This window comes from Eulemur rufifrons, chromosome 29, assembly GCF_041146395.1.
Source record: "Eulemur rufifrons isolate Redbay chromosome 29, OSU_ERuf_1, whole genome shotgun sequence".
Lineage (NCBI taxonomy): Eukaryota > Metazoa > Chordata > Mammalia > Primates > Lemuridae > Eulemur > Eulemur rufifrons.
The window spans coordinates 89,422,454-89,541,406 of NC_091011.1; the positions used below are offsets into that span (position 1 = coordinate 89,422,454).

General features: G+C 38.2%; 7 protein-coding genes across 10 annotated transcripts; 6 read left to right on the top strand and 1 right to left on the bottom strand.

Moving 5' to 3' along the window:
- Nucleotides 1-8,427: 8,427 nt before the first annotated feature.
- Nucleotides 8,428-36,902, top strand: WEE2 (WEE2 oocyte meiosis inhibiting kinase). The gene is given in 14 exon segments (XM_069461670.1): nucleotides 8,428-8,769; nucleotides 13,463-13,659; nucleotides 15,470-15,521; nucleotides 18,660-18,832; nucleotides 20,019-20,140; nucleotides 24,319-24,465; nucleotides 25,134-25,241; nucleotides 25,445-25,530; nucleotides 26,257-26,427; nucleotides 28,121-28,263; nucleotides 29,778-29,890; nucleotides 29,893-29,928; nucleotides 35,619-35,694; nucleotides 36,698-36,902. Coding segments are annotated over 14 exon segments (1,971 nt in total).
- Nucleotides 36,899-51,347, top strand: SSBP1 (single stranded DNA binding protein 1). Of its 3 annotated transcripts, none has more exons than XR_011231767.1 (8): nucleotides 36,899-37,012; nucleotides 37,418-37,482; nucleotides 40,486-40,546; nucleotides 41,560-41,700; nucleotides 41,914-42,001; nucleotides 43,887-43,975; nucleotides 47,178-47,274; nucleotides 51,185-51,347. XR_011231767.1 is itself a non-coding variant. In XM_069461716.1 (8 exons), exons 2-7 carry the CDS (start codon nucleotides 37,459-37,461, stop codon nucleotides 47,219-47,221), a joined length of 447 nt encoding a protein of 148 aa, XP_069317817.1. In that variant the 5' UTR covers nucleotides 36,899-37,012; nucleotides 37,418-37,458; the 3' UTR covers nucleotides 47,222-47,251; nucleotides 51,185-51,347. The 3 variants fall into 3 exon arrangements, 2 of the variants coding, with proteins under 2 accessions (XP_069317817.1, XP_069317818.1); XM_069461716.1 differs by having other exon boundaries at nucleotides 47,178-47,251; XM_069461717.1 differs by lacking the exons at nucleotides 36,899-37,012; nucleotides 51,185-51,347 and having other exon boundaries at nucleotides 37,411-37,482; nucleotides 47,178-48,461.
- A 10,437-nt stretch (nucleotides 51,348-61,784) lies between these two features.
- TAS2R3 (taste 2 receptor member 3) lies at nucleotides 61,785-62,735 on the top strand. Its single transcript, XM_069462388.1, has one exon. The coding sequence runs from the start codon at nucleotides 61,785-61,787 to the stop codon at nucleotides 62,733-62,735; it is 951 nt and encodes a 316-aa protein (XP_069318489.1).
- A 7,441-nt stretch (nucleotides 62,736-70,176) lies between these two features.
- On the top strand, nucleotides 70,177-71,070 carry TAS2R4 (taste 2 receptor member 4). The gene has a single exon (XM_069461254.1). The coding sequence runs from the start codon at nucleotides 70,177-70,179 to the stop codon at nucleotides 71,068-71,070; it is 894 nt and encodes a 297-aa protein (XP_069317355.1).
- A 13,733-nt stretch (nucleotides 71,071-84,803) lies between these two features.
- Nucleotides 84,804-85,702, top strand: TAS2R5 (taste 2 receptor member 5). The gene is given in 2 exon segments (XM_069462346.1): nucleotides 84,804-85,380; nucleotides 85,383-85,702. Coding segments are annotated over 2 exon segments (897 nt in total).
- Nucleotides 85,703-93,431: 7,729 nt separating this feature from the next.
- On the bottom strand, nucleotides 93,432-98,601 carry PRSS37 (serine protease 37). Of its 2 annotated transcripts, none has more exons than XM_069462376.1 (5): nucleotides 98,568-98,601; nucleotides 96,352-96,493; nucleotides 94,893-95,143; nucleotides 94,203-94,339; nucleotides 93,432-93,572 (listed from the first exon to the last, which is right to left on the bottom strand). In XM_069462376.1, the coding sequence occupies exons 1-5, from the start codon at nucleotides 98,599-98,601 to the stop codon at nucleotides 93,432-93,434; spliced, it is 705 nt and encodes a 234-aa protein (XP_069318477.1). The 2 variants fall into 2 exon arrangements, with proteins under 2 accessions (XP_069318477.1, XP_069318476.1); XM_069462375.1 differs by having other exon boundaries at nucleotides 94,890-95,143.
- A 13,818-nt stretch (nucleotides 98,602-112,419) lies between these two features.
- OR9A4 (olfactory receptor family 9 subfamily A member 4) lies at nucleotides 112,420-113,364 on the top strand. Its single transcript, XM_069462482.1, has one exon. It carries the CDS (start codon nucleotides 112,420-112,422, stop codon nucleotides 113,362-113,364), a length of 945 nt encoding a protein of 314 aa, XP_069318583.1.
- Nucleotides 113,365-118,953: the final 5,589 nt, after the last annotated feature.

Genomic DNA, 118,953 nt, shown 5'->3' on the forward strand with positions numbered 1-118,953 from the left:
AGAAGGGAAATAAAATTTGTTTCAAAATCACCAAGCTGTCTTGGTTCCTCAGCATCCTTCTCTATTCAGGCCCATGTTTGTCATGTAAATAATTCCTCATGTCAGGTCCCTCCAGAGCCCCCTTAAGGGTACTGAGGGGCTTGTGGGAATCATTTTCATTTTTTATCATTATGGCTATATAATAGTTGTATATCTTTATAGGGTACATGTGATGTTTTGATACAGGAATACAATGTGAATTAGTCAAATCAGAGTAATTGAAGTATCCATTAAGGCACTTAACATTTCTTTGTGTTAGGAACGTTCCAATTCCACTCTTTCAATTACCTTAAAGTATACCCTAACTTATTGTTGATTATAGTCACTTTGTTGTGCTATCAAATATTGTTCATTCTATATAACTGTCTAACTATATTTTGTACCCATTAACCAACCCCACTTTATGTCCTCCTTCCCACTGCCCTTCCCAAACCATCATTCTACTCTCTGGTTTCATGAGATGAATTATTTTTAATATTTAGCTCCCACATATGACTGAGAACATGCAAGATCGGTCCTTCTGTGCTTGGCTTATTTCACTTAACATAATGTTCTCCGATTCCATCCATGTTGTTGCAGATGGCAGGATTACATTTTTATGGCTACATAATATTCCATTGTGTGTATGTACCACAATTTCTTTATCCATTCATCCATTGATAGACACTTAGGTTGATTTCATATTTTGCCTATTGTGAATAGTGCTACAATAAACATGGGAGTGCAGTTATCTTTTCAATACACTGAATTTCCCTCCTTTGGATATTTACCAAGCAGTGGGATTGCTGGGTCACATGTTAGTTCTATTTTGAGTTTTTTGAGGAATCTCCATACTGGTCTTCATAGTGGTTGCACTAATTTATATTCCCCCCAACAGTGTATGAGGGTTCCCTTTTCTCCACATCCTCACCAGCATTCATTATTGCCTGTCTTTTTCATAAAAGCCATTTTAACTGGGATGAGATTATATCTTACTGTAGTTTTGATTTGCATTTCCCTAATGGCTAATGATGCTGAACATTTTTTTCATATGGCCATTTGTATGTCTTCTTTTGAGAAATGACTATTCATATCTTTTGCCCACTTTTAATTGGATTATTTGATTTTTTCCTATTGAGTTGTTGGAGCTCCTTATGTATTCTAGTTATAATCCCTTGTCATATGGGTAGTTTGCAAATATTTTCTCCCCTTCTGTGGGTTGCCTCTTTACATTATTGATTGTTTCCTTTGCTGTGCAGAAGCTTTTTAGCTTGATGTGATCCTATCTGTCCAATTTTGCTTTGGTTGCCTGTGCTTTGGGGGTATTACTCAAGAAGTCTTTGCCCAGACCAATGTCCTGAAACACTTCCTCAATGTTTTCCTTCAGTAATTTCACAGTTTCAAGTCTTATATTTAAGTCTTTAATCAATTTTGATTTGATTTTTGTATATGGTGAGAGATAAAGGTCTAGTTTTATTCTTCTGCATATGGATATCCAGTTTTCCTAGCACCATTTATTGAAGAGACTGTCCTTTCCTCATTTTATGTTCTTGGCAACTCTGCTGAAGATAAGTTCACTAAAGATGTGTGAATTTATTTATGGGGTTCTCTATTCTGTTCCATTGGTCTATGTGTCTGTTTTTATGCCAGTACCATGCTGTTATGGTCACTACAACTCTGTAGTATAATTTGAAGTCAGGTAATGTGATTCTTTTGTCCTTTTTGCTCAAGATAGCTTTGGCTATTCTGGATCTTTTGTGGTTCTACATAAATTTTAGAATTATTTTTATATTTTTGTGAAAAATGTCATTGGTATTTTGATGGGGATTGCATTGAATCTGTACATTGCTTTGAGTAGTATGGACATTTTAACAATATTGATTCTTCCAACTCATAAGCATGGAATATCTTTCCATTTTTTTTACATACTCTTCAATTTCTTTCATCAGTGTTTTATAGTTTTCACTATAGAGACCTTTCATTTCTTTGGTTAAATTTATTCCTAGGTATTTTATTTTACTTGTGGCTATCATAAATGGGATTACTTTCTTGGTTTATTTTTCAGATTGTTTACTGTTCACATATAGAAATGGTACTGATTTTTGTATGTTGATTTTGTATCCTGCAACTTTACTGTATTTATCAGTTCTAATAGTTTTGCTGTGGAATCTTTAGGTTTCTCTAAATATAAGATCATATTGTCTGCAAGCAAGGATAATTTGACTTCTTCCTTTCCAATTTTCTTGTCTGATTGCTCCATCTAGAACTTCCAGTACTATGTTGAATAACGGTGGTGAAAGTAGGCATCCTTGTCTTGTTCCACATCTTAGAGGAAAGGCTTTCAGTTTTTCCCCATTCAGCATGAAACCAGTTGTGGGTCTGCATATATGGCTTTTATCATGTTGAGATAAGTTCCTTCTGTTCTTAATTTTTTGAGAGTTATTTATCATGAAAGGATGTTGCATTTTATCAAATGCTTTTTCAGCATCAACTGAAATGATCATATGATTTTTGTCCTTTGTTCTATTGATACGATGTTTCACATTGATTGGTTTGCATATGTGGAACCATCCTTGCACCCTGGGATGAATCTCACTTGATCATGATGAATAATCTTTTTAATGTGTTGTTGAATTGTTTGCTACTATTTTGTTGAGATTTTTGTATCTATATTCTTCAGAGACATTTGCCTATAGTTTTCTTTTTTTGTTGTGTCTTTGTCTGGTATTGGTATCAGGGTGATACAGGCATCATAGAATGAGTTTAGGAGTATCTCCTCCTCTTTAAATTTTTCAAATAGTTTAAGTAGGATTGGTATTAGTTCTTTGAATGCTTGGTAGAATTCAGCAGTGAAGCCATCAGTTCCTGGGCTTTTCTTTGAGGGGGGACTTTTTATTACTGCTTCTATCTTGTTACTTATTATTTCTTTGTGCAGGTCTTGGATTTCTTCCTGGTTCAATCTTGGTAGGTTGTATGTGTCTAGGAATTTATACATTTCTTCTAGGTTTTCCAATTTATTAGTTTATAGTTGCTCATAGTAGTCTCTAATGATCTTTTGGATTTCTGTAGTATCAGCTGTAATGCCTCCTTTTTCATCTCTGATTTTATTTATTTGTGTCTTCTCTCTTTTTTTCTTAGTCTGGCTAAAGGTACGTCAATTTTGTTTATCTTTTTGAAAAACCAACTTTTGTTTCACTGATTTTTATATTTTTATTATAATTTCATTTACTTCTGCTCTGATCTTTATTATTTCTTTTCTTCTACTAATTTTGGGGTTTTTTTGCTCTTGTTTTTCTAGTTCTTTGAGATGCATTGTTATGTTATTTATTTGAAGCTTTTCTACTTTTTTGATGTAGGTATTTATTTCTATAAACTTTCCTCTTATTACTGTTTTTACTGTATTCCATAGGTTTTGATATGTTGTTTTTTCATTTTTATTTGTTTCTAGAAATTTTTAAATTTCCTTCTTAATTTCTTCACTGACCCACTGGTCATTCAGTAGCATATTGTTTAATTTCCATATGTTTGTATGTTTTCCAGTGTTCATCTTGTTATTGATTTCTAGTTTCATTCCATAGTTATAAGAGAAAATACTTGATATGATTTCAATTTTTTTGATGTTTTTAAGACTTATTTTGTGGCCTCACATATGGTCTACCCTTGAGAATGATCCATGAGCTCAGGAGAAGAATGTGTATTCTGCAGCTGTTGGATGAATTGTTCTGTAAATATCTATTAGGTCCCTTTGGTCTATAGTGTAGATTAAGTCTAACATTTCATTGTTGATTTTCTGGATGATGTGTCCAATGTAGAAAGTGGAGTATTGAAGTCTCCAGCAATTATTGTACTGGCATCTATCTCCCTCTTTGGCTCTGATGATATTTTCTGTATATGTCTGGGTGCTCCATTGTTGGTGCATATGTATTTATAATTGTTATATCCTCTTGCTGAATTAACCATTTTATCATTATGTAATGACATTCTTTGTCTCTTTTTACAGTTTTTATCTTGTAATCTATTTTATCTAATGGAAGTATAGCTACTCCTGCTCTTTTTTGGTTTCCATTTGCATGGAGTATCTTTTTTCATCTCTTTACTTTAGTCTATGTCCATCTTTATAGGTAAAGTAGGTTTCTCACAGACAGCATAGAATAGTTGGCTCTTTTTTAAAAAATATATTCAGCCACTCTTTGTCTTTGATTGCAAAGTTTATTCCATTGACATTCATTGTTATTATTGGTAGGTAAGGACTTACTACTGCCATGTTGTTATGTGATTTCTGGTTGTTTTGTGGTCCTCTCTTCCTTCCTTCCTTCCTGTCTTCCTGTGTTAAAAGTTATTTTCTCTACAGTTTGTTTTAATTTCTTGCTCTTTACTTTTTGTGTAACTCTTATATGTTTTTTGAATTGAGATTACTATGAGGCTTGCAAAAATAATTTTATAACCAATTATTTTAAACATGACAACTCTGCTTACAAACAAGCAAAGAGAAATCTAGCAGAAATTCTACCCTTTAACTCCATCTTCCTCCCACTTTTTAACTTTTTGGTGTTTTCATCCATATCTTTTTATACTATCTATTTCTTAAAAAGTTGTTGTAGTTATTTTTGATAGGTTTAGTCTTCCTTCTCAAGATATAAGTGATTTATATACCACAATTACACAGCAATAGAGTATTCTCTACTTGTGTACTTACTGTTACCAGTGATTTATATACCTTCAGATGATTTCTTACTGCTCATTAATATCCTTTTCTTTCAGATTGAAGAACTCTTTTCTAGCATTTCTTGTAGGACAGGTCTGGTGTTGATGAAATCCCTCAGGTTTTGTTTGTCTGAGGAAGTGTTTCTCCTTCATGTTTGAAGGATATTTTTGCAGGATATAATATTCTAGGGTTAAGGTTTTTTTCTTTCTGCACTTTGAATATGTCATGCCACTTTACCCTGGCCTGAAAGGTGTCCACTGAGAAGTCTGCTGCCAGATGTATTAGAGCTCCTTTATATGTTATTGTTTTCTTTTTTCTTGCTTTTCTTAGGACCTTTTCTTTATTGGTGACTTTTTGGAGCTTGATTGTTAAATGCCTTGAGGTAGCATTGTTTGGGTTAAATCTGCTTGGTGTTCTATGACCTTTTGTACCTAAAAATTATTATCTTTCTCTAGGTTTGAAAAGTTCTCTGTAATTTTTTCTTTGAATAAAATTCTACCCCAATCTCTCTCTCTCTACCTCCTCTTTAAGGCCAATAACTCTTAGATTTCCCCTTTTGAGGCTATTTCCCAGGTCTTGCAGGCATACTTCATTCTCATTTATTCTTTTTTCTTTTTTCTCTTCTGTGTATTTTCAAATAGCCTGTCTTAAAGCTCACAAATTCTTTCTTCTGCTTGATCAATTCAGCTGTTGAGAGATTCTGATGTATTTCTCAGTTTGTCAATTGAATTCTTAAGCTCTAGAATTTCTGTTTGATTTTTTTTTTTAATTTCAATCTCTTTGTTAAATTTCTCTAATAGGCTTCTGTATTCCTTCAGTGTGTTGTCCTGAGTTCACTTAGCCTCTTCAGGATAGCTATTTTGAATTCTTTGTCTGAAAGGTCATCTCTCTCCATCACTCCAGGATTGGTCACTGATACCTTATTTAGTTGGTTTGGTGAGGTCACGTCGTCCTGGATGTTCTTGATACTTGTGGATGTTCGTTGATGTCTGGCCATTGAAGAATTGGGTATTTATTTTAATTTTCACAGTCTGGGCTTCTTTGAACCTGTCCTTCTTGAGGAGACTTTCTAGGTATTCAAAGGGAATTCAGTGTTGTGATCTGAGTCTTTGGTCACTGCAGCTGTATCAGCACCAGGGTGCCCCAAGCCTAGTAATGACTCTTGCAGACTCCTAGTGGTACTACCTTGGTGGAGTTGGATAAAATATGGGAGAATTCCCTGGATTACCAGGCAAAGCCTGTCACTTTTTTCCCTCACTCTCTGTGCTGGGCTGCTGGAGTTGGGGGGCAGGGAGTGATGTGGGCACTCCCTCATGGTCACACCTGAAGCCAGCCCAGTCTCACCCAAAGCCTGTGGTCACTGGCTGGCTACTTCTGAGGTTTATTCAAAACCCAATGGCTCTCTAGTCAGCAGGTGGAGAACTGGAGAATCCTGCCAGGACTGGTTCTTTCCCTTCAGGGCATCATGTTTCCTTTTGGCCCAGTATGGATCCTGAAATGTCATACAATAACTAAGGCCTGGACTCAGGGTCTTCAGGAGTCTACTTGGTACTTAATTTTGTTATGGCTTAGCTGGTACCCAAGTAGCAAAACAAAGTCCTCTGAGCTCTTCCCTTTCTTTAAATGGAAGAGGACTCTCCCTGAGCCAAGCTACCCGAAGTTGGGGGAGGGGTGACACACTGGCTTGCCAGCAGCTGCTGGTGTCTCACTAGGTCACATGCACCCTAGGTCCTCTGGCTCCCAGCCAGCACAGCCACAGGAATTGCCCAAAGACTGCTGCCTTTGTGGCCTGACTGCCTTAAGAATTAAGTCCAAGCCCCAGGCTACCTTTTGTCAGCCAGTGGTGGGGCTAGACAGAACTTAGATTTGGAAGTGGAGGAGTTCCCTCTGGCCAGGCGGGTCTAAATGCTCCCTCTGTGGGCATGGGCAGAATTCTGTGTTTCCCGTGCCAGGGTGGCACTGAGTATGATGCAAAGCCCCATAGTCACTTTGCTTAGGGGTAAGAGGTGGCATAGGCAATGCAAGATTGTCTTTTCTGCCTTCTTCAGCACCCGTTTCCTTGATATAATGTTACAACTAGGTAGTACAATTGCTCACCCGAGTTTTGGTTCTTCTGAAGATGCTGGCTTGAATAGACAGTTGTTGAATTTGTTGTTCATGTGGAGGGATGATCACTGGAAGTTTCTATTTGGCCACCTTGCTCGACTTCATTTTCATTTTTCATGGACTGCTCACATGGTTTTCTTTTATAAAATGATATCAGTGAGTTTTTTCTTTTTTATTTGATATACCCATCCATTGCATAATGATTATCACAAATTAACATATCCATGCCTACTCATGCTGTTCATTAGATCCCCAGAACTTATTCATATTATAACTGAAAGTTTGTACCCTTTGACGGCCATCTCCCCATTTCCTCTACCCCTCCAGACCGTGATAACCACCATTCTACTATTTGCTTCTGTGAATTCAACTTTTTTAGATTCTGCATATAAGCGACATCACAGAGTACTTGTCTTTCTGTGTCTGGCTTATTTCACTTAATAATGTTCTCCAGGTTCATCCATGTTGTCATAAATGGCAGAATTTCTTTTTTTATGGCTGAATAATATTCGTGTGTGTGTGTGTGTGTGTGTGCATATACACCACAGTTTTTTTAATCCATTCATCCATTGATGGACACTTAGCTTGTTTCCATATCTTGGCTATTGTGAATAATGCTGCAAGGTACAAGGGGGTACAGATATCTCTTTGAGCTAGGGATTTTTTTTCTTTGGATATATACCCAGAGGAGGGATTGTTGGATAATATGATAGTTCAGGTTTTTTCCCCTCCAAAAAGTTTTTACCCTTTCCATGGGGGCTGCTCTGAGAAAGAAATTAAATAATGTATATTAAAGATAACAGTAAGAAAAAAGCATTTTACAAAAGAAGGCTTTTTTGCTAAGAGCAATTGCTATTTTAAAGTGACAACTATCTGCATGTGTTGCTGATCTTTCTAGTCTTTCTTTTGTCAGTTTAAAATTTTGTACCATTCTCTAGGAGCTGGAACTGCTAATAGCTGGGAGAGGGAGGATACCTGAATTAGTGCAGGTGTGTTTGGCAAAGAGCTAAGGTGTGTCTCCATCAGGGATATGAACTCCAGCCAAGATATGTTAGAGGCTGTTTAAGGATCATTATGATAGCCAGATGATGCTAAATTCTAATTACCGGCTGCTAGCCACTGGGTGGGTGAGGTGTAGAAGGGAGAAGAGGGTGATATTTATAAATGGCAGGTGTAAAAGGCTGAAAATAATTTCTTTCCAGTAATGACCTTCTTCCCAAATTGGTTAATGAGTATTTTTAAAGCCATGCTAAATTAAAGAAATCCAATTTTCTCACTAGTATTTTGTAGTACATGGGTTCAGAGAGACTCTGTGGGGTATCTAGAAAGGTTCTACACATAAATTGGATTTAATTGCTCAAAGAGTTACTGGAGCTTTCTTTAATCAGAATGGGAATATGGATAAGCTGAGGTCTTACAGATCTGTGGTACTTAAGGGAGAAAATTAACACTGTGTCTCATAGCTGTTAGTTGATAGAGGGAAAGGCAAACTAGCGTTGTGAAACTTGTTGGTTAAATTCTTTTTTCTCCTCCTGTAGATTCATAGTGTTTCCTTCTGATAGATCATCGTGCCTATGTTGTAAAGCTCTTTGGCTGATATGGATGACAAAGATACTAACAAAGAACTAAGGCAGAAATTAAACTTTTCCTGTGTTGAAGAAGAGACTGAGAATGAAGGGCTGAAGAAAGCACAAGAGAACAGCAAGGCCCAGAACCAAATTCCAGAGAAGGGTGAAGTTCAGGACTCGGAGGCAAAGCTCACACCACCCAGGACTCCCTCTCATAGACGTGAATTTGACACATCTCAGGAAACAGATAAAGAAAGCCCAGATCAGATTTTGAGGACTCCAGAGTCACACCCTCTCACATGTCCTGAGACACCAGCCCAACCAGACAAAAGGAACAAGCCGCCACACGGTGACAGCCCCTCTACTCCCAAAGTAAGTAAGTTGTGGGGAAAGAGGGACCCAAGTCGCCAAGCTCTGTTTTCCTTCAGTCCAGCTGCTAGAGAAACACTCACTTATATGTGATCAATTTACCTCACAGGCTGCATATATCCTTAATTATATATTTATTGGTGAAAATGAACAAGAGCTTAAAGTTACCAGAAAACAGAAATAAATGTCTTGCCAGTTGTCTTCTGAAAACCATTGGTGCCAGTAAACTATTTGCTATTGGCCACAAATAAATCTTGGGTAGAAAAAAGTTCCTAGATAAAGAATATTGGAACTGGAAGGCCTAGAGCCCCACCTGTGCACTTTACATCTGAGACCCCAAAAGATAAACTATCTTATAGTTCAGCCGATGGCAGAGATAAGACCAGAAACCTGAACTTTGGGGTTTAGTCTATTCTTTCCATTACACCAACTGGTTCTATTTTTGTATGATTATTTACTGATATTTCCTAATGTAAGAATGTCCACATTCACTATTTGAACATACTCATAACTCTTTGCTACTGCTCTTCCTAGAAGGAACTCCTTTCCGCTCCTTGTTCTAATGAAACACAGGCTCTTCTATTATACATGAGCAAAGAGGAAACTTGTTGACACTTTAAACTGAGCATGACGAAGAAGCAAAGGTTCCTAATAGTAAGCAGATCACTTTATTCTTGCTGGGATCGGCCTCCTGTTACATCAGTCATATTATTAAAGCCTGGATTGGGGCAGGCTTACCCCTAGTGAACTCTGGTGCCAGGGTGTGTACTTCCTAGTATAGGTATTATCTCTGCTTCCTGCAGGCTCAGCTTGAGGTACTTAAGATCATCATAATAACATCTATGACCCTGACTGCAGCACAGTCATTGTCAGTGGGTCTCTTTAGTACCTGCTGAGTGTGGGTACCAAGTCTACCAGGAAACACTAAACTTCTTGTCTGAACTGTAGACAAACTAATATGCTCAGGTGTCCATCTGCAGGTCTTTCCATGCTCATGATACCAACCAATCAATCCTCCAGTTATTTTATGAGAACCCACTGTAGGTAAGGAGCATAAAACACAGTCTATTCCCTCAAAGAGCTTACAATCTAGCAGAGAGAGAGAAGTTTTGCCAATACACACTATATGATAAGTGCTTCAAGAGTGGTCAGAGTTCTCTGGGCAGATTCTCAGTGGAGTGATCAGGAAAGAAATAGAGATGAAGGAAGTCTAAGAAGGACAATGAAAGTTGGTACGGTTTTGATATATGGTGGAGAATGGGCTGAGAGAATGCGGCTCTAAGAGTACACAGAAAAGAAAACATGACATAGTATGTACACTCCATTCATTCGATCGCTCATAGCTTAACTGAACACCTTGATGTGTTAGCAGACCCTCTGCTGGCACAACCAATTCACTGCCTTCAGAAAGTGTCCCCAAAATGAATAAACAACCAAAACCATGAAGTTCAGATCATGTGTGCTAGAGGACTGGTGAGCATGATGAGATGAAATTAGGAATTAAGTTTCAAAATATCAGGGAAGACTTTCCAAAGAAAGTAATGTTTGAGAGAAGTCTTAAAGGATGATTTGGAGTTAGCCAGGAAAAGAAGGGAATGGGAACTCCAGGCAAAGGGAAAAACATCCACCAAGTTATGGAGGGGAAAAAGCATGCTATACTTGGGAAACTGCATGTTATTCAGTGTGACAGGGTCTGTATGTGAGAGTGTGCAGGAGATGGGGACAGAGTATGCAGGCAAAAGCTAGATCAAGATTTTATACTGCAAGTGTTGAGAGAGCCATTAAATGGTTTTGAGTAGGGGCATTTTTGAAAAATAACATTTGTTTATAGGATGGAATGGAGCACAAGAGAGCCTGGAGGCAAGGCACTATTCATAATAGTTCTGTTGAGAATGGAGAAGGGCCTGTACTAGGACAGTAGTGGAGAAGGGAAAACTGAGAGATGTTTAGGGATTAGTAACTGACTTGATGGAGGGGTTAGACAAAAAGGAGGAATCTGGGATGACTGATGTTTCTTGCTTGGTTGACTGAGTAGATGGTACCTTGAATCAAGACAGGTGACACCTGAGGGTGTATAGGTTTGGAAAAAAGCAGAGATGTGGTGTACATAATTGGATAAATGGGTCTGGGGCACAGGGAAACAACAAAAGCTGGAGACCCATATTTGGATATCCATATTTGGAGATATTCATATTTGGATATCTATTATTAGTATATAGTATTTCTTTTTAGGAAGCTGTTGAAGGCATGGGTGGGAATAAGATCATGTAGCCTGAGTGCCAGAATAAGAACAGTGGCCAAGTCAGAAATCCTGGATAATGCAAAGATTTAAGGGACAGGTAGAGAACAGGGTTTGGGAGGAAAACTGAAATAATAATTGAGAAAGTACATACTTCATGAAAATATAATTTGGATCAAGGTCAGAGGAGGCTGATGATGATTGTTATGCTGAAGACAAGACTATATAGGAAAGAAGAATTGGCTTAATTCAGCCTTGTCCAAGGGATAGAACCAAAAATTATGTGAAACAGATTTCAGTTCACTATAAGGACTGCCTGGAAGAATCATTTAGAGACAGAAGAGTATCTTTAGGAGGTCGTAAGATCCCTGTGGCTAGAAGAATTGAACACTAGTTCATGACCACTTGGTAGGAACATTGTAGAACATTGTAGATCCAAGCAGCAGGGGACTCATTGTACCAATTGGGCCTTTAAAGTCCTTCCTAGTTCCAAGACACTATGATCTTGTGTCTTTGTGGAAGGTTGTCTTTTCCTCTGACCATTTTTAGAAGTCAAGGAGCTATCCTCCAAATTTCCCTTACTTCCTTTGATCACCTGTGCTAGAGCTGCTACTTATGGAATTATCTATACTCTTTGGAGCACATTTATATTCTCACCTTGTGTCATCTTTCCAGAAATTTCAATGTGCTTTACTTCCAGGAAGAACTTCCTTTCATATTTCTTGTCCCAAACTATGTTTTTTAGATTTTAAAAAGATTACCCATATTTCTACCATTCTGGCTATAATGTCCATATTAATATAAGATCCTTCACCACATCATAAACAGAGCTCACAGATTCTTGGCCTTCGTATTTCCAGACTAGAAATTCAGATATTGTCTCATAGGAAAATACTTTTCTTTCTTTTTATCCGAACATTTTCTAGGCCCATTGTATTTTCCCTGAGGTATGGCAACCAGAACTATGTGCAGCGTTCCAGGTGTAGGTACCCTACTTTCATATGCGACAGATGGCTTTTACTTTCCATGAGATAATCAGCATTACAGGAAAACAATTCTCAGAGAATGATTTACTATAACTCTAAGTTCATTTCCTAATTACATTAATAACTGATAAATATCATTACATAATTTTGCTTATTTTGAACCAATACTCATTCAGTCCTTAAGCTAAACTCACAGAAAAATTGTGAGTTTGTCAGTGAGGGCTTTGTTCGACCATAGCCCCCTGGATTGTTCACCCTATGATATCCAAGACTTATGTAAAACCCTTTACTCTGGCAATGGAATTTTTTCCTTCACTTAAAAAGTGCGGCTACTATGCGTACTCTATAGTTTCCTTTGTTTCTGTTTGAGTATTTATAATAAGCTCAATATTCATTCTCTGTAGACTCACATTATTTAATGAAGCATACTGTAGTCTGGTTTCTGCTTCTACACTGAAAAGTCATGGGCAGAGAGTATCAAAACAATGGAATTCTTTTAGAAAGAGTCCCACATTGCAATGAGTATACTGTGAGGTTCCACCATGGCCCCCATGTGGGCTATTGTACTCCTAAAATCTATAACACAGGTATTCCTCTGGCCCTTGACACTTGGGTTATAATGGCATTCTGGTGTCTCATGATTCTTTGGCTTTTCCCTTTACCCTTTGGTTTAGTTCTGGTTAGGTTTAGGCCTATGTCCTCTTCCTATACCCCATTTGGAGTGGTCAGTCCTGCATATTTGTCTATTTGTTGGTAGCTATTATAATTATAGCTTCTGCAAAGCCCTGAATCTTAAGGGGTTATTTTAGAGTACTGTTTTTCAATCTTTTTACCCCATTTCATGGAGCTCTTCTCATTTAATGCTATATTTTAAATGAAATTAAAAACTTACTTTTTCACATTTAGATAGTCCATGAAATCTTTCCCTTACAAAGTGATTACTTCTGAAATACTGAACTTCTAATAGACTATGTATTCCCTAAGAACTGGAATTTATCTCTGTATCACTCAGTATCTAGTGCATCTGCTACTTAGTAGGCACCAAACAAATACCTAAATGAATAATTAGGGGAAGTTAAAGTATAAACTGAGAACCTAAAGACCAGATCTTCTATAGAGTCATTTTTGTTTGTCTAAACTTAAATGTCAAATCTTTAAAAACCAGAGGTAAGACGATAATTGGTGGTTTTCATAGCCAGCTAGCAGAACTGCCCAGGGGAAAGCGGTGGAGCTTAACAAAAGTACAGATTCCTGTGTTGACTCATGAATCAGAACATCTAGAGGTAGAGACTGAGATTCTGTAGTTTTCACAAGAGGACCAGTTACAATGCAACTAGTTTGCCCTGAACCAGGTAACTTCTAAGGCCCCTTTTAGCAATAACATTCTTTGGCTCAAATATTAACTAGCTAACTGATACAGAGCTCTTTTTACTAACCTTCTTCTGATTTGCCTTTTGTCCTCCTCATTCAGAGCACACTGAGCCACTTGGCGATTTCTCCAGCAGGGAAGCTTCCCTTCAAAGGTGCTAAGCATTTGAAGGTCACACCTGTTCCCCTCAGGAATGAGATGGCCTCATTGGCTCTGGTCAATATTAATCCCTTCACTCCAGAGTCCTACAGAAAATTATTCCTTCAATCCAGTGGCAAGAGGAAAATCCGAGGAGATCTGTAAGTGTACTGTTGCTTATGACTTTTGAGAACCGACCTTACTATAGTCAAAGAGTAAGAGGAAAGAGTTAAAGAAAGATTACTAAGAATTCTATTTGAATGAAATTGGTATGTTTACATATTCTCCCCGCCCTAAATGTCAATGCTGATTTTTAACCTGCTTTGGCACAGAGATTCTAACATCTTTCCATTCTGATGTGTACTTGTAGATGTCTTCTCAGGACAGAGTAAACAATAGATCTCCAACTTCCATTAGGAAGTTAAATGGGCAATGAAATTGCATTCCAGGGGTCTCCCCTGGTTAATATGAGGCTAGCAGTTGGGGAAGGTGTAGTTCACACTTCAAACGGTATATTGCTGCTTTGAGTCTAGCTTGTATGGTGATAAAAGTTATAGAGCAAGGATTTGAACTTCTCTGTGGGTGATCGAAGATTGGCTGAAGAGAAAAAGATGGTGTTGCTTCCAGAGGTGCTAAAGAACGGAAAGCCAAACTGCACTATTCCACACAGGCCACTGAATGGTAGAAATCATCCAAATAAGGATTGTGTATGTTACTCAGGGATATTACTATGTCTATTCAAGGCTTTTTTATAGACTGGAAGCACCTCTCAAATGGGGCAGTCATTTATGTTCAAATGTACTCAGTAAAATAAATGGACTGCTAATACTCTAAGCTCTGCAGAGCACTGACTGTGTTATGTTGTTTCTTTGGAATCAATGACTATGTATTAACCAGTCTTGTGGCCAGAATAGGTTTTCTCAACACTATCTGCTGAGTCTTAAATAAACAGGACTGTAGCACAAGTACACCCACCTACTTTGGTTACCAAGAATTCTATTGGTTTTAGCTCTTTAGGAGTCTTTGTAAACCATTAGAATCTCAACTGAAGCCAGCAAAAAAAAGGGGGGGGGCAATGAAAGTGGTAACTTCAGTAACATCACTTAGTGGTTTTGGTTTTGAGAGGGTATTTTCCCCCTTATTGTGGTGGTATTTTATACAGTATTAGAATGGAGTATTACATTTAAGTCACAAATATCCAGCATCAGCTTATTTCCATGAATGTAGTGCCCTCTGCCATTTTTACCTTGTACTTCTCCAAAAGAAAAATCTATATAGCTGGCTGAAATCTTGCTTACGGATCCAGAATACAACTACTCATGCCAAAGAGGATGTTTGTCAGTGACTTCAGCTTATTGAAAAGTAACTGAAAATACCTTAGCCAGGGTTAGAGCTGATTCTTCTCTACTTATAGTCTACTGTGAACTGAGTACAAAGCTAAATTCTGGGGCTGGGGGTGGTATTGGGAAAGTGGAGTGTAGCAGTGAAGAGCAAATACCTTGGCATCAGACCTGGCTCCAAGTCCAGTTCTACCACTTACTTAATTATATCACCTAGAGTTATTTAGCCTCTGTATGCCTTGGTTTCCTCTTTTGAGGATAATCCCCACTTAACAGTTTCATATGCGTTCTGTACTCTCTTGCCTCCAGCTTAACACATGGTGTTCTACTTGCCTAAAACCCTCCTTTCCCTTAGCTAGTTTCTACTCATTCTCAGCATCTTAGTTTATGTATCCTCTTTTCTGGGAAAGCTTTTTACCCAGAATAATTAATTGGGTGCTGTCCATGGTATCCTTGATAGCTTTTCCTGCCCTAGGTTCTCGTATTGAAATTTGCTGGTTATCCCTGCCTCCAAATATAAGTCGAAGAGAGGAAGGAATTGTCTTATTTTCTTTATAATCCCAGAACCTAGCACAGTACCAGGTTCAATAAGTGTTAATCATACATTGATATAACTTGTTTTTTCCTTAAGTGAGGAAGCTGGTCCAGAGGAATGCAAGGTTGAACAAGGGCTGCCTGCCAAGGTGAGAATGGTTTTTTGGTCCAGCTGTCACAACATAGGCATTTTATCCTATTGTCTCCCTCCCTGGCCCCTTTGCCTCCCTCCCCTGGCCCCTTCTTCCCATTTTCCCCCTTCCCCTTTCCCTCTCTACTCCGTGTTCTCTCACTTTTGCTTGTGCGCTCTCTCCCTCACACACACACACTCTCTCTCTCTCTCTCTCTCTCTCTTTACAAATGCTTTACAATTGCAGTTGAATTTGTCTGGACTCCAGTCGGGGTCTATATTCTTAGCTAGTTGTTACTTTGCCAGGCAGTGTCTGATATGTATATTGCTGAATCATTACCTTAGAGTATTTTTAAATTAAAGATTTCTGCTTCTGTCTTTGATCTGTAGAAATATTCTATACTCCTGGAGTAGAGAAGTGAAAGGAAAATCGAGGTATTTTTGGTCTCAAAATGGAAAAATGGAATGGAAAAAAAAGGGCATAGAGCCAGACATTTCTATGTAAAACTTTAACTCTTAAGTATGCCAGTATTTATTGATTTTTATAATGTCCACAATCCCTGCTCTACTATCCCTCATTTGATAATCTAACCTGAGAAAACCATACTGTAAATATTATCTCCAGAGATGTTTACTGTAATAGCAAAAAAAAAAAAAGGGGGGGGCAGGGCTAAATGCCTGATAATAGAAGAATGGCTAAGAGTTAATTATAGTTTTAAATCAGTGGAATATTAAATTGCCACTAAGATGTTTACAATATCATGAAAACATGCCCATAGTCAATATTCAGTGTACAAAAAGACTCAAAATTTTATATGCTGAATGATCACAACTCTGTATGACACATTGATCACAGAATTAATTAGATGGAAGTATAATCACTTTTATTTCAATGTCTTTGAATAGTGGGAACTTAAAGTTTGTTTTTTCTTCAAATTTCTAAAATTTTCTGAAGCAAGTTTTATTTTACTTGCATAAATGTGTTAATATGTTAAAATGTTAGCACTTGGCTATTGTAAACATCATAGGGAAGAAAGCCACTGGCTTAAGCTTTCTTTCACATGCAAATGTTTCTGACTTATGGTTTCACTATTTACCTTTGGATTTTATTCCTGACTTATTTTATAGCTTATCTCTTGGTTTCAGATAGAAATGCCAAGAATATTTATTGAATATTCAGTATGTGCAAAGCATTGTATTTAGTTAGACCCTTTAATGAAAAAAATCTATATGAAAGTTATTGTCCAAGAGCTAAGACCTTTGAAATTTCAAAACAATCTTTACACAAATGTGAAGCTATAAGATGTATGTATTTGTCAGTATATGTGTATGTACATATGTGTAATATGTATATAAATACTCATACATGTATATATTTAAAATCTATATGGAGGCTTAATAAAAATACTTATTGTAGGAAGCCAGACTTGAGTAGAAGAGATAATATATTAAGATAATCCTAGGTGAAGGAAATAAGTAACTTTTAATGCTGTGAAGGCAGGAAAACAGGTTTCATGTATGAGAGGCTGGTGAGTGGCCAGGGAGGATGTGGATGGCACACTGGTTTCTTTACTATCTGAGGGGAGGGTGGTGAGGTAGTGGGTATGCAATTGGTAGAAGGCCTTGAGGCCTCTTATCAGAAGCTCGAATTTTTCATGGGAAACAATTAGGTATCTCTAATTATATGGTATTATTTTGCAAAAATAACTCTTACTATTAGAGGAATTGGAGAGGAGCTGGTAGCTGTAGCAAATTCAGACATGTAAGAAACACAGCTTGAGACTGGCTAAGGGCACTGAAAATTATACATCTTGCTTTGGAATAGATCTTGGATTGGAATTAGATGTTGAAAATGAAGAGGTAGTAAGAACCAAGATTTTTTCAAACTCCTAAGGTTAGAAGAGGAAAAGTAGTCCTGATTGGGACACTGGGAAAAGATGCGGCTGGGCGCGGTGGCTCATGCCTGTAATCCTAGCACTCTGGGAGGCCGAGACGGGTGGATAGCTCGAGGTCAGGAGTTCGAGACCAGCGTGAGCAAGAGCAAGACCCCGTCTCTACTAAAAATAGAAAGAAATTACCTGGCCAACTAAAATATATATAAAAAAAATTAGCCGAGCATGGTGGCGCATGCCTGTAGTCCCAGCTACTTGGGAGGCTGAGGCAGGAGGATCACTTAAGCCCAGGAGTTTGAGGTTGCTGTGAGCTAGGCTGACGCCACGCCACTCACTCTAGCCCGGGCAACAGAGCGAGACTCTGTCTCAAAAAAAAAAAAAAAAAAAAAAAGGAAAAGATGCCATTGGTAGAGAAAAATCTGCTTGGATTTAGGTTCATATACATTTATGGAGATTTTGGTCATAATAGTTTACTGAGAATTTACTATGTGCTTGGCATTATACTAAGATATATATTACATAAAATGTATGTAATATAATGTATATTATCATATAATACTTAAAAGAACTACAGTGTATATTCTCATATAATATGTAAAAGAACTCTGAGGAGTATTGCTATGATCTTCATCTTACAGAGGAGAAAACTTTAGGAGTTCAATGATTTGCCTGGGGTTATTACACTAGCTGGGCAATGAGTGATGTTGCCAGTTGGCCAGTAGGGGGAGTGGTCGCTAGACCTGAGCACACATTCTGAACTAATCAATTTAACAATTTTGTTCCCTAGAGTAAAATTTTCGGGAAAACAAAGAGTACCTTTATTCAACTTGAGACGGAAACATTAGCACCTAAATTTTGTGATAAGTAGAGAAGGGAGGTCTTTTAAAAAAAAAAAAACACCAAAAAACATGCTCCCCTCTGCTCCCAGCCATTCTGAGGACAGTAGCTCTGGGTGTGAGAAGATATGTCCCCTGTAGGAACATATAGAGAAGAATAATAGTATGACCAGATACAGAAAATAATATTGAAAAATATGTGAGAGAAAGGTCTGTATAGAGCTGTATGGAAGGTTATAGAGAACACAAAAGGTACTCTGCAATTGGGGAGATTCTTGCTACCATAAATATTGACATAGATAGCATTCATTGCATTTGCCCCAAAAGTCTTTTTGAAAGCTTAGATCAAGTTAGGAATGTAATATGGTTCAATTTTATTGCTCACAATATTAGAATTATTCTATTTTTCTTTTTACTAAAATATTTTAGAGATGTGTGCTACGAGAAACCAACATGGATTCCCGCTATGAAAAAGAATTCTTGGAGGTAGAAAAAATTGGGGTTGGTGAATTTGGCACAGTCTACAAGTGCATTAAGAGGCTGGATGGATGTGTTTATGCAATAAAGCGCTCTATGAAATCTTTTGCAGAATTATCAAATGAGTGAGTACCTTTGAAATGTACTAGAAGTACAAGCTTGGGTTTGGAGAGCTGGTTCTTGTCAAAATATTTTAAATGATAGCACTGATGTCATTAGAAACATTTTGCTTGCTTTTAAAAAAAATCAACCCCCTCATTGTATGTTGTCTCACATTCATAACCTTTCTGAGTTTACCAGATCAGTGATAAATTATTTCCTAAAATATAACTTGATCATTTCAGATCATGTTATATTTTTTGTGGATCTCTTGGCTTTTACTTTCTACTGCTGGTTTTACTGCCTTTTTAAAATGAATAGCTTTATGGAATGGTCTTCTGATGTCCATTTAGTTCATCAGAAACATTGCCAAGAAGGAAACTCACTGGTTTTTCTCTAGTTTGTATTAATGACTTCAATAGTCAAGTTTCAGAGACTACACGCTAGGAAAAATTATTAACAAAAGTTTATATTTCATTCCCAGAACTAACTGTTTCAAAGTTCTTCCTTGATCACAAGGAAAACACACATTTTCAGATTCAGCCAATGCTTTTAACGAACTGGGAAGGTAAACTACTTAACATGTGGAATCTGAAATTATAGGCTTACAAATTTTTTATTTTTATACTGAAATTCATGAAGTACTCTGTTCTGCTTTCCTTGTGTTGGGCTTTCCCATCCCATAATGAATGTCTCTCCCCAAGGCTGTTCCTGTGACTACATCATATTGGCTGAGTTTAATATTGACTCTAACGACTCTTTAGGCTTCAAAGAGAAGATCAAGGGCCCATCACAATATCCACAACCACATGTATGGTGGCCTTCTTGTTAAGCCTGTTATGGTGTTTTGATTTTGATACAATGAAATTAGGACCTGAAGCATGTCTGCTGTTGAGGCATAACCACCTCAGGCTCCTCTTTACATATGCTCCATTAAAATAAAAAAATTATGGACTTTGGTACCAGGCTGACAAAAGTTCTGGTCTTAGGTCTACTACTACCAGTTTGACTTTGGGCCACTTACTTTCTAGGGTCTTCATCCTTCCCAGTGTATCTTACAAAGTAACTATGAAGATTAAATGAGATAAAATAGTAAGAAGGCAGTGAGTGCTTGATAAATGTTTTGCCATTGTTAATAATATCCTGTCTTTTAAAAATGTTTATGTACATTATCTTGATTTCCACCCCCTTCAGTGCGTTTCTGTCTCTTAGGAATTTGGCTTTGCATGAAGTCTATGCTCATGCAGTGCTTGGGCATCACCCCCATGTAGTGCGTTACTACTCCTCATGGGCAGAAGATGACCACATGATCATTCAGAATGAATACTGCAATGGTAAGTAGGCGGACTGATATCTACCAGGAGGGAGATAAACTTACAAGTCTTCAGAAATGAGTTTTGCCACCTCCTCACGTTTATGCCAAGCATAGCAGAGTTTTACCTAGAAAGTCTGTAGTATAGTCTTACTTGGAAGCAGAGAGCTGGAAAAAATGGGTTGAAAAGAAATTTTCAGGCTCATATATTATGTGTTTCTTTCAAAGCTGGTGTGTAGCTGTTACATAGACGCTATCACTCCACTCACACTTAGCACTTAAAGAGAAAACTTTTACCTTAGTGATTTAATGGTAAGCCATCCTTTTACTATTTACTAGGTATTCTGAAAGATACAAGCCATGGTCTCTATCACTTCTTGCGAGATGGGAGGTAAACTTTCTTCATCATGCATTGATTTGGCATACAGACAACTTTTGATTGATTTTCAAGTGGATTCCTGAGTTGGTGGATTATTCATGCTTCTTGCTGCTTCTTACCTTTGAGCTTTAGTGTTCTCACCAGAGTAAGGGCATGGAGCCAGGGAGCTGGGACTGAAACCTGGTGACTTCAAATGTATTCTTCTGAGACTTCAGAACCATACATACATAGGAACCAGTAACACTGGTGTCTGGGCTGCTTCAGATCAGAAAAGTATCCTTTGGTTTAGCATATTTATAATATATGATCAAAGATCAACAGAACAGCAGTTAAGTGTTTAGTCTTGGAAATAATTTTCATCAAAATTTTCAGTGGTAATATAATAAAGCGCTATAAGTTGAATAGAAGCTTGCTTTTATTTTAGGAGTAGCAATCCATATTCTGGCCACAGCAATTGTTGATAACAACACTCCTCTCCTTCATGCACAACCGCCCTGAGTTTTGGGGGTTTTTTTTTGTTTATTTGTTTGTTTTTTAAATAGAACTATAGCTTACAACCCGAGTTTCTTTAATAGTACAGTCTGTCTTTTCGTAATACTTACAAACACCCGATGACCCTGAGTATGTATGTCCAGCCTGGCTTTTGAGGCTAGTGTTAAAGCTCCATCATTATATAAATAAGCAAACAAGTAGGTAAGTAAATAATGTGAAATGCTAGAAATATAGAAAATGGTACACACATCCTACAAAATAATTATTTGGCATTTCTCTTGTTTCCTTATAGACAGATGTCCTTGTAGCTTTACCTGTAAATGCTGTAGGTTTCTTTCCCTCTTATAAGCTTATCCCAAATACTTTTTTCTAATGTCTCTCTGGAGAAAAAAAATGAATCCTTTCCTTATACTTATGATTGAGATGCAGAGCCTTTTCTTAATCATCTTCTCTTCTAATTACCTTTTATTGCAACCTGACATTCAGTATTATTTTTCCTTTTTCTCTCTATAGGGAACACTGGTTTTATTTGCATGACTTTTAGTCACTAACAAAGAAAGATATTATCAAAGGGTGGCACGTGTGTGGGGGCGGGTAAGAGATGGAGGGGAGAAAGGAGTAGAAGGAATGAAGGAATGAGGCATCAGCTACTCTGCTACCTTATAAATACTTTGGACTTACTATCTTTTTTTGGACCCACCATCTCACCTCTGCCTCCTCATGCCCTTCCCTCTCCACATCTACCCTTTTCCCTAGCTTATCATAACAGTCAGGCTGAAACAGGTACAGTTATGATTTTAGCTTAGATTGTAAATTAGATAATTTAGAAACCTAGGTCGTAAGTTAGATGACTATTGTTAGAGACGAGTAGTATCTAATTTTCCCTACTGTCCTCCTGAACCCAGAACCAATCGAATGTTCCCTCCTTCCCACTCTTGCCAAAATCCCCTACAAGTCACCTGTGGGTCAGCCTCAGAAATCTGAAGGATCTCCAGTAGTAGGTTAGTTCTGCAACCCCCAGGATTCTGATTCAGGATTGGACTATTCATCGCTCCCTAAAGGCAGTATTTTCTTGTAATAGCTTCTGTCACTGAAGGTTGTATAAATCATGCTCAGGATGGTGGTTCTTACATTTGTTTGAATGATGTGACATCCAGAAGTCAGTGTTCTCTGTGGAAAACCATGAATATTAGTTATATTTTTCCACCAAACAAGAAACAACTCTACCAGCAGAAAAGTATGCTTGTGTTATAGATAGCAACATAAAATATTGTGAGAATGCAAATGTATGAACCAAATAGCCTGTTGAATTACTGATCTGCTTTACATTTTATTGTTAGAAAGCATTTTCTATTTGTTTTGTTATCTGTTAGGCCACATTAGCAGAGAGGAAAAAAGGTATATCCTTAGGGTTTTTTTCCTTTCTGTCAATTGGGTAAAGTTGTTATTTTACTATTTTAAGGTAGGAACTCACAAAGATGGCTTGAGAAGAGCCTTCCATGAGCCAGATGTTTCCTTCTTGGGTACAATGCTTACAGTGACAGTAGCCATCTCCAGGTAGTACTTTGGGTTATGGAGTTAAAGCTCCAATGTGGCTGAAGAGATTAGTAGGGATGAAGCTCACAGTTCACTCAGTATACCTATGTCCATAAACACTTCCTTGTTGATGCTGTTTACTAAACAGCAGCTCATTAAGCTCTCATAGAAGAGGCAGACAATCAGCTTTTGCTGTAGCAAAATCAGGATATTCTAACACTTTTGTGTAAATGAGTACCTTTCAGTTATATTGTTAGCTATTACTTGGCTAACTTTAATTTTACTTACATAGCTTCTAGGTATATACAAGTAATGCTAGCACTGCTTTAGTTATCCTTACCAAATACCTCTGGCTCTTCAGAGAATTAAAAATATCTCTGTTTATAATCCAAAAGAACGTATTAAAAATTCCTAAGTACTTCCAGGATGCTTTCCTTCCATACCTTTCAAGGGGTCCTTAACTTATTCTTTCTTTCCCTTCTGTTGCCATGTTAAGCATTCCATTCAGAAAATATTCATTACATGCCAGGCCCTGGGAGTGAAGATGGATTAGATATGGTCCCTGCCTTTAAGGAACACCCAAGCTAGTAGGGAAGCAAGAGTTCCAATGGATATAGCCTTCTTCTTTCCTGTTGACAACACCTCATAGCCTCATCTACAAACTTCATCTTGGAGTGACTTTGTTTTTAACAAACTCTAAAATGTTCTCTTTCCTTATCCTTTCTTTCTAATTAATAAGTGTGTAGTACTTATGTAGTATATAAATTCTTTTCTAAGAAGACTCCCAGAAAAATAACATTTACTGTAGCCCTCCCTGTGTTTCTGAAAGGGGCTGAATCTTCTCCCCTCTGAACTTAATTATTTTAGCATGAGAGATAAGTCTTTAAATTCAATTTTACACAGGACATTTTAAAATACTAATTTCCTCAAAAATTCCATTACTCTCTCAGATCCTGTTGTTCTGATATGTACTTGAAGGGTGGAACTCTATGGGCAGTGAGAGCTGGGACTCTATAATTTGAAGGACCTGACAACGAGTGTTAATTAATAAAGTGTTCAGAAGCATTCTAAATACCTTAGAATCAAGATCAAGTAGTTATACGAACCTATTTTTTATTGGTAACAATGATAAATCAAGACAGTTTACAGTTCATGTACAAATAGTGTAGCTCAAATAAGATTTAGGTGTATATAGAGCATTTATATTTTCCTTGGGTAAGCAATCATTAAATGTTCTGACTTTATGATTTAGTTTTAATTAAATTAGACTTAGCATCAGTTACATTAAAATTACTAACAGCCTATAACAAGTAGCCTGACACTGATGTGGAATTAATCATTGCCCCCAATGGTAGCCATATGACTAGGCCTGATTGACCTTCTGGTTAATAATTAAGTAAAACTTTAAAACTGTTAGTTGGCACATACTTGAAACAGTAGGGCCATATACTATTGGATACATGAGGTACTGGCATTTTCTTCTTTAAAAGCCCTGTAATTCTTTCCAACATGTCTGCGGTATAGATAGGGGCAGATATTATTATGCTTTGCAGAGACACTGAAGTAATCTAGACTTGTTGGATTGAAGTAATTTATGACAAATTTATTGAATACAGTACTATGCCATTTTATATAAGGGACTTGAGCATTCCAGGATTGTATCTGTGGGGAGTGGGGTGTCCTGCAACCAGTCCCCTGAGGATGTAGAGGGCCAGTTGTATTTACTATGCTCTCATCTGTAAGACTCACATCTTTTCTCCAATTCTGTGAGGCTATTCTTTGTTCTTTCCCAGGTGGGAGCTTGCAAGGTGCTATAGCTGAAAATGCTAACTCTGGCAATCATTTCCAAGAGCCAAAACTCAAGGATATACTTCTACAGATTTCCCTCGGACTTAAGTATATCCATAATGCTGGCATGGTGCACATGGACATCAAACCCAGTCAGTATGATTCCCTTCAGCTCTTTTTGCCATATTTTGTTGTTTCCATACCATCATTAAAATCTGTGCCTGTGTGTATATCAAGTGTCAAAGAGAGTATTTGCTAGCAGAATCCCTTTCTTCCATTTGTTTCTCCTAAAAAATTAAACAGCTTTAACCATTTCCCCCTTGAGCCCAATGGACAGAGAGGAAAAAAATCTTGCCTGTATAGTGAGGACAAAAAATAAAATTAGGTATTTAATTTACCACATAGGTAAATGATAGCATGTTAGATACAACCTAATTGTTTTACTACTAGTTCTATACTCTAATTCAGCATTGATTAAAGTAAGCAGAAATGAATGGCTTTATCAATCATTGGTTTGAAACCCAAGGACAAATTCTCATTATTATATGGTATTTGTTTATTTTGAGACAATAGTATCTTGCCACCAGCTTCTTCAGAGGATGGGGAACATATGAAGTCAGTTTAACTTAAATATCTCTTAGTAATCACTGGCTGCTCAGAAGTGATGTGAGAGATTTCATAGATAAAAAGAAACCTTAGTAGTCTTGCTATGTCCACACAGAAGAAGAAAAGAGGGAAGTTGAATGTCAAATATAGAAGAGAATCTTTGAGGTGAAAAAACTTAGGAATCATTATTTACCTCTATTCTGTATTTTTTCAGGTAACATCTTCATTTGCTACAGGATGCAAGATGACTCCCCTGGAGTCTTAGAAGAAGTTGAAAATGAAGCTGATTGGTTTCTCTCTGCCAATGTGATATATAAAATTGGTGAGCTTGCCTTATGCCCCTATCAGTATATTATTATGCTATAAAACTTATAATAGTGACTCATTTATTCCAGTTTTAAGAAAGACATGTTTTTCAAATTTTTTTACTTTTTTTGTTTCCTCCTCTACTTTGAGAAAATAAAGCCATACTTTTAAAGAGCTCTATTTCTTTTTTCTCTTTTGTTTTTTCTTATCTTTCTTTAGGTGACCTGGGTCATGTGACATCAATAAGCAAACCCAAAGTAGAAGAAGGAGACAGTCGCTTCCTGGCTAAAGAGATTTTGCAAGAGGTATAGATTAGGGAAATGGAGGGTGTCATATAACTCATTGAACCTTTTGACCCTCAAATGAAGGCTCACAGTGCAAAAAATGAGAAGTGTGTATTTATATAATAACTTAAACTTATCTTTCCCCATTCTGAATGGAGACCAAAGATAAACTCTTCCAAAAAATGTATGAGGAAAGCTGGGTCAGTTAAGGATGAATCAATATTTATACTGTTCTTTCTAAAGGTCCTTTACTGTTTCTAATATTTCTTAGAATTCCTAATCTCATGGATTAACTACTAACCCTTTCCCTCAAGTCCATAGTGGTCTAGCCCATATTTATCATGCTATTATCCTTCGGATAGCACTACCAGCTCTGGTCATTGAAATAACTGTTAGTCATTGCCCATCTTCTACAATGTCTGTTGAGTTAGGCCTAGGAAGGATATAACTTCCTCCTGAGTGATAATAAGGAAAAAAATGAGTCTTTCCTTACCATGATCAGCCAATCTGTGCACCAAGCTTTTTTGAGCCTGACAGAGCAAAATGGCAGAGCAGTGTTAATCAGGTGGTTTGTGTTCTGTGTATCTTCTCTTGAAATAAACCACTAACTGCAGTGAATATAACTTTGCCCACAGTGTCTGTTTAGAGCTTACATGCAGTCAAACGAACCTCTCCTACCTGTTGTAATTTAGTCTACATTCATTCCCCTTGGCATACTAACTGGCCTTCCTGTCTTCTCTTTTGAAGGATTATCAGCACCTTCCCAAAGCAGACATATTTGCCTTGGGATTAACAATTGCAGTGGCTGCGGGAGCTGAGGCATTACCCACCAATGGCGATGCATGGCACCATATCCGAGAGGGTAATTTCCCCGACATTCCTCAGGAACTCTCAGAAGACTTTTACAGTCTGCTCAAGGTGATATCTTTTATGAGATAAAGAAAAGATGAAATGTCTATTTTTTAAAATGTGTGATGTCAAGTAGTTGGGGAAAGGAAAATGGAGATGTCGGTAGTGTCATTCATAGAAAGAAAAAAGAATAGTTACTAGGAAGCACAGAAAAGATACAGGACAGATTGAAAATAACTCAAGGAAACTTAGAAAATAAATATCATAAACCTTTCACATCATAGTTCAAAAATCTTGTTACAAACAATTTTTCATTTGCCCTTCGTAACAACCCTGTAAAATGGGCAGGTAGTATCTTATTCTGCAGTTGAGGAAACCACAGCTCAGGGCAGCTCTTTGACTCCTGTATTCTCAGTTGTTACTTAGTTAACTCCAAAATCAAAACTGATCTTTTTGCTCTACTTCAGGGTTTTAACTATCGTTAATAGTAACAGTGATGATATTACTAAAATAATGAATTTCTACTGTATATAAGAAGGCATAAGCTACTTTATTGATAATTGACAACACCAACAATAATTTGAGCTATTAGAAAAAGGCACAATGCCAATTCTGGGGAGGGTGGGGGGAAAAAGGAAAAAAGATAAAAAAAGAAAAAAACTGTTTTACTTGTACTTAATAATATCTGAGTATGTATGGGGACGAGAAAAGGATAATATTATGTTGAAACAAAGATATGAAAAGCTTACCCTGTCCAGCTTATAATTATACCAAGCAAACAAAATGTATGTATGACTTCATGGCTTAGGGAACAGGATTGGTTAGGATCCCTAAAATAGCCTTAGAAATATCTACTCACTTAGAGATTAGATTTGAGTTTTATGGTTTACCTAGAAACTTCAAATATAGTTACAAACCTGTCCTTCTTCCTGAATACTTTTGCTTTCTTGAAAAGAGGCAAACCCTTCTTGATAGTGGTCTTTTGTTCATCGTCTAATCATCTATTTCTATATGTAAAGCACTCTTAGATTTCGTTGATACTTACTGAGTACACAAATGCTGGCCCTGTGCTAGGCAATACATATATTAAGTCACTTAATTCTAACAATAGTCCCAGAAGGTGAATATCATTATCTCAAATTTCAGGAAAGGGAAACTGAGCTTCAGCAAAATTCACAGAGTAAATGGTGGAGCTGGCTCTGAACTTGGGCCCCAAACAGAAGGTTCAGTGTTTTCTTCATTTTATGACATTGTTAATTGTATAAAATTAGATATTTTCCCTAGTCAAATCATCTGAGGTTACAGATATATCCTCTACCTTGAGATAAATGCTTTAGGAATACCGTCATGGTGAGTTATTACGTGAAAAAGCAGCATGATGTAATAGGAAGTAAGCTAAACTAAGAGTTAAGTAAACAGGTTTTGGTTTTGGCCCTTCTAAATAATTTGGACAAGTGACTTTTTATCTAGGGTCTCAGTTCTTTTCTACTTTGAAATTAAGGCATTAGAGTAGCTAATCATCCAGCCAGCTCTAAAACATAATATTTAAAGACAAGTCATGGGTGTGGACAATTGATGCTACCAGACATGGACAATCTTTCTGTCCAAGGTGGAGCTAGGTTTTATATCTTCCCTCTGCACAAAGGACAAGCAGGGTTTTAGAAAATTCACCAGAAAAAGCTGAGTTGGAGTTGGCTTGAGTGGGAAGATTTTTCCCAGTAGTGAAGCTGCTGTTTCCTTCCTTTTGGCCCTGTGTCATCAGAATATGATCCACCCTGATCCAGGAGAGAGACCTTCTGCAGTAGCTCTGTCCAGAAGTCGAGTTCTCCGGCCCTCCCTGGGGAAAGCTGAAGAGCTCCAGCAGCAGCTGAACTTGGAAAAGTTCAAGACAGCCACACTGGAAAGGTAGCTTTTAGATGATGGGGACGAGAAAGAATCTATTGTGAACTACTCACAATGACATTAATATAACTGATATAATGTGTCTTCTATATGGATTCAAGTTTATGTATTCACCACTATACTACATAGGTCCCTCTCCACAAAGAGACCGGCAGACTGAGGCTCTTTGTAGCATGGGACTGGGAGGCTCTGTGATTAGGTTGCTTGAGAGAGAAAATTCCAGTTAATGCAAAGGAAGCAAGAGTGAGGAATACAAGGAAATATAGGTGGTAAAGAACATTTAAGACTGAGTGACAGCAGGTATCTAAATAACTGGTGGGTGATCACCTAATATAACCATAGGTAAGGTGGTAAAAACCTATTTTAGAAACCCATTAAGTTTCAGGGGCAGGCAGACATACTGTCCCTGTACATGTTTAGAGGAAGAGGTATTTTTCTGAGCAAACAAAGCAATCTGATCTTACTAATGTAGGGTTGTATTCATGCATGTATTTACTTATTAATCCATTCTTCCATTAAAAATGGGAATTAATTAATTAGATAGGATGGGGTTGGGAAAGAAGTCAGGTAGTAATGTTTAGCAGTGTTCTGAAGGCATTTTAAGGTCATTATTACATATACTATGCCTGGTTAAATATAAAATAGTCCTTGTCTAAAATATGCTTAGGAGTCTCACTTGTCTTGGACACACAACCTATCTTGGAAACATTAGCTTGAAAAGTCCCCAAACTAATTACTTGGTAATAAATTTCAGAGTCTTTCACCCTTTAGTCAGGTAGTTCTTCCTAAAAAGCCACTTGATATTTTTCTGCTCTAGTTTTGAATTCTATTGAAATAAAGTACAAAATACTAGACTTACATATATGTTGTTCACAAGAACATAAGTACCTCTTAGAGTGTGGTGTGTACATTCTGTGAAGCCAGCTATATAGGCACAAGTAACTGCCATGAGCCAGTACCAGTGATGGGGCAGAGATGGGGCAGAGATGGGGCAGATGGAATCTTGAAACTGTCTAGACCAGAGGTTAGCAAACTTGCTTTGTAAAGGGATAGAGAGTAAATATTTTATGCTTTGTGGGACTTATGCTCTCTGCTGTAATGTCTCCACTCTGCCAATATAGTGTGAAAACAGCCATAGACAATATGTCAATGAGTGGCTGTGTTCCAATAAGACTTTATTTAAAAATACAAGTGACAGGCTAGATTTGACCCAGAGGCTATGGTTTGTTGACTTCTGTACCTTTTTCATATAGCCTGAAGAGTTGTTCACTTAATTTTTTTAATTGTAAAATCCATTTATGCTCCAATCAGCGGGGTCTTGGAAACTAAACCCACCATATGCTATGGCATGTGGGTCAACCATTTTTTAAGACAATCCTAGGAACTGAATTTTCTATTCTGTGTATAGCTCAGGCTTGTTACTGTAAATACTAAAAAAAGAGTAATAGATTTATGTTTTGATAATTATCTCTAATTGGGGATCAACTAACCTTTGCTTTTTCCCCCTTTTGTTGCAGGGAACTGAGAGAAGCCCAGCAGGCCCAGTCACCCCAGGGAGAGACCCACCATCTCTCCCCAGGGGACCCTGGGGTCTCTGAGGCCCACACAAGATCAAGAAGCATGCACCTGGTGGGGGAGGAAAGAGCACGAAGTCTTTAAGCTTTACCTGTGAGTAATCTTCCCCTTAAGAATTCATTTCACCAACTGACCTCTTACTGCAGAGCCTCCAGAAATAGGTATTGACTGCCCCAACCTTCCCCTTATAAAATGAAAAAATTAAGCAACTTGAATGCCCAAAGCTTTCAAAATCTACTCCTAATTTATTATTTACAGCCAAGATCTTAAAGCTAGTAAGGCTTTGTATTAGCAATGGTCCCAGGTACAATAATTGGTAGCCATTTCTCTTTTTGTTATATTCCTGATGCCACCTAGCAACAACTCATTTACTTCTCACTTTTTTTTTTTTTTTTTTGATGAACAGGGGGACAGCATGAGCCTCTCTGAATTGAAAGAAGAAAGGGAAACAGTCTTTGGTTTGGCCTATGGATTAAGAGGTTGCTGTTGCCAATTCCCCCACCAAGGACCCCAGGGCCTCTAACTATAAATAGAAGGGAATAAAATTTGGTTCTGAGTTGAAGTTACAGCTTACAAGAAAATGTACCTGGATTCAAACAGTGCTTCCCAGGTTATATGATGCTATTCCTAAAAGAATTCCCAGTCCCTTTGAGAAAGCAGTTCTTTTAATGTATATATGCCCTTTCTCTGATATAATATTTATTAAATAGATGGATTCACCATTATGTGAGGTGAGTAAAATTAAACCTGTATATAATGTGGACATTTATGAGCTGGTTAACTTCTAGAACAGAAATACTAGAGTCAGAGGGTTCAAGGAAAATTTGACGTGGCTGTTCTCCCTCAGTCTATTTGTCCTGACCCTCTCATGGCTGTTCTGATTGGTTTTGATATTCTGAGTACTGCCAATTTATCTTGACTTTATCAGAATTTGGCTTTATTTCCTGCCATTTTATCACATTTTATCCAAATTCTTTTTCTGTATACATTCTTAAAGGAATATAATACTGTATTTTTAAATAAAGGTTTTTATCTTGTCCAAAGCTGAATTACGGGTAAAGCACTCTTTTTTATAATATGTAACTAACAAAGAATGAGAAATTTGTTGGAAAATATTTTATGAATAAATGGGTAAGAGAATTCAGTAGGTGAGTAGTAACATGTCTTGGCAGCAAGGCCCAGCTTCACAGGTCCAAAAGTTAATAATAGTCAGGCTCTGCTATAAAATAATGTCAACCACAAAGGTATTTGATAAATTCTATTTGTGTCATCTTAATGAATGTAAACTGTTAATGATTAATGGCTCTTTTCGCTGCTTGATTTTCTTATTTTCCCCTCATTTTTAAAAGCTAATTATGTTTTTTTAATTGAATAAACTGTCATACTATGCCTTGTTCTGCTTTGGAATAGCAATTCTTTCCGTGAAATTAAGTGTCATGTAGTTCTTCCTATAGTCCATTGCCACTTTTATTTACTAGTCTTTATTCAAAATTTAAAAATGGGGTTAGTTTATCTCTTGCCCTCTCACCCCCACCCCCAGGCCATGTATCTTGCAGTACAGTGCAAGATCAATCACAATTTGTGATTTAGAAACAGGTACATTATTAAGTATATGCAATGTATGAATCAGAATTCTTTGGTTATGCTTGTATTCTCTGGCATTGACAACTACAGCCATTTTGGTCTACAACCCCTTCCCTACTGTGTTCCTTGGAGCCTAGCTTCACATTTGAATGGACCTAGTGCCAGATTACTTGTTTCTCTCTCTTTCTCTCTCTCTGCTGGGCTCCACAGTAACAGGAAGTCACCAAAATAGGATTCATCTTTATAGATACTTTTGAGTGTGAGAGGGACCAGGTATTCACTGGGTTCTGCATTTCATCCCTTCCATTTCAGTTAGACATTTACTCCTTGCCTCAGTTAAGTTTTGTCTCTGCAGAGAGATCATGATAGAACTCAAACTAATTATCAAACTTATTTCACTAACATCATTGGGCTAGCAACATTAAAGAAGTTAAATTTAAATACTTTAGGAAACAAATATTACTTCTCTATAGATGTATCCTAAACACAAACACTGACATTAAGGTGCCAACAGATAATCTTGAGACTTAGAAAAATACTATTGTACTCTACTGGTCTAAGCTCTAACATATGTACCAATTTATAGAGGTCATCTATCTAAAGCTATAGAAAGATGAATATTGAAAGACAGATGTCAATCTTTCAGCTTGAACAACTAAGCCTTTTTATCTCTAGATGAACCATAATTTCAATCTTGAAGTACATAAAAATTGTAAGGTTGATTTTTAAAATTAAAAAGCCATAATAACTATGAAATATTGCTAAAATTGCTTTTGATTCACTTTAAAATACATGCTAGTAATCAGTTTAGGTACTAAGTGCTGTAATTTTCTACCAGTTATTATGAGGCTTTAGAAAAAGTGTTTTAGAAGCAAAGTAAAAACTTGATTAAAATTTCCAGAAAAAATTTTTTTAACAGCAAAACTGTCCAAAGTTTCCTAGTTGTGATAAAGCATCGTCAGCCTTGGTCTCTACCACTGGATACCTATAGCTGAAACCCTTTTAATTTAGGGGGAAATAAAAGGGGGTAAGGCCAAAGGTAACTTTGCAGCCCTGGGCATATATGATGTACATTTCTCTTTCTCAGTAAGCTTTGCAAACGACAAAAGCCCCTTTAATCAGCTAGGGATTAAAGCTGATTAAAGCCACAAGTGCTATCTGTCACTACTTGTCAGTATTGGGAAGGCCCTCTCCGGGTCCATGGATGAACTATGGAAAGTCCGTGATTGTGTGAAAGAGAGAGAGAGAGAGAGAGAGAGAGAATGCCACACAAAGGTTTCAGGGCATCCTCATGAAAATGCAAACTGTAGATTTCTGAAGGGGTATCTCTGACACAAAAACACATTTGAATCACTCTTCCAGATCCTTGATTTAAAAAAAAAAAAACCTTTTAATTTTAGGCCTATTTAAGCATCTTTCTGGATTCTTCTATCTTTCTTGCTATTTCTGTGCTCTGGCCTGTGGTCTGGGCCCTTCTAAAGCCTGTCCTTGTTTTTAAAGCATACTGTGAATTGAATATTCATAAGTTACCTGTCCTCCAAGAGCTCACAATCAGTGGGAGAAATGAGACACCTTCATGGTCATTTAAATTATAATACAACACAGACTCAGTGTGTGAAGAACATGAAATGGGAGAACAGATTTTGAAAGTGTGGTGGAGGGGGAGGACATTTCAGATCCTGAGGACAGTGAGAGCAAAGCTGAAGCATTTGTTGTATTAGGAAGATACTAACTATCAAATACTATCTACTATTTGATAGTAGAAGAAAATGTTTTTGCTTAGTTCCTCCATGACATTATACATTTAAAGATTTTTGTACATTTTAACATGCTTTTCTTTGTCATAAAAGAAAAAAAGCAGCACTTGCAACTTTCTCTAACCAGCACTCTAAGGAGAATCTGTTTCAATAATTCTTTTCTGAGAATTTGGATTAGCCCAGACTCTCCACTAAGATGTTATTTACAAAGTTGTGAGATACCCGAGGTTGGCTGTTTTCGATTTGTATAGTACTTTCTGCATTTTTCTTTATACAATCTCTTTACACTCCTCACCCTGAAGTATGCAAATAGAAAGAGGGAGATATTGGTGGCATAATGAAGAAAGAACTTTTAGGGCCAAGTGATTGGATATAGGTGAACAGATGTGGGTGATTAGAGAAAATTTAAAGATGACTACAAGGTTCAAGTCTGGGAGAATCTTGCTACCATTAAAGCAAACAGGGAGCTGACAAGTGGGAAATTGGCTTTGGATGAAAGGGTGTATTTAGTTTTTCATTTGACTTCACTGCCCAAATAGAAGTTGGATTTTTAAAGAGGAAATGACTGGAGGGGATGACGGTAATACATGAGGTGGGTGCAGGATTAATAATACCTGTGCAAGGATGGACGGCAGTATAATATGGTCTGTTTCAGGAACTCAGCGTTGTGAAGGTGGAAGTATTATAAAACAGAGCTTAGTGTCTGTTACTGCCTAACCAGGTTCATTGCCCTCTGCTCCAGAGGAAGCCAATAGTAAGACGGCAGGGGTTACAGCGGAGAAAGTGTTTAATATTGCAGGCACCATGTGAGGAGATAGGAGGAATTTCTCAAATCCACCTCCCTGAGAATTTGGGAGCCCGTGTTTTTAAAGATAGTTTGGTGGGCAGAGGGCTAAGGAATTGGGCCTGCTGATTGGCTGCGAATGAACTCATGGGGTCGGGAAGCAGAAACTGTCTTCTTGTGCTGAGTCAGTAGTTCCCAGGTCACAAGACCAGTTGGGTTGGTTCCTTGGTTAGTATGGGCCACTAGTCTGGTTGGGTCAGTTGTTCTACCAGAATGCAGGGTCTGGAAGATATCTCAAAGACAAGCCTAGGTTTCACAAGGGTAATGTTACCTATGGGAACAATGAAGAAAGCTAAGAATTCTCATGACCATCAGCTATGTGACTCCTGAGTAGAAAGCAATTATAGGAAGGCAAGCTAGGGAACAATGGCTGGCTATATACATATTTTAACTATGCCTATGCATTTGCAGAGTTTAGGTCCCTACTACAGTTCCCACCTTGCAGCCTTTTATTAACTTCATAAAGGGCAGTTTCACATCTAGAAATAGAGTACAGCAACTATTGAGCCAGACCTTCAGAAGTGGGTTAAGGTGTGTGTTGGAATCCGTGTTAAGTAGTTAAGATTTTATCACTAAAGGGCAAGAATGGGCAGTTGAATGATTTTAAGTACGGGCCTGAGGAGGCACTTTGCACATTAGAACAATCGGGAGGGTACCTTCCTTCTCCTCGAGCTGGACGGTGCCAGGACAGGGAGATGGAGAGGAAGGGGAGGTCCCCACTGGCCTGGATTCTACAATTTGTGGGGTTCCATATATCCTCTTTCCTACCGGGGCCAGGATTAGGATGAGTAAAATAAAATTTAAGGGACACACCAAGAAACTCAGCAATCAAGATTAATGATACTTTAATGGAACATTTAAAAAATATTAGAACTAATGAAAAAAAATCTGTGGTGAACAAAATACCAAAATTTTAAATAAAGACAAGATGAGTGAGCTGAAGTTAAAATTATTTAAGATTGTCATTTGGCTAAGAAAAATTGTGAGACATGGCAACTCTTGCAACTGAAACAAGATAAGCAAAGAAGTAGATTTTAAAACTTACTGCTCAGTTTACCTCCATTAAAACCAGGAAAGTAAAATTAAATTCCATTTTTGGTATAAACAAAATATTTAAACTTAAAATAATGTTGAGTTTTAATACAAGTATTTTCAAAATTTTTAATATTCAACTAATATTCTAGAAAAAAATTTTTGAAAAAATACAGACAAACATGAATATAGGGGTGCACATTTTCCTGTGCCTCAGGCTCCAATATGGCTCAGATCCTGTATTGCAATAAAATTTTAATATAGTCATGCACTGCATAGTGATATTAGACTGCATATACGATGGTAGTCTCTTAAGATTAAAATAGAGTTGAAAAATTCCCATGGTTTAGTGACATAGATGCTTAAAAACATCGTAGCACAATGCATTACTCGTGTTTTACTTGATAATGATAATAAATGACTATGTTACTGGCTTACCTGTTTATTATACTTTTTATTGTTATTTTACAGTGTACTCCCTCTACTTGTAAAAAAAGAGTTAACTGTAAAACAGCCTCAAGCATGTCTTTCAGGAAGTATTTCAGGAGAAGGCACTGTTATTGTAGATGACAGCTCCATGCCGGTTATTGACCCTGAATATGGGAAGATGGAAGACAGTGCTACTGACCATCCTGACCCTATGTAGGCCTAGGCTAATGTGTGTGTTTGTGTCTTAGTTTTTAACAAAAAAGTTTAAAAAGTAAAAAAAAAAAAAGTTGTAATAGAAAAAAGCTTATAGAATGAACATATAAAGACAAAATATTTTGTACAGCTGTACAATGTGTTTGTGTTTTAAGCTGTGTTATCAGAAAGAGTGAAAAAGTTAAAAAATTAAAAAGTTTATACAGTAAGTTATAGTAAGCTAAGGTTAATTATTGAAGAAAGAAAAATATTTTAAAAATAAATTTAGTATAGCCTGAGTGCACAGTGTTTACAAAGTCTACAGTACTGAACAATATAATGTCCTCGGCCTTCACATTCACCCCCACTCACTGACTCACCCAGAGCAACTTTCAGTCCTGAAAGCTCCATCCATGGGCAGTGCTCTATACAGGTGTACCATTTTTTTTTAAATCTTTTATACTATATTTTTGTTGTACTTTTTCTATGTTTATATACACAAATACCATTATCTTGCAATTGCCTGCGGTATCAGTACAGTAACATACAGGTGTGTAGCCTTGGAGCATTAGGCTATACCAAACAACCTAGGTGTGCAGTAGGCTATATACCACCTAGCTTTGTGTAAGTACAAGTATGTTCGAACAACATAAAATCGCCCAAAGGACACATTTCTCAGAATGTAGCCCGTCGTTAAAGCGACACACGACTGTTTGGTTCCTCACGGATTTCTTGCATTAATTTGGACCTTTTAAAATACTACATTACAATATTATTTATCTTGATTGCCAATTTTTTGGTGCCCCCTTAAATTTTGCAGGCTCAGCCCTTCGCCTATTCCCCTCTTTTTTTCTGCTTTTCTTACTGCTTTAGGTGGCCTGGGCCATTTTTTTTCTTTTTTCTTTTTTCTTTTTTTTTTGTTTTCTGTTTTTCCTCCAGGCGGAGATATTCTCTGTTTCGCCTACCTCGCCCCCTCCTGGGCCCGGCTGGAACCGTCACTCATCAAATAGTTGCATTTCATTAGGTGCATTCCATTCGAAACTCCTCCCACTCACCACTTGGCGGCATTGACCCGTCCACCGGCGCTCGGAAGAAGCCCCCGGAACTTTCGTGTAAAAGGGAACGTGTTTGCCGTGGTGCCGGCCGGCAGTATGTCTACGGCGCACGCTGCGTACTTTCTGGTTCCTCCTTCCTCTCGCGATTCTTGCGGCTCCGTGCGCCGGAAGTGATCCTCTTGCGGTGGTTTGTCAGGGCTAGAGCGCCAGGAGAAGAGAGGAAGGAAGAAAGGAAGGGCTCTAGTCGTGTTTGTGCGCCTGCGTGGGTCGGGACCTGGTGCTGTGTAGGTGTTTGGTCCTTCCCTTCTCACTCGTGCGAAGGACTGCGCGGTTTCCTTCCAGTTCCACTACGAGCTTGGGTGGGAGCGGCACCTTTGAGTAAGGGCGCCCGCCTTTCCCGGCACTGGGGCTGGGGAGCCTGGGGATCTTCAGCGTCCCTTGGTCTTTGTTAACGGGGATGGAGGCAATAATTTTTGCAGCAACAGGTTTCAGATTTAAGTTTCTTGATGACTCTAATATTTAATGAGTCTTTACTATGTGGGGGGTCCTCGTCAAATGTGCAGGGACGTTGGTATGTTGTGGTCACAAATTGGAGTGCATAAAAATCACGAATGCAGTTAGGAATTTAGGACTGGTGAACTTGTGCTCTTGCTATAAGATGTAATATTTCTTTGTTTTTTTTTTTTCAGGAAGAGTGTAAAGACTAGAGTAAGAAAAGAAAAGAGAAGCCATGTTTCGAAGACCTGTATTGCAGGTAGTCACTTTTCTGTTAATGCCTGGATATATTATCACCCATAGTGATCATATTTCTTTAGGCTTTTGAGTGCAGGAGCAAAAGACTTAGAGTTCACCCACCCACTTGATATGGAGGGTTGGGGACAGATTTTGCCTGTGTAAATAATGTCACTAAAACAAAAAAATTTTTGCATTTATTCACATATGTAATAGGAATAGTGTTACTTGTATTTAGATCCGTTAGAGAGCATTGAAGGTTTTTAGTGATCTAAGGACTATAAGAATCATTGTTCCAGCATTTTTCTGTAAGGCGTGTGATTCCTTTCCTGATCATCTACCACCTGTTACTAAATGCTCCTCTCCCTCATCTCTCCATACTGAGGAGAGCAGCTCAAGTCTCAGCATCACCGGAAATTCACTGTTTAAAATTCCTTCTCATTCCGCTCAGTCTGGCTCCTCCTCCATCCAGTTACTCTCGCCAGCCTTAAACCTATCATTTTTGCTCACTTATCACATTTGGGCACCAACTCCTAAAGATTCTCCTTTATAACACCTCTCTCCTACTTCCCATCCTACTGTTAGGACTAAGATGAGTCAGTTCCTGTGTGAAATTTGTCATCGCCTCTTTCACTTTATTGTTGAATTAAATTTGTTATATATTCTTGGATCTCCACTTTAACCTATATATGTACCTTTAACCTTTTTTATGCATTGAAATGTGAAACATGAAACTGTCTTAGCAATACTTAAGTATTATAGTATTACAATGTCTTTAAAACCAAATATAAAAAGTTAAAAGTTTTTTTTTTTTTTTTTTTTTCCTGAGACAGAGTCTCACTCTGTTGCCCAGGCTAGAGTGAGTGCCGTGGCGTCAGCCTAGCTCACAGCAACCTCAAACTCCTGAGCTCAAGGGATCCTCCTGTCTCAGCCGCCCGAGTAGCTGGGACTACAGGCATGCACCACCATGCCCGGCTAATTTTTTCTATATATATTTTTAGCTGTTCATATAATTTCTTTCTATTTTTAGTAGAGATGGGGTCTCGCTCTTGCTCAGGCTGGTCTCGAACTCCTGAGCTCAAACGATCCGCCCACCTCGGCCTCCCAGAGTGCTAGGATTACAGGCGTGAGCCACCACGCCCGGCCTTAATTTTAAAAATTATCCAAGTTAAATAATCCTTTCCTTATTTCTTCTCCAGTAGGTATTGATTTTTGTGTGCCCAAAATGAGACATTTTGTTATTCTGTAAGATTTATGAGCTCTGACTTGTCTGAGAACTCAAATTAGTATATTTCTGGAATCATGACACAGGTACTAGTTAGCAGTTTGATTCTGTAGTATGTTGTAACTCACATCTTTATTTTCTTATCCACCCTCTGCCCCCAAATTTAGTGGTAGGATTATATAGCCAACGGTACCCTCGGGAAATGGTGTTTATTTGGTTGGTGGAGTTCTGCTTTTTATATTAACAATACTGCCACTTGAAAAATATTTCTCTGATAGAATGGTTAGCTCTCTGAACCCTGAATTCAGTGATATATACTCCTATTTTTATTGTAGCCCTCGAGTAGAATCTCTTTAAGGAGGCAGTGGAGGGCAGTGGGAAAAGCAGTAGCCTTAGTGTCAGAGGACCCTGGGTTCTTACAGTGATTTGCCACTTACGCCTGCAGGTCTTGGGCAAGTTACTTAATTCTTTGAGGCTTAATTTCCTTGGCTCTAAAGTGGGGATGACATAATTTATAGATAAAGTTTTAGGATTAATTAATACTAGATAAATCATTTAGCTGGTATTCAGTAGTGATTGCTGTTATGAAGTGCTGCTATTGTGTGGCACTGACTACCCTTTCCTGATGACTATGTGACTTTGACTTGGAAATCTTATCTTTGTACTTATTCAAAGAACCAAATCTGTTTATCTTAGACTTTTTTCAATCTATTGAAAGCATGAAATTTCTCATCAAATATTTATAGAACCCCACATTGGACTAAGCTCACTATAGAAGTTGTTTAATTTTTGTAATAGCCTTATGAAGTGGATATTATCTATCATCATTTTTTGCCCATTTTTAAGTGAAACACTTTAGGCTAGTCATATTTGAGGTATCTCCAAATTCCTAATGAATTCCAAAGGAGCAACCAGAGGAAAGCAGTGTCATAGACTCTATGAGTTTTATCCACAGAGAGTCTGACTTTGGAATATGTTCCTCTTGCTTTGTCAGAAAGGCATTCACATCGTTAATGGGAGGAATGTATTATTTTGTTGGAATTTAACCTATTTTTTGTTCTCTAAACTATCCTTTATGGCTGAGAGTGAGACTTAAGTAATGACATTGCATTTATTCCATACATCTCAACAGTTATTAGATCATTGTTTTATGTAATTAATGAATCTACTTATTGATGCATTAATTTTAAAGGATTGATCTCTTTCTGCTCTCCTTTGGGCTAATGATGGACTAAATCTGTACTCAGATAAATCTAAATTTCTTAATTTTTAAAGCCAATTATAACCAAAATACAGAAATAATATACCAGTTGTTTATATTTAAAAAAATAAAGGTCAGTCGGTCTAGTCTATTGAATGTATATAGCATTTTTTGCTTCTTTCTGTGTCTCCTGCTAATGAAAGCTGGATTTTTAAAATATTTGGCAGCAACCCTTAGGTATAGGTTAGCTTTATGATCACTATCATACTCTATTGTGAAAGTGGTACTGTTTTGATTTTACCTTTTGTGTGCAAACAGAAGTGCCGTAATTGGGAGGATTGCCACAAAAGAAACAGGAGAGGAATAAATTAAGTCTTGGGCATAGTGTCTAGTACCTTTGGGCTTCTGCAGTCACCTGCTCTTAAAGTGTTTGCTTGGTCCTTCTGGCACTGTGTGTTGGGAAAACATGGGAAGAGCTTCTCTTCTCTTTTGGAACTTATAGGAGCTACTCACTAAATGGTGAGTGAATATGAGCAGATCTTCTGTTCGCATTTGCCTTTAACACATTAAAACCGTGTTATTCTTTTGTTCCCCTTTAGGTACTTCATCAGTTTGTAAGACATGAGTCTGAAATAGCTAGCAGTTTGGTTCTTGAAAGATGTAAGTAGCTAATTTCCAAGTTTAAAATGTTATTTATAGTAATGTGCTAATATTCTCAAATGTGCTGTAGAAGAGGTACGTTGTTTGGGTTAACTATGTTATCATCATGTCTTTGGCTTGTGTTTGCTCCTAAGATCTTGGCTTTGCCCCATCGGGCTATAGGTACCTAGTATAAATTGGGCCCTTATCAGGCAGTTACTGCTCAATTTTGTCATCACTGTCCAGCTGTAAGAATTTCCTTGAGTCATGTTTGGTTATCTCAGTCCTCCAAGGTTATGTTACATTACACTGAGATTATGAAAGATACCATTTCACAGAAATACTCTCTTGTATTTATGAAGATTTTCAGATCTCAGATTTGGCCTTTTAGTTCCACATACATTTAAAAAAGACATTTTAAAGAGCAATTAAAGAGTTTAAAGTTGGCTTTGTGGGGTTGCTTTCTGTATGACTATTTTCTCCCTCTTTTTTCCTCCCACTCTCCCTTTATTCACCCCTTTAACATATTTTCTGATCTCGTAGAACTTGGGTTTTGCTTAATACAGAGATTGAAGTTGAAGTAGTATTTATAGCTGTTCATCTTCTGGACATTTCTCTCAAACTCAGATGTGGATTTCTTTAATGGTCAATAAGGGCTGCTATAACAAAAATACCATCATTTATTTTTCACAGTTCCAGAGGCCAGAAGCCCAAGATCAGGGTGCCAGCATGATAGGGCTCTTGGTGAGGGCTCTCTTCCTGGCTTGTAGTTGGTGGCCTTCTTACTGTGTCTTCACATGGCAGAGAGAGAGAAGCTCTGGTCTCTTCTTATAAAAACACTAATTCCATCATGGGGTCCTCACCCTCATGACCTCCTTTAAGCCTAATTATCTCCTGAATGGGCTCCCCATCCACCCCCAGGCCAAGTACCAGCACATTGGGAGGTGGGGCTTCAACATATGACTTGGAGGGGGTACAAATATTCAGTCCATAGCAGGTTCCTAATGTCATTTTATCTCTGCATTGCCTTTCAGCCCTGAATCGTGTGCAGTTACTTGGGCGAGTGGGTCAGGACCCTGTGATGAGACAGGTGGAAGGAAAAAATCCAGTCACGATATTTTCTCTAGCAACAAATGAGATGTGGCGATCAGGGGATGGTGAAGAATACCAAATGGGTGAGTGGAAAAAATTGGAATTTTAATTTTATCAGCAATAAACAGACATTATTTATTGCCAGTTATCTAATTAGAGATAAGCTACTTTTAGACAAGGTATGTCTTTAATTCTGTTCTGTTCTTAGGAAGTGTGACACTGGTTTTGCTGGGCATGTTGTCCGTTAGCATTTGTTTTGTCTGCTGGCATTTGTAACTAGATTTCCTGTTATCTAGGTGATGTCAGTCAAAAGACAACGTGGCACAGAATATCAGTGTTCCGGCCAGGCCTCAGAGATGTGGCATATCAGTATGTGAAAAAGGGGTAAGTTGAAGAAGGAAGGATCTTACTGATTCAGTGTTTTAAAGCTGCGGTCCTCAACCTTTTTGGCACTAGGGACTGGTTTCATGGAAGACAGTTTTTCCACTGACGGGGGCTGGGGATGTGTGTAGGGGGGTGGGAAGTGGTATTCACTGTCTCAGCTGCACCTCAGATCATCAGGCATTAGATTCTCATAAGGAGCACGAAACCTAGATCCCTTGCGTGTGCAGTTTACAGTAGGGTTTGTGCTGCTATAAGGATCTAATGCTGCTTCTGATCTGACAGGAAGCGGAGCTCAGGTGGTGATGCAAGCAATGGGGAGCGGCTGTAAATACAGATGAAGCTTGCCAGCACCTTACCCTCCTGTTGTGCGGCCTGGTTCCTAACAGGCCACAGACTGGTACCTGTCCATGGCCCAGGGTTTGGGGACTGTGGTTTTAAAGAACTGGTAGCAGGTGTTCTCATGGCAAAAACATGTCACTTCTCGTTTTTCCCTGAGTTGTTTATTAAGTCCGTGATACTGTGCATGGCATGTTGCTATGTATGTGACTAATTCACAAGTTTTAGCCTATGAAATGTAAACATGGTTTTAGCCTCCTAAAAACTTATAGTTTAGGGCAAGCAAAGCATGTACATAAATAAAAGTAGATGAAGCAAGAGAGAAGGCAGAGTGTATTAAGTGCCATTTGGGTAAGTGGAACACAAGCTTTTAAGAGTTACCTTGCCTCCGAGGACAGGGATTCTGAGAGTGGTGTCTTGTCTCTTGGCATCCACATGATGTCCTTAGTGGAGGATCTGGAATGTCTGAATCCTGACACATTGAGTTATTATGGTAATATTCACAGCAGTTATTTTATATTTGATAATTTTCTATAGGCTTAGTAGTTCCCTTTTAGAATACTTGGATTGAGTATGTATAAAAAAAATGTCTTTTCCAAATTTGTAGGGTAGAAGGGTGTGTTTAACAGCAGTTGTGTTAATAGTTAATATGTTTAGAAATCTACTTGTTTTGTAGAAATAGTCAAAACATTTTTTGAAAAATCATTTCAACAGTGACTAAAATTTCTATTTTCAATAACTTCGTAGCTTTTTTTCATATGTATCTCCATTGCCCTTTATGTATGTAGGTATGAATATGTACATAAATACAAACACATATAGAATATTTCAAGGAAAGTGTCTACCTGCAGTTTCACCTACTGATGGATGAATCTATTTGTGTGTATGTTTGTGTGTTTTCTTTGGCACCTGATCATTTCACTAGTTTTGTCGTCTTTTTTTGGTGGTGGTGGACTCTGAAAACTGGTGCCATTATGGTCATTTTCTACCCTTTAAAATCATAGTATGGTTGTCTAGTTCTAGATAGTATAGAAATAATTGTGGTAATTAACTCTGAGTGATACACTAAGCTGAAAACCTCTGTTTTGAATTTTAATAATCTAAGTCCTTTGAAAATAAGGTCATAAATGTCACTATAGAAAGGAATTGGTAAATAAGTGAAAATCAGATTTGTTAGGGACTCCAAAATCTAAGATCAAGGAAAATGACACATTGGAAATCACGCTTCAAAATTTAAAGGATGCCACTGAGTTGTTCTTTGAATAGTTTTTTTTTTTTTTTTTAATTTCCATTAGATAAATAGCTGAAGGATGAAAACATTGTCCTTTTTACTTGGAGGTGTCAAGTCTGTTTGTACATTCTGTTTCAGTACTCCTAATTCTGAACTTTGAGAAGTGGTAGCAAAAATGAGGTTATATATGATTATATATTTCATCCTTTTATCCATATTCTGTCCAGAGGTGTATACTCTTACCACTTCTAACCTGACTCTCTCTTGTAAAGCATATTAGAATCTTGACTAAAAAAATGTTAATTTTATTTATATCAGGGCTCGAATTTATTTGGAAGGGAAAGTAGACTATGGTGAATACATGGATAAAAATAATGTGAGGCGACAAGCAACAACGATCATAGCTGGTAAGAAGCTTGTGATAATATTATAGCTATTCTTTTTTTTCCCCATCTTTTAAAAGCTTGGCTATGTTGTAAATAATCTTGAGTGGGGCTATGAGTACAGATGCTATGAGAATGGAGGCAATTCACTAGAAGTATTCTGTAACTCTGGCTTTTCTGCTTGCCAAGAGTTTCTACGTTTATTTATTCCTTTAGAAAATTAAAAATAATACAGTTTTAGATCACAAGTAACTTTTGCATAGAGTGTAAAATTGAATTATCCCTTTTAGTACCTACTGTTGAGAATTAGAAAAATGTAAATCTAGTGTCTTTGAAGGCCATGGCCTAAACAGGGAGAAGCACGTGCCACTCACATTAGAGTTACACTAATGTGAGTGGCCTCATAAATTTGAAGATTTATTCAGAACCTGTTTGATGCTCTATATGGTGAAACTTCTATTTAAAAGTTAAAAATTTTTAATGTTCTCTAAAATAGAATACAACATAGAAAAGATGGATACATAAAGTTAAAAGAAGATTAAGAAGATATCTCCTGGGGAAGAATTTTTAAACTTTTGAATATTCTACAAGAACTTTGAAAATAATATACCCCCTTGGATATCTTTAAGTTGACATTAAGAAATTTTTATCATTATAAAATTATGTTACTCTTAAATATATTAATGGAGTCTAAATACCATGCAATCTGATATCCACCGTCATACAAAAAAATGCATGTACAAGCTCTTCAGCATTTGGAAATTTTACATTATTTTTTCTTTGAACTTGTTTTACCATTTCCATTTTCTCCTCAGAAATGTATCTTGATATAATAACGTATTGTATAGTTGAGAATCATTTATTATTCATCTTACTTATCTGTAACAAAAATATAAACATGAAAGAAGTTTTTAGATATTTAAATTCTATGACAAATTCTTCTTATTGGGTTATCATTAAAGTTGTTTTTAGTACCTAATTGACCCAATTTTAATGTGTAAATATAAAAACTAAAATATTATCGGACATATATTTTTAATGAGATGGTGCTTTTTTCATTTCTTGGATAAATTGCAAAAATTAGACATTGTTAAGCCTCAGTTTTGTTCTTTTGTTTGCTTTTGTGGATGTAAACACTAAGAAACCTTGTTTTTGTAAATAAGTAGATGGGAATGAAAGAAATTTTATTAATGTCTCAATGTTTATGGACTTATGAGTTGTGTTAAAATTAGATAACATCATCTAAAAATTTTTTATTATGGAAAATGTCAAACATATATAAAAAGAGAGAGAATGGTAAAATGAACCCCCTCTATTTAGCCGCCTCAGTTATCAGCTGATGGTCAGTTTTATTTCATCTCTGTTTCCAGCCACTTTACCTCCACCTAGATTCTGTTGAAGCAGAGTCCAGACATTGTATCATTTCATTCTTAAATTTCAGTAGTTATCTCCAAAAGATATAGATATCTTTTTAAAAGATGCTACCATGCTGTTATCATACCTAATATTAGGAAATTATTGGTAATTGTTTTTTTACTAAATCTGAGCATTCAAATTTCCTTGATTACTTTATAAACATCCTTATAGTACATGGTTTATTTATATCTTGTCTCTCTTAATTGACGGATTTTCCTTTATCTTCTTTTTCCCTGTGCTGCAGAGTTCATGTCTTAATCACTAGACCATATTGATAAATTATAATTTGTTATAAATAATCATATATTTTCTTACTGATAAGTTTCTTTGCAAGAATATTAACCTTGAAAACTAATGTAGGTATTTTCCTACCCTCATTTGTGTTTGGGCAAATGTTAGATTGTTCAGATTGTTGAGTTGTTATGAACCAAGCCAAATAGAAACATTTTAAATTATCTACCATTTTGTTTTTTTCTTGTCACCAGTTTTCACTAACATGGTCAGTTAACTATAGGTTTATAACTGACCATAAAACCGAATAGATCTTCAGTGACATTTGAAATGAGGAAAATAGAGTTTAATTTGGTTGATCTATTTTATAGCTCATATTTTTTTCTCCTAGGGATTATATCTGTAACTTAAAAATAACCACCAGTGGATGGCACTCTTGGCTTTTTCCATAGTGATGTCAGTTCTAATAGTCTCTTCTGAAGTAACCATTCTATACCAAAACATTTCATTTTTGGAAGACTATTGTTATGAACAAATATTCGGTCCTTTGTGGGTAATTTTATAGTTAAAAGAATCTATATCTTTTGGAATTATACAGGAAGTGCAGTTGTTCCTCTGTGTCTGTGGGTTCTGCATCCTTGGATTCAACCAACCACAGATTGAATATATTTGAAAAAAAGAAAGCAATAAAAGTAACAGTACAACAATAAAGAATAATACAAATAAAACAATACAGTTATAACAACTATTTAATAGTATTTATATTATATTAGATATTAGTAATCTAGAGATGATTCAAAATCTATGTGAGGATGTGTGTAGGTTATATGTGATTACTACACCATTTTATACCAGAGACTTGAGGATCTGTGGATTTTGGTAGCCATGAAAATCCTGGAACCAATCCCCCATGGATACCACAGGACGACTTCACTGCTTCTCTTCCTTTGCTTATCCATAGCTAACTCCCTCTGGAACAGCATTTTAAGAGCAATGTCTTATGTTTTTGGATAAAAATACTCGCTCTGTAACAGTAAAAATTTCCTCAAGAATGGGTATATTAAAGCTATTATTTTATGATTTAAAAATAAAGTGTTTTCTATATGAGTTTATAAACTTAAACAAATCTGTCATAGCTATAACAAGGCCACATGTGGACCCCTGTCGTTTGCTCCATAACTCCAGCATGTGGGATGCTATGCCTTGATCTTTTTCTATATAGGCGTACTGCCTGGTTTTATGGGATCTGTCAGCATTGCAAACATGCAATTTTTGACCAGTTCTTATGTGGAAAGTTATCAGAAGACTTTATCTTGTTTTTAGGAAAGACAAAAAACATTCCACCTCTTCTAACAAGGTCTGCATTGTTCGACAAACAGGCAAAGCTCAACTTTCAGCTCCATTTATGCCTACTGCATATACCTCTCATGAACATAGCAAGAGTTATTTAATATTTTGAAAAGTTGTCTAAAATCCTTTTAGTGAACAGCACTAAAGTATATATGTATTACAGTGGAATTATTAAATGAGATGGAGAAAGAGTTCTGAGAATAATAATTACACTCTGGCTTCTTTACAGATAACATTATATTTCTGAGTGACCAGACAAAAGAGAAGGTGTAGAATGGACGATTCTTCTTTGGCCGTTGTTTGGTACAGTCTCAATTCCAAATCATGTATAGTCTTTTTAGTTTCTAAAGATAAGAATTAAAATACTCTTTTATATAAATGAATGATAATATTTTTCCTGTCATTCTGTCTACCCTTTTTGTAGCATCACCTCTGTAGCTACTATCTATTATGGCATTTACTAGTTGTTTATTCTTTTGGGGTGTTTTCTGTGTATAAGTGTACAAAATAATGAGCTCTCAGATTCATCTGTCTGTGTTATGGCAAAAGGATAAATGTCCTTTGGGAAAGCCCCTTGTTTTTTATATGCTCTTCTATTACAGTGTTGATTCAGCCCCTCAGTATATAGTAAGCATCACTACACGTCAGATATTTATCCCATGGTTGTAAATATTGATTTTGTTACCTGTTTGCCCTGTAGACTTGAAAGCAAGGACTGAGTCTTCTCTGTGTACTTGTACCCTAACTGGTGCTTGGCACAGAATAACCACTCAGTAAATGTTGACAGAATACAAAATAATCAGCTCTCAGATTCATCTGTCTGTTATGGCAAAAGGATAAATGTCCTATGGGAAGGCCCGTTGTTTTTTATATGCTCTTCTATTACAGTACTGATTCAGCACCTCAGTATATAGTAAGCATCACTGTATGTCAGATATTTATCCCATGGTTGTAAATATTGATTTTCTTACCTGTTTGCCCTGTAGACTTGAAAGCAAGGACTGAGTCTTCTCTGTGTACTTGTACCCTAACTGGTGCTTGGCACAGAATAGCCACTCAGTAAATGTTGACAGAATGATTCCAGTGGGATACTGAGCTTCAGCCCAAATTGAAAGGGGTTGCTGAACAGTGGTTAGTGTCTAACCTAAATGTCTTTAACCTACCTTCTTCACATCTTTTGTTTTTGGACAGTTTTACTAGTAGCATTTATACATAGTTTGCCAGAAGTAAGGACCTGAAATATAATGAGGTGAAATATTACTAGTTCATCTCCAGATCATGCCACAGGGACTTTGGTTCTGTTATTCTTTATCTTTCTAAGTGCCTCTTCTATATCCTTTTAAAGTCTTAATCCAGAACTATTGGGGACGGTGGAAGGGTGTTCTCTTAACAACCTTTGACAGTGCCTCCCCTTAGAGCCTCAGGTATTGCGTTTTCCTTTTATTTTTCCACATGGTCTCTTGATGCACATACACACAGATCATTATGTAATCTTTTATTATAAGAGTCAGGAAATTTTAGAATACTGATAATTTACCAATAAAGATTACCTAAAATAAACTCAGTTTTTCAATGCGTCTTTTGCTTTTTAAGGTTTACATCAGTCCTCCCCAGATCTGCCTGCTAATTTACTGCAGTTTTCCAGAGGTTAGCTGCTACTGAGCAGGTTGTTTTGTTCAAATGGCAGAAGTCCCTCATTCTATCTAGGCAATCTGTCTCCAGTTTGGCCTCTGGCCCATCATATCTATTTGTTACCCAGGCTGCATGTCCTACCCCTCTGCCTGAGAATATGGTGCTAATGATAGCTTAGGTCATGTTGGACTTTAACAGTTTAGAATTTACATGCTATGTTATAGGCCCTTGACTTTTTGTTAACGTATTTTCTACATACTTGAGTGGCTTTTTTGTACTTGAAGTGCAGTTTGGTTGAGGAAAGAGAATTCCTTAGCTTTATCCTTTCCTTGCCCAGAAGCAGTAGGAAATTCATTGCTCTTTTTTGCTACTAGCCATCTTTTTTTCCTGCAATTGGGACCGCTAATCAGCATATTAACTCTGCTCTCTAAGTTCACACATTAAAACTGTCTGGTGATGTAGTCCTTATTCCTTTATGCCACATCCCTAAAGCAGAATTGTAAAGTAGATAGCATTTATCTTTTGAGCAACTCTTTTATTTCTTCCATCAGCAAGGGAGCTTTTATACTCCTTAAACATCGTAAGAGGTTATACAGATTAATATTCTTATTTAAACAGGTGATAAATTTGTGCTCTGGGAAAATAACATGGTGAACAAAAGAGCTTAATTACCAACCCAGAGCAGTTTCTGAATTCAGGACACATGGGCAGAAGAGTGTGTCTTGCAGGAACACTTGAGCTGAGAGACTCCTATAAACTCTCCCACTGGAGGTTTCCTCTATGTCCCTGAAAGGCTATGAAGCTGAGACAGCAGTGCTTTTTCAGAGTTTAGTATGTAGTGTTGAGTCCTCAGCATGCATATGGCTCTGGTGGACCCAGTGGCCCCAAACCAGTCAGATTTGCTAGAGCATAAGCTCTGCCCTCCCCACCTAGGCAGCCTCATCTGCTGAGAAACTTGCTGCTGCTCCTAAGCTAGTCTAGGCACAGAATGGACTTGTCAAATGTGATAGCAGCAAGAGACTGTAGGGGTCTTCTAGTCTAAGTTGTGGGTCCTGCATTTCCCTTTTTGATGTTGTAATGGTGTTAGGAAATAAACCTGCAGAAAACTGCCCTGTGACTTTGATTTGGGGATTTCGTATCCAAGTGGAAAGATGAATGTGATGCATAGAAAAGCAGGAAAAAAGTGTCAACTAGCATGTGTGGTATTATCCCATTTTTGAAAAAGAAGTTATAACTAGGCCGGGCGCGGTGGCTCACGCCTGTAATCCTAGCACTCTGGGAGGCCGAGGCGGGTGGATCGTTTGAGCTCAGGATTTCCAGACCAGCCTGAGCAAGAGCGAGACCCTGTCTCTACTAAAAAATTAGAAAGAAATTAACTGGACAACTAAAAATATATAGAAGAAAGAAAAATTAGCCGAGCATGGTGGCACATGCCTGTAGTCCCAGCTACTCAGGAGGCTGAGGCAGTAGGATTGCTTGAGCCCAGTAATTTGAGGTTGCTGTGAGCTAGGCTGATGCCACGGCACTCTAGTCTAGGCAACAGAGTGAGACTCTGTCTCAAAAAAAAAAAAAAAAAAAAAGTTATAAGTAAGTATATGCTTAGAAAAGTCTGGATAGGGGTATTATGTGTGTTTTTCCTTATGCTTTTGTTTATTTTGATTTTTTTCTTAAAGCATCGAGCATGTATTACTTTTACAATAAGAAAAAAAACAAATAAAACTGTTTTCATTTTGGGAAAATAAATCTTTCTGTTATTTCCGAGCCAGGCTTCCTCTGCTCATTCACCTTCAGCTAGTACTACTTCATGTACTGGATGTGAGCAAGAAAATCTTTAATATATTTTTCCCCACCATCTGCGTGCAGGGCCATGCAGGGAAGCACCAGGGTCGGTCAGGAGGCAGAAGGAGCAAGGGGAAACCAGAACAGGCCAGAGCCTTTGTTGTGTTTTTCATGGGGAAGGAATGAATAAGGCACAATAGGCAAGCTGAGCAAGTTTAGGATTGGGTAGTTCGAATAATTTCAGCAAGCTCTGGACCCTGAGGGGAGGACCCTAGTTGTCGAGTACCTGGCCTTGGGGTGATGGAAAGCTAGGGCATAGTATCCTAGACTGCAGGAACCTGAGAAAAGGAGGTGGGTGGGGGGTATGGACTCAGGATTGCTTAGTTTGCTTATCAAGGCATGTTCTCAGGCAAGTTGTTTGCTAACTCTAGGAATTAGCTAACCTTGGGAGGGGAAGCCCCTCTCTGAGTCTGAAAGGTACCAAGGAGTCAAAGCTTCGTAAAATACAGAAAATAAAAAACATGATTAATGTATTACCCGGTATCCATTATCCCTTCTATATTGATAGGACCCCTATGTTACTGGAGGTGACAGTGTATACAGCTCAAATACTATGTTCCTGTTCTCCTTTGTAGTTGGACGTTGTCAAGAGGCTATAGGCAGAAGTCATTTGGTGATGCTTCCAGGAAAGTTTTTACATGAGTTAACTGTTGGGACAAAAGCTTGTCTCGTTTGCTTCTCCAGACCCTCATCTCCCACCTTTTTCTTTCTTGTCTGAAATGTGGACATTTTGTGGTTGAATCTCCACTCACCATGTTGGACCAGGAGGCGATCTTTAGGATGGAAGATAGAAGAAGCTGCACTCTGTGGAACCACCACCATTCCAGTCCTGGACAGTCTGCCTACGGACTACGTTGGGAGACACAAATAAACCTCTGCTTTGTTTAAGCCACTTATTTGTGTTTTGCAGTTAAGCCTAATCCTTACTAAACCACACATTCTTGCCTTTGTCTCCAAATACATGATCAACTCTTTACTCTTTGCTTTGTGTTATATGACCTTCTGCTGCAATTAGAAGTTAAATCTTACATCTGCTCCCACAGTCCTTAGGGTTTTTAACCTATGTCTCATTAAATTTGAGGAAGGAACTGGGACATAAAAAGTACATGAAACCTTAGTGATTAGCCTTAAAGAGTGAACATAAGCATATATTTTCATCAAATACATACTGTTTAATTTCATTTATAGGCCTTAATGAGGATCTTTAATTAATAGTTCCTTGTTAAATAAAGGAGCTCTTAGGCTAAGTCTAGAAGTTTTGTCCTTTTGCTTCCCCTGGCAGCACAGCAGACTAGATAACGGGGGGGAGGCTTCCCCCCGCAGAGTGACTGGATCCTAAGTACAACACAATTTTAATTGCATCATTAACTAGTTATTTTAAATTGTTTTAAACTGGTTTTGTCATAAATATTGTCATTAAATATGAAATGTCCGATTTCAAATCAAAAGTTTAATTTATTATATCTCAAACAAGAAGGAGTACCATTAATCAAAGTATGTGCCTAAACTGTCGACACAGTTTTACCATCTTAACAGTAGTTTGTTTATTGCCAACAGTGAAGCCTGGAGAGTGAGTGGCGATGAAATCACGAAAGGCATTTTCCACAGCTTAAGAATTGAATATTTTTCCATGCAAGAAGTGGTCCAAAGCCTGGAAGAAGCGGGAGTCAGTTGGTGCAAGGTCTGGTGAATAGGGTGGATGACAGAGAGTTTCCAAGTCCAGCTGCTGTAGTTTGAGCGGTGTTGTTTTTTTGCAACATGTGGTCTTGCAAGAGGATTGGTCTGTCTCTATTGACCAACATTTGGCTGAGTAATCACAAGCATCCTCATCATTTCATCCAATTGCTTGCGGTAGACATCCACTGTAATCAGTTGGCCAGTGAAGCTGTAGTGGATAATACCAGCGCTGGACCACCAGACACCATTAGCTTTTTTTGATGAATATTCGGTTTTGGATTGTGTTTCAGCACTTCATCGTTATCCAATCGTGCCGAATGTTTGCAGTTGTCAAAAAGAATCCATTTTTCATCACGCATAACAATATGGTATGCAAAAGGTTCACTCTTATGTCATGACAGCAAAGAAAGGCAAGCTTCGAGACAGTTTCTCTTCTAACTCTTGTTTAATTCTTGTGGTACGTATCTATCCAGCTTCTTTACCTTGCTGATTTGTTTCAAATGGTCCAATATTATTGGAACAGTAACATTAAACCTTGCTGCTAGTTCTTGCGTAGGTTGAGACGGATTCACTTGCACTACAGCTTTCAGCTCATCATTATCCATCTTGGTCTCAGGTCACCCACATGGCTCATTTTCAAGATTAAAATCCCCAGAACAGAACTTCTCAAACCATCATGTACTGTGCGTTCATTAGTTGCATCCTTCCCAAATGCTTTGTTGATATTTCAAGCTATCTGCACTGCATTGGTTCCACGACAGAACTCATATTCAAAAATAACATGAATTTTTGACTTACCCATGTTCCACAAAAGTTGCTCTAAAAAAAATTTGAAAGATAATCACAAGGCAAAACATGGGTTTGAAAGAATGAGGATGTACCTTCACAATTAAAAAAAAAAGTGTCAGAGTGAAATTTCAGTGATATCAACTTTAGTACTTAAGGAAATCGGACATTCCATACTTAACCTAATAGAAGAAAGAAGTACAGGACACTGAGGGGTGTAGCCCATGCTGGTTCAGAGTGATGCCATTGGCTGAGGTGGAAAGTCCAGGAGGAGGACCAGATTTGGGTGTAGAGGGGCTTTCAGCGGGTAGGGAAACAATCAAATCCACGTGGAACTCACTATGTGCCAGGCACTATTCTAGGCAGGTGACCATCATGCACTCATACAGTCCTCACAACGACCTTACGAAGGAGGGATCAGCATTATCCTCATTTTACAGATGGAGGCACCAATTGGATTAAGATACTTTCCCCAGGTTCCACAGTTAACAGGAGACAGAGCCAGCATTTCAAACCCAGACAGACCAGCCAGAATCCACCCTTTGTACCACTCTGCGTGATGCAGGCTCTCTCTTGATGACATTTAGATATGTTCATTTGAAGATTCTGATGGGACCTCTAAGTGACAATTTGATAAACAGTTTCCTTATCACTTAAACCAGTTTGGGGATTTCTCTTATTTGTTGACGACAGATAGAAAGGTGAATGGATGCCTGAAATTGTAAAATTCAGGGGAGTGAGCTGGGCTGGACACTCAGTCTGGGGGAATACGTCCAGCACTGCATTCTGGGATAGCTGCTCCTTGCAGGAGTCTCTTATAGGATTTGCATGGATTATAGCCTCTTCTGGGAGACAGAGACATATAAGAGATGATTCTTCTTTTAAAAGTGAAATTCAAAGGGAATGCTACCTGCAGTGGAGGGAATGCCATCCATTCACAGGATCCCGCCTTCATGTCCCACCCGTACACACGTGTATGCCTTAAGACCTGCTGAAAAGGCTTTGTTATGTGGAAGGTAATTTGACGTGGTGATGGATGTGAAAGCTGGTAAGTCTGAATGACAGAAGAGGCAAGCAGAGTGGACACAGCTTGCAGAGCAACAGATGCAGGACACGGGGGCTGCCTGTCTCGGACATCTTGAGGCCCCCACTTGTCTTATTGCACATATTGTAACTCTACCTTGTTCAAGATTGAGTGAGACTGATTAAAACTCTTTAAATGGCTCTTGTTGACAAGATTTGCTATAGAACATCTTCATGATTAAAGTTCTAGTGTAATTTCACTTGATTAAAGACAAAACTCAAAAAAAAAGATTGGAAAGAAAGTTACTCACAAATGATGTGATTATATAGCAAACAAAAGAATACAGATAATAAGGGTTGCTGGGAATAATATCGATATTTAAGTGTCAATTGCAAACAATAGCAAAGAAAATGTAGTTTTGTAAAGATGCCATATACAAGAGCATTGGGAAATATGAGGAGTCTCCAGTGCATGGTCTTTGTGGAGTATATTATAAAATTTTATTGAAATACATTAAAAGAAGAGTAAACATTGGTACACCATGTTTGTTTATTGGAAGTGTCAATATTGTAAAGATGTCAGTCTTCCCCAAGTTGATGTTACAGATCAAACAATTTTAATTAATTTCCTTAAGTTTCTCTGAGGGGACTACAAAAGTTGATTCTAAAACTATATTGATAAGCCACAGTCCAAGTTCAAACAACATACTCCTGAAGAAGAATGAGATAGAAGACTTGCTATACCAGTTGACAAGACTTTTTTTTTTTTTTAAATTAAGCTATGGTGATAAATGAAGCACAGTATTTATGTAGGAATAAGCAAATAGAACAGTAACAGAGAACCCACAAACAGACCATGCCTATATGGAAACAATATATGATAAAATTGGCAATATAGATTACTGGGTATAGATTATTCAACATGCTAGAAACATTTGCCATCCATACAGAAAAAAGTGAAATTGGATCTCTATACTTTATGCAAAAGGAAATCCTTGACTATTTAAAGACTTACTTGTAAATGGCAAAACTTTAAAAAATTCGGAAGAATTTAAAGGACAATGTCTTTGGAGTTGTGGAATTTTTTTTTTTAAATGAAAAGTAGACATTGAGAAGAGTGATAAATTTAACTGTTAAAAATAACCTCTGTTTATCAAAAGTCACCATAAAACAATAAGACAAGTCACAAACTGAGAGAAGATACTTGCAATAATATAATTGAAATACAATTGTTATCTAGAATATATAAAGGTCTACAAAGTAATAAGACGGCTTGGTAGAAAAATGGGCACAGACACAGAGGCATTTTGCAGAGAAGGAAACACAAATGATCAATCCATTAATATATGAAAAAGTAGTTGATCTTAATAATCAAGAAAGTTTCCAAAAATTACAAGCTCCCTCACCCTCCCAGATTGGCCAATCTCAACACATTTAATAGAACAAAGTAGGAGGGAGGATGCTGTAGATTGATGGAAACTTATGCGCTGAAGGGGGCAGTGTAAATTGGCATCAGCATTTGGGAAAACATTCTGGCATTAACTTACTGAAATTTCATCTAGTTTTTCCACCATTAAAGTACACTGTATAGAAAATTGATGCCCATGTGGCTCAAGAAACATATGCAAGTGTATTTATAGCAACAGTGTATGTAATAGTATAAAACTGGAAACAACTCAAAGGTTCATCAATAGAGTGGACAAATAAGTGGTCATACAGTGAAATATTATACAGCTGTGCAAATGAATTATAGCTAGCACAGTAACGGATACTTTTTGAAACATAGAGTGAAACAATATTAGGTTGCAGAGGATCTTTGGATAGAATGTTTTTATAAGGGATAACACCAAGCAGAAATATGTTTATGGATAGGCACTTAGGTGAGAAAACTTAAAAAAGGGAGAGAATGATAAACACAAAATTCAAGGTGAGTTAGTATGGAAGCTTGGGGGAAGGCTGGGGAAGAAGCACACAGGCAGGTGCCATGGTACCAGTGATGTTTTACTTTTAAGTTGGGTGGTGGGGTTATGAGTATTTATTTTGTTTGCTTTATAATTTAGAGATATGTTGCATGTATTCTTTTATGTTTTAAATATATAAAACAAATAGAAGTTTTCATAAAAATATCCTACTTATAGGTAATATTTAGTAAAATAACACTTATGATGATAATGATAGGTACCATTTAAAGGGCACTCTTGTGTTTTACATTTTTATAGGCACTCTTAATCACTATAATGACTTATGATGTAGGTCCTATAATGCCCATTTTGCAGATGAGCAAATTGAGGTTTAGAGAGATTAACTTGCTTAAAGTCACATAAGTAATAAGCATTAGCAGTCAGATTTGAATCCAGCTGTGACTGTAGAACTCAGGCTCTTAAACCATTCATATTCACCATCTGGTCCCTCTGTATTTTATTTATTTGAAACTTGAAGGTCAAAAAGAAATTTGCCTATTGTCACATAGGTAGTGGAAACATTGACAGGACAAAGATGCAAGTATCCTAGGTAACTGACTTCTTTTTTTCCCCAGTTTGCCATAGTGGCATCATTAATTGATAAAATGTGTAAAATAGATAAATAAGGAGTAATGCTGTAAGTAGAAAATGGGACCCAGAGGGTTGTATAGGTTCTCATTAAACACCTGTTGGTTTGAGTTTTGTTCTACACTCTGAGCATTTATGTGGATGAGGAGCCAGAGCAGAGTCATGTAAGAGAAAGATCTAAGATTTTTCCCTGACCTAGTATTACTGCTCAGGGCCCCATTTTTTTTCTTTATATTTAGTGAGGCAGCATCCATAGGTGATCTCTAAGCTCTTTGGTTAAGACAAAGGATTGGTTAAGGCAAAGGATTCTGAAGCCAGACTGCCTGGGTTAGAATCTCAGCTCTGCTGCTTACTAGATCTGTGATAATCTCTGAGCCTTAGTTTCTTCCTCTTAAAAAATGGGGATAGTAATAGAACCTGCCTCATATGTTGAAAATTAAGTGAGTTAATGTAGCTAGCTTAAAAATGATGCATGGCACTATGTGTATTTATAATTTTCTAGCCCAGAAAATCTGTATTATGTTAGTGAATAAATCATTATCACCATTATCATTTCTATTTCTGTAGTGTACGTAATTCCCTTTTCTTTACTTTGCCTGCCAGGTGAACTCTTACTCATTTTTAAAGACATATCTCAAATATCAGCTCCTCTTCAAAGTCTGCGACTACTCCAAGCAGAATTTGGTCCCTTCTTTCTACAAACATGTGCATTTATATCTATCTCATATAGCATTGGTCACATTGTTATGTAATTTTTTTGGAGATGTATCTCCCTTTCTTACTGGTCCTTGATTTCCTGTACCTTACACAGTGTCTATCACATAGTATATGTTCAAGAAATATTGGATAAATAAATGGCAGATACAGGAATAGGATCTACCTTCCAGTTCATTTATTTTTCATTATATTTCCTGAAACCTAACAACATAAAAACGAATCGAAAACTTGAGGTAAAATAAAAAATCAGACTTAATTACAGATTTTTGTAGAAAATTCATTTATTTTATATATATTTATTGTGGTCCTACTGTGTTCCAAGAACTGAGCCTGTGGCCTGAATATTCACTGAATAAAACATTGATACTTTTAAGAGTGAATTACTAATAGCTTGGAGTGACAGGCACATACCAGGACTGCCCTGGACCAAGTGGGAAATATGATCATTCTTCTTATGGGAAATTTATACTGCAATGGGAAAAACTGTCCAAAATGACCCTAGGAGTTCAGTATCGGTTGCTTGGACAACACGCTAGATGAGATAAGATTTCTTTCACTTCTTTCAGTAGAAAGAGCTTCATATAAGCTCAGCTTCCCATAGAATTAGTGACTCTCCTTCTAGCAGTGGGAACTGTAGCATCCCATGGGCTCCAAGGTCTAGGTGTCAGTTGGCCTTTTCAGACAACCCCTATGACAACTGGCTTCCCCAATCCAGATTTTCTGGCACTAAGCAGATTGTTTATTTTCCTACTGACAGGGTTGCTTTCACATTTTTACATTAAGAAGGGAGAGCAACAGGATCAGGATGAGGTACCTTCATTAGCACACAGAAGTACGCTGTTGACCCGAACTTGCTCTGGTCCCTGTGTGTAACAGTAGGAGGAAGAAGAGGAACCATGGCTTCACTTCTATTGCTAACGTAAGTTTTCTCTTACTTTGATAAAGCCTGTTCCTTAACACAAACCATGTGATGTTGTAAAATTTATATTGAATCCTGGTACATGGAGGGAGGACACCCAGAGGAGAGTTTTAGTACATAATATAATGTAAGGAGTTTATCTTTTGTTGTAGTTCCATTGGGAAGCCATTAAAGTATTTTAAGTGTTAGAGTGAAATGATTAATTTACATTTGAAGAAGATCATTCTTGTGGCTGTGTGGAGAATCTATTATGGGGAAAAAGAGTAGAAGTGGAGAAATAAGTTAGGAAGCCATCAAGTAGTTCAGATGACAGATGATGGCAGCTTGGACCAGGATGGAGACAGTGGAAATGGAAAATTCAGGATACATTTTATAATTAAAACAGATAACTCTTCAATGAATTAATGTAGGGTCATGGGAAAGGGAAGAATCAAGTTAATTCTTATGTGGTGCCTGGTTTGAGCAACTGATGTTGCCATTGGCTGAAATGGGGATGATTGAGGATGAGAAAGGGATAATTATTTTAAAAGTAGGGATAAATTTAGAGGCTTGTTTTGGACATAAGTTTTGAGATGTCTGTGATAGAAGTGAGTAAAGAGGTCAAGTAGGTAGATGGACGTGGGAGTATATATGCCTGGAAGAGTGGTGTGGCATGAAGGCGTACATTTTGAAAGTATCAATATATGGATGATATTAAAATAAATAATGAAAACAATAGGAAATAGAACTTGACAGGAATTGCAGTATGAAAATAGTATCATAGGTTAAACTAGTTTCCTTTTCCTCTTGAAAACCATCTCAGAACTCCAAGGAGAATGCGAAACAGAAAGGTATGTTATCTTTGATGAAACTAGGAGACAACTAAAACTCCAAACTACAAAATAGGTGGAAGGACTATGTATCATCCAGAGTCCAGTCAAGACGAAAGAAACCAGTATAGTTATTTCAGGTGGAGAGTATTGAATGCAAGGGATTGTTTACATAAATGTGGGAAGAGGAGAAGGAGAAAGAAGGAGTACTGTAGTAGCAAAAAGGAAGAAGGTGAGAGATCAGAAACTGATAACATCCCTGGGCTGGAGCCTATGAGCATGCACCTGTTGCTTCATTGCTAGAGAAGTGATTGCAATTGTTTCTGGTATGTTGAAGATGTATTGCCTTGTCTGGGGCCAGCAACAATGAATAGGCGGTTCCATCCAGGTTGCAGTCATTGATCCTTTCTCTAATCAGAGTAACTGTTACCAAACGAGAAGTGACTTGGAGTGAAAAGCAGAAATGTTCTCTCTTTCACCTTTCTTCTCATGTCCCAGTTTTCATATTGGCAGACGGTAACGGCAGGGCATCTGGAAAGGGAGTCTGGGAAATGGCTTGTGGAATCCCAGACCCAACAGTATGGAGCAAAGTACAGAAGGAGGTTATGGGCTTGACAGACAAGTGTTACTAAATAACTAGAATAGGCTGCACAAAGCAGTGGTGATCAAATTGAGGTTGGTGTTGGGTCTGGGATTTGATTTTACTCTAAATACAAACTAATTAATTAGCCTTTTACTGTTTCATGGATTGCTGGCAGAGGACATAAAACTCTAGGGTCACAGAAAAATGACCCTATTCATTGCAAGCAGCAAGAGCAGCAGCATATTTGCTTCAGTTCCCTTTGTCCTGCAAGTCTAAATGGGAGACAATGCAGAGGGCTCAGATGGAGGGCTCATTATGGGGAGATACACTGAGTTTGGGGAATTCATTGCTCTTATAGCAAGCAGTAAGCAAGCCTGCTCTTTTTCCTGGAAGGGCACATTACCTCATCTTTGAGGTTGCTCACTGCAAACATAATGCTATGAAATGAGGGGATGTAAAAGGTGTATAAGATAAAAAAAAATCTCAATACATAGAAATGAGGCCATGAGAAAACTGAACAGGGTCAGGGACAGGTGAGATAAGCCCTGGAACCAGGGGTAAGGTCCTGTTACTGAACTCCCAGAGACATCTGTGAACTGACCTTACTCTAATTCTACAGCAGAGAGTTTGGGAAGCATTTGGACTAGGTTGTTAAATTGGCCTGAGAAAGCTTTGGGCAGTTAATGAGGAATGTGTTTATGCCTAAGTGTAGTTTACAGTGCTCTGTAAGCCTATTGTACACTACACGATGCTGAAATTGCTGAGGCTCGCCTGGTTTAGGTGAGAGGTTCCTTAGCCTGTATCCAGGTGAGACTATCTCTCATTCTTCCGGATTTATCATCTGTCACTTTGTGAGGTCCTTTTGAGGGGTCTTAAAAATATATCCCTGTCATTGGATAATGTTGCTGAACTTTTTTTTTTTTTTTTGCCCCAAGTAGAATGCAGTGGTGTCATCATAGCTCACTGCAACCTCAAACTCCTGGGCTCAAGTAATTCTCCTGCCTCAGCCTCCTGAGTAGCTGGGACTATAGGCGTGCACCATGCCCAGCTAATTTTTTCTATTTTTTGTAGAGAGAGGGTCTTGCTCTTGTTCAGGCTGGTCTTGAACTCTTGACCTCAAGCAGTCCTCCCACCTCGGCCTCCCAGAGTGCTTGGATTACAGGTGTGAGCCACCATGTCTGGCCAAACTCTCCATTTTCTATCTTGATGGCATTGATTTCTGTCTCCATCCATCAGATCATTGTTTTCAAACAGAATTTTTCACAACTTTTTAGTGGGTTGTAAAATCAATTTTGTGAGATGCAAGCAGCATTGAAAGAAATAGAATGGAGTAGAAAATATCAGAGTGCTACTCAGGAAATCTGGTTTTGTGGTACCTTTGTGTTCCCAATATATACATATATACATATATATATTTAGATTGTGACACACACATACACACATATATAAAACCATATAAAAATATTGTTGGCCATGGTCAAAATTTTAAGGTACTGCTTTAGATTAAATAAGCCTTCTTTGATTGACAGGTGGTATCTGTGTGTGATCTGTCAGTATGAACTACTATTGACTTATCAGTACGATGGCTATGTACTCTAAAAAGTCTGTATTTTGAATAGCTTATATGCTAGACTCCTCTATTGTTCAAATATTTAGGTAGTTAAGAATTTGTGATGATATGACTCACTAATGAAGAACTTGGAGCTACTACATGTAAGTCATGTTCCAAGGGGCACACCTTTTAATTCGAATCCAGGACTAGTGCTGAACATGTTTTATTTTATGCACTTAAACCTCCCTCCAGGTGATGGATCGTGCCTCAGGGTGGAATTCTGATATTTCCCCTTTTCTGTGTCTCTGAGTCCTCTCTCCTGAGAAACAAGACTTTTCAGTCTTCTGAGTAATTCTGTGTTTCCTTCTTTTGGTGACAATCACCTTTCTGTTCTGGGTGATTCAGAACCCTCCCTTTGAAACTGAGACCAAGTCCTCCATCTTCGTGGTAACCCCAATCTCTTCCTTTTCTGTGTGACACTGGACACTACTCTATTTGCATTTTAGCAAAGAGCTGCCGAGAGTTTAAGATCAGAGACAGAATGTGACAATCCATGTCATCTGTGCAGAGGACAGACTAACCTGAAAGAGCCAGAAAGGATTCACTGAACTGTGCTGTACAACATATTAAATTGGGCAGAGACAAGAGACAGGTACAGTGAAGGGGATAGATTCACAGAGAAATAGTTCAAATCAGGAAGGAGATTATATGCATCAACAGAAAGAACAAAGATTAGTGCTAATTGCTGACATGTTGGGGTTTGCTGAGGGCATGTTCCTGGTTCTATCTGTTACTGAATTGATTCTGGGACTTCTGGGGAATGGTTTCATTGGGTTGGTCAATGGTAGCAGCTGGTTCAAGAACAAGAGAATCTCTTTGTTTGACTTCATCATCACCATCCTGGCCCTCTTGGGTATTGTTCTGCTGTGGATTCTCTTCACTGATAGTCTTTTATTAGTGTCCTCTTCCAAAGTACATGATTCAGGGATTGTAATGCAAATTATTGATATTTTCTGGACATTTACAAACAGTCTGAACATTTGGCTTGCCACCTGTCTTGGTGTCCTTTACTGCCTGAAAATTGCCAGCTTCTCCCACTCCACATTCCTCTGGCTCAAGTGGAGAGTTTCCAAGGTGATTGTGTGGATGATGTCGGGTGCATTGCTCTTAACCTGTGGTAGTACCATGTCTCTGTTCAATGAATTTAAGATCAATTCTGCACTCAGAGGAATTAATGGGACAGGGAATGTGACTGAACACTTCAGAAAGAAGAGAAATGAATATTATCTGATGCATGTTCTTGGGACTCTGTGGAACCTCCCTCCCTTAATTGTGTCCCTGGCCTCCTATCTTCTACTCCTCCTCTCCCTGGGGAGGCACACGCGGCAGATGCAGCAAAATGGTACAAGCTCCAGAGATCCAAGCATCGAGGCCCACAAGAAGGCCATCAAAATCATCCTTTCGCTTTTGTTTCTCTTTCTATTTTACTTTGTTGCCTTTTTACTTGCATCAGCCAGTCATTTCCTACCAAATAGTAAGGTAACTATAATGATTTGTGAAATAATTGTAATGTTTTATCCTGCTGCCCACTCATTTATTCTTATTCTGGGGAACAAAAAGCTGAAGCAGACATTTGTGGACATGCTCCGGTGTGAGTCTGGTCATCTGAAGCCAGGGTCCAAGGGAACTTTTTCCCCATAGAGTAGTAGATGGAATGGGGTGGAGCCCAGGAGTCCCTCAGCCCGGCCCAAGACTACAGGACTCTTTGACCACCCATGGTACCAGTTCTGTAGGAGAGAAATACTGACTGCTTTGCCCCTGGTCCCACCTGGGGACCCGTTCCAAGATGAAAGCCACATTTCTCATGGTCCCTTTTTGTGGTGGTTTTGCAGGGGTGGTAAGGAATAAAGTAGTTTTAAGGAAATGTCAACGTAGTAGGAACACTCTCACTGTATAGACATGGAGCTGTATTTTAATAATAATCACCTTACCATAGTGAGTCTGATTACTAGTTTCTTAAATTTGATACTAACAGTGATAAACTGATGTAAATAAAATTATGTGGTAGACTTGAGGGAAAGGGCCAAAGCTTTGCAGTCCTGTAGATGTGAGTTTGAATTCTGATTCTGTCAGTTTTCCAAGATTTTTAGCTGCATGATCCTCTCTTCCCCTCATCTTAAAATGTGGACTATAACATAGATTCACAGGGTATTAGAGATTCATGAGATAATGTATGCTGACATTTTTAACACAGTGTTTTGTGTAAAGTACTCGGTAAGTGAAGGCCATTATTGCAACTAATATTGAGTTATGCAGCAACAGCAATGCCCATAGGATTCCAGTTTCCATAAACCCATTGTGTAATGACAAAAATAGTGGAAAGAAAATCAAGAATCTTGGATTCTAGGTCCCAGTCTTATATTTCATGATTGTTTTGCTAAAGTAAATTTACAAGTGAATTTTTTTTAATTAATAGATTGGGCAAAAGCCCAAGCAGTTTTTTTTTGTTTTTTTTTTTTTAACAAGATACATATCTGACTTTAAAATTACAGAGTCTTATCAAATATAATATAAGCAGTTTTTATAAGTTTAATCAATTTTATTTAAATAGAAGTATATAGGCATTCATTTATTTTCTATAATTGAACAATGTTGATAAGTCAATGAGAATATTATTATTTAATATCATGAAGAATTCTCAAACTTGTGAGCATATTTAGTTAGAACACATAGAATTTCTGAATCTGGATTTCTAGCACTAATGGGGATCTCAGAGATAGAGTGTTGTGGCTACAAATGTGGACCTCAGAGCCAGACAGCCTGTGTTTAAACCCTGGCCCTGGCCCTTACAAACTGGGTGACCTTGGGGAAACTTCTTAACCTCTCTCTCTTTTACTTTCTGTATTTGTAAAATGGAAATAATAATAGTATGTTGTTTGATTGTATTGTTGGAAGGAATGAGTCAGTTAACATGAACAGTGCTTAGTCTTACATGGAGTAAACAATAAATATTGTTATTGTTGTGGTTGTTGTTATTTTGTGAAAATGGATATATTTTGACATAGGATGAAGGTTTACCACATTACTGGACATTTGGTCATATGTAACCAGAAATTAATTTTAGGATTGTTCTGGGATTTATATATTCATTTCTAAAATTGCAGGAATAAAATGTCTTTTGGTCTGTATGGTTTGCTCCTAAATTGATACTTTGCCTTTTGAAGCTGGTAGGAAAATTCCTAATTCTGACACCACCTAAACTTCACTTTAGAAAAGGTATCTGCTGAAACTTAAAGAATGTTTTAAGATTCATTTATAATTCACTAAAATTGGTCTTTTTCCCTGCATAATAGTTCTGCAATTAATAAAAATTTGTGCTTCTTTTCAGCATAGGGGAGTTTAACTATGGAAATCTGTGCTGTCTTGATTGACATCTACTTTGTCTGCCCTGACTCCGTGCTCTTTAACTCAACCTCACCCACTTTTGAACAGTTGTTTGTATTTTTTGTCACTTTGACAACTTCTCTGCCTAACTCTGACCTTATGGTTCTTTAACCCTAACCGTAACTCCTGATTCTGTCAAGTGGCTTAGGTGTTGGGATTTTTCTCCCTTTAATTCAACATAACATTACACTAGAGGTTTTGGCTTGGGTGTTCTTTGATTATTAATTCCTTCAACTAACTTTTATAGTGATCCCTCTCTTCTGTTCCCATTATGGCACCATGAAATGCTTCCCTGACTTATCAGATTTAGATATGGCACAGCGACCATGATGATGTTACGATTACTGTTCATTTTATTGGCACCAGTAGTGTTCATGGAAAGTGCAGAATTCTCTGAGTGGGAGTCTGATGTAGCCCATTTGGTTCCCTGAGAGGAAATGTGGCATCCCCACTTCAACCTATTCCCAACTTCTTCTTTCAGATAAATTTGGAGGTGACTCCTAGAAAACCCCACACTTTGTTATGTTACTTCAGCCATATGTGGACTGCCATTAATCAAAGTTGGGAGTGGGAGTAGAGGCCTGGGTGGTGGGTGAGCTGCTGAGGAACAGAATCTCACCTGTTGCTTGAGGCACAATGACGGGAAGTCTGGCTTTTTTGGAGAGGTTATGGTCTTCCCAATCCGCAAGGGAGAATGCCTGATCTGACAGCTCCTCACTGAATCCTAGGGCATGGGATAGATTTACCTAATGCCTTAGGTTCAGTTTTGAGAAAGCCTGGTAGGTGCCATCTTATTTATTTTGTTTTGCTTTAGTAGTTTGGGTTCAAGAGGATGGTAAGTGAAAACAAACCATAAAACATGTTCCAGTGTTTCTCAAACAATTTCAATGCTTGCCAATGCTCTTTACATTGTGCAATTTTCCTTATATTTTCCAAAAGTAGATGAGCAGGGCTACCTAGGGGGTCTTAAAGTTTGTGATTTTTTTGATTTGGGATAGGTGGAAAGGAAAGTCAATGTTATTTGTTTAATTCTGCAAGAGGTTCTGTTTTAAGAATGCAAAAATGACCTTATAACCTCCAGCATGCTGATAACAATTATATTTTATTTTCTGGTGTTTCTATATTTTGCTGAACTAGAAAAATATATAGCACAGCTATATATAGTCCAGCGTTAGAGTGTTAGTTCTGGAGTCAAATACACTTGAGTTTGAATCCTGACCCCACCACTGACTAGAAGCATGATCCTTGGCAAGTTTCTAAACTTCCTTGGACTTCACTAGAAAATATGTATGCTTCATAGGATTGGTGTGTGGATTAAATAGGACAATGTGTGTAAAGCATTTTAACAACCAAAGGATAGTAAATGCACAACAAATATTTGCTACTGTCAAAGTTAAGCCTGAAGTATCTACCTGTAGAGTCCTTCTCTTATGGTGGTGAATCCAGAAAGCATGTTGTTGCTGATGGTGTGAGAGAACATGAGGTAAGGGGAAGCCTACTCTTTCCAGCCCCCATAGGATGGAGGGAAGGAGAAGAGGGAGAGAGAAAGAGACTGTAAGTAGGGCAGGTGAGAGTCCTGATTTCCCCCGACTTTGAGGACTGGTTAAAAGCTCCTAGTCTGTAGTCAGTGGGAGCAAACCATAGGTACAGACTCAGCCTGTAGGCTGCGGCACACAGAGGATCTCTTCCTGGAAGCCAGAGGAGACAAGGCCAGTGAGGCAGAGAATACAGACACTTCTCTGATGCCATGAGGTAGAGTTAATCTCAGCCCTCTCCCCATATACCTGGACCATAGTTAAAGGAGAGAAGCATGGTGTAGAGAGGATGTCTTAGAGATTTTTGTTTTTATATCTAAAGAGACTAAAAATTTTGAGGACACTGATTATATCATTGGCTCAAAACACCACTCCCAACCAGCAGGTGGGGACGCAAGAGAAAAATCATATCCATTATAGATGAAATAAATAATCTGATTTTTTTTCCTCAGCACATTTGCACTTGTAGAGTGATTAATTTTGTTGACTCCACTACAATTAACTTGTCATTCTGACTTGGTGGAACTGGGCTGATGGCCAGAGCAACATTTCCAGGTTAACCCTGAAAAGTATATTTTTAGAAGTTCATCAGTGGAGTTTCCTGGGCATGTTCTATCCAGCCTTAGTATTCATCTGTTGCCAAGTAGAGTATTCGTAGCCTGAGAGGGAAGATTTCTGAACTAATTTTTCTTGGTTGCAAAGGCTTGTATCCTTATTGTGCAGCTAGCAGATCTCTTTGACAAAGGGATGAGATTGGCTAGCTCCTGAACGCTACTGTAATATTTCAGTATTAAACACATTTCTGACTCCATTTTGATTCTGGCTTACCTTGATTCCAGTCCATCCATTTTTCCCACAGACATTTAACATTGACTCTGTATCAAGTACTGTACTAGACACAGTTCCTGTTCTCAAAAACATCACATCTAGTATGTAATAAAGAAACAGAAACAAGCATCATTGAAACAGATGCTTCAGATACAATGAAGGAATCATTCTATCACAAGAGGGTACTGGCACAGGTGATCTTTGTCTCCAGCCCCCTTTTGTAGCAGCCATGAAAATGCATGATTCACATCTCTGCTGTGGGGGCACAATTGGCTGATGATTCCAGCTGCTGAGTCCACAACTGCAGGGCCACACTTCCTGCAGGCTTCTCCCAGCCAGTGATGGGGCACTGTGGACTACTAAGGCAGGTCTGTTCTGCTGAGACATGGGACTCCCCCAACAGTTTTGGCCCAAGTACTCTCCATCAGTTTGGTTGAAAGTTTCTTGGAATTGTGCTGTAATTTAGGACTCTCCTTGCCCAATTCTTCTTCCTTTCCCCTCCGTTTTGCAGCCGTCGGACCTACCTTGCTATCTGAATACTCCACTAACCTCCTCTGGCTCCCTCCCACCTAAAAATCTCTTGCATGTCTAATCCCATTTCAGCCTGTGCTTTTGGAAAGCCTGAATGAACACATTTTCTTATTTAAATAAGCTCTTTATTAAGATACTAGTACAGATTACACAGAAACTCACTAAAAGACATGCATGTATATATGTGTGTGTGTTCTAAGTGCACCAGAATTCTGGAAGTCATCTTAGATTCTTCTATAACCTCAATATGCATTTGGCCACCAGATCTCTTTGGTTGTACTTAAAAAACATTTCTTTCAAATGTCTCCTGGTCTCCATTTCCACCCTTTTCAACCTATCAGAGTGACTACAACAGGATTCTAACTAGTTTTCTGTTTCCAACTCCATCTCCTTCCTGCAAAGCATTTCTACATTACTTGCATTGGTTTTTTATACAGTGAATATGGTAATAATGGTCCCCCTCTTAAAGTCCTGCAATGGCTCTCCATTGCTTTGGATAAAGTCCAAATTCCTTAACTTGCTACACAAAGCCATTCATCATTTGGCCCCTATTTTCCTTCCTACTTTTATCTTCTCATTCCTTACTTCTTCAAAAGAATCTTGAGCTACTAGTTCCCAAATATGCCATACTTTTCTTGCTGCTAACTGTTACATATGCTGCTTTCTTTGCTTAGAATTCTCTTTCTCACACATCAGCTGTGTTAACTCCTCTTGTTCTTCAAGACCGGGCCTTCTTTGACTCTTTCAAGTAAGGTTAAGCACGTATTCTGCGTTTTCCTAAGGTACTTGCCTCTGATCACATTTCTATGTGTACCTATGATGGCATAGATACTTTGTGATTTATCTTTCCAATTTCATCTCTCACCACTTCTCTTCCTTTCTTTGTACCCCTCCACTCTCCTGTTTCCTGAACCCATTACATGCTCTGTCATCTCTGAGTCTGCATGTAGAGTTCTATTCTGTTTTCAATATCACTTTCCTTCCTACCCTGTCTTTTTGCTTGAGTAACCTCTTTGTATGTTTAAAAACTGAGTTTATATATCTTTTCAAGGAAGCCTTTCCTGAACCCCCAGGGTTATATTAAGTGTGTCTCCTGGAAGCTCCCATTGCACTTTTTGTTTATCCATATTATAGCACCTAAAACTCTGTTCTCTAATTGGCTATTTGTCTGTCTCTCCCACTATTATTTGTATTCTTTGAAAGTAGGGTGTGCTGTGGGTGATTCTCCTCTATTTCTCTAGCACCCTACATAGTGCCTGGCTAATAACTATTTATTGAATGAAAGAACCAATGAGGGGCAGTCTAGTGTAGTAGAGCTTAGTCTCAGAAAGACCTTCCAGCTTAGTCACTGATTTGCTTCTATGGTTTAAATGTCACCTTCAAAACTCATGTTGAAATTTAATTGCCATTGTAACAGTGTTGAGAGGTGGGTCTTTTAAGAGATGATTAGATCATGGGGGCTTTGCTCTCATGAACAGATTAATGCCATTATCACAGGAGTGGTTAGGTTTTTCAGGAGTTTGGTCCCTCTTTTTTTTTTTAAGATAAAAATATAAAATACAAACTTTATTTCTCAACATAAGCTCCATCAAGGTCAAGACACTTTTGTAAGTGATGATACCAGCCATTTAGTCCATCCCTAAATAATTGAGGACCCTGGGAATTTAACCATGTCAATGCCACCTTTTTACATTGTTAGCTGAAGAAAAATGAGTACACTTTACAACGTATATGTGGCTGCATCCAGGATTACACCTTGATTTCACTCAACTGCTAGAGTAGATAAGAGATGCTATTCTTTTGCACTCACCTATGGTCTTCCATAATATCATTTGCCAGGCATAGTGTTCCCTTTACTGTCTGAGCAATTACAGAGAAATCAGGCAATAATATGCCTAGCTATTTGTCCTGCAAAACTACAACTAAAGTACTATTACGTATATCGTACCAGGGTGCTTTGACAGTTAAATGCCTAAGAGGAAATAGCCACATGTGATCTAAACATAAATCTAGATTTGTAAAGGAAACATATGAAAGGGCTGACATTTTTTTTCTAAGCAAAAATAGAACACAGCAAATGATTATGGTGCAAATCTATGTATGTGGATAGAGAATGCAAGGCAAAGGAATCATGATGAAATGATGGGATTAACTGAGAAAGGCTTCCTCGAGGAGGTACCAGGTCCTTGAACTTGATCTATTAGATAACTGTAAATCACTGTAGGTGCCAGGGGTTACAGGAGTGGCATTGGCATGGGCAGAATGACAGTTGGAGAAAATGGCTGCAGCAGCAACAGATTACAGGGGAGAGAGAAGTTGGATCCTGGTAATCCATGGATATGTGGATGGGAGGTAGGTGGGTAGGAATGAGGCATGGGGAGTCCCACCGTATTCTGGGGTTGCTATGAAGAAAAACTATGTTTGCCGTGAAACAGTGACAGAAACAATGCTGGATTGGAGTGCTCTAATTTGGATTTGAAGTCCTTGGAGCCTGCTGTGACTCCTCCCTCTAGTCCTGCTGCTCTTGGAGGAGTGGACTCCCAAGTTTACCTAGGCTTATTTTAATTAGGCATTTCTAAGGAAAACAGCATATGAATGAAGAAATAGTAATGCAATCCTTGGAAGATTTGCATCTCAGTAAAAGCAGCTGGCTCTTAGACCACGAGTGGGTGATTTTCCATCCTGGTGAAAAATAAAAAAGGAGCCATCCTTCCTGGTTGGATACTGGTTCCTGCTTATACATTTCAGTATTTCTTCTGCCCCCACCATCAGCATCACAACTGCTGAATCCTCAATAAGTAAAGATGCTTCCGGTATTCTATTTCTCTGCTATTATTCTCTCAGTTATTTTTACTATTGTAGGAATCATTGCAAGTCTGTTTATTACAGTGGTCAATTACAAAACGTGGGTCAAGAGCCACAGAATCTCCTCTTCTGATAGGATCCTGTTCAGCTTGAGCATCACCAGAGTTCTTATGCTGGGATTGTTTCTACTGAATATTATATGGTTCTTCTCTTCACACGGTAAAAGGTCAGAATTTGTGTACAGTTTTTTTGTATTTTCTTGGATGTTTTTGGATTCTAGCAGTCTCTGGTTTGTGACCTTGCTCAACAGCTTGTACTGTGTGAAGATTACTAACTTCCAACATGCAGTGTTTCTCCTGCTGAAACGAAATATCTCCCCAAAGATCTCCAAGTTGCTGCTGGCCTGTGTGCTGATTTCTGCCTTCACCAGTCTCCTGTATATTATGCTCAGCCAGACATCACGTTTTTCTGAACTTGTGGCTAGTAGAAATGGCACATTATTTGATGAAGGCGTCTTGTCTTTGGTGGCCTCTTTGGTCTTGAGCTCATTTTTTCAGCTGATCATTAATGTGACTTCTGCTTCCTTGTTAATCCATTCCTTGAGGAGACATATACAGAACATGCAGAGAAATGCCACTGGTTTTTGGGATCCCCATTCTGAAGCTCATGTAGGTGCTATGAAGCTGATGATCTATTTCCTCATCCTCTACATTCCATGTTGTGTTGCTAACCTGCTCCATTATCTCCCTTTTAATGCTGGGTTGGATTTGGGGACCAAATCCATTTGTATGATTTTTGCCAACCTTTACTCTCCAGGACATTCTATTCTCATTATTATCACACATCCTAAACTGAAAACAAAAGCAAAGAAGATTCTTTGTTTCAACAAATAGTGGAATTTCAGCAGTAAACACTGTCTGGAGTCACCTCACCTCACGGTTTGGGAGTAAGATTTTCTCTGTTAGCAGTTTTCCCTGCGATCTGAGGAATTGTGATTGCTAATTTGACATGCTAGACATTTGAGTGCTAATCTGTAATTTTTTCTGCTGATATTTTTAAATAAGTCACATTTTCTAAGGAATTTGTTGGAGGCATTACTTATCATATATTTTGCATGGCGATTGCATCCCTGGATAATGGAAATCATCACATTGTTCCATTGGCTACTGAAGTGATAATGGGAAGTTCTCCCAAATTAAGAAATACATTGTGGTGCATATGATTGGTTAAATTTTTGTGGTTTAGCTGAGGAGCCCTGAATGAGGGCTCAGCAATGGGTAAAATGGTCATTGGGAGCCCCTGGCCAAGGCAAGGGGGTGTGGCACAAGAAAAGAGTAAAAGGAAGATTTCAGAGAGAAAAGGAGGGAAAGAGAAGGGTGAAAACAAATAGGTGTCTGATATGGGACAAGATAGCAAAAGGGTCCTCACACTTGCGGGGTGGGGATAGTAACTGAGCTCTTACTACCAAGGAACCCCTAGGACTGAATTTCTAGGTTTGTTCTGGAAAGGAAGAAAGGGTCAGAGCTGATGGGTAGAGGGAAGTGGTTAGTATTAAAGAAGCCAAATCCAGAATAGTTCTAAGAATCTTAAAATCCAGGGAGCTAGGCTAAGGTCCAAAGCAAGTGCCAAATAGTGAAATTAACACCATCTGAGTGCAAATTTACGAAATACTGTACCTCACCATATGATATAGAATTCAGTGGAAAGCTGAAGGAGCCCTTGGACTTGTTATGGGAGTACTTGACTTTTGGTGAATTTATTTCATGTTTATGCATTTGTGTACAGCACAATTTTTCTTCAGGAGAACATTGTTTCTGGGGTTGCAACAGAAGGACTATGCATCCAAAGCAACAAGAATCTGAAGACAAGTTTTGGACTGGGAGTTGGGGAATAATAACTTATATTTATATAGTTTTTTGGTGTTCATATTATGCTTATGTAGTATTTACACAACTCAAAGTAAATACATTTTCAAATTCTACAAATTACCTGACTTTTTGCATTTTAGCCTCTAGAGTCTTGACTGAAACATTCAGTAAGGGTTACTCAAACCAGTATTTTATTCTATGAAACCTGGAGATATTTATCGTGTTAGATCTTAAGATCAAGAGATAAAAGGATTATTAAGTGATTAAATGTTCACTATGTTGTAAGTCTAAATGAATATCAGAAAACCTCATTGGTCCCCTAATATCTATTCTCTCTCCTCTCTTGCATTGTAATCAAATTGTTAGCTGTACAGAATTTTGGCAGCTAATTACATTGTACGGCTTCCTCTTATGAGTAGGTATTGCCATATTGTCAAGTTCTGCTAATAGCATGTGAGCAGAAGAGATTATGTTGTTTCTAGGTGGTGGCCCTAGAGCAGCCATGCCCTCTCTTCTCTCTTTTCCCTTTTCTTCTGACCCAGAATGCTGATGTTATGATTATCTATCTTAGATCATACAGACGAGGTGAATCCTTGGGGGTAGTGGCGTGATTATCCATCCTAGAGTTGGCTGCATGGTTCCTGACACTGTGGAGTTTCCATACCAGCTTTAGACTGCTTATGTCTGAACTCCAGGACTGTTGATGAGAAATAAACATCTTCATTCTTTCAGGCACTGTGTTTTTTGGTCTCTGTTACTTTAGCCAAATAACTTATGCTATATCATAAATATATATAATAATATGTATTTTTATGATAAAATAGTATGCAGTTATTTACCATATTAGAGTCAGAGAAATTTTTATATGGCCTAAGTGAAATCAAAATAAAACATAATGATGCAATGTCAATTTTTATAAAAATAGGTATATATGAGAAAAGTCTAAAAGGAAATATATAAAATATAAATTGCAATTATTTTTAGATGGGAAGTGTTGAGTAATTTTCCTTTACATTTTTCATGTTTTCTATGGTCAACATTTTTTATAATTGGAAAAAACATAGTTTTAAATATATACAGTATATGTAGTCTGTCTGTCTATCTATCTATCTGCCTGTCTAAAGGACAGATACGGAGTTCTGTGTCAACATCCAGTTTCTCCTCACTAAGAAAGGTAAGTGAATAGGCTCTATTCCATTGTTCGGATCCTTTTTCTTGTATTGGTAAAATTCTGCCAATTTGTTTTTTTGTTGTCCTACACTGTCTTCATTTTCCCTCCTCGGGGTTGAATGTGCTGTCTTTGTGTTAGAAACGTTTTTGCTGTTTGAAGACAGTCTCAAGTCTTTGCTTAGGTATTTGCCCAAAGTCCTCCTTAGGCACAGTTTTTTAGCGATGCTGTGGATTTGTAGTTTTGTTGTTTCTAGTGTGCTCTGCTAAGTACCCACCACTAAGTACTTGTTAGCCAGAAATTTTTTAAAAATCGTATTTTTTTGGTTTGTTTTTTCAAGACATGATAATTTACAGGCTCTCTAATATCAATACTCAATATCCTGCATCTCCCAGTATTCACTGCCTATTATAGGAAAGGGAGGGGTGTTTAAATCTTTGTAAAGAAGGATCACTTTCTGAAGTGAAGGGTAGGTGTCAGGATAGTGTCTTTACAACATCCTGAAATACCCATGTGGTAGCTATAACTCAGGGCCATTGCCATTTAACTTTCAACTGCTACAAGCCCAATACTGTATGGGCTACATTTACACATACTGCTTTATTAGCGCATCCAAACTCTTTGGTAATATAGGCATTATTGTACTTATTATATAGCTGAGAAAGTTAAGGCACAAAAAAGTCAAGTAAATGGTTCATATTAGTAGAACTAGGAAGGGTATATCCAGAGCTCCAAATGTAGTCTTCTGACTCTAAAATCCAGTTTTTTCCCCACTGTATCACAAGGTGGGTGTAAAGACACAGGACAGCGTGGGATCATGCTCAATTAAACAACCTTATTTTCTAGGACAAGAAGAAAATATTCAAAATGATGTCTGAAGCAGCATGTATCCAGGCTGAAAATCCACCCAGGGCTGCTGATGTATAAATAAGGGGAGTGGGGGTGGGGGTGGTGTACGAAAATCTTGTAGGTACTTAGTTTCCTTAGCTAAATCAATGTCATGTTGTCATATACACTCGGGGATTTTAGGCCCTGAAATTTATATGAGATATATATATATATATATTTTTGAGACCGAGTCTCACTCTGTTGCCAGGACTAGAGTGCTGTGGAGTCAGCCTAGCTCACAGCAACCTCAAACTCCTGGGCTCAAGCCATCCTCCTGCCTCAGCCTCCTGAGTAGCTGGGACTACAGGCATGTGCCACCATGCCTGGCTAATTTTTTTCTATATATATATTTTTAGCTGTCCAAATCATTTCTTTTTATTTTTAGTAGAGACGGGGTCTCGCTCTTGCTCAGGCTGGTCTCAAACTCCTAAGCTCAATTGATCCACCCGCCTGGGCCTCCGAGAGTGCTAGGATTACAGGCGTGAGCCACCGTGCCTGGCCCGAGATATATTTTTAAATGAAAAAGTTGTAACATTAAAGAAGAAATAATTTTTAAGTTTCTTTTCAATGTTGCTACTTGGGAAGGAAGAGACCAACAGAAATTTCATGGGAAAGTAGATACAATTTCTGTAAGAAGTAAATAAAATTCTTAAAAATTTCAAGGATATGAAATTTGAAAGTTTCTTTATATTATTTAGATTTCACTTAAACATGTTTGGCTTTGGGTTTCCCTTATTGTTAGCAGCATTCTGTTGATGAGCCAATTCTAGTTGTGAAAGAAAAGAAAGAAAGAGAAAAAGAAAGAGAGAGAGAAAGAAGGAAGGAAGGAAGGAGAAGAAGGAAGGAAAGAAAGAAAGAAAAGGAAAGGGAATGAAAGGGAGAAAGAGAAGGGATTACTAGGAAGAAGTCTTAAAACATGAATTGAAAATGGCTTCAAATGCCAGAGTCTCAAGGCAGAATTGAAACTTACTAAAGCATTTAAAATACAGTTTTCAATAATGTTCTTTTTTATAAATTAAATCTAGAGGTGGATCCTCTAGTCTAGCCCACTGGTTCTCAAAGAGGGCTGGGAAGGTGAGAAGCATGTCAGAGTCCACTGGGAATTTTTTTTTTTTTTTTCTGAATTTTATATGCCCTGCCTCCATTCCTTCTGGATGTGAGAGTAGAAGGGGGAAGTGGAGTTTGACAAGCCTCCCTAGGGATTTGGATATTGTAGTCTAAAGAAAGGCACAGATATAAATTTCATCCCCCCGCCCCCAAGAGAACAGGCCAGTTTCATTCCATAACGGAAAAAGTGTGAAAAGAAATTCCATGTATGCATGAGAATTTGCCTGGCATAGATATTAACAAGGAAGTGATATGGGTTAATGGGAGTTAGAGAAGAGGAGAGGAAAGGGGAGATGTGGAAGGTAAGGACAACAGAAAGAGGAGAGGCACAATCCCTATACCCTCCTCCCCACACCTAGAGGAGGCATGAGGTCAGCATCGTGTCAGAACAGCTTAATCGGTCTCTGGATTGTGGCTGTGTGGGTATATGGGGTCTAGGAGAGGGGGTGACTATAACTCTGCCTTGGGTCAACAGGAGGAAGCAAGATGCCCTGGGCAGATGACTGGATGTGTGTACACCTTGCTTGCAGATGAGGTATCTAAACACAGGAACATGCTTGCTTGGATTGATAACATTTCTGACTTATTTTAAATACAGGAAAATTATTTGTTTCAATTTTGCTGCTTTAGTTGGGACGATGACTATGTTTATAATGATCTGAAATCCAGGTATCTCAGGAGAAGAAATAGTTAAACATATTGATATGTTTAACTATAAGATTTCAATCTTTCACTTCTATGTGTTTTGAGATGCCTGAATTAATCAGTCTCTCATCTTTATTTGTGCTTTCTAGAGAGTCTGGAATTGTGCAGAACTGGTTGCCTTTCTCTAGAATCAGCAACTCAGTTCATTCTTGATTTGCATACTGTGACTAAAAACTTCAGGTGCTCTCCGACTTTATTGAAAGGAGTGGTTATGGAGAGAAATCACCAAGGAAGGAAAGAAAAATAACATTAATTAAATAAATTACACTACTTGGTAGGCAAAAAGCTAGGTAATTTTTTTTTTATCATCACAACAGCTCCGTGAGGTAAACGTTATTATCATTTTTATAGAGCAGAAACTAAAGTTCAGAGGGGTTAATTGACTTGTTTAAGGATACAGCTACTAACTGGTTGGGTTGGGAGGCAAATCCAAATATGTCTAACTTAAAAACACATTGCCTTTTTGCGCATGGTCATAAGTGCCTTAATTGTAAGTACGTCTAACAGAAAGCTAGCCCTGAGGCTTGTTCCCATTCAGGCCGGTACTAGCATGAACCCGTGAACACTCTGCCTTGGATGGGCACATATCCAGAAAGCCCCGTCTGTTGTCTGTGTTGCTTGACTCTTAGCAGGATCTTTCGATGTTATGGGAACATCTTAGTCCTCTAAGTCTCCTCTCGATAGACACAATTCTCAAATTGCTAAATACATAATTCACTTACAAACGATGAATACATATCTGAGTTTTATCTAGCTTTTTAAAAATAAGGTTTTAATTTTATAATATTTTATAGAGAAGTTGCAAATTGAGTACAGAGTGTTCATATATTTTCCTCACCCAGTTTCTGCTAATGTTAATATTTTACATAACTATGATGCATTTTTACTTAGTCTCCTCTAGTCTGTGACAGTTTCTCAGCCTTTTCTTGTTTTTTATTACCTTGACAGTTTTGAAGGTTACTATTCAGGGATTTTTGTAGAATGTCCCTCAATTTGGGTTTGTCTGGTGTTTTTTTCATAGTTAGACTGGGATCCCGGGCTTTTGGGGAAAAGTACCACAGAGGTGGAGCGCCTTTCACATCCCAGCACATCCCATCCCATCACATCACGGGGTACGTGATGTCAACATGACTTGTCACATGACTGGTGGTGTTAATCTCGATCGCGTAGTTAAGATGCTGTCGGCTAGGAACACTGTAAAGTTACTATTTTTACCATTTCCATACTCTATTCTTTGGCAGAGTCGTTAAGTCCAGCCCAAACTCAGCAGGAGGGAAATAATCTCCACCTCCTAGAGAGTTCCCCACATTTTGTCTGCTACACTTAAAAATTCTCACTCCCCAGATTTTCACACTCACGGAAGCAGACAAAAGTAGTTCCCTCTTTTTCATCTTGCAAAGTGCCCTCACTGACCTGCTGTTAGTCTGTTCACTTTCTCTACCCTGAGCAATGCTGCCGATGCTTATCATATTCTTCCTCGAAGGCTGTGATCCTTGTTGCACCCAGCGCCCTGGATGGTGTGGTTCGGTGCTTCCTCCTCCCTCCAAACACCTGAATTCCAGCACCAAAGAGGCCGCATTGACCAGTGAGCAAGAACCCCTCCTCTTCATAAGGCAGTAGGGAAGAAAGCTGGAAAGATTATGAATATGTGTACATTTATAAATATTGTTCCTATTAAACATGCTTATTAACAACATGCTTGATCTGCTCAATTTCTGAATATGTAGACTAATATAGCTCATTAAGACAAGAATTAGTTTGCTCAGGTTAACAGCTGCTACTGAAGAAGCAGTTGCCTTGTCACCATCTAGCGGCAAAATAGCTACGATTTTGGGAAGCATTTAAAATTTTGTACAAGAATATGAAAATGCTTGTAGTCATATGTAGGGATGGAGCTGTACTGAGTCTGGCAACAGGAGGGAGTGAATTTTTGGGTGAAAGGACCAGGTTTTTGAAACCAATGCTTGTTCTTTATTTCTTTCCTTTCAGTATTCTTATTCTTTGTAGGATAGACTGCTCTGTTGATGCTGAGTGTAAAGCCATAATTTGCCCCTCTGAGAGTCTCTTCTTTTGCTTGTATTCCACTTGATCTTTCATTGGCTTTCTTTTCTTGGTTCAGGAACTGTGAAAATAGTTGAGGGCTCAGAGCAATGGAATATAGAAGCACAAACAGAAGGGACTTTGGTAAAAAGAGGTTGTATGATACTATTATAGCAGACACATTTTGGTTGTGTCAAAAGTAAAAACCAGATGGTTGCTCTAGTAAACTAGAAAGCACTGAGACCATTATGCTCCAAGTACTCCTTCTTTGCAGCTTTCGTTTTGAGGGCTGATATGCTGAACAGTCCTGCGTGGAAATGAAGTAGCAACTGTGGTTCACAGATTTCTCTCCTGGAATTTATTGTTTTGAAGTTAATATTTATCCTGTCTTCTGTTTGTTTTTGCTTGTTTTCTTACCCTATCCTTTCCTTTGTTTTCCCTGTTGTCATTGTAATAAAGCTTTGTATAAATACAGCTCTCATGTTTATATATTCAAATTACAAACATGTTAAAACTATTAGTTATTTTCCTCTCCTACTAGAATATAAACTCTATAAGAGCAGGGACTTTGTTTCCTTCACATCGTTTTCCAAGAGTTTGGAACAGGGACCTGGCATATAGTTAGTAGTCATTTAATAAGTATTTTTCAAATAATTGATAAATGTCATACTTTCCTTTTTAAAACATGAGGTGCCTTGCATTTGCCACTGTTTAGATTCTCAGAATGTCTTATTTCGGCTTTGTGGAGTTAGCTAGGGTGGGAGTAGGATTTCGGGAGACTGTACTCTGGGGTCTCTGTCCTTTGGAAGTACAGTCTGTTAACTGTGGCTTTGTACCTAATCTTAGATCCCAGGCCAGCTTCGTGTAGATGCAAGTGAAGGTGGAACTGTTACTTTCAAGAACATTTCTTCTGCACACAGCTATAACATCTTTGCCAGATGATGAATTTCAGCCAGTGACAAAATCTGAGTTCTGAGAAGTGACATGCTCTACCATAATACTGATACCACCCTCAGGGGATCTGACCTTAGCCAGGAGCTGTATGTATTCATCAGCACTGAAGCAGGGCACCTCCTGATTCAGCAGGGACAGACTATCCTCCCCAGCCATGCTGACTGCCACCCTTGGGACTGCTGATGCTGGTTGCAGTGGCTGAATTTCTCATTGTCCTGGTTGGAAACGGAGTCTGGAGTTGTAGAGAATAGGTCAAAAATATATGCCCTGGGCATGAGGGTTGGCCACTTTCTCCTTTGCAGGCTGATCATGGTGACCTCTGGTTCCTCTGTAAGCCTGTTTCCAATTTCCAGAGCAGTGGTTGGCTTCATCGTCTCAATGTCTTCTAGTCCTGGTAAGCCAGGCCAGCATAGGATGTGGTTTGCTACTTTCCTCTGTGGCTTCTACTGCATGAAGATTATGACCTTTGGCCACCCTGATTTCTTGTGGCTGAAGAAGAGGGCCAGAAGGCTGGGTTTTTGGTTTCTTCTAGTGTCTTTCAAGAAACCTTTTCATTTCTTAGCTCCTGCTGGCTTGAAGTTTTGAAAACCATTAAGAGGAATCAGCAGCATCCTGTACCTCATTTGAAGTCTGTGTTATTTTTATACATTGCAGTCCAGTGCAGAAAACTGACTGATTTGTGGTGTTTTAGCTCCAGCGTGCTGATTGTCTTTCATAGAGACATCATGGGAAGATGAAGGACCACACAGCTATAAGGAGGGTGCTCAAGCCAACGTTCATATTGCTCTAAAGTTCCTCCTTTACATGGTTTCTGCATTGACTAGCCTCTTTTCCATCATCTCCGAATCTTCCCCCTCCGAGCTCACCACTGTCTCCATCTCTGTGACACTCGTGGCTGCCGATACTTTCCTCCATTCTATCATAATGGTCATGAGGAACCAGACTTGTCAGATTCTGTGGAAGATGGCATGTGCTTGGAGATCCTGGAGGACACAATGGGGAGAAAGATCTAGGCCCTTAGCTGGATAATTGACAAGAGTAAAATTAATGAAGATTTAAGTAAAATAAGTAGATTTAAGTAAAATAAAATTGTTATTCTCAATTCTTCTTGTTTGTTCTCTGATTTGGAAACAAAATGAGAGGGTAACATGAAAAACAGGATAGAAACTCGAGCTATTATACTCTAACCAATGCAAAGTGCATTATTTTAATAAACTCTGAAGTCAAAACTGGGTTTTCATGTTTTGCATGGAAAGTATCACATTTTTGCAAATAACTGCAGATAATCCAATTTTCTTTGCCAATACCCTATGTCTCTCTGATAAAAGGAAGTAGAAGATAGCAATAATTTAAAAATAATGTGTGTTTTAAAAATAGATGAACCTAAATACCAATTGCTGGATATTTTTTAGGCAAACATTTTTCTTAGCAGAATTAACTAAATGATTATCTTGATTCTCTATCTGGTTTAGCTTGTCTTAGCACCAGCATTAAAGTAGTCTGTCAAAAACCCTTTTATATTTCTGAAGATTTTGTGTTTTAGGCCAGACTAGGCTTTCTGGAAACATATCAGTTGGCTACCATGATCTATGTAGCAAGTTCCACTGCCCAGGCTAGGTTGGGCAGGTGGGGAGATAGAAGCACTATGTTTCTTCAAAAAGTCACCAAAGTAACCCTGCTTTTGGACAGGTTTAAGCCTTATCTAGATATTCTAGCCAGTGGAAGGTCATGACCTTCTCTGTTTCTCCATTGCCTGCAGCCAGGGTTTTGGGGCGCTAGGTGTTGGAGCTGGGTGGGGTTGATGCAGACGGAATGCTCCCTGTAAGCAAGGACTCTGTGTTGTTCACTGCTCTGTCCCTGTACCTAGTACGTTGTAGCTTGGCACATAATAAGCACTCTGTAGCTCTTACCTGAAGGAATGGAAATCTAGTTATATAATCCCTCAGTTATTAGTGGAGGAACTGAGGCCGAGAGAAGGGCAACAGCTTGCCCATAGCTTCATGGAGAGTGTGAGGCAGTGCTGTGGCCAGACTCCAGGTCTCCTGGTCCTGGTACAACCCTCCTGTCCTCCACACCCATGCTGCCTTCCAAAGAGACTCGCCTGGCCTTCCTCCTTTCCAACCCAATTTCTCTTTCTTTGCATTTCCTCAGAGTCATCGCCAGCCTGCTTTGAACACTGTACTTGTTTTTTATTTGCTCTGTAGCAGCACAAACATAGTAGTTTAAAGTGACATACATTTATTATGTCATAGTTTCTGTGGAAGAGTTTGGGCACAACTTAACTGGGCCTTCTGTTTAGGGTGTCACAGCTGTAATCAAAATGTTGGCTGGGCTTTATTCCTTTTTGAAGTTTATCCAAGCTTACATGGTTGGTGGCAGAATTCAGTTCCTTGTGGTTGTAGGACTGAGGTCACCTTTTTCTTAATGGCTGTCAGCTGGGTGCTACTCTCAGTATGTAGAGGCCTCATGCAGTTTCTTGCCGTGAGCCTTCTTATAACATGACATCTGGATTTCTCAAGCCCAGCAGGAAGATCTCTCTCTTCAGGTATGGCCCAGTTCAAAGTTCAAAACTTTCAACTGATTAAGTCAGGCCCACCCAGAATACCTTCATTTTGATTAACTCAAAATCGACTGATTTGGGACCTTAATTACACCTGCAAAAGCTGTTCACCTTTGCATAATCACAGAAGTGACATCTCATCTTATTCACAGTCCTACTCACGCTCAGGGATTATTAAGGGTGTATATACCAGGGGATGGGAATCTTGGGGGCTACCTTAGAATTCAGCCTACCACAAACATGTTTATATTAGCCTGGTCCCAGGGAAACTGTGATCCGAAGGACAAAAATGAAGCACTTTTCTTACATTTCTTGATAAATGTGCTGATCGTTTTTCATTTCTTTGAGCTCATCTCCTTTCTCTAAGACCTTGATGTGAGATATAAGCTGAGGCAAGTGTGCATGGTCATAAACGGCAAATGGCTTCAAAGACCATGGTTAACGGTAATGGCTCCCCTACATGACCTATATTTTTTAGTTTGGCACTTAAATATATTTTGCCTCTCTGAAGTTTTCTTCCCCCAGGATTCCCCTACTTCTACCTTTGATAATAAAATATATTTTTAATTTCTGAGATGATTCAACTTTCATGCTTACATATTCAATGTTCTTTTTATGAAAGTAAATTTTCTTTTTTTAATAACATATGTGCTCATATCTGGCTCTGTATAGAACCTGAGCATGGTGTTTTTTTTTTTTCTCTTTCTTTTTTTTTTTTCTCTTTATCTTTTTTTTTTCCTCTTTCTCTCTCTCTTTTTTTTTTTTTTATTTCATCTTATTATGGGGGATACAGAATTTCAGGTTACATACGTTGCCCATGTACCGCCTGTCCCCCCAGGTCAAAGCTCCAGGAGTGTCCGTTCCCCAGACAGTGCGCGTTGCACTCATCATGTAGGTATATACCTATCCCCTCCTCATTACCCCCCCCCTCCCCGAGTCAGCACCTTCAAGCGTGACCATTCCCCAAACGGTGCGCAATGCACTCATCATGTAGGCATACACCCATCCCCTCCCCCCACCCCCCACCTCAGTCTGATATCCAATTGGTATTGTTCCCAGATGTGAATTTAGGTGATGATCAGGGAAACCAATTTTCTGGTGAGTACATGTGATGCTTGTTTTTCCATTCTTGGGATACTTTACTTAATATAATGGGTTCCAACTCTCTCCAGGAGAACCATAGAGATGTCGTATCACTGTTATTTCTTATAGCTGAGTAATATTCCATGGTATACATATACCACAGTTTACTAATCCATTCATGTATTGATGGGCATTAGGGTTGTTTCCACATCTTTGCTATTGTGAATTGTGCTGCTATAAACATTCGGGTACATGTGTCTTTGTTATAGAATGACCTTTTTTCCTTTGGGTATATGCCCAATAATGGGATTGCTGGATCAAATGGTAGGTCTACTTGAATCTGTTTAAGATATCTCCATAATGCTTTCCACAGGGGTTGCACTAGTTTGCAGTCCCACCAGCAGTGTATGAGTGTTCTTGTCTCTCCACATCCACACCAACATGTGTTGTTTTAGGATTTTTTGATAAAGGCCATTCTCACTGGAGTTAAGTGATATATCATTGTGGTTTTGATTTGCATTTCCCTAATGATTAGGGATGTTGAGCATTTTTTCATGTTTGTTAGCCATTCTTATACCTTCTTTTGAGAAATTTCTATTCATGTCATTTGCCCACTTTTTGATAGGGTTGTTTGATTTTTTCTTGCTGATTTTCCTGAGTTCTAAATAGATTCTTGTTATCAGTCTCTTATCTGATGTGTAGTATGCAAAAATTTTTTCCCATTCTGTAGGTGGTCTGTTTATTCTCATTACTGTTTCTTTGGCTGTGCAGAAGCTTTTTAATTTAATCAGGTCCCATTCATTTATTTTTGTTGTTGCTGTGATTGCCTTAGGGGTCTTCTTCATAAATTCTTTGCCTAGGCCAATGTCTATAAGAGTCTTTCCTACATTTTCTTTTAGAATTCTAATCATTTCACACCTAAGGTTTAAGTCTGTTATCCACTGTGATTTGATTTTTGTGAGAGGTGAAAGCTGTGGGTCCTGTTTCGGTCTTCTGCATGTGGCTAACCAATTTTCCCAGCACCATTTATTGAACAGGGATTCTTGTTCCCAGAGTATGTTCTTGCCTGCTTTGTCAAAGATTAGGTGTCTATATAAGGATGGTTTTATATTTGGATTTTCTGTTGTGTTCCACTGGTCTGTGTCCCTGCACTTGTGCCAGTACCAGGCTGTTTTAAGAACCACAGCCTTGTAGTATAGTTTGAAGTCTGGAAAATTAATACCTCCCATTTTGGTTTTATTGCTTAAAATTGCTTTTGCTATATGGGGTCTTCTCTGATTCCATACAAAGTGTATAATTATTTTCTCTATGTCTGTGAAAAATGATGTTGGTAGTTTAATAGGGATTGCATTGAATCTGTAGATCACTTTGAGTAGTATAGACATTTTACCAATGTTGATTCTTCCGATCCACGAGCATGGTATAGTTTTCCATCTATTTGCAAGTTCTGCTATTTCTTTTCTCAGTGTTTCATAGTTCTCCTAATAGAGGTCCTTTACCTCTTTAGTTAGGTATATTCCTAGATATTTTATTTTCTTTGTTACTATTTTGAAGGGTATTGAGTCTTTAATTTGGTTCTCCGATTGACTGTTATTGGCATATATAAATGCCTCTGATTTGTGTATATTGATTTTGTAGCCTGAGACTTTGCTATATTCGTTAATCAATTTCATGAGTCTCATGGTTGAATCCTGGGGGTTTTCCAGATATAACATCATATCATCAGCAAAAAGTGAGAGTTTGATCTCTTCTTTCCCTATTTGGACTCCCTCGATTCTGCTCTCTTGCCTGATAGCTCTCTCAAGGACTTCTAATACTATGTTGAAAAGTAATGGGGACAGTGGGCAGCCCTGTCTGGTTCCAGTTCTAAGTGGGAATGCTTTCAATTTTTCCCCATTCAGAATGATGTTGGCTGTGGAACCTGAGCATGTTTTGATTTAGTCTTTCTTGTTGAGAGGTCTCATTATATTTTGTATTGGTGTCTAGACTTTATCCCATGACTTTTGAAATGGAGAGTCTGTGTCTATGGTACTGTTTCCAATCTCTGAGTCTAGACTCAGGGTTCACCCATGTAGATGCAAATACAGAGGGGATCATAACTTCTAACCTCTTTGTTCTTTCTCACAACTGTTCATTCTTACTTGAAGACAGATTACAGAAGGACAAGGCCAAAACCAGATATTGTAGTGTGAAAATTTACCCTAGTGTGGTAAATTTTCAGCCAGGAGCAGTGACAGACTCCCCTCTCCAGCCATGCTGACTGCTGGCCTAGGAATGCTGATGCTGGTAGCAGTGGCTGAATTTCTTATTGGCCTGCTTGGAAATGGAGTCCTTGTGGTGTGGAGTTTTGGAGAATGGGTCTGAAAATCCAAGGTGACCTCATACAACCTCATTGTCCTGGGCCTGGCTGGCTGCAGGTTTCTCCTGCAGTGGCTCATCATGTTGTGCTTAAGCCTGTTTTCACTTTTCCAGAGCAGCCATTGGCTTCACTATCTCAATGTCTCCTGGGTCCTGGTAAGTCAGGCCAGCCTGTGGTTTACCACCTTCCTCAGTGTCCTCTATTGCAAGAAGATCACAACCTTTGAACACTCTGTCTACTTGTGGCTGAAGCAGAAGGCCTATAGCCTGAGTCTCTGGTGTTTTCTGGGGTACTTGATAATTGATTTGTTACTTATTGTCCAAATTGGCTTAAAGCCCTACAATTTTTCCCAAGGAAACAGCAGCAATCTGTACCCCTTTTCAAGCTGGCACTGTTTTTATATATTTCAGTTTGGTGCAGGAAATTGGTTGCCTTTCATGGTGCTTCTTGTTTCCTCTGGGATGCTGATTGTCTCTTGTATAGACACCACAGGAAGATGAAGGTCCACACAGCTGGTAGGAGTGACGCTCGGTCCAAGGCTCACATCACTGCCTTGAAGTCCTTAGGCTGCTTCATTATACTTCACCTGGTTTATACCATGGCTATCCCCTTCTCCATCACCTCTAGGTTTCCTCCTTCTAATCTCTCTGGTGTCTTCATCTCTGAGATATTTATGGCTGCCTATCCATCTCTTCATTCTCTCATATTGATCATGAAGATTCCTAGGGTGAAGCAGACTTGTCGGAGAATCCTGTGGAAGACAGTGTGTAGTTGGAGATTCTGGGGCCCATGATCTGGGGAGAAAGGTGTGGTCAAGGAACTCTTTTGATAGCTCTCTATAAGGGAGCTGACTTTCACATCTTTTAAGATTGTTTTTCCTCTGATGTTGATTCAATGAATGGGCAATAGGAAATAGAGAATGAAACCACTACCATTTCTCTTTTGGCAATGCAGAGTATTTGTATTACAGAAATCAAGGGTAGGGGTTTATGTTTGGTAAAAGAGGTATTATATTCTGTCTTGTGTATTACAAACAATTCATTAATTTTTTACATTACATATATAAATTATTTTTCCTGTTATAAGAAATAGAGATTAGAATCAATTCATATAGTGCTCAATAATTTTTATGAAATGTCACCTGTCCATTAATGTTAGCCCACTTTAGATATGCTTTTTTAAAAAAAAAACAATTATTAAGTAATTGTCCTGTTTCTCTGCTGTAGTAAGTCTAATTATCTAACTGAAAAACAAAACATCTTTATATTTCTGGAAGTTTCTTTGAGCCTTAGACTTGCCTTTCAGAATAAAAGTCATTGGGGCTGCCATGATCTGTCTTAAGCTCCAACGGTCAGGCCCTAGAGTGGCATAAAATGGGAGTGAGGAGCACTTGCTTCTGCTCTCAAGAGAACACTGCTCTTGAAGAGGCCACGTCTTTTCCTCCTTGGTCGTTTAGCCATTTGGCTGTCTACTCTGGCCTCTCCACAGCCTACAGTCAGAGTCTTAGTGTGCCAGATATTTTGTTTTCTCTTATGTCCCTGGTGACTAGAGCACTGCTTAGCCCATAATAAACACTTAATAAATATTTTCTAAATGATAGATTAGCTGTGCTAACTAGTCTTACAACTAACTCTTCCTTTGTATTATAGATAAAGAAACCAAGGCCCAGAGAGGGGCAGTGGCCTCCGCAGGGCTTCCTTGAGAGCCTGTGTCAGTGCTGGGGCCAGAGCTCAGTTCCCTGACTTCTGGTCCAGTGCCCTTTCCTTTACATCACGCTGCCTTCCTAAAGAGCGAGCTTTGCTCTGCCCTCCTTTAAGTCCCATCCCTCTTTCTACACACATTCTCAGCCTTCTTTTTAGTCTTGTTTGAACATGTTTCTTTTGGTTCAATTTTGGGGGATCTGAAATAAAAAGGATAATACTTGATGCACTTAAACATTTTTTTCACTTCTTATTGACCAAGAAAATCTACTTTCATTAATCTATTCTCCCAAACATGTATCTTTTTCTTGCCCAAAGCTGTGAATTGAGGTGCATACTAGGTACATGTTAGTCATCATTCAGGGGGAGACTGACTCCATGGGTGTCACTGTGAGTTGTGTGAGGTCAAGTAGCATCTTTTGTGTTCTGGGCATAATAATATCCATTCTTTTAAAATAGAAAGTTGCTTATTCTTGGTTATATTTTTAGTGGTAGGATGGATTTTCATTATGCTATTTCTTTTCTTTTTTCTTTCTTTTTTTTTTTTACAGATGTCCTTTGTTACCAATTGTAATAGTAACAGTACTTAACATTTGTTTTGGGCTTTACATTTTATCAGGCTATCTTATATATAGTTCATTATCTCATTTGATTTTAATATCAGTTCTATGCTGTTAGTAATTTTATCCCTATTTTTCAAGTGACAAAACTCAGGCTGAAATGATGATTTGCTCAAGATCATCAACTGGTAAATGATGTACATGGAATAGTCCCAGAATTTTTGACCCCAAATCTTGTGCTCTTTTCACTAAACTTTAAGTATCTCATTGCTAATACTTAAAAGACTTCATAATAATAGGATTAGCCATTCATATTAATAGGATTAGCCTGTGGAATGCTCAAGTTTATGAGTACTTTTAAACAAATGAAATAAGCAACTGATCTTTCAAATTTGGTATCGGTGGGATGCCTGGGTGCTAAGATCCAAAATCACAACAGATTGTAGTTTCCATGAACTGCTTTTTTTAGGAACAAAACAATAGCCAAATATGGAATCAACCTAAGTGTCCATCAACGCATGAACAGATAAAGAAAATGTAGTACATATATTCAATGGAATATTATTTAGCTTTTAAAAAGAAGGAAATCCTTACCTTTAGGAGGTAGCTTGGAAAATAAAAAGAAGGAAATCCTGTCATTTGCAAAAACATGGGTGAATATGGAGGACATTATGCTAAGTGAAACAAGCCAGGTACAGAAAGAAAAATACCACATGACCTCACTGAGAAGTGGAATTTTAAAAAGTCAAACTCATAGAAGCAGAGAGTAGGATGGTGGTTGCCAGGAGCTAGGAAGTGGGGGAAATGGGGAGATGTTTACCAAAGGGTACAAAGTTTCAGTTAAGCAGGATGAATAAATTCTGGGGCTCTAATGTATAGCATATTGACTATAGTTAATAATACTGTATTATATACTTGAAATTTGTTAAGAGAGTAGATCTTAAATGTTCTCACTATGAAAAAAGTGATAACTGTGAGGTGATAGATATGTGAATTTGATTGTGGTAATAATTTTACAATGTATTCATATATCAAAACATCATGTTGCACACTGTAAATATATATAATTTTATATGCCAGTTATACTTTCGTAAAGCTGGGAAAAAATCTTTCATTTTCCAAGTCACCTTTTGAAATTTGATTTCCTTCTTTTTCTGTGCCTCATTCTGCTGCTGATGAGTATGAGGCTGCTTTGTGTTTTAGCCAGGAAAACAAATCTGGAGGCAAATCTGTGCTCTTGAATTGATTCCTAGGTAATTAAATCTTTTGTAGTTTGCATTCTCAGAATTGCAGCTGGGTTCATATGCATGAGTGTATGTGTGTGTATGTGTATTTGTGTGTGTGTGTGTTTAGATATTAATAGCTTTCATTCAATTATGTGGTATGTTCTGTGGAAGTGCAGACTAGAGGAGATTTGAAATGTTAAAAATGTGATATATGAGCATGGCTAAAAATGGTTCAAACAGTACAGAAAGATAGATAATGAATTTTCCATTCCACTCCCCATTATTGGTCCCACTGCCCAGATAGAATTCTATTTTATCATTTGTTTTAGTTTTTCTAGTGGTTATATTTACAACTCTAAATAGTAAGATTTTACCTCTCTCACTTGCTTTATCAAACTTTGAACTGAAGCTTTTTTCAATCCCATTCAAGGTTTGTAGATTATGTTGTTTAACCCCAAATCCATTTCCCTCTCTTAAATTTGATTAGTTTTATTTTATTTGTCATTCTTCTGGTCATTAATTTTAAAATTATGAATAATATGTTTTCAACTCTACTTTTTTTGAACCATTATTTATAAGAGTATCTACAGAGTTTGAATTATGTAGAAGGAAAAAATAAGTGTTTCAGCTTTGTTACATTTCTCCCATATCCCAAATTCTGTCATCTGTTGTATCAGTCATGAACAGTATCATCCAAATTCATATGATTTAAGGAGAAAATAAATTTATCAGAAGGAAATTTGTTGTCTCAAAACTAGTGGGAAGGACAGAGAATAAACGTCAGAATTGGAACCAAGAGGGACTAAACAACTGAGAACACAATGGAGTTGTACTATAGGGACTTGATGCTGGTACCACCACTCACATTTCAGCTGTCAGCATTGTGTTCTTAACACTGATACTGCCTCTGTGAACGTGTCTCTTTGACTCATAGCTCCAAGATCCAAAATCCTGGGTAGGAGCCTCTGGTTGGCTGATTCTAGGTCACACACCTGCCCCAGCTGACAGGCCCTAGGGTGAGGAAAAGTCTGATTGTCTGATTCCTCTTTGGCTTCTAAAATATTCATTTCTTAAATTAGGTGAAATAAAATAACTGTTGGAGTAAGTGGCAGAATGGATGCAGCTACTGATGAGGAATTAATGACTGGAGGGTCAGTTCAAGGGACTCTCTCAGAAGGTATGAGAAAGTAATAAAGAGATGGGAAATGTAAAAACCAAGCAAAGCAATGTGGCATATAGAAATAAAAGGGTAAGTATATGTATGATTGGAGTCCCAGAAGGAGATGGAAAAAAAGGAACAGAAGGAATGAAATATTTAGAGAATTAATGATCAAGAATTGCACTGAGTTAAAGATTAAAAAACTGAGACTGAAAGGACTCAAAGGGTGCCAAAGAAGACAGATAAGATGGGGAGAACTCATTGCATTTAAATACACTGTAGAGAAACTCAAGAATGTCAAAGACAAAAGGAAATTTTACAAAACTCCAAGAGAGAAAGGACAAATCAAGAATCAGATTGACATTTCTCAGCAGAAAACAGAACAAGATTTTGTATTGCATTTTATTCTCATAAATATTTTATTCTTATTTTCAAGAAACACCAAAAATAAAAGTTTAAAAATATTTTTCTGGCCAGCAATGTAGTTCATATTCATTATAGTTGGGGAGTTAACTATAAAAATATCAGTGAAGGCTCAGTGGGTTGATTATCATAAGATTAGTGAGCAAATTCTGAAATATTTGAACAATCAAAGAAAATCTTGAAACTCTAAAGGATTTTGAAAGAATGTGATGTCACACAACTGAATTAAAGGAGTCAATGTCGCATATAATTAGAGATGATTCTGGAGAAAAAAAAAAAGTGCTACAAAATTTGTTAGAATGCCGAAAAGGAAATAGGAGAAATTAAGCATATTGACTGAAGACAAAAGAAACCAACAGGCGCAATTTTCCCCCCATTAAAGAGAAAGCCTTAGCAATATATAAACATCTTAAGAAAAAAGCTGAAAACTTTGCTGCAGTGCCTTTCTTTTAGTGGGAACTGTTGGAGTAGCTTCAAGAACTTCTATATTCTACACAATGTTGAGTTATTGCTGAAACTGAATGAAGTTAAGTAGCCATGAAAACATTCCAGTGTTTTAAAAAGTGTTTTGATAGATAAGACTATACTCTGGTTTAGATTTTTCCTTTTTTTTTATTTTTTATTTCAGCCTATTACGAGGGTACAAATGTTTAGGTTACATATATTGCCCTTGCCCTACCTGAGTCAGAGCTTCAAGCATGTCCATCCCCCAGATGGTGCGTGCGGCACCCATTAGATGTGAATAACGTGAGTGGAGATCAGCTGACACCCTCCTGAAAGAGAGAGCACAGTACAACCTCAGATGTAAGAGCCAGGCGTGGAGGGAGGAGCAGAGAGAAAGAGATCTGAGGGGAGTAGCACTCCCCAGTCAGGGGAAATATCCACTTGATGATTCAGCCCCAGAGCTGTGCTGCTCATCCTGGTGCCTGGATAACAGCATTCTAATGGAGTTGCAAAAATTGGGGGGGAAACCAAAATTGAGGAGGTAATTGGCTAGTGATTGGTATTATTTGACTTTGCCTAAGTCCTAGGCAATTGGGAGAAGAGGAAATACTTTTCATTGCCAGGAACATTATTGCTTTTACATTCAACACTTGAAGATTTATCTGTCGGGAATACTTGTGTTTGTATGTTTGTTTTTTAAATGGATATGTTTTGCTTGGTTCTTGACTAAGTTGCCAACTTAAAGGAAGGGAGGGCCTTGGGCTCTTCTTTATATTTTCTTCAGGCATTCTTTTGTGCCAGAATTTGCATTTCACAGGGTTAGGAGGCAATGCCGAGTGACAGTCTATGTATTGAGAAATACTTTTTCTGGGTGGTGGGGAGGGTTGGATGACAAGTCTCAAGGAAGCTTAGATACCATTTGAAAGAGTTTAGAATTTATTCTCAGGGCAATGAGGAGGCATTGAAGATCTTTACCTACCATTATAAAAAAAGCAACTCTGTTTAGATATGTGGCTTTTAAAATCTATTATTTTCTATGGCTGCTGTAACAAATTACCATAGGAAGCTTAAAAGAACACAAATTTATTATCTTATGGTACTGTGGGTCAGAAGTGTGGCGAAGATTTTACTGGGCTAAAATCAATGCATCAAGAGAGTTACATTCATTTATGGGGAGAATTCATTTCCTTGCTCATTCAGATTATTTGTAGGATTCAGTTCTATTCAGTACAGAATTCAGTATAAAGTTTGATGCAGTTGTGATTATAGGACTAAATTCCCCATTTCCTTGCCAGTTTTCAGCTGAGGGCCCTTCCCAGCTTCTAGAGACTGCTCACATTTTTTGCTCTATTGCCCCCTTTCTCCATTTTCAAAGCCTGTGATGGCAGTCAGGTCCTTCACGTGCTTCAAATCTCTCTTGCCTCCTCTGTTGCATCTTTCCAACCAAATCTTCTGCCTGCCTTTTCTATTTTTAAGGGCCCAAGTGATTACATTGGGTCCACCAGATAATCCAGGATAATCTTCCCATCTCAATGTCCCTAACCATAATCACATATGATTATATTATATGCACAGGATTAGATATCTTTGCAGGGCCATTATTCTACCTACTATAAAACTCATTAAAGTATAGATTGTATTTTAAACTATGAGAGTAGAAAATAGTACCCAAAGATAATGTGCAGTTGTGTCTTGAATCTTTACCTGCTGGGAGTTTACTTTACCCATCCTGTATGTCCCAGTCTCTTGTGTATCCAGAATTCCTATATTACTTCCAGATTTTGGAAATCTGGAGAGATACTTGTCTTAGTGTGTTTGAGCTGCTATAAGAGAATACCATACACTGGATGACTTATAAACAACACAAATTTATTTCTCGCAGTTCTGGAGGCTGGGAAGTTCAAGATCAAGGCTCCAGCAGATTTAGTGTCTGGTAAGAGCCTGCTTCCTGGTTCATAAACTGCTGTCTTGCTGTAACCTCACATGGTATGAGGGGGAGGGGAGCTCTCTGAAGCCTCTTTTATAAGAGCACTAATCCCATTTATGAGGGCAGAATCCTCATGACCTAATCACCTCTCAAAGTCCCCACCTCCAAATACCATCACTTTGGGGATTAGGTTTCAACATATGAATTTTGGGGAGGCATAAACATTGTCTATAGTGGGGCTTTACCAATTTCTCAAGTAGAGGACTGCTACCGGCTTTCCTGCCTTTGCTAGGGTCTATGGCTAATCCCGGTTTCTGCCCTTTGCTTTCTCTCAGCCATCTCTGCCTTTCAAACTCTGCTACTGCCCTGGAATTATACCCTTGCATCTAGATGACATCATCACTTTGCTCTGGAGCTGCCAGACTTCCTCTTGGACTTGATTTATGGCTATTGACCCTGTCCTGAAGTTTTCTTTTTTTACTTTCCACTCTTCCGCTGGCTCTGTCTCTGCAGCACACTGCAATCGATGTATAATAGCACTGAGATGAGGCATGGCTTTTCTTAGGAGAGCTTATTCTAGTACCCAGGATCTTATACACAAGTGAGAGCTTCAAGTCCTTTGAATGGTATTATAAGAGAGGTAACAGGGAACTAGGAATCAACATCTGTTGTGATGCCACAGATTCCCCCATAAACTGAGGCTAGGAGCACAGGATTTAGAATCTGACAATTTTGGGTCCCATTCTAGGCTCTGATATCTACCAGCTATGGGTAATGTAAAGTAACCTCTTTTAGTCTTAATTTTCTCATTTGTAAAGTGGGGATAAAAGATAACCTCAAAGGTTTGTTATGTACATTAAATGAGATAATGAATATAACCTATAGTACAGTATAGTCAGTGCTCATTTCGTATTTTGTTCTTGATTCTTCACATCATTAAAGATACAGAGACAAAAAAGAAAACATAAGCTATTGGTATGCTGCATCCAAAGATTTTTATTTGGAGATTTTGAGTTAAGAGAAAAACATCAGCTTACACAGTCACTGACAGAGCCAATGGAATGCAGAGGGTGACGTAGGGTCTCATTTGTCCTTAGTGTTTTTCTCAATCCAGGATACATATTTGTAAACATTGGTGTAAATGCCAACGTCTCCTCCCATGAAATGCCCAACTTCAATCCCCTGGAGCTTGTTTTTGCAGATGACAGTAGCTACAGCGACCTCCTGCCAGAGATCATGAAGAGATGGAGGGAGAGAGGGAGGGAGGGACGGAGGAAGGTGGGGGGCGGGTGGGGGGGGGAGAGAGAGAGAGAGAGAGTGAGATCTTCTCCTCACAGGAACCCTCTCTAGCCCCCAGCTTGGGTGAGACCTGCCTATAGGCAGCATGCTGTGTCTTGAAAAGAGCACTGAATCGGGGGAGGGGAAGCTTGGGTCCTTTTTCAAGCTTTTCTGTAACTAGCCTTGTGTGATCTCGAGAAAGTCGGAGAACAACTTCTCTAGAAATCACATGTAAAATGAGTCAAACTCCATTTTCTGAAGTGGTGAAGCCAGTTTCAGCTTGTGAAAAGTTTGAAATTTTTTTTAAGCAGTGGCTAATTTTACTATTTTACTTGCAGCTATGAGAACAAACACCTAGCAAAGTGTATTTAACTAGAGATACTACCTGATGCCCTTTAATGAATAGAGGTACCCTGCAAGGAGAGCCCATTACTGAAGAAACAGTGGTGGCTTTGCAACAGCCATGTCAAATTCTCAAGAAATTACTTAGAACTTCAAAAAATTGTTTATATCATGATTATATAGTTAACTGGGCACATGCACATAAACGAAAGCTGAATATAGAGAAAAAAGTACCCCAAAAATTCGGCTGAATACTTTCACAAATTTCACACATAAGGAGTTCCTGTGGCTTTTTCCTTGTTCAGTTTTTTGGCACTCCTTATCAGACATCACTGGGGCCTCTAGGTTCTGCCGTAAGTCAGGGTGTCTGCCTGAGGAGACAGGGATAAAAGAAAACATCTTGTTGACAATTGTTATTTAATCCTCTTAACCACCACCCTCTATTTCAACTGATGTATTTTTGTGTGAGTCTAAAGAAAATAAGGAATGAGAAAAAGGGAAGGAATGATCTTGAGCATGGTTATGAGAGTTAATCCCAAGGGTTTTGAAAAAGTAGAGTTTTCTTTTTACTCCATGGCCTATCTTGGAGGAATAAGTGGCCTGAATCAAGTTCTTGGAAGTGTCTTTTACATGTGAATTGTGACTCTGACAATCAGGAATGGTACGTATGACCTCTGTGCATAGTAAGATGGCCTGGTGGCTCCAGCTGCCAAAGCCTGGCAGAGGCAATGGGGCGTTAGACACCCTGGGAAAGAAAGAGCTTTGTTCTTCTGGGCAGGTCTGTTTTTGCCAGACCACTCATAGCAACTCCCTTGAATCTCCACCTATTCTCCTCTCCTCCCTTCTCACAGTTACGAAGAGATGGATGCTTCTCTTCAAGGATAATTGATGGTCCTTATTTGCTGTGAGAGGTACACTCACCACTGTTTTGTTGGCTCCAGTCCAAACCTGAGAGCAGGCAGACAGTGCCTGGCCGGACATTGCTGGTGGCAATGGGAAGGGGCTGAACTTTGTGGTTGAAGGCAGCAGGCTTAGCTAGCTTAATGAGCATGAGGTCATCTTGCGGGGAGCTATGACTGTAGTTCCAGTAGCGGATGATCTGGACAGGGTTAATTGTCTGCTCTGTCCCATCTCTGACTCTACTCTTGAAATTTCCCAGCATCACTTTCAGATTTCTGGAGAGAGAAGGGGTTGGATGTAATCACTATGACAATGATGATGATGATCATCATCATCGTTGCTAAGATACTGAATGTTACAATGTGCCAGGTACTCTGCCAAGTGCTTTATCTAGATTATCTCATTTAACTCACAAATCTATGCAGCAGATCCTACTTTTATCCTCATTGTACACATGAAGTAATGGAGGCACATAGGAGTAATTCACCCATCGTCAGATAGTAAGTGGTGGAGCCCTTGACCACTATGTTTTCATGTAGCACCCTTAATGTAGTGAAGAGGAAAATGATGTAGTCAAATAATTTCCCCTCCTCTCCAGCTCTAGCCTGTCCAGAAGAATAAGATGATCTGAGGCTGGGTATCTGTTTGGTTCACTAACTGATGCACTAACAACCCTAGTCTACCCTGCTGTGCACCTGTGGAAGGTGACATATGTGACATGTGTGACATAAATCAATGAGCTTTCTTGTCCTCTTGCTTCCCATTGGATTTTGGCCAATAGGAAGCACCAGAAGGAAACTGGAAGAAAAAGAGTGAGATTGGAGTATTTGTCCTCCTAGCTTCCTCCATGCAGTGTTGCCACAGATTGGCTATGTCCCTTGACCACAGGTTACAATTTCTATCAAGTAGTCTCTTACATGATTCTCTGTCTCTGTCTATTTTCCTTGAAACCATTCACCCCTTTAGGCCTAGGGGTGGTCACTGCATTTCCTTAGTAATAACCCAGGTGGTACAGAACTATTCTTCGTGTTTTCCCTTTAATATCTCATACCCTTGCCATTAGTTCCTTTTTAAAACTCTCCTCAATTTACCCAGTTTGAGTGCATTATCAGTTTTTACCTTCTGGGCCCTTAACTGATAAAATGCATTTATATTACAAGTAAAAAGGGTTGAAAAAACTGATTGGAGACTAAGGAGGAATAATATGTATCAAAGGGTTCCTCAGCAGTGGCACTATCAACATTTTGGGCTGGACAAGTCTTTATTGTGGGGAACTATGCTGTGCACTGTAGGATATTAAGCAGTATTTTTGCACTGGCCTCTACCTGCTAGATGCCGATAGCATTGCTTCCTGGTTGTGACAACCAAAAATATCCTCAGACATTGCCTAATGTATCATGGGGGGGAAGTTACCCCTATCTAAGAACCACTGGTCTAGAATGAATAGTAGCTATTTCAGAAAGTGGGGATGCCCAATACTCACGGTAAGTAGCAGTGAGCTGGGGCCAGTACCCATTGGGTTTTGATGAGGACACCCACACAGGGATTGAAGTGAGACTTTAGGTATACTAAATAGGGAGCATGATCTTCTTTCTGCACAGATGAGTGAGCAAAGAAAGATGTCCCTGAGAAAATAATGAATATTCTTAACATATGTTAAAACAAGACAATCAACAATTTCCTAGTTGAAAGGGAATATGGATGATTTTAAAGAAGTAATCAATTAGCCAGAAAATGTGAATATATTTGACTTTTTTTCCTAATAAAAATATAAATTAAAAGGACACACTATTTCATCTAATATTTATAATAATTTCTGTTTAATATTGATGATATGCAATCTAAGAAAGTATAATGAGAAAGACCTTCATTCACTGCTTGTAAATTGATTCTATCTTCTTGAAAAGCAATTTAAAAATAGGCTTCAAGAATTATAAATTTTTCTCCTGTGGGCGGGGCAAAGACAATATACATAACCTAAACATTTGTATCCCTGTAATATGCTGAAACAAAAAAAATTAAAAATTAAAAAAAATTGTAAATTGTTGCACAAGGTGGGATGTGTAAAAGGTAAAAGAAAAAAAAAGGAATTGTAATTGTAAATTTATAACCTGTGACTTAGTCATTCCAATCTAAGAATCCATTCTAAAGAAAAAATCAGATATAGACAAAGATTATGAATAAGTGTGCTCATTTTAGCACTATAATAGCTGAACATCAGAAACATAAATGTCCAATACAATATTGGACGTTGAAATAAAGAAGCACATGAAGGGCCAGGCATGGTGGCTCACACCTATAATCCTAGCACTCTGGGAGGCTGAGGCGGGAAGATAGCTTGAGCTCAGGAGAGACCAGCCTGAGCTAGAGTGAGACCCCATCTCTACTAAAAGTAGAAAAATTAGCCGGGTGTCTTGGTGCATGCCTGTAGTCCCAGCTACTTGGGAGGCTGAGGCAGGAGGATTGCTTGAGCCCAGGAGTTTGAGGTTGCAGTGAGCTACGATGACACCACTGCACTCTAGCCGGGGTGACAGAGCAAGACTCTGTCTCAAAAAGAAAGCACATGAACAAGTGGAACATCATATATTAAAAGTTGTATTTATAAAATATATTAAACAGCAAAGAAAATGTTAATAAAACTTCTTTAAGCTAAAATAGCAATAAAAATGTATGTAACATAATCCAATTGTCTAAACAAAAATAAATCATTTAAATGCAAATATATATATAAAGTCTGGGAGTAAATTTAAACAAGGTGCTAGCATGTATTAACTGGGAGGGGAGACTATGAATTAAACCTATTTTTTTCTACTTTTGAAATTTCTAAATTTTCTAATATGAACATATAATGTTTTTATAAATAAATTATTTTTGAAATACCCTGGTGAGTGAAAGGGAGGAAGGCCAGTACTGTTCTTGTTTTGGCTGCTCTCAGTACTTCTGTTAATCCTCCCTAAGCCTAGGCTTGCACCTCCCCACACCCTTCTCTGTGTGATCACACAGTTAGAAACCCCAAGGGGAACAGGTTAGATGATTAATAAGGAAAGGAGACATTGAACTCTGTATCAGGCATTGTTCTATATGCTTTGCCTGGATTTATGTAATCTTCACAGTAACTCTATAATGTAGGTAGTAATACCCTCATTTTAAAGAAACCGAAGCACAAAATGATTAATTAACTTACCCAGTATGTGATACAACCTAGGCAGTCAGGGAGTGGTGAGAAATGCCTCACCATAAAATTCTGCCATCAGAACTTCATGGAAGGCAGGGATTGCAGAAAATAGGGCCCTAGTCTTTGATCTTCTGTTTCCAGCTTCTCCATCCCCTGCATCCTGAGTCTTTAAAGTGTTGGAAAAGGTCAAAACGTGTTCTCTATTCTTCTGACCACACTGGGACTTTCTCAGAGGGTGATGAGGCACACATTTTTGAATAAGAAGGTGGAGAACACTCACTGTTGAGCATTCTCCAAGGCAGGTGTGCGTGCCTTAACCTACCTCATAGCTTAGCACTAGAGGGGCAGGCTCAGCCTGTCTTGAAAGCCTCTGGATAGAGTCTAGGAGGGGAGTCCCCTAATTCTGCTCATGACAGTGTTTCTTGACTTTTCTTCTGCACCCGTCACACATCCTGCCTCTGCCTTACCCCATCGTACATTAAGCTATGTGTTACAGAATACAGTAGGGGGTCTTGGGTACATACCAGCAAGAATACTTAAATAGAAGATAAAATTCATGAGGTCCAGCTCTTTCTGTGTGATATGTTGAAGAAGATCAGCAGAATTTGGAGCCCTTAGCTCAGTTGTCTCCTCCAGAACACCTGGTGGAATTCAGTGGATATGGTTAGGTATGGGGGCACTCCATGGGATTGAAAAGCAGCTCTGGGCATAAACAGGGGAGGGAGGGAGATGACTCCAGATAGGTAGATGGAAGCCCTTCTCCTCCAGGGAAGGTGGGGTATTGTGCCTCCATTGAGGCCTTTCAGGGAGGGAAAACAAAATTTCATTCCTTAGACTCCTAGATCCAAATCCCTCTATCTGCTGCCCCTAGAAGCACATCTGCTTGAAGGTAATTCAGTTGTCTATGGAAAGGGAGATCTAGTTTCAGGACTTATCTTCCCCACCCAGTTTCTGAGGCCAGGGATGTGGGGGACAGGATTCCCCACCTTAGCTCAGGGAGACAGTGTCCTGGGTTTTGCTCTGAACCCCCTGCTACTTATGCTCTCCTTTGGCCCCTCCCTTCTTTGTTACACTAGCTTCATCTGTACCTTTGATCACTATTTCATCACTCAGTCATTATCACCAACTTGGTCTTTGTTGTCCTGATCAACAGCTTTGAGCTAAGGAAATGTAGAAATGAGCAAGATTTCTAGAACAGATATCTTGACAGTTGTGGAATGGCTTATAGTCTAGATGACATTAGATTTAGGAACTAATGTATGTTGGTGACAGTTCAGAAAGCAGTACCTCTAAATGCTTTTTACCTAATGAAAAGATTTCTAAGCTAATAATAGACTATCACAGTCATCCTTGGATAATTGGGAGCATACCCTAATAAGAAAAAGAGCAGTAACACTGATAGCTAACATTCATAGAGTGCTTACTGAATCCCAGGCACTGAGCTAAGTTCCTTACAGACTTGTCAGTGGTGATTTTACATCAGGTTAGTCTGGGATGTAAAATTAATTATGTTTTATATCACTCTAACCTTTTAAAGTTTCTTAAACTCATAGTCTCATCCCAAATGCCACAACAACCCTAGAAAGAAGAGATAGGGCTGGGCCTGGTATCATTGTTTTGATCTGTAGGCGGCAGCACTGAAGCAGAGAGAATCTAAGTGATTTTCCCAGTCACATATGGTGGACAGCTAGAGATAGCATGTAGATCTTGTTACTGGATACCCACAGTGTTTCAACCATGTCTTCCAGGATTCACCCCGTTAACCAGCATGGAGCTTGTAAAACTATACAGTCACTCCACAGATTCCTCAAAGTGTGGAATGAAAACCAGACATGGCGCATACTATCTGGAACAAACACAGAGGTGTGAGGGCTAGTTTATGAAATGTACTTGAGGTTTGAAGACAGGGTGGAGTTGTAGAAGACTCTGTGTGTGTGTGTGTGTGTGTGTGTGTGTGTGTATGTGTATTGGGAGGTGGCATTAGTTAAAAATAGGTAAAAAGTTGAGAAAGAGATATACTTTACTCTGAGGTCATTTTTCATAGATCTTTTGGACAGATTATGGGCCAGGAAGAGAGTTTGTGGCCTGGTTTGGAAGCAGCAGAGCTAAGAGCAAAAAATCAGGGTCACTATCTAGAAAAAGATCTCTAAAGTTAACAGATTATCTTGAGGAGGCTGGCTCTGGGAACACGACCTGTCTATGGTTTTCAAACAGGTTATGTCTAGCCCAGACCTTTGGTCCTGCATACACAACTCCCTCCTGGAAACCATTGTCTGTCTGTCCTCTAGGATCCTGAAAGTTAGCATGTCAAAAGTAAACTCACTCCTCCAGCCTTTCAATTTCATTCTTCTGCCATTGTTTCTTATTTTAGGGATAACTCTACCTTCTACCTGTTTGATTTCTTTTTCTCACCCCAAAGTCCATGCTTCTTTCTGGGACCTCTTGAATCCAACCCCATATTTCCATGCTCACTACTGTCATTCTATGCAGGCTATAATCTTGTCTCACTTGTACCTCTTTCTTGTTGCTCAACCTGACATTCTCTCTTTAACACTGAACTGTTTTTTTTTTTTTCTAAAATCCAGATAAGATCATACTAATCTCCCACTGAAAATTCTTCAATAATTCCATATTGTCTCAGAATAAAGTTCATCTCCCTAGCATAGATTAGGGGCCTCTCTCGATGCTCATGATATCATCTTGTCCCCTCTTTGCCACCCCCTTCCACCTGCCCACTCCACACACTGTTGCTTTCAAGAGCAGGGTTTCCCTGTGGAAAGCAATATGGAGATACCTTAAACAGATACAAGTTGACCTACCATTTGATCCAGTAATCCCATTATTGGGCATCTACCCAAAAGAACAAAAGACATTCTATTACAAAGACATCTGCACCCGAATGTTTATAGCAGCACAATTCACAATTGCAAAGATGTGGAAACAACCCAAATGTCCATCAGTACATGAGTAGATTAGTAAAATGTGGTGTATATATACCATGGAGTATTACTCAGCTATAAGAAATAATGGTGATATAGAATCTCTTTTGTTCTCCTGGAGAGAGTTGGAACCCATTCTACTAAGTGAAGTATCCCAAGAATGGAAAAATAAGCACCACATGTACTCACCAGCAAATTGGTTTCCCTGATCATCACCTAAGTGCACATTTGGGAATAACACCAATTGGGTGTCGGACAGATGTGGGGGGTGGGGGGAGGGGATGGGTATATACCTACATAAAGAGTGCAATGCGCACTGTCTGGGGAATGGAAATGCATGAAGCTCTGACTTGGAGGGGTGGGGGGGCATGAGCAATATACATAACCTGAACTTTTGTACCCCCATGATAAGCTGAAAAAAAAAAAAGCAGGGTTTCTTGTTTTAATACTTATGGACATTTTACTGAAAATTTCTCTTTGAGAAACTATTTTTGTGTGTGTGATAATCAACATTTCCTTATATGTTTGTAAATTTTTTGTTAAGTTCTTTATCTGTTGGTGTCATTATAGATTCCATGTACATATGCTTCCATCTGTCCCCAGCTTCATTCTACAGAATATCTCAGGTTTGTAGAGACTCTAAATCTATAATTGTATTATCCTTACCATCCTAACTAATTTTTTATTTAAGTAATATCCTTGCTATATTTTTCCACTAAAATTCAATTATTCCATTTGAAAGTGGCAATTATAGATAGGAGAGAGGGAGCAGGAGAGAGAGAGAGAGAGAGAGGGAAAGAGAACATACCCCATGTCAGAGAGGACAATGTAGTGATAAGAACAGATTTAGAGATCTGGAAAGAGTTATTGGTGTTGGTATTGGTTGGGAACTTTATTCAAACAGTGCTTGTTATGAGATGTAACCTGTATGAGCAAAGCAATTCTGAGGAGGGTTGGGCTGAGTGTGACTGACAGGCGTAAAGGAGTGGGGAGTCAGTGTCACATAGACTGGTGGAGACAGAGCTGTGCTTCCTCAGAGTAGCACAGAAAGGAGGGAGTCAATGGGACTACCAGAGGAGGGGGACTCTAGTCACACTTGTAAGGAGGACCTAGTGAAAGTAATTGAGAGGCTATGAAAGGTACTTGGAATGAATTTTGACTCCATGGAAGGGTCACTTGGCTCCAACTTTGAAATTCTTATCTCTAGATGAGATGAATAAAGCTCAGATTCCTGAAACTAATCTTTCCTAGAGCAGGTTTCAGTAAGACTGAGCAGATTATCATGGCTACAGACAGAGAGGTGGCAGGTTAGGGTTAGTGATACAACTAACTGTGTGATACAACTTCACTGAGGAGGGGGAGTGGAGAAAGTAACTGAATTAAGGAAGTACAGTGTTTTGACTGAAAATTATAAGACTAAAAGAAAAAGAACTATACATAACCACTGTACACTCATTGTTAATGTTGCTTCTCATGGAGGAAAACATTAACAATTTTGAAGTTGCTGTACATATATATTGGATTTGAACAAGTCAAGAAAGAATGGTGGATGCTGAGAGCCTGGTATCTCACTAAGAAGAGAAGCCTCAGAGGTGCAGGACGAGAAAGGTAGAATGCAACATGTAGTGCTGGATTAGAGTTGAAGACATCAGCCTGAGCTCATGTTTAGCTTTTTTAATGGTTTCCTTTGCTGTGCTGAAGCTTTTTAGCTTGATGTGATCCCATTTGTCCAATTTTGCTTTGGTTGCCTGTGATTAGCCTTGTGTATTACTCAAGAAATCCTTGCCCAAACCAGTATCCTGAAGCATTTCTTCAATATTTTCTTTTTGTAGTTTCATAGTTTGAGGTCTTAATATAAGTCTGTAAGCCATTTTGATTTTATTTTTGTGTATGTATTTCTCATTTTCTCCAGCACTGCCTTTTCTTTTGGTTAGTTGATTTTTTTTTTTTGTAATGAGTCATTTACTTCCTTTCTTTTTTCCTTTTGCATATTTAAAAAAGTTAATCTCTTTTTACTTAGGAGATTATGTTTTACATATTAAATTTGTAACACTATGGTTTGAACTGATACCCACTTACCTTTAATAGTATGCAACAACTCTAGTCTTTATCTTTCCAATCTGCTTTTATGTTATCATCTAAAATTACATTTATCCATTGCATGTTTCAGGGAATAGATTTATAATTATGTTTTATGAGTTTGTTTTAAATTATGTAGGAAACAAGAAAAAGTGTCATTACACAAACCAAAAATATAATAAAACTGGTGGCTTTTATATTTTCCCATGTAGTTGTCTATAATGGAGATGTTTGTATACTCACTGGTTTTAAGTTTCTGTCTATTGTCATTTCATTTCAACCTGAAGGATTCCTTCTAGCATTTTATTTTGATCAAGTCTAGCAGTAGCAAATTTCTGTAGCATTTTTTTTAACTGAGAATGTCTTAATTTCTTCATCTCTTTGAAGTACAATTTTCTGGAAACACAATTCTTAGTAGGTAGCTTTTTCATTCAGCACATTAAATATATTACCTTAATAGGGTTAGGCCTACATAACTTCTGATGAAAAATTGAGTTGATCTTATGAGAGTTGCTTGTATGTGACAAAATGTTTCCCCTTTGCCTCTTCCAAGATTCTCCCCTTCCTTTTGACAGATTATAATGTTCCTTTGTGTGGCTCATTCTAAGTTTCTGCAGTTGGAATTTGTTGAGCTTCTTTGACATGCAGGTTCATGTTTTTTTTTTTTTTAACAATTTTGGGAAATTTTAGGCCATTATTTCTTAAATATTTTTTCTGCACATTTCTCTTTGTCTTTTCTTTCTGGGATTTCCATTATGAATATGGTGAAGTGCTTGCTAGTATCCCACAGTTCCCTTAGGCTTTGCTCATTTTTTTCCTTTTTTTTTTTTTCATTTGCTTCTAAGACTGGATAATATCAATTGCCACATCTTCAAGTTAAGTGATTATTTCTTGTGCCCACTTAAATATACTGTTCCAATTCCTTAATTAATTTTTTTCTTTTTCTTTTTTTTTTATTTCATCTTATTATTATGGGGGATACAGAATTTCAGGTTACATACGTTGCCCATGTACCCCCTGTCCCCCCAAGTCAAAGCTCCAGGCGTGTCTGTTCCCCAGACAGTGTGCGTTGCACCCATCATGTAGGTATATATCCCTCCCCTCCCTAACCCCCTTCCCGAGTCAGCACCTTCAAGCGTGACCATTACCCAAATGGTGCGCAATGCACTCATCATGTAGGCATACACCCATCCCCTCCCCCCACCCCCCACCTCAGTCTGATATCCGATTGGTATCGTTCCCAGATGTGAATTTAGGTAATGATCAGGGAAACCAATTTTCTGGTGAGTACATGTGATGCTTGTTTTTCCATTCTTGGGATACTTCACTTAATATAATGGGTTCCAACTCTCTCCAGGAGAACCATAGAGATGTCGTATCTTTGTTATTTCTTATAGCTGAGTAATATTCCATGGTATACATATACCACAGCTTACTAATCCAATCATGTATTGATGGGCATTTGGGTTGTTTCCACATCTTGGCTATTGTGAATTGTGCTGCTATAAACATTCGGGTACATGTGTCTTTGTTATAGAATGACCTTTTTTCCTTTGGGTATATGCCCAATAATGGGATTGCTGGATCAAATGGTAGGTCTACTTGAATCTGTTTAAGATACCTCCATAATGCTTTCCACAGGGGTTGCACTAGTTTGCAGGCCAACCAGCAGTGTATGAGTGTTCTTGTCTCTCCACATCCACGCCAACATGTGTTGTTTTGGGATTTTTTGATAAAGGCCATTCTCACTGGAGTTAAGTGATATCTCATTGTGGTTTTGATTTGCATTTCCCTGATGATTAGGGATGTTGAGCGTTTTTTCATATGTTTGTTAGCCATTCTTATATCTTCTTTTGAGAAATTTCTATTCATGTCATTTGCCCACTTTTTGATAGGGTTGTTTGATTATTTCTTGCTGATTTTCCTGAGTTCTAAATAGATTCTTGTTATCAGTCCTTTATCTGATGTGTAGTATGCAAAAATTTTTTCCCATTCTGTAGGTGGTTTGTTTATTCTCATTACTGTTTCTTTGGCTGTGCAGAAGCTTTTTAATTTAATCATGTGGCATTCATTTATTTTTGTTGTTGCTGTGATTGCCTTAGGGGTCTTCCTCATAAATTGTTTGCCTAGGCCAATGTCTGTAAGAGTCTTTCCTACATTTTCTTCTAGATTTCTGATTGTATCACGCCTAAGGTTTAAGTCTGTTATCTACCGTGATTTGATTTTTGTGAGAGGTGAAAGCTGTGGGTCCTGTTTCAGCCTTCTACATGTGGCTAACCAATTCTCCCAGCACCATTTATTGAATAGGGATTCTTGGCCCCAGAGTATGTTCTTTCCTGCTTTGTCAAAAATTAAGTGTCTATATAAGGATGGTTTTATATTTGGATTTTCTGTTGTGTTCCACTGGTCTGTGTCCCTGCACTTGTGCCAGTACCAGGCTGTTTTAAGAACCATAGCCTTGTAGTATAGTTTGAAGTCTGGCAAATTAATACCTCCCATTTTGTTTTTATTGCTTAAAATTGCTTTTGCTATACGGGGTCTTCTCTGATTCCATACAAAGTGTATAATTATTTTCTCTATGTCTGTGAAGAATGATGTTGGTAGTTTAATAGGGATTGCATTGAATCTGTAAATCACTTTGGGTAGTATAGACATTTTAACAATGTTGATTCTTCCGATCCACGAGCATGGTATAGTTTTCCACCTATTTGCAAGTTCTGCTATTTCTTTTCTCAGTGTTTCATAGTTTTCCTTATAGAGGTCCTTTACCTCTTTAGTTAGGTGTATTCCTAGATATTTTATTTTCTTTGTTGCTATTTTGAAGGGTATTGAGTCTTTAATTTGGTTCTCTGATTGACTGTTATTGGCATATATAAATACCTCTGATTTGTGTATATTAATTTTGTAGCCTGAGACTTTGCTATATTCGTTAATCAATTCCAGGAGTCTCATGGTTGAATCCTGGGGGTTTTCCAGATATAACATCATATCATCAGCAAAAAGTGAGAATTTGATCTCTTCTTTCCCTATTTGGATTCCCTTGATTGCGCTCTCTTGCCTGATAGCTCTCGCAAGGACTTCCAATACTATGTTGAAAAGTAATGGGGACAGTGGGCAGCCCTGTCTGGTTCCAGTTCTAAGTGGGAGTGCTTTCAATTTTTCCCCATTCAGAATGATGTTGGCTGTAGGTTTGTCATATATGGCTTGTATCATTTTTAGGTAGATTCCATCTATGCCTATTTTGTTAAGCGTTCTTATCATAAAAGGGTGTTGAATTTTGTCAAATGCTTTTTCTGCATCTATTGAGAGGATCATATGGTTTTTGTTTTTGTTTCTATTTATGTGGTGAATTACATTTATAGATTTACGTATGTTGAACCACCCCTGCATCTCTGGGATGAAGCCCACTTGGTCGTGGTGGATTATTTTTTTGATAAGTACTTGGATTTGATTTGCTAGTATTTTATTGAGAATTTTTACGTCTATATTCATGAGAGAAATTGGTCTGTAGTTCTCTAATTTTGTGGCGTCCTTTCCTGGTTTTGGTATCAATGTTATATTGGCTTGGTAGAACGTGTTGGGGAGAATTCCATCCTTCTCAATATTGGAGAATAGTTTATGTAGGATGGGCACCAGTTCTTCTTTGTATGTATGGTAAAATTCAGGTGTGAACCCATCTGGACCAGGGCTTTTCTTTTTGGGAAGGTTTTTTATTGCTGTTTCGATTTCAGTTCTTGATATTGGTCTGTTCAGGTACTCTGTTTCTTCCTGGTTGAGCCTGGGAAGACTATGTGTTTCTAAAAATTGTCCATTTCCTCCACATTCTCCAGTTTGTGTGCATAAAGATTTTTGTAGAATTCATAGATAATATCTTGTATCTCTGTGGCATTGGTTGTGATTTCTCCTTTCATGTTCCTAATGGAGGTTATTAGAGATTTTACTTTTGTGCTCTTGGTTAGTCTAGCCAGAGGTGTGTCTATTTTGTTTATCTTTTCAAAGAACCAACTTTTTGTTTTATTAATTTCCCTTATAGTTTCTTTGTTGTCCTTTTCATTTAATTCTGATTTGATCTTAGTAATTTCTCGCCTTCTGCTGGGTTTGGGGTCATTCTGTTCTTCTTTCTCCAGCTCTTTGAGTCTATTCATTAGGTTGTCTATTTGCAAGTTTTCTGTCTTTTTGATATAGACATTTATGGATATGAATTTTCCTCTCAGGACTGCTTTAGCTGTGTCCCATAGATTTCAATAAGTTGTATCTCCATTGTCATTTAATTCAAAGAAAGTTTTGATTTCCATCTTGATTTCTTCCTTTATAGAATAATTGTTCAGGAAAAAGTTGTTTAGCTTCCATGACTTTGAGTAGGAATGAGGGTTTCTGTTTGGGTTCATTGTTACTTTTATTCCACTGTGATCTGAGAAGATGCATGGTATAATTTCTATTTTTTTGAATTTTTTAAGACATGCTTTATGTCCTAGGATATGGTCAATCTTAGAGAATGTCCCGTGAGCTGATGAGAAGAATGTATATTCTGTGGACTTTGGGTAGAATGTCCTGTAGATGTCAGCCATGCCCATTTGTTCTAGCATTCTACTCAGGTCCATTATGTCTTTGTTTATTTTCTATTTAGAGGATTTGTCCTGTACTGTCAGTGGTGTGTTAAAGTCTCCAGCTATTACAGTATTGTTATCTATCATTTGGTTCAGATCAAGTAGAGTTTGCTTTATGAATCTAGGTGCACCTAGGTTGGGTGCATATATATTGAGTATAGTCATGTCTTCTTGTTGAATTGTGCCTTTAACCAGTATGTAGTAACCATCTTTGTCTTTTATTACTTCTGTTGGTTTGAAAGCTAAGTTATTGGAAATTAAGACTGCCACACCAGCTTTCTTTTGGCTACCGTTTGCTTGAAATATCGATTTCCATCCTTTTATTTTCAGTCTAAATGCATCTTTGCAGGTTAGGTGAGTTTCTTGAAGACAGCAGATACTTGGTTTGTGTTTTTTTATCCATTGGGCCAGTCTATGTCTCTTGAGCGGGGAATTCAAGCCATTCACATTTATTGAGAAAACTGATAAGTGGGACAGTTTTCTGTTCAGCTTGTTGGGTAGAACTTCATTGCTATGTTTTCTCTCTTGAGCCATTGTGGTATCTGGGATTTGATCTTTAGCTCTTGAGTAGTTTTACATTCGTGGGTCTTTCTTGTGCTGATCCGTGTGTAACTCTCTTTTGAGTACTTCTTGGAGGGCTGGTCTTGTCTTGGTGAATTCCCTCAACCTTTGTTTATCTGAGAATGTCTTAATTTCTCCTTTGTATACAAAACTTAGTTAATGAATTTTTTATTTCAGTTATTGTACTTTTTAGCTTTAGAATTTGTTTGGTTCCTTTTTTATAATTCCTTGTCTTTTACTGACATTCTCATTTGTTCAAACAGCATTTTCCTGATTTCTCTCAGGAGCATCAGTTCATGATCCATGTTGTCTTTAGCACTTTGACCATACTTAAGGCAGTGTTTTAAAATCTGTTGACTAAGTCCAATGTCTAGCCTTTCTCAGGCATGATTTCTATGAATTTATTTTATTCTTTTTAATGTGCTATACTTTCCTGTTTCTTTGTATGACTTGTTATGTATTTTTTGTTGTTTTTGAACACCAGATATTTGGATAATATAGTGTCATAATTAGGAAAGTAAGATTCTCCATGCTCTCCAGAGTTTGCTATTTTTTTTTTTTTTAATTGTTGAAGGCAGTAGTCATCCACTTGGTTAGTGACATTTGCACACTATTATTACAAAGACTGTATTTCTTGTCATAGGTGATCACTGAAGTCTCTGTTCCTTTAGCTTGGATTCAGCTAATTAGGTTAGAGATTTCATTCATTGCAAGTGACAAAACACAAAACAATACAATAAACCCGAAAATTAACAAACAAACCAAACCACAAACGAACAAGAAAAAAAGCAAAAACACCCCAAAGCGTTGTTTTTAATTTTTTCAGATTGACTGTGCTGGGGCACTTCTCCAACACTTAGCCAGGATTGCACTGAATGTAGACATCAGCCAGAAGTAAAATATGAGGATTTTGTCAGGTCTTCTCTGACTATGCATCTTGCCTGGAACATCTGTGTGATTTTTCTAAGTTTCTCAGGATACACAGGCACTTTTGAATCCCATTAGGTCCTAAATAAACTTCCCCAACATATCCTGTGAGGCTTTTAGATGATCTATTATATGTCTCAGTAGTAATCTTTTGCTCTAGGTGACTACAGGATTTTATTATTAATAATAGATAGTATCACAATGTTCTTGAACTATGCCTGCCACTTTTCACCTTGAGTGAGTTCTGTATTAGGTAAACTGGGAAAAGTACTTTATGTCATGCCTTCAGGTCAACCAAGACCAATGATAATAGACATACACACAACTTTCTGAGTAAGTGCTGCTCTGGAACCAGGGACTAGGGGGTCCCACAGTAGGGGCACAGGCTGCCATTTTCAAGACTGCTGCTGGTCTGTGGAGGGGGTGAGCAAAGGTAAGTAAAAACACTACAAGGCTTTGTTAAGATTTTAAACTTGCCTCTTTTTTTTTTGGATAAGTGTTTTTTTGCTTGCTGAACATCTTTAAATATTTTATGAATTTTGAGAGCTATAGTTTCTTCTGTTTCTTTGGAGGGACAGGAGCTTGGAGCTTGCTAGTCCAATATTTTGTTCATGTGAATCACAAATCTCTGATCTCTGGGTTTTTGATGTGTATTTTGGAAACTTTTGTGAAGCTTTCTGCTTTGATGTAGCTTAGGCTCTGTAGAACTAACTGGAATTAGGGAGGTGGCACCTATGAGAGTAAGGGACTGACTTGACCTCCTTGGTGATAACCAGGACTTAGAGTCTTGAAGAAGGTCACCTGGCTGTTAAAAACTCTTGATGAGGGAGATTTCCAGTTTGCCCATTACACCAAACTTTTAAGAGTTCTAAAACTTGATTAGCCTCAGGAGAGAATGGTTGAAACTTTCTCTTGTTTTCCTTCGACTGCATCCCTAAGGTATCTCTGAATTAACTTTCCTCACTTAAGAACTTTCCTTAGGGACACAGTGCAGAGGAAAAGAAGGAGAGAGAAAAAGTAATCAGTTCAGCACCCTGCCACAGTATATTTCTGGAGATTTCCTAAATGGTAATGTGCAGAGAGATTTTTTTCTTTCACCAAGAGTGAAGACAGCAGCAGCTTTCTTTGGCCCACAGACCATCCTGAGCACTAATCAGGGAGGAGGTAGCCTGTGCTGAGTCCTAGAGAGCATACAAGTTTTCAGTTCAGTCCCTTTCATTAGAGGTGAGTGTCATCCATTAGTTTTCCTCTTGAGAGGGTCAGAATAGGAAGTTCTGTGCCTGCCTTCCTTCTGGAACAAGGATGGCCAGATCCTGAAGTGTAGGCTAGGGGAGTAGCAGAGGTGACGGGCTCAACTCCAAATCCCTTGTGTTCAGCAGAGAGCACTTTGAGCTCTTGTCTGACCCAATGCTGGATGCACACAGAGCTCCTCACCATTGTCAGAACCTTCATCATCCCCTCCTGTCCATCTTGTCCTGGTTAAACAGAGATGATGGAAATGAGAGTTACTGAGTTCTCCCCACAAATCTGTTCTTGTTACCCATCTTCCATTTCATGAGGGGTCTCCTGAGAGAGGACTGAATATAGATGGGGCATTGTCCCAGTGCAGACAGAAGGGAGAGAAAGCAGTTTGCTTCAGAATTGGCCATAATCAGGACTGAATAATCTTTGTTTTTACTTCATTCCTTTATTGGTTAATTCATTGATTCATTTATTCATTCATTCTGAAATGTTCACGAGTATCAGCTCTCCTTGTATCAGACACAGTAAAAAAGCACGGCAAAATTCTTGCTTTCATGGTGCTTACATTGTAAAATAGGTGACAGAATATAAACAGAAAGTAAACATATAATCTCAGGTGATTTGGGATCAAAACATAAATGGATCTTAATGAGGTAATACAGAGGAAGGTTAGTATGTGTTCATTTATGGAGAATGATAAGGAAAGGCTCCTGAGCTTGGGCACTTGAGCAAAGACCTGAAGGAAGTGAGGAATGAGGGTTAGAAATGTTTAGGTTCTCAGGGTCTAGGGTCTATTTCATGTTAACGGCAATTGAATCTTTACTTTTAAAATTATTTTATTAATTTATTTTTATTGATACGTAAGATCTATATGTATTTTTGAGGTACATGTGATAATTTGATATGTTCATATGAGCAAATCAAGATAACTGGAATCTTTAATTTCTCACATGATTTTGGAAGAAAAACATGATCATAGAAGGAGCATTGGCCATGAGGAGATGTCTCAAACTTTCGGTAGATTGAGACTGGGGCCTCCCAAATTTAGGGCTTGGGCTGGACCCAGAGTTCACATGTGGTGTCTTGGGTTCCCTGATGGGTCCAGGGCTTTCATCTCTCCGGGAGACGGGAATTCCAATTGGACCAAAAGCCTCTTATCTTCCAGCCCCAGGATGAGGTCAGTGTGGGACAGATAGGAGTTGAGGATGGAAGTTCCACTTATGCCCTCCTTCAGAATCCTTCTTTGGTCAGTCTGGTGATAGAAGTGTCAGAGTCTTGGAGAGAGATGACCCTACTTGACTAAGCCCAGTTGCTGGTTAGTCTGCCTCCTGTTATGAGACACATTATCCAAGGAGAAAAGAGAGGAAGGATTTCCTTTGCAAGAATAGGGAGGAAGAAAGGAGTATTCCTCTCAGGGAACTATCCAATGCATAGACTGAGATATTCAATTCTTGCTCTCAAAAATGTATAGAAAATCTTTGGGAGATTTCCATACCCTCGCTCTCAACAATGCACAACAATGATGATGGAGGTGAAGCAGAAGCTTTAAATTGAATACAGTGTAAATGGAACCTGTGTTCTGAAGAAAAAAAGTAACTAACCAGCTTTGGGTGATGTTGGACAGGAAAATTTTCTATAGAATGTGATAGTGAAGGAGAAATTTACCAGACAGGAAATACTTGGCAGATAAGGTTCCTTCCCAGAACTAAGCGGGAGGTAGATGAACTGGGCATGGAGAGTTGCAGTGGTGCATACAGTGCAGGGGGTCAGGCTCTCATGCCTATGGTATGGCTTTGGTAACTGGACTCATCTCCTTGGCCACCTCAGTTGTCTTCATGTATTGTGCATATTCAGAAAAATGAGCACTGACCCTGTAAAGGGAATAGTAGAACATGTGGATCCTATTAGGAGAAGGGAAATAGTTTATGTGGTTGCAACAGCTTCTGTTTCTGTTGAGATGAGAAGCTGTGTTCTCTCTCTTTTGTTCTCTAGATTTCACAAGAAAGAAGCAGACTAGGCAAATGTTGAGGAATTCCTCTAGTGTCACTGAATTTTTTCTCTTAGGCTTCCCTGGCTCCCAAGAAGTACGCCATATCTTTTTTGCTACTTTCTTCTTCTTGTACTCAGTGACAGTAATGGGAAATATGGTTATCATTGTCACTATCTGTGTTGATAAACGCCTGCATTCCCCCATGTACTTCTTCCTTGGTCACCTCTCTGTCCTGGAGATCCTGATCACATCCACTGCTGTCCCTTTTATGCTCTGGGGGTTGTTGCTTCCAAAGACTCAGAGAATGTCTTTGACTGCATGTGCTGCACAACTATATTTGTACCTTTCTTTGGGTACCTCAGAGTTGGCATTAATGGGAGCGATGGCTGTGGACCGTTACGTGGCTGTCTGCAACCCTCTGAGGTACAACATCATTATGAACAGCCACACCTGCATCTGGGTGGTAGTTGTGTCATGGGTGTTTGGGTTCTTTTCTGAAATATGGCCAGTCTATGCCACGTTTCAGCTTACATTCTGCAAATCAAATCTGTTAGATCATTTTTACTGTGACCGAGGGCAATTGCTCAAGCTATCCTGTGATGACACTCTTTTCACAGAGTTTATTCTATTTTTAATGGCTGTTTTTATTATCATTGGTTCTTTGATCCCTACAATTGTCTCCTACACCTACATCATCTCCACTATTCTCAAGATCCCCTCAGCCTCTGGCCGAAGGAAATCTTTCTCCACATGTGCCTCCCACTTCACCTATGTTGTGATTGGTTATGGCAGCTGCTTGTTCCTGTATGTGAAACCCAAGCAAACGCAGGCGGCTGAGTACAACAGGGTAGCATCACTGCTGGTTTTAGTGGTGACCCCTTTTCTGAACCCTTTTATCTTCACCCTCCGCAATGACAAATTCATACAGGCTTTTGGAGATGGGATGAAACGCTGCTATCAACTCCTCAAGGATTAGCTCTGTCCTGCAGACAATCCTCATCACTGACTCAAGTTATCTGAAGGTACTAATTTAAATCCAAAATAATCATTCTCATCATCAAATATCCAAGGAATTTTTAGGTACTGACATTGCTCAAGTTTATAAGTGGATGCTTTCTATATGTGAGATTACTTTATTATCTTTTAACAGATATATACATTTATACACCCTGTGTATTCATAATACCTGTCAGAAAATAAATTTGTCCAGTGAAAATATTTCAATACATGTGAAGTTTGGAACCCAAGGACCTGTGAATGGGATAAATAAGAAAAGTGTGATATCTTATCTGATAGGAAACATAAATGTTTTATTTTAGGTATTGGAACCATCTTCCCCTATTTATCTGTGTGCTTTCATGGCGTCTTCTTTTTAGTGAAGCTCATTGTTCCTCCTGTGAGTGACCCAGCCCAGCCTCAGGCTACCACCTTTCTTTTTGGGTCCTGTGTCCAATGTTTAACTGATAGCACCTCCCTGTGTTCTTTCTCAACTAGCATTTGTGAGAGTGAACTCACTCCATCAACCCGACTCTTTAGCAATCTTAGGCTGGATATATGTTACTACAGGTGCATCTGTAATTGCTGAACTTTCCAGGCATGGAAGAATTATCTTGGAAAGAAGCATTCTCCTCTCTAACTTTACTCATATTATCAGGCCAGCCCTCAATGTGGGACAGCAGTGGAGCTGTGTCCTGGGAGCTAATGTGACACTGGAGAGCTGGCCTTGCTGTGTTTTTGGACTGAGGAGTTCGTGAAGAGAGAACACAGGGAGAGGGAGCCTATGGCCCTTCTCCCTGCACCTTTCACATTCTTTAATCTTGACATGGTGCATTCCCCCTCCCTGCTCCCTTAGCTGCTGTGTGCTCCTGCCCAGTTTGTTTCTTGATTCCTTTTTGTGTCTTTCTGTGAATGCAAGATTCATTTCTGTGTTTTCTTCCCCCATTCCCTCACTAAGGCAAATTTTACCAAGCTGCCTTCCAGCTCTGCACTAAGCTCCCTCAATCCACATGTCTCAGTTCCTGTAGTGCTCCATCCTCATCTCTGTTCCTCTCATACCCACTATTCTCAATTAATATTTCTATTTTGGCTGACAGAAGTTCACAGATTTTTTTCTGCTTCATTGTACAAGTAATTATAGAAGTTTAGTGACAACCTAAACTTTGATGGACATCAAAGGTGAATGCTTATATAATTTATTGGTCTTTCTTTCAGTTGAATATTACTCAACTGGATGAAGGATGAGGCAGTTTTCTGTGTCATTAAAAGAATAATCTCCAAGATACACTGTTGAGTAAGAAAAGCAGAGATTAGAAAATTTTGTTTGTTACCTTTTTGTACAAAAAGTGAAACTTATTTCATATTCATATTTGTATATATTTGCATAAAGAAAGTCTTGGATGGAGCACATGAAATTGGTTATTTGGGTGTTGTGGTGGTGTTAATGAGACTCCTGGGTATAGGGATGGGGAGACTCTGTATTGTATAGCTCTTTATATTGCTTTTAATTCAAATTCATAGAAATGTCTTGCCATCTCAAAACTAATCATCCTCCTTCTAATTAGAAGAAAATGTTTGAAAATCTCATCTGATAAAGAACTTGTATTCAGAATATATATATATATATATTTATGAAAATTCAACAATAAGAAAACAAGCAGCTCAATAAAAAATATGTGGTAAAGATCTGAACAGATACATGATACAGAAGATACAAGGTTGTCAAGTTAACTGTTGCATCCTGGGGAAGGGCTAGCTATCTGTTTTTCAGGAATCTTGATTCTCCCTGATGTTTGAGCCCCTATCTCTGTCCGCAGACTTATTATAACATTTGGGAGTTACTAGGCTACTGAGAGTGAATGCAATCTAATTTGGATCTGAGGGAGAGAATGAGTTAGACTTGTATTTTGGTGGGGAGAGATAGGTAAGGGATAAAAAAAGGGAAAATTAGGTCTCTCTGGTACTTAGAGAGTCATGGGGAGAGGATGCATGTATGAATAACTCAAGTTACAGAGCTCTGGAAAATTCACTGTTTTCTTGCACTAACTAGATTTAGTCTGGCAAAAGGATCAAGATTAAGGAAGTAGAAAGAGAATAGATAGAAATAGGCCCAAATAGGCTGGACGTGGTGGCTCACGCCTGTAATCTTAGCACTTTGGGAGGCCGAGGTGGGAGGATTGCTTGAGATCAGGAGTTTGAGACCAGCCTGAGCAAGAGCAAGATGCCTTCTCTACTAAAAATGAGAAAAATTAGCCAGGCATTTTATGCATCTGTAGTCCTAGCTACGAGGGAGGCTGCAGCAGGAGGATCACTTGAGCCCAGGAGATTGAGGTTTCAGTGAGCTATGATGATGCCACTGAACTCTCCCTGGGATGACAGAGTGAGATTCTGTATCAAAAAGAAAAAAAGAAAGAAAAAGAAAAAGGCCCCAATAGCACAAGAAACCAGGTTAAGTCACATCAAAATCTAGTGCCATTGACATTATAATCAGAGAAGCATCCCTCACAACTTGTGGCATGGATGTCCCCAGTGCAGGGCTGCCCACTAATCCAAAGCTGCTTGGGTTGGGCTGGGAGGTGGAAAGGTGGGCACACATGGCTGTGTGTGAGTGTGTGTGTGTGTATATGTGTGCACATTTGCGTGCATGCACACACTTGAATATATTACAAGAATACAAGCTATGGATATTAATCTCTAGTTAACCTATAACAGTTAAATTTTTAATTAAGGGTCTTCTCCAAATGTCACCAGAGAGTAAATGGAGATCTCTCCATCTTTGAGCATCTATCTGTAAATGCTGGGAGGCATCTCTAAATCAGAAAATCACTTTTCTTGACCTGAAAAGTTTCTCTGCACTGACTCACTCACAAGGGGCTGATTATTTTTTCACCTTGAAAAGTTTGTAAAGAATTAAAGCAGTTATCTCCTTCTTAGAGGACACATACTTTCACTAGGCTTCTACTAATATATCAAGGCACAAAATCACTGGGATTTTTCTCCTGAGAGACTCTCTCTTGCAACTCTCCCAATCTTTAATCATATCCCTCTCCCCATCACAAGTCAAGCACACAATCATATCTTTTTTTGTTAGCTCCCCCATCCTAAAGTGATGAAGGTCTTGACTTTTGAGTTTTAGGAACTTGGTTTGGAATAAAAAATTGCTCAATATTCACTGGGATCACACAGGAACAATTCTGTCTCATATTTAGATTAATATAAAATAAAATATATTAGGAAGCTAATAGGCAGGTGTTTCCCCAATCTTAGGGCCTGAAGGACCCTGCTTAAGGAGTATTTTATGAAGCATTTGCCATTTATTTTCTAAAGACCTTTTCCTTGGTCACTGTTCTTCCAGATTCTATTTCTAGAGATAAGGTCTGAGAGTTGGACCCCCAGGAATCCTAACTTAAGCTTCATATTAACTTCCTAGTAAGGCATACCAAATGGTCCAGCTTCTATAACATTGTTAGAATTACAGAGTAAGGTATATTGGAGGTTGTGAGAAAATCTTTCCTGGTGAGTTTGATACTTAAATTCTCTATTCCCCCTACATTTTCTTTTGATTACTCAGGGACCATGAGTGTATGTAACGTTACATGACAAACTCTGGGATGGTTTTTGTATAACAGGCAAAATGTGAAATCCGGCTTGCTAGATGGAATCCTTGGATTCTGAAATATGTGACAGAGAAACATCCAGGAATGACTCTCCCAATGTGACAATGATGGGACTGAGTCAAAGATCCCCAGATTAGAAGGCAATGAGGAGGTCATCCGGGCCCACCTCTCACCTGGTATGGGAATACTTCTTTTACATTATTCATTGTGGGACATTGAAACACAGCTTGACCATCTCTAGGGATGATGAACACACAGTGTTAGGAGTTCAACTGTTCAACTTTATATCAAACTAAATGCAACTTCCTCCCATTGTGCAATTTCTGCCCTTTTGAGTTACACAGACTGGCTTTTAAATGTCTTCACACTTAGATCTTAAAATTTCTAAACAAAATATTTCGATCCCAATAATCATGCATAGAATCCTGACCTTTCAACGCCCAGACTTCCCACTTCTAGATGCCCATTAGTTTTATAGTGTCTCTTTTAAAATCCAAAGATCAGAGTTGACTTTAATTCCTTAAAGACTGTGACCAATGGTGAACACAGTGGAGAGACCACTTATGTGATCTATTCACTACTCCTCTGCTAAAGTAGTCTAAGATGGCTTTCAGAGAGTTAGTCTGTTGTACCACTGTCCAGAGATATATTTCTTAATATATTAAGAAAACCTATTTTTAATTCATATGTATCCTGATTAGTTAAGGAAGTAGCAGGTATTAAGTATCTACTATGTTTCTGTTCTGAGACACTTTATATAGAATAAGGACAATCTCCTATATAACAATACCATTATCACACATGAAAAAATTAACATTGCTTTCATAATAAAAATGTATTATATATATTCAGATTTTCTAAATTTTTTTTCCAAATATTATATATTTATAGTTTTTTTCCTAAATCAAGGATCCTATCAAAGTTCATGCATTGAATTTGGTTATTTTATCTTTTTAATTTATTTTAATCTATCATGTTCAAAATGGACACAAACTGGAATAAAAATTTGGAATAGTCCTATAGCTGTTAAAGACATTGAACCTGTAATTAAAAACTTTCTCACAAAGAAAACTCCTGGCCTGTATGTCCTCATGGATGAATTTTTCCAAACAATTTAGGATGAAATAATACAAATATTTTCCCATAAAATAGGAAAAGAGGGCATATTTTCCAATACATTTTATGATGATTAAAATTACTTTGATATCAAAACCTGATAAGAACCTTACAAGAAAGGACAACTATAAGCCAATATTGCTCATTAACATAGAGGCCAAAATCCTAAGTAAAATGTTAGCCAGATGTAATTCAACAACTTAAAAAGGGACAGTATACCCCAGAATTCTCTCATAATCTTTCCCAACTTTCTCCCAGCACAGAGGCAATCATTGTTGGAGTTTCTTTACTATAGATTATTTGTGTCTGTTCTGGGGCATATTATGATAGCATCATAGATTATGCACTTTTGGTGTCAGATCTTTTCCTTCAGTGTAATGTATCTGAGATTTGTCCATGTTGTGTGAATCAGTAGTTTGTTACTTTTCATTGCTAAGTATTATTTCCTCATATGAATATAAGTTAATTCTCATTATTTGTGATAATTAAGTCTTGTAAAGTTACCAGGAACTCTGAATTAGCAAATATTGAATCATTGCTGAATAGTATTTCCTCATATGAATATAGAATTCTCTCACTGATGGATATTTTCTGTCATTAGTAACTACAATAAATAAAGGTACTATGGACATTGTAACAGAAGATTTTGTGAGGACATGTTTCCATTTGTTTTAGGCAACTACCTAGAAGTAGAATTTCTGGATCATAGAGTAGGTATAATTTAAGTTTATAAGAAAACTTTTTCCAAAGGAGTTGTATTATTTTACATTCTTTCCTACTTCCCTATTTTCTACTCTGCCATTATATAGTCAACAAGCCTAGAATGATACCTGGAG

Bases quoted from the DNA above. Each gene is read 5' to 3' on its own strand.
- OR9A4 (XM_069462482.1), top strand. From the start codon at position 112,420: ATGTTGAGGAATTCCTCTAGTGTCACTGAATTTTTTCTCTTAGGCTTC.
- PRSS37 (XM_069462375.1), bottom strand. From the start codon at position 98,601: ATGAATTTTATCTTCTATTTAAGTATTCTTGCTG. The intron at 96,494-98,567 runs GTATGTACCCAA...TTATTTTCTCAG, and splicing joins CTATTTAAGTATTCTTGCTG to GGACATCTTTCTTTGCTCAC. The intron at 95,144-96,351 runs GTGAGTATTGGG...TTCTCTCTCCAG, and splicing joins CCAGCTCACTGCTACTTACC to AAATCTGAAAGTGATGCTGG.
- TAS2R3 (XM_069462388.1), top strand. From the start codon at position 61,785: ATGTTGGGGTTTGCTGAGGGCATGTTCCTGGTTCTATCTGTTACTGAA.
- TAS2R4 (XM_069461254.1), top strand. From the start codon at position 70,177: ATGCTTCCGGTATTCTATTTCTCTGCTATTATTCTCTCAGTTATTTTT.
- SSBP1 (XM_069461716.1), top strand. From the start codon at position 37,459: ATGTTTCGAAGACCTGTATTGCAG. The intron at 37,483-40,485 runs GTAGTCACTTTT...GTTCCCCTTTAG, and splicing joins TTCGAAGACCTGTATTGCAG to GTACTTCATCAGTTTGTAAG. The intron at 43,976-47,177 runs GTAAGAAGCTTG...GCTTCTTTACAG, and splicing joins AGCAACAACGATCATAGCTG to ATAACATTATATTTCTGAGT.